Raw genomic sequence first — 144,179 nt, 5'->3', positions numbered from 1 at the left:
ATCAGCAAGTGTGGCTCAGACCCCCTGGAGAGCTGCCTCTTCAGCCTCATTGGCAACCTGGGTGCTTTCATGGGTGGACCACGCTAAGTCTCTGCACTATGTCGGAACCGGTGTAGCCTTCACTGCTGGCCTGCTCTTCGTTTGCCTGCACTGTGCCCTCTCCTACCACGGGGCCACAGCCCCCAGGACCTGGCTGTGGCCTACCTGCGGATTGTGCTGGCAACCATCGCTTTTGTCACTCTGATCCTCAGTGGGGTCTTCTTCATCCACGAGAGCTCTCAGCTGCAGCATGGGGCAGCCCTGTGAGTGGGTGTTCGTCATTGACATTCTCATCTTCTCGGCACCTTCAGCTATGAGTTTGGGGCGGTCTCTCGGACACACTGGTGGCGCTGCAGCCCACCCCTGGCCGGGCCTGCAAGTCCTCTGGGAGCAGCAGCACCTCCACCCACCTCAACTGTAGTCCTGAGAGTGTCGCCATGATCTGAGGTCTGGGGAGAGTGGCTGGCCCTGCCTCCGCAGCTCCCTGCATCTCCTTTGCATTTCTTTTGTACCAAAAAAACCCGATTTTGTGAAAAGTATTCTGTTGGGACACAGGCTGCCTCGTTCCTGGAGGAGGGGCCATCCCACACCTGTGCCATAGAGGAGTGGGCCTCTTGGCAGGCTGCCCAAGCCACACAGCCCGCTCCCCACACCGCAGTTTGTCTTTGTTTTAAAGGTCACGTGTCATTCACCCAGCCAGCCCTTCAGGTGCCTTCTACTCCCTCAGTGCCAAGGCTGGACCACTGGGGTCTCCTGCTGCAGGAATTGGGGGCTGGGAACAGCGAGAGGGCTACCAGTCTCGGGGGTGGGGGTGAGCACTCCTTAGTCTATGGGAAGGCCCCCTATGGGCCCACTGAACTGCACTGGGATTCTTCACTCTGCCCCTTTCTTTAGGGCAAATAACACAGCAGAACCACGTGGGTATTTTAGTACTTTTTTTTATATATATCTATTAAAAGAATTCTAATTTGCAAAAAAAAAAAACAAAACAAAATAGGAAAAAATTGCTTCTAAGATACCAAGCTTTTCATATATATCCTAGTTTTCCCTTCATTTTTCATTTCTTGTCTGGCTTTCAAAATTTCTTTCTTTCAAAATCTTTCTTGTCCTAATTTTTTATACCAAGGTAACAAACAAACAAAAACAAGGCAGTGTTATCTTTTCTTATAGCATTTGCATTTTCACAATTAACTACATTTTAATCAATATGTATGATACTCACCACAGATTCTGAAATTGAAATAAATATCCAGGCTAATGCTTCTCAATGCAGATATGAGAGTAAAACAAAATGTCTAAGGCAACTGTATCAGGATGTATGTAGGTGAGGAGGAGATAGAATTGGCCAGGCACGAATATCTTGAAGCACTCCTTGGACAACTGCAAATGTTCTTCTATATCACACTTCGTGACTGAGAAACACTCATCTAAGTTTCTGCCTCCTCATCCATCCCTGAAACCAACCTGAACCACTGCCATCAAACTTCAGCTGCTGCCTGTCACCTCTGCTCTTGCTATTCACAGTTCTGGTCCAGATCATGATGAATCTTTGCCAGGTGAATTTTAGTAGCTAGTATGGGATGTGAAGATGAGTCAAATAACACGTGTTATAGGAGAAGGGACTTGCTTCACTATTTCATACAGCATATTATTTTAGGACAATTCTGATTAAACTCATAGGGCTGATTTCTTTCCATTCAGATGAGGTGTACAGCAATATTTCTCAACGTTCAATGTATATTAGAATCATGTTGAGGGCTTGTAAAAACATCAGTGTCTGGCCTCAACCCAAAGATCTCCATTCAGTTGATTTAGGAATGGTTCTGGACATTGATTGTTTAAGTTTCCAGATTCTCACATGCAGCTAATGTCTAGAATATTGAGGTGCCAAAAAAGCTACAGGACAAATAATGTTTATTATTTTAAAAGGCAGTGTATATTTGCTTTGGTACATTCTTAAATCTTATTCATACATGATCTTTTCCCTTTATCCCAAAATATAATATATGACCTGGAGAAGGAAATGGCAATTCACTCCAATTATCTTGCCTGGAGAATTCCATGAACAGAGGAGCCTGGTGGGCTACAGCCCATAGAGTCAGAAAGAGTCGGACACGACTGAGTCACTAACACACACACACACACACACACACATACACACACATACACATAATATATGAAGGTGGTTTGAAGCATACAAAAAGAAAGAGTTAATTGAGTAAATTAGGCCACAAATGTGGCCAGATACTGACATCTAAAACAGTATTATGCACCGTTGGCCGCCAATTTTTTCTAAAGAAATATGTTTCTTAAGTAGATTTCTCTTGAATACTGATCCTGCTGCTGCTGCTAAGTTGCTTTAGTCGTGTCCAACTCTGTGCGACCCCATAGACACCAGCCCACCAGGCTCCCCCGTCCCTGGGATTCTCCAGGCAAGAACACTGGAGTGGGTTGCCATTTCCTTCTCCAATGCATGAAAGTGAAAAGTGAAAATGAAGTCGCTCAGTCGTGTCCGACTCTTAGCGACCCCGTGGACTGCAGCCTACCAGGCTCTTCTGTCCATGGGATTTTCCAGGCAAGAGTACTGGAGTGGGGTGCCATTGCCTTCTCCGGAATACTGATCCTATGTCACCTAAAATTGTATATTGGTCCAAGAAGCTTAGAAAACATTTTAAAAACATACCCTGGTTTTGAATATTTTAAAACAAAGTTGGTTATTTTAAATGCTCTTGGAGTTTCCACAGTGCAAGAACTCATTTAAAGTGATTAATTCTACATTTTATTAGCCTACTTGACTGTAAACTGTTTTGTGGTAACATAGTAATATTTTGCAAATTTTAATCTTCTGCCAAACACACATTGAAAATCACTGTACTGTATCATATTGTCATATATATATAATAAACCACATAAGGAATCTTAGTAAAATCCTATGAATAATATCTTCTGAAATTCAGATGACTAGAAAAGAAGCTCTATTTTACTATAAAAGAGTTACTGTAAATTCCACAATACTCTGATAAGGTCCTTTAACATGTGGAAAGGATTGCAGATCTACTGAATATACTATCTAGTGTTAATAGAATGATTTTAGTGTAACCGCAGTAGAAAAGAAATTATTTAAATTTGGCTCTTTATATTAGATAGAACATAATGGATTAGCAATTATTTATCTATTTCATGACTAATTTATTTTATCAGTTTCTAAAATATACAGCTACAGTTTAAGTCTATTTTCTGGTAATTCAGAGGTTTCTAATATACCAACTTTAAAATATTACTTTTCAGCTTCAACCATTACTCTTCAGAGGAATTCATGAATCAAACAACTAGAAAGCAACTGCCTTCTCTTTTTGCAGTGAAAGTATTTGGAGTAGTAATTTACATGTTGTGCATCTAATAAGATGACCCTATTGACTCATATTTGCTAAAGCATGGATTTACTTTGAGACTGCTAATTTTTTTGTGTGTATTTTAAGAAGGCTACTTAACCAAACTCTTATACTCACACATTCACATTTTATTAACCATTATATTTTTTCATTACACTATGAACTTAAAAGCATAGTCTGTAGATTTCAAGTTTTTGGTCTTGTTTTCATTGATTAAGTTACTGGCCCATGGCATTATTCATGGCCAAGTCTATATATGTAAAGATCATCTAATTTGAGTGATTTCTAGTTTTAAATCAAATGACTTTTTGTCTATGTGCTTCTAGACTTCCTCTTTGTCATCAATTTGAAGCAATGCTTTTTTTCATGGCTGTCTGGGGAGTCCTTACAAATAGCTGTGAAAAGAAGAGAAGCGAAAAGCAAAGGAGAAAAGAAAAGATATATCTGAATGCAGAGTTCCAAAGAATAACAAGAAGAGATAAGAAAGCCTTCTTCAGCGATCAATGCAAAGAAATAGAGGAAAACAACAGAATGGGAAAGACTAGGGATCTCTTCAAGAAAATCACAGATACCAAAGGAACATTTCATGCAAAGATGAGCTTGATAAAGGACAGAAATGGTATGGACCTAACATAAGCAGAAGATATTAAGAAGAGATGGCAAGAATACACAGAAGAACTGTACAAAAAAGATCTTCACGACCCAGATAATCCGGATGGTGTGATCACTGACCTAGAGCCAGACATCCTGGAATGTGAAGTCAAGTGAGCCTCAGGAAGCATCACTACGAACAAAGCTAGTGGAGGTGATGGAACTCCAGTTGAGCTATTCCAAATCTTGAAAGATGATGCTGTGAAAGTGCTGCACTCAATATGCCAGCAAATTTGGAAAACTCAGCAGGGGCCACAGGACTGGAAAAGGTCAGTTTTCATTCCAATCCCAAAGAAAGGCAATGCCAAAGAATGCTCAAACTACCACACAATTGCACTCAACTCACATGCTAATAAAGTAATGCTCAAAATTCTCCAAGCCAGGCTTCAGCAATATGTGAACTGTGAACTTCCTGATGTTCAAGCTGGTTTTAGAAAGGCAGAAGAACCAGAGATCAAATTGCCAACATCCACTGGATCATGGAAAAAACAAAAGAGTTCCAGAAAAACATCTATTTCTGCTTTATTGACTATGCCAAAGCCTTTGACTGTGTGGATAACAATAAACTGTGGAAAATTCTTCAAGAGATGGGAATACCAGAACACCTGATCTGCCTCTTGAGAAATTTGTATGCAGGTCAGGAAACAACAGTTAGAACTGGACATGGAACAACAGACTGGTTCCAAATAGGAAAAGGAGTACGTCAAGGCTGTATATTGTCACCCTGTTTATTTAACTTATATGCAGAGTACATCATGAGAAACGCTGGACTGGAAGAAACACAAGCTGGAATCAAGATTGCCTGGAGAAATATCAATAACCTCAGATATGCAGATGACACCACCCTTATGGCAGAAAGTGAAGAGGAACTCAAAAGCCTCTTGATGAAAGTGAAAGTGGAGAGTGAAAAAGTTGGCTTAAAGCTCAACATTCAGAAAACGAAGATCATGGCATCCGGTCCCACCACTTCATGGGAAATAGATGGGGAAACAGTGGAAACAGTGTCAGACTTTATTTTTGGGGGCTACAAAATCACTGCAGATGGTGACTGCAGCCATGAAATTAAAAGACGCTTACTCCTTGGAAGGAAAGTTATGACCAACCTAGATAGCATATTCAAAAGCAGAGACATTACTTTGCCAACAAAGGTTCGTCTAGTCAAGGCTATGGTTTTTCCTGTGGTCATGTATGGATGTGAGAGTTAGACTGTGAAGAAGGCTGAGCGCCGAAGAATTGATGCTTTTGAACTGTGGTGTTGGAGAAGACTCTTGAGAGTCCCTCGGACTGCAAGGAGATCCAACCAGTCCATTCTGAAGGAGATCAGCCCTGGGATTTCTTTGGAAGAAATGATGCTAAAGCTGAAACTCCAGTACTTTGGCCACCTCATGCGAAGAGTTGACTCATTGGAAAAGACTCTGATGCTGGGAGGGATTGGGGGCAGGAGGAGAAGGGGACCACAGAGGATGAGATGGCTGGATGGCATCGCTGACTCGATGGACGTGAGTCTCAGTGAACTCCGGGAGTTGGTGATGGACAGGGAGGCCTGGCATGCTGCGATTCATGGGGTCGCAAAGAGTTGGACACGACTGAGTAACTGATCTGATCTGATCTGAATGGTAATAAATGGAAAATTATGATTTATTATGAGAGAATTACATCCAAAGGAACATTGAAATCTTGCTGTAGACTATCTAATATTGGCTATACATAATTTTTATAAGTATATTTTTAAAATACTAGCAATGGTTCTTATACTTTATTCTTCTTATAATATTTGTTTATATAAGAAATTTCATATTTTAAATGTTTTTCTTAGCAAAATTTTATTCCTGTAAACAATTAGCAGTCTGCTTAAAAGATTAACAGAAAGAAATTTTGTGAGAAAAAAAGAAGGCTATAAATAGAAAAATAATATTTAAAAGTTATTGGCAATTCTTGTCATGGTATCTCCTATTTTTAGTACCCTAAAGTAAGCTCACTGAAATGAAACAATAAGATACAGTGTCATGTTTCTTTCCCTTGGACACTTTAAACTGCAGGAGGGAGCCAACTGATTGTCAGATGGCTTTTGTCGCTGCTGAATACCAAAGAAGTAAAGAATTGTAATTTAAGCTAAATTTGGTTCTAGAGGCCTAGTTCAAAAATTCTCAAACTACCCATTTTCTTTTGCTATACATCTAACTTCAATATCTTCCTCATTTGCCTCTCAGTTTCCTTTTAGCCCTGGCAGATTTGATGGTACTGAATTTAAAACCTCTTCATTAGGAGGCTGATCCAATTATATTCACTGACACCTTCTTTTGTCATGTAACATAATACCTTTAAAAGACAGTCAAGCACCTGAAGGCTTACAACATTATCCCCATTGTTGAGTCAAATCAGCCAATTTTATAGTGATTTATTTAGCTTTTATTTGCTTCAATCAGTACTCTGAAAATATTAATTTGATAACATATTAACTAAACAGAAGAAAATACATTAATTCCAAAATGTCATCTTTCATTCCACTAAAGACCTTTCTGATATTAATTTACTTAACTATGGAGACAGGAATCTTCTTTTCGAAAATGAGTTTAACCTAGAATTCTAGAATTTAATCTTCTAATATCTGTGCCACTGAAGTTACTTGTTTATGTTTTCTATTAGTAAATTCCTTCATTTGTAAAATGACATATTAGGATCTGATTATTATGAAGTCTTTCTCTAAAAGGCATAGTATACACTCAGTATTCAATATAAAATATGCATTTCATAATGTTAAAAAATATATATTGCACTTTTAGTTTCAAACTAATGTATCTAGCAAGATGCTCCTGATCTTAAGCAAGAAATAATGGCAGAGTTGACTTCCTATGATATCTTTAGCCAAATATAAGTCAGTAGTTTTGTCTTACTTAGAATATTTATTTTTAAATGAAGCTAATGTGTTTGAATAGCGAAGCTACTATACAGCAAAACTCCATTATTAATTAGTAATATTTTCAACAGATTGTTTCTACCTGGAATATGGGGGTTCTAGCCAAATAAATTCACCATATCAATTTTATTTGTATGCTGTTTCTGTATAAGAAATGAAAAATACTTCATGGGAGTGGAAGACTTTGCCTCTTATGGATAATCTGAGTAGATAATCACTTTATAAGAATATTGAAAGTTTTAATTGTATCTTTTAATGTATTGATAGTCCTGATATTCTTAATTTCTGATTCAATGTCATAATTAGGTTGCATGAACACACAACACAAATGCACTCACACACATATACCTGCTAAATATTCCCAAATTGTTTGGCTAAATGAGAAAAACTCAACCGATAGTAAAAATGTTACCAGAGCTGGTATTATGAAAGTGGGGTATCCATGTGATACTTTCCTCCTGTCTTACTTTGTTCTGTTTAAGTTTCACTAATAGGGTCTTGTACAAGAGTTGGAAAGAAGTCAAATGTTCTTGTGCCACTAATGTTTTATTGTGGGTTCTTCATCAACATTCTAGAAGAACTTACACTAACAATCTAATTGTTAATCTTAAAATTTGCCTTAAGATATTCCCCTTATACTTGAGCTCATTAAGACCAGAGTCTTTGTTCAGAAATATGTTCCTCCAAGCTGTCAGGATTCTGAAAAGACTATTAATAGTAGTACATAGTTCACTTTAAGAAAACAAGTCTCTTAACATTGATTAAAATTGTTAAGATATTTAAAAACTGCATATTTAGTTCTGCTTCTACCTATACATATCCCAAATAATGATGTAGCTTCTGCCTTTCAGGAATAAAAAAACTTAAAAGATAAACAAAACTACTTCAGGTAAACTGACAAATATCTGCAACCTGAAGAATGTTTCTAGGTGCTTATAATACTTCTAGAAAGTCTGTATTAATAAGTGCCTTCTATATTTCTAACATATACTATTTTGTTGGGTGTTCATTTATGTTAGGATATAATGTCTATATTCTTATATATAAACCCCCTTTATTATCATCCTATATAATGGGAACTATATTAAATTGATTAATTCTTATGATTACTTGGTCATGTCTGAGACTTACAACCTTAAGGTTAAATGCTCTTTTTTGCATTTGTTTGTCTATTAGTCCACCCATGCATTATAGCTTCATACAGCATACAGTGTCTCAAAAGCACTTTTACCTCAATTACACCAATGGCTAAGAGGAACTGAGAGAAAGTGTAGTAAAGTCCAACTTTGTGTGCCCTCATAAGCTATAGAAAATGCTAGAAGTTTCAGTGATTGATGACTGGAGAAATTAAGTCACAATGTCCAAGGCAATTATAACATATATACTAGGTCTGTGACTTTTCTCTTCAGAATTCAGTTGACCTTCCTTTATTTCCCTTGTTTTTTTCTTTCTCCTTCCTCTTCTTATTCTCTCTCTCCTTTGAATATCTTGCTGACAAAAATCACATGTTAGAAACAAAAATAATCGCTAACTTTTACGCTTTACAGATACTGAACAAAAATAAGAATTCCATAATAAAAATAGAAGAGAGGCTTAATTCAATTCATGTTAATCACTACTATACTATTACAGTATGGAGTATGGATATAAAGCCTGATCTACCTATTAGATTACATAATTTATGATTTAATTTTAATGTATCTTAATGGATTTGGGAGGCTTCCCTAGCAGTTCAGATGGTAAAGAATCTGTCTGCAATGCAGGAGACCCCGGTTTGATCCCTGACTCAGGAAGATCCCCTAGAGAAGGGAATTGCAACCCACTCCCAGTGTTCTTGCCTGGAGAATCCCATGGACAGAGGAGTCCAGCTGGCTACAGTCCATGGAGTCAAAAGAGCCAGACATGATGGAGCAACTAACACTTTCACACTTCAATGGATTTTTAAAATTAAAACATAGCAAATGAAGCTGAAAAAAAACTCTGAAGTATTGAGGAGTTCTTCCTCTTCCTGGTCCCCACATAAATAAGGATGTGATTTTACTTTCGAAGAACCAGTTCATTTATCACAGTGATATTGAGAATATTTGAATATTAATGTTGAAGATATGATCTGGTTTATGAGTAACAATCTAAGGAATCTGATGCAAAGTTTGAAGAAAAAATAATGATGCAAATTGAATTTTAATCTAGTTAGGTCATATGTACCTGTAATCTATGAAAGCTATTTAATCTCTGTGGCCTAGTTTTGGCCTTGTAAAATAATGTTCTAACATGCTGAGCAGTTTTCTCTAATTATTATTTAAATAAATTAAATCATATATTATCCCATTACAAATCTTAATCTGATATTTTAGATTAGAGGGTGGCCACCATCCTCAATCAAAGGAAAACAGAAGCAGGGAAGAATAAGGAGAAAAGAGATACAAAATTATTAAATATCTATTATATGTTTCCCAGTATTCAAGGTATTTTATGATTACAGTTCCATTTAATTCTCATAACTACTTTATGTGTAAAAGTTACTCAAATTTAAAGGCTGGAGATTTTGTGCTTGACTAGTAGTTTGGCTAGTAAAAAAAAATTATTGCTGTGGGTGTACACTGATGTGACTCTCACTCAAAGAGTCACATTTGAAAGTGACACAGTGTAAACAAGCTAAAAGTATATCCTTACCTCCCACGACCACTCTACATACACACATGCACTGAGGCAAGAGCTCTATGCAAATACATTTTATTAGCAAATTTATGAATTTACAATATAATAACTATCGTATGTTTCCCATAGAACTCCAGGCACTAGTGTCACTGCATTCTTAGGAAGTCTGTGCTTTGTGCCCTATATTTACACTGCTCACTCTAATTTTCTAATTCTATCTATAAAACCATTCCTTAGTGTTACACATTTCTTTAGGTTGTTCTTGCCTCAGCAGAGGGAAAGGAACAAGTATCTTGGTCTTTTGTAAAGTAAAATAATATATCAAGACAAATATTTATTTTTGCTTTTGTTGGGATAAAAAATGCACTTATTGGCATTTGATTCTAGTTTGATTGTATCTCATTACCACATATTTAGCGCTATGCTTCTCCCAAATTCAGAGTTCTGTTGTATTCCCCACTTGAGTTATATGAAAGCAAACAGGATTCACTGCAACCTTTTAAGGGCTTCCCTGGCGGCTCAGTGGTGAAGAATCTGCCTGCCGATGTAGGGGACACGGCTTCGATCTCTGGGTTGGGGAGATCCCCTGGAGGAGGGCATGGCGACCTACTCTAGTATTCTTGCCTAGAGAATCACAGGGACAGAGGAGCCTGGTGGGCTAGAGTCCATGGGGTCAAGAAGAGTCAGGCACGACTGAGCACAGCATGGCACCAAACTTTTAAACTGTATTTCAAAAAACATACAGTTTATTATCTCCTGGTAGACCTTGGCAGAATAATTCAGATACTAATTCAGTATCTACTGAGTTCTATTGTCTTATCTGCTATTTAGAGAATACACATAGCAGTATGTGTATTATGGAGAAACCACAGACAAAAAGAAAATAATCTAACATAGCAACAATGTTAATTCTCTTCTCTAATCATGAGAGAATATATACAAATGATCAAAATAAGAAATCACTGACCATACTTTATACTATGCTGCTGCTGCTGCTGCTGCTGCTAAGTCGCTTCAGTCATGTCTGACTCTGTGCGACCCCATAGACGGCAGCCTAACAGGCTCCCCCGTCCCTGGGATTCTCCAGGCAAGAATACAGGAGTGGGTTGCCATTTCCTTCTCCAATGCATGAAAGTGAAAAGTGAAAGTGAAGTTGCTCAGTCGTGTCCAACTCTTAGCGACCCCATGGACTACAGCCCACCAGGCCCTCTGTCCATGGGATTTTCCAGGCAAGAGTACTGGAGTGGGGTGCCATTGCCTTCTCCGTTATACTATGCTATATAATATTAAAAAGGAATAAGTGAAAGTGACGTCGCTCAGTCGTGTCCGACTCTTTGCGACCCCGTGGACTGTAGCCCACCAGGCTCCTCCGTCCTTGGGATTCTCTAGGCAAGATTACTAGAGTGGGTTGCCATTTCCTTCTCCAGGGGATCTTCCCGACGCAGGGATCGAACCTAGGTCTCCCTCATTGCAGGCAGATGCTTTAACCTCTGAGCAACCAGGGAAGCCCTAAAAAATAATAGTGGTTTGCAAATAAATGTTTTTAGAGATTTGTTTGTTCATATCACTTCAGTACTTGATATATCAATAATAGTGATATGGCATGGAAATAAAATATATTTTAAAGCAAACTTCTTAATAGCTGCTGTTATAAAATACAGGTTGCTATGTGTTGATTTTAAAAAGTTAGAAATTATATAGAAAATCAATGCAAAGTTATTGTGATATACATAGCATAATTTTTGGAGACAGAAATAGCAAACCACTCCAGTATTCTTCCCTGGAAAACTCCACAGACAGAGGGGCCTTGTGGGCTACAGTCCATTGGGTCACAAAGAGTTGGACACAACTGAGCAACTAATACACACACACAGCATAATTTTTAAGGCATTGTACATCAGCGACCCTCATTTGCATTTATTCATTATTATAGCCCATGGACCAAAGCAAACAAGCCAAAACTACTAATGTAGCATAACTGTGAGGGAGAAAAACACCAAATTAATTAATTAATAATTTTATTTTATTTTAATTTTTTACAGCAATTATTTTTTTTTCCTTTATTAAAAACTTTTTAACTTTACAATATTGTATTGATTTTGCCATATATCAACATGAATCTGCCACAGGTATACATGTGTTCCCCATCCTGAACCCTCCTCCCTCCTCCCTCCCCATACCATCCCTCTGGGTCGTCCCAGTGCACCAGCCCCAAGCATCCAGTATCATGCATCGAACCTGGACTGGTGACTCGTTTCATATATGATATTATACATGTTTCAATGCCATTCTCCCAAATCATCCCACCCTCTCCCTCAGAGTCCCAAAGACTATTCTATTTTAATATAATTATTCTGTCCACACTTGAAATCACATGACATGATTTCCTATAATAGCTGGTTTTTTGTAAGATGAGGATAACTCCATGATAAATTCATTGTATTCATAATCTTCCCTATTAAGTTATTTTTGTTAATCATATATCTACACCTCTGTAAAACGTGTAAAAATATATATATATAAGAAAAATCAGTTTGTAACTTAAAGAATTAATATGTTTTTCTTCAATAAATTTTGAATGCATTATAAACATGAATTAAAATACCTAATTCACTATATCTTGAATTAGTAAATTTCAGGTTTAAACAAAGTTTAATAAGAAGTTGAAACATTTATGATTAAACATTAAAGCTTTTTTTTAAAAAGCACGATTACACAAAGTATTCATATTTTTTTTCTTACAAAACAGCATTGCAAAGCAGACGAAACAGAATAGAAAGCAAAGTATTGACATTGCAAATAACAAGTCAGGGAATGCTCAGGAATAGAGTGCTACTTAAGCACACCATTGAGCATGCTATAGATCATCATTTTAATAATTTTTTTCAAAAGTCACTGAGGGTAGAGAACTTAATTGAAAATAATGAGTGCAGTAGCTTCCTGTGTTATTTCAATTCTGATGATGTTACTAAGAGAAGTGTGTGTTAGTCTCTCAGTTGTGTCCTACTTTTTGCAATCCCATGGATGGTAGTCTGCCAGGCTCCTTTGTTTATAGAATTCTCCAGGCAAGAATACTGGAGTGTTATTCCCTTCTCCCAGGGATCTTCCCAAGCCAAGGATTGAACTTGTGTCTGCTATATTGCAGGCAGATTCTTTACCACTAACTCCATCATTGAGAGCTTGTTGCTGAGTTCTTCACTATTCAATCTCACAATTCTTTTTTTACATCTTATTCATTTCTGGTTTTCTGGAGTGATTTTTTTTATTTATAATTTTTCATGGTGTTTCTTAAGAATTGGAGGTCATATAGGAAGGGAATATAATACAGTAATATCTACTGTAGAGTTTGATGCTATTTCTGTAACGGGTTTATCTTTTGTAGATATGCTACCTAAAAAGTAGAGTAGTGAAAATCTATTACTATCAGTTACATGACCTTAGAGCAAGTAATTAATTGCTCTGATTCTCAATTTTATCATCTATAAAATGGGATTAATAATGATGAAACGAATAGTTACCTGATACGATATTCATACAAATAGCAAAGAGGATATACATAATGGTAAATGAAAGCATGAAAAATGTTCAAAATCATTTGTCATTGAGAAATGTCAAATAAAAACACAATGAGATGAGATCCTATTTATCTATTTGAAAGGCCAAAACAGGAGGAAGGGAAAAGCTGACAAGAGGAAATGCTGGTAAGGATGAGGAACAACAGAATTTAATTTATGTATTTTTTTAATTGGAGGATAACTGCTTTACAATGTTGTATTGGTTTCTGCCATACAATAAAGCAAACCAGTCATAATTGTATACACAGCTCTTCCCCCCTGAGCCTCCCTCGCCCTCCCAACCCACCCCTCTAGGTCTTCACAGAGGGCCAGGCTGGGCTCCACGTGCTGTACAGCTGCTTCCCAGTAGCTAGTTATATTACACCACGTCAATACTTTCTCAATTTGTCCCATCATCTCCTTCCCCTGCTATGTCCACACTTGATTTTCTAAGTCTGTGTCTACATTCCTTCCTGCAAATAAGTACCATCAGTACTATTTTTCTAGATTCCATATATAGACATTAATATATGATACGTGTTTTTCTCTTTGACTTACTTCTTACTTCACACCAGGCTCTAGGTTCATCCACTTGACTAGAGCTGATTCAAATTTGTTCCTTCATATGGCTGAGTAATATTCCATTTTATATATAACCATATGGTCTTTATCCATTCATTAATGATGGGATTATGGGGTGGAGCCACTTCAGAAGAGAGCTGGGTGGATTTTTGTAAGTTAAAGACATACCATGTAACATAGGAATCACTCTACTAGGCCTTTATCCAAGAAATCTGAAAGCTTATATTCACAGAAAATCTGTATGAGAATATTGAGAGCAGCTTTATCCCTAATAACCAAAAATTTGACCAAATCAATATGCTCTTCTATTGGAGAATTGATAAATTATGGAACAGCCATATAATGTAATTACATCTGAGATAAAAAGAATGAGCTATTGATGAATGCAATGACATGGGCAAATATTAGATACATTTCAGTAACTGAAAGAAGACAGACCTTCAAATATACATGATACAAAGTTCCATTCATATAATATTGTGGAAAAGGCAAAAATTATAAAGATAGAAAACATATTAGCAGTTGCCAGGAATGGGAGGAGTGAAGATCAGCTGGCTACAAGAGAATGTGCAGTATAATTTTTAAGGTGAAGAACTGTTCTGCATAGTACTGGAATATCACATACATGACTATTCATGTGTCAAAACTTATAGATCATATACATCACAAACCATACAATATAAGCAATACATCACAGAGAGTGAACTTTAATGTATGCTGAAAGTGAAAGTGAAAGTAAAGGTCGTTCAGTCATGTCTTACTCTTTGCGACCCCACGGACCATACAGTCCATGGAATTCTCCAGGCCAGAATACTGGAGTGGGTAGCCTTTCCCTTCTCCAGGGGAATCTTCTGGACCCAGGGATCAAACTCAGGTCTCCTGTTCTGCGGGCAAATTCTTTACCAGCTGAGCCACAAGGGAAGCCTTTAATGTATGCTAGATTTCAGTCAATAGTAACATACCTATGACAGTTTCTTAGTTTCATCAAATGAACCTTAGTAATATAAGATGTTAAACTGGATGAGAGGTGTATTGGAACTCTATGTACCATCTGTGTAACTTTTCTATAAACATAAAGTGTAAATGTAAAAATGTGAATTCTCCCCAAATAAAAACAATATTTTCTTTATAGGGTTATCAAAAGTATTTAGTAATTTAACATATGTAAATTGTATATATTAGGTTGGTGTAAATGTAATTGTGGTTTCAGATGGTGAATTTTAAGTTAGTGTGTGTGTGTGCTCAGTCGCTTCACTCATGTTCGATTCTTTGCAACCCTATGAACGGTAGCCCTCCAGTTTCCTCTATCCATGGGATTCTTGCAGCAACAATACTGGAGAGGAGCCTTGCCTGCTTCCAGTGATCTTCCTGACCTAGGGATCGAATCCATGTTTTTTTACATCTCTTCTGCAATGGCAGGCAGATTCTTTATGACTAGTGCCACCTGGGAAGCTCTTTTAAATCATTATAGCTAGGCTCAAACACATTTTTATTGACCAAAATAGGAACCACTACAATCAACATATTTGCCAATAAGAAATAAGCTTGTTTATTCCTGTAGCATGAAAATCCATGCTTTGGGATTCTTGACGAAAGCACTGGACAAAAGAAAACACTTGGAAAGCATTTCCTGTCTCCTGCTGCTTGTGGAAGCATTTGCTCTGCAAAAACTGTCAAGATGCTGCAAGAAGTGGTAGTCAGTTGGCAAGAGGTCAGGTAAATATACATGGCAGATGAACCAAAACTTTGTAGCCAATTCGTTCAACTTCTGAAGTATCGGTTGTGCAGTGTTTGGTTGGGTGTGGTCAAGGAGAAGATTTGGGCCCTTTGTGTTGACCAATGCCAGCTGCAGGTGCTACACTTTTCTATGTATCTCATCAATCTGTTGAGCACAACTTCTCAGATGTAATGGTCTCACTGAGATTCAGAAAGCTGTAGTGGATCAGGCCAGCAGCAGATCACCAAACATTGACCATGACCTTTTCTGGTGCAAGTTTGGCTTTGGAAAGTGCTCTGGAACTTCCTCTCGGTCCAATTACTGGCTGTTGCATAAAACTCGATTTTTATCACAAGTCACAATCCAATCAAGAAATGGTTCCTTATTGTTGGGTAGAATAAGAGAAGAAAACACTTCAATTATTTTGATTTGTGGTCAGCTGATAAGAAACTGAGCTATTGAGCTTTTTCAACATTCCAAAATTCCAAGGAAGGTAAGGGTGGGTTGACTGAGAACGTAGCATTGTCATATATACATGGTCATGTGTAAAATAGATAGATAGTAGAAAGTTGCTAAGGAGAAGGCAATGGCACCCCATTCCATTACTCATGCCTGGACAATCCCATGGACGGAGGAGCCTGGAAGGCTGCAGTCCATGGGTTCACTGAGGGTCAGACACAACTGAGCGACTTCACTTTCACTTTTAACTTTCATGCATTGGAGAAGGAAATGGTAACCCACTCCAGTGTTCTTGTCTGGAGAATCCCAGGGATGGGGGAGCCTGGTGGGCTGCTGTCTATGGGGTCGCACAGAGTCGGACATGACTGAAGTGACTTAGCAGCAGAAAATTGCTAAATAACACAGGGAGCCTGGCCTGGCACTCTGTGATGGCCTAGAAGGCTGAGAGGGAGGCTGAGGAAGAAAGGGATATATATATAACGACTGAATTGCTTTGTTGTACAAAAGAAACCAACACAAAATGGTAAAGCAATTTCCTACCAGTTAAAAAAATTTTTTAAATAATTTAAAAAGACAATTATCAAAGTTTTAGATAATCAGTTATTGATATATCTGAACCAAAGAACAAAAAGGACATGGTGATAATACTTCCTTGTTTTACCAAAAAGCTAACAAAAATATTTAGAGATGACAGAGGATTGTGTTTACATCATGCTTTCGAGTAAGGGAGAGAAGGTGATGAAGCAAACATGGAAAATGTTAACTGGAGGGTCTGAATGAATGAAAATTTGGGCATCTGTGAGTTCTTTGTACTATTCTGGCTACTTTTCTGTATTTATGAAATTATTTTAAAAGAAATAATTGTTTTAAATAAAACAAAGTTAGAATAAAGTGTTCTATGTTTACTGAAGAGGGATGAGTGACTTGATCTACATAATAAGCTGAATAATATTTATAATGTGCTTATGATTATATGAAGACCTGTAAGATAACTAGGGGAAGAATTGTTTATGGTCTTCTTTCTATGTGAAGAAATAAAATTAATTTTGATGTTAATTGCTACATTTTGAGATACTGAAATCTTCATTTACTTACTGTCTTATTCTTTGTCTTAAAAGAAAGTGGAAGTGTTGGTCATTCAGTTGTGTCCAACTCTGCAACCCCATGGACTGTAGCCCACCTGACTCCTCTGTCCATGGGATTCTCCAGGCAAGAATTCTACGGGTAGGCACTCCCTTCTCCATGGAATCTTCCTGCCCCAGGAATCGAACCCAGGTCTCCTGCATTGTAGGCTGTTCTTTACCAACTGAGCTATCAGGGTCTTATGCCACAAATATTTAAAATTCACTTATAAAATTCATGTGATAAACAAGTTGAATTATAAGTAAAATAATAATTATATAATATATAATACATATTACATAATCTATTAAGTAAAACCTGCACATATATGTTAGATAAATTATGAGTTAAAAATAAGAAATAAGGAATTTTATAAAAGCAGCCTAATAATGTATATCAGTAAGATATAATTTTGTAGTTTTTAACAAATATATCATTGTAGAAGAGTATGAGATTAAATATAAAATAAATATTATTATTATCCTCAGTTAAATATAAAATAATTCAATTGTGATTTTTGAATGTAAATGTTCTAATGTTTAAAATAATTTCAGTTGAATTAAATTCAGAAAAATTTTGAAAGCTAGTTGGAAAGAGATTGAAAAATAGTAAGGTTACAGGCACCTTGACAATCAGGTTTGATTCAAAAGAATGTAGTATCATAATAATCCTAAGTTAAGAAAATACAAATCAGATTTCCGAAATGAAGCAAAGGATGCTGTTCATTCATTCAGCTCCTTTAAGGCAAAGGTAGTTCATACTTTTCACCTCTGAGCTTGTCATTGTTTTCAGTATCTCGGTAGGATCAGTTAAAGTGTTTGTATGTAATGGGCATATCATTTTGAAAAATAGGATATTAATAAATGAATTCTTTCCTCCGTTTTCCTGTTTACAGTAAGTTTAAAAGTCATTTCTTTGTTATAATTTGCCTCACCTGCACAAGGCAAAAGTAAAAAATACAGGAGACCAGGAAACACAATCTCCATGTGTAAAGGCTGCTTCGATCTCTACTTTTGTTTAAATTACTGTGTGTAGAAAAAGCAAGTCCGTTCCTGCACTCAGCACCCTTTCTTAGGTCCCTGAAAGGCTGGAATTGCAGTGCACCACCCCATGTCGTCTACATCCCACTTCTATGGTTGCTGCTTTTATGGTGTGCTAAATTGCTTAATTAAATTTTACTGGTTTATTCTGCTTGCTCATTCATATCCTACTTAATCCAGCCTACAACATTTTCTTCCTTAAAATGAACATATGAAAACTTATGATGTATTTTTAGAAGTGGATTTGGGCTGTGAAAATGGTTTACTGTGTAGGATGCTTTTTGTTGAAAAAAATAACTGAATACTTGAGTATAAAAGTCATAAACAACATTAGCATGTCGGGTTTAACAAAGCTTTTAGAGGAGTAAATACTGGATTAAATTGTCTGCTTTCACTGGATGTCATTTTGGTTCATTTCTAAGCTTTTGTTCCATCTTATATGTTTGGAAACCTATTCCTGAAACTAAGAATTGTACATATAATACTCTCTGTAACAAAACCCCTGTTTATAGACTGTAAGAAGAGGAAGCACTAATGTTTTCTTTATCAGAATCCCTTCATAATTGAAGGTGCCTGGTACATGATGAAGGACTGGAATGTTTCCAAACAATTCACTTCAGCATTAGTACTTCAAAAACTTTTCAATTCCTCTTGGAATGATTTTTCTCTTTTCAGATGACCTCGTTTCTTTAAATTTAAAACTGTGACCATTTAAAATAAATATATTCATTGTTTATTTTTCATAAATTAAAGATTAGCTGTAGCTTTGCTTGAATTCCTCTCCTTTATGCCTATCACCAATGATAATTTTTCATGGTACCGATTCATGTCTCAATTTCTGGTGAATTAGCAATAATTAAATTCACTGTTCTAATACTCCTTATATCATGCCTAATATTTAATATATTCATTCTATTATTTACCATGTACAAACTCATATTTTGTTTGAAAGTATATATAAACAGGTTGGAACTTTTCCTCCAGATGAGACTAGAGGCACTGAAACAACTATTCAAGTGGAGATTGTTTCTAGCTGGTGGAGTCAAACTGAAACTCTGTCATTTTAGTTAATGACATTATTATTAATAATCTCAATATATCTCATTTGTAAAATTATAGTTATCAACCCCTGGTGGCCTAGGGACTCACATAGTAAAGAGTCTGCCCAAAATGTGGGAGACCTAGATTCAATCCCAGGGGTAGGAAGATTGCCTGGAGAAGAAAATGGTAACCCACTCCAATATTCTTGCCTGGAAAACCCCACGGATGGAGAAGCCTGGTGAGCTACAGTCCATAAGGTTGCAAAGAGTCTGACATGGCTAAGAGACCTCACTTTTACTTTTTGGGCTTCCCTGATAACTCAGTTGGTAAAGAATACACCTGCAATGCAGGAGACCCAGATTGGATTCCTGGATTGGGAAGATCCCCTAGAGAAGGGACGGGCTACCCACTCCAGTATTCTGGCCTAGAGAATTCCATAGAGTCCATGGGGTTGCAAAGAGCCAGACACGACTGAGCAATTTTCACTTTCAATATAATTGAGAAATTGCAGCACTCAAGTGAGCTAATATATGTTTAAGGCATGGCCTTATATTGGATCTCATTTTGCTAATACATTTCATAGTGTTGATAGACAAAAATAATTAGGTGTTCTACAGTTTAATCAGTGTCTCCCAGTTGCATTAAGTGGCATTATTCATATTAGGTGTCCCCTCCCATGGCTCCTAACACTGCTGCCTACAGAACTGAAGCCGATCACATATTCTATGAGCACCTACTAATGAGGATGGATATATGTAACTCAGAGTTAGGATACAGATGGATAAAATGTGACTGATTCAAGCTTTAACCTGCAATTAAGTTGCTGGATTCCAGAAAGTTAGATGGAACAGAGGCAGTTGGGATCTAGATTTGTGTTAATAGGGACCATCATTTAAGGACTTAAAGCAGAAGCAAATTTTCAATTCCAGAGAATATATTTCAATAATTTTACTGACTGTACTGGGGCTGTCTGAATATCATTCTTTCTTTTCCTTAATGCTAACTACTCAAATATTAGTGATCAAACCATCAGCAGATGTAGGGTCATGTCACACTGAAGTTTATTCCTCTTTCTCATACAATTTAAGTATAATTCACTGCATCAGATACTTCTTTCTCCTTAAAAACTGCAGAGATTTTTTCTATTAGGAAAACAAAAAGGGAATCCACAACCACTCAAACTGATATCTTAGCCCATTCCTTTTCAGGGATGCTAGATTTTACTTTTGGTTTCTTTTCTCAGTATGGTCTCTGGGCAGAATGCCATTAAGCACTGACCAGTCAGCACTTTGTGGTGGTGTGTTGACTTTAATGAAATCATTATTTGAATACAAATGGAGTTCAACAGAGCCAGTGAAAAGTAGAATGGAACTCTAGATCCAAGTCTCAACTATTTTCTCAATCTATATATCTTCCAAATACTTTACTGTGGACTTAGCTGTGGACTTGGCATCCTGAGATCCACCATGCTGTGCTAAATCTCTTCAGTTGTATTCGACTCTGCAACCCTACAGACTGTAGCCTGCCAGGCTCCTCTGTCCATAGGATTCTCCAGGGAAGAATACTGGAGTGGGTTATTGTGCCCTGCCGTGCCCTGCTCTAGGGGATCTTCCTGACCCAGAGTTCGAACCCACATCTCTTATGTCTCCTGCACTGGCAGGCAGGTTCTTTGTGCTAATAGTAAAGAACCTGCCAGCTAGTGCAGGGAAGCCCCCTATATGCTGCTGCTGCTAAGTCGCTTCAGTCGTGTCCTACTCTGTGCGACCCCATAGACGGCAGCCCACCAGGCTCCACCGTCCCTGGGATTCTCCAGGCAAGAACACTGGAGTGGGCTGCCATTTCCTTCTCCAGCCCCCTATATACACATACATATATATGGTATACAGATATATATATATACCTGGGAAGCTGCCAGGGTCCAGCCCCGGCTGATCCAGGGAGTTCGAAGCGGGGACGGCGTCGGCGAGGATCAGGATACAATAGCTTTAATTAGATATTAATTAGAGATATAAAGAGTAATAGAATGAGGATAGCTCAGTAGGAAAATTCAGTGGAGAAAAGAGGCTGAGTAGCTTGGTTTACGCAGGAGACCAATAAAACTTCAAGACAAGAAGTTTGCACCACTTACATAGGTCACAGGCATCCTTCCGTTCTCCGGAAGGAGAGGAGACACTGAGGCCTCCCGGGTCGGATCTTAGAAGCCCAGGCATAATTAGTAAGCATGGCAGGTTCCACGCTCCAGATGGAGACTCAGCCAGAGTTTGAGAGAGAGAGAGAGACATGGGGAGACCAGTCTTTCGAGGAACTGATCCCAATTCTTTATTTTCCATGGTCTACTTTTATACACTGAGATGTTATGCAAAAGTCACGCGGGGTCAGCAGTCCTGACTTTTATCAAAGTCAGGTGCTTCATACAAATGTATACATAGGTCTTAGGGATGTTACATCATCTTCTGGCCAGGGGGCCTGCTGACAATTTATGACCCTCTCCTTGTGACAGCCGGTCAGTCAACCAGGACACTTATTTCTCCAGAGGTGATTATTCTTAAAACAGATGCCACCCAAATAAAGTTACATTCCTATAGGGTGAGGGTGTAGTGGGTTTTAATTAAGGAAAGAATTTACTTAGCCTAAGGTCTAACGTGATTTATATCAAAGGTTAATATTTATTTCTTCTATATATTCATTAATGTGTGTAAGGACAGGGGATGTGGAGACTTAGCAACAAACATTGGCTCAACAAATGAAAAACCTTTCACCAATACAATTTCTAATCAGCCCACTATACTTATCCTAATGGTTTTCTAACTTTTCTAAGGAACCTGTTTTTAGAAGGTTTAAAGCATCTCGTGCCTCTCACGGTTGGGAGGCTGTGAGCAATCACATGTGGCTGGACAAGCCTTTCAGGCAGGCTAGAGAATCTTCAGAGGAGTTTGTAGGTTAAAACACTCTTGTCACGCCCCGGAGTTTTTATTAACTGGAGCTCTAAGTTAACTCCTCCGAAAGAGGTGGTGGGGGACAGCACCCTGTAAAGTCAGAGGTGTAGGTGAGAGCACAAAGTAGTAAAGTAGGCAGGCTCTGGTTATGGGGGTAGATGCTCGAGGATTTCCAGGGGGACTCCTGAGGCTCCATTCCGCCTTTGCGTATGTTGAGCCTCCTTCCTCATGACCTTTGCCATGGGCGGACTGCCTCACGCTGGCCCCCAGCAAGAAGCCATATATATATATATATATATATATATATATATATATATATGATACACATATCTGTATCTATATATAGATATATATGATAGATATATCTGTGTGTATATATACACACACATATATATGCATCATCTTTTCAAATTAATATCCTATTGTTGCTTCCAATATTTCTGAAATATATCATGCATGTACTTAGACATTTCCCTGCATTTTCTATCTCTATTGTTGTTGTCTATTTGCTAAGTCATGTCCAACTCTTTTGCAACCCCAGGGACTTTAACCTGCCAGGCTCTAGTGTCCATGAAATTTCTCAGGCAAGAATACTGGAGTGGGTTGATATTTCCTTCTCCAGAGGATCTTCCTGACCCAAGGATTGAACTGGCATTTCCTGTGTTGGCGGGCAGATTCTTTACCACTGAGCCACCTGGGACGCCCTTAAGGAGGTGTTAACAGAAATAGAGGACTTTGCTGGTGGCTCAGTGGTAAAGATGGAGAAGGCAATGGCACCCTACTCCAGTACTCTTGCCTGGAAAATCCCATGGACAGAGGAGTCTGGTAGGCTGCAGTCCACGGGGTCACTAGGAGTCAGACATGACTGAGCAACTTCACTTTCACTTTTCCCTTTCATGCATTGGAGAAGGAAATAGAAACCCACTCCTGTGTTCTTGCCTGGAAAATCTCAGGGATGGGGGAGACTGGTGGGCTGTCATCTATGGGTTCACACAGAGTCAGACACGACTGAAGCGACTTAGCAGCAGCAGCAGCAGTGGTAAAGAATCCTCCTGCCAACACAGAAGATGCAGGATACTCGGATTCAATCCCTGAGTGGGGAAGACCCCCTGGAGTAGGAAATGGAAACCTGTTCCAGTATTCTTGCCTGGAAGATTCCATGGACTGAGGAGCCTGGAAAGCAGCAGTCCATGGGGTCACAAAGAGTTGGACATGACTGAGCATACACATACACATTCTATGCAGGATGGGAATTTTGTCATCATCTTTGTTCACTCTCTCTGCCCTTTTCCCTATGTTGAATTAGTTTTATGTTTTCATTACATTAATCTCTTAAACATTTAGTTTTTAAAATTCTTACTTGTAAATCACTGTTCAGATTCTCATTAACATTTTCTTGAACTGTCTAATGTTCTAACGTGCATTTTTCTAGCTTACATCCTTTTTAATGCAACTAACTCAGGTATCTTTCTTGAGTTCTAGACCTTAATACCCTGCAACACTAGACATCACTATTTGGATATTTCATAGCCAGTTCAGACATAATAAGGCAAAATTATAATCCTGAATTCTACATGTGTACATATGCACTTTGCCCTTCCTATAAAGCTTTGCACCTGAGTTGCTGCTGCTGCTAAGTCACTTCAGTCGTGTCTGACTCTGTGTGATCCCACAGACGGCAGCCACCAGGCTCCCCCGTCCCTGGGATTCTCCAGGCAAGAATACTGGAGGGGGTTGCCATTTCCTTCTCCAATGCGTGAAAGGGAAATGTGAAAGGGAAGTCGCTCAGTCGTGTCTGACTCTTAGCGACCCCATGGACTGCAGCCTACCAGGCTCCTCCATCCATGGGATTTTCCAGGCAAAGTACTGGAGTGGGGTGCCATTGCCTTCTCCACTCCACCTGAGTACATGGCCCTTTATTAACACTTCTGATCAAGGTACATAATCTGAATGTTATCCTTGAATCATCATCACCAATATATAATTCATCACCATGTCCTATCAAAATTACACATCTGGGACATGCCTCATATTGAAATCTTATTAAAATTTGGATTTTGTTTGTGTGGGTTTAGGTGGAACTAAAGGCCATGGATTTTAAAAAGATTCCAAGTGATACCTGTGCTGATGGTTTGAGAAGTACACTTTGAACAACATGAACCTACAAAATCCTACATAGTTGACCTCCTTGCAGCCTCTGAAAATCCATCACCCAACACTCTGCATCTGATCTACATGGCTCCAAGCACCTTGACTTCCTGTATTTTCTTAGAACATCAACCTTTATATGCCCATGCTTTTTCAATGTAGAGCTTAATCTGTTCAGAATCCTCTTTACTACTTTTTATACTACTAATTCCCTACATTCTTTGCATCTCAACTTCTCCCATTCATCTGACAAACATTTATTGAGTGTGATGATTATTTTTATGTGCAACTTGATGAGCCATAGGATACCAAGATATTTGGTAAATAGTGTTCTGGGTGTGTATTTGAGGATATTTCTGGATGAGATTAACATGTGATTCTGTAAACTGAGTCAAGCAGATTGCTCTCACTAATGTGGGTGGGTTTCATCCAATCCATCAAAGAAGTCCTGACCAGAATAAAGAAGGTGGAATAGGGAAAAATTTGTTCTCTCTGCCTGACTGTCTTTGAGCTGGTGCATCAGTCTTGTCCTGCATTTGGATTTAGTATCAACATGGAACTTATTCCTACAGGTTCTCTTGGCCTTAAGCCATTCTGGCTAAAACCATACCATAAATTCTCCTGGATTTCTAGTGTACTGACTGCAGATCTCAGGACTTTTCATTCTCCATAATCACACCAAGCCAACTCCTTCTTTTTTTTTAAAAAAAATTTTATTTTATTTTTAAACTTTACATAATTGTATTAGTTTTGCCAAATATCAAAATGAATCCGCCACAGGTATACATGTGTTCCCCATCCTGAACCCTCCTCCCTCCTCCCTCCCCATACCATCCCTCTGGGTCGTTCCAGTGCACTAGCCCCAAGCATCCAGTATCGTGTATCGAACCTGGACTGGCAACTCGTTTCTTACATGATATTTTACATGTTTCAATATCATTCTCCCAAATCTTCCCACCCTCTCCCTCTCCCACAGAGTCCATAAGACTGTTCTATACATCAGTGTCTCTTTTGCTGTCTCGTACACAGGGTTATTGTTACCATCTTTCTAAATTCCATATATATGCGTTAGTGTAGTGTATTTATGTTTTTCCTTCTGGCTTACTTCACTCTGTATAATAGGCTCCAGTTTCATCCACCTCATTAGAACTGATTCAAATGTATTCTTTTTAATGGCTGAGTAATACTCCATTGTGTATATGTACCACAGCTTTCTTATCCATTCATCTGCTGATGGACATTTAGGTTGCTTCCATGTCCTGGCTATTATAAACAGTGCTGCGATGAACACTGGGGTACACGTGTCTCTTTCCCTTCTGGTTTCCTCAGTGTGTATGCCCAGCAGTGGGATTGCTGGATCATAAAGCAGTTCTAGTTCCAGTTTTTAAGGAATCTCCACACTGTTCTCCAGAGTGGCTGTACTAGTTTGCATTCCCACCAACAGTGTAAGAGGGTTCCCTTTTCTCCACACCCTCTCCAGCATTTATTATTTGTAGACTTTTGGATCGCAGCCATTCTGACTGGTGTGAAATGGTACCTCATAGTGGTTTTGATTTGCATTTCTCTGATAATGAGTGATGTTGAGCATCTTTTCATGTGTTTGTTAGCCATCTGAATGTCTTCTTTGGAGAAATGTCTATTTAGTTCTTTAGCCCATTTTTTGATTGGGTCATTTATTTTTCTGGAGTTGAGCTGTAGGAGTTGCTTGTATATTTTTGAGATTAGTTGTTTGTCAGTTGCTTCATTTGCTATTATTTTCTCCCATTCTGAAGGCTGTCTTTTCACCTTGCTAATAGTTTCCTTTGATGTGCAGAAGCTTTTAAGATTAATTGGGTCCCATTTGTTTATTTTTGATTTTATTTCCAATATTCTGGGAGGTGGGTCATAGAGGATCCTGCTGTGATGTATGTCAGAGAGTGTTTTGCCTATGTTCTCCTCTAGGAGTTTTATAGTTTCTGGTCTTACGTTTAGATCTTTAATCCATTTTGAGTTTATTTTTCTGTATGGTGTTAGAAAGTGGTCTAGTTTCATTCTTTTACAAGTGGTTGACCAGATTTCCCAGCACCACTTGTTAAAGAGATTGTCTTTAATTCATTGTATATTCTTGTCTCCTTTGTCAAAGATAAGGTGTCCATATGTGCGTGGATTTATCTCTGGGCTTTCTATTTTATTCCATTGATCTATATTTCTGTCTTTGTGCCAGTACCATACTGTCTTGATAACTGTGGCTTTGTAGTAGAGCCTGAAGTCAGGTAGGTTGATTCCTCCAGTTCCATTCTTCTTTCTCAAGATTGCTTTGGGTATTCGAGGTTTTTGTTTTTCCATACAAATTGTGAAATTATTTGTTCTAGCTCTGTGAAGAATACTGTTGGTAGCTTGATAGGGATTGCGTTGAATCTATAAATTGCTTTGGGTAGTATACTCATTTTCACTATATTGATTCTTCCAATCCATGAACATGGTATATTTCTCCATCTATTAGTGTCCTCTTTGATTTCTTTCACCAGTGTTTTATAATTTTCTATATATAGGTCTTTAGTTTCTTTAGGTAGATATATTCCTAAGTATTTTATTCTTTCCGTTGCAATGGTGAATGGAATTGTTTCCTTAATTTCTCTTTCTGTTTTCTCATTATTAGTGTATAGGAATGCAAGGGATTTCTGTGTGTTGATTTTATATCCTGCAACTTTACTATAATCATTGATTATTTCTAGTAATTTTCTGGTGGAGTCTTTAGGGTTTTCTAGGTAGAGGATCATGTCATCTGCAAACAGTGAGAGTTTTACTTCTTCTTTTTTTCCAATTTGGATTCCTTTTGTTTCTTTTTCTGCTCTGATTGCTGTGGCCAAAACTTCCAAAACTATGTTGAATAGTAATGGTGAAAGTGGGCACCCTTGTCTTGTTCCTGACTTTAGGGAATGCTTTCAATTTTTCACCATTGAGGATAATCTTTGCTGTGGGTTTGTCATATATAGCTTTTATTATGTTGAGGTATGTTCCTTCTATTCCTGCTTTCTGGAGAGTTTTTATCATAAATGGATGTTGAATTTTGTCAAAGGCTTTCTCTGCATCTATTGAGATAATCATATGGTTTTATTTTTCAATTTGTTAATGTGGTGTATAACATTGATTGATTTGCAGATATTGAAGAATCCTTGCATCCCTGGGATAAAGCCCACTTGATCATGGTGTATGATCTTTTAATGTGTTGTTGGATTCTGATTGCTAGAATTTTGTTAAGGATTTTTGCATCTATGTTCATCAGTGATATTGGCCTGTAGTTTTCTTTTTTTGTGGCATCTTTTTCAGGTTTTGGTATTAGGGTGATGTGGCCTCATAGAATGAGTTTGGAAGTTTACCTTCCTCTGCAATTTTGGAAGAGTTTGAGCAGGATAGGTGTCAGCTCTTCTCTAAAGTTTTGGTAGAATTCAGCTGTGAAGCCGTCTGGACCGGGCTTTTGTTTGCTGGAAGATTTTTGATTACAGTTTCAATTTCCATGCTTGTGATGGGTCTGTTAAGATTTTCTATTTCTTCCTGGTCGAGTTTTGGAAAGTTGTACTTTTCTAAGAATTTGTCCATTTCTTCCACGTTGTCCATTTTATTGGCATATAATTGTTGATAGTAGTCTCTTATGATCCTTTGTATTTCTGTGTTGTCTGTTGTGATCTCTCCATTTTCGTTTCTAATTTTGTTGATTTGATTTTTCTCCCTTTGTTTCTTGATGAGTCTGGCTAATGGTTTGTCAATTTTATTTATCCTTTCAAAGAACCAGCTTTTGGTTTTGTTGATTTTTGCTATGGTCTCTTTTGTTTCTTTTGCATTTATTTCTGCTCTAATTTTTAAGATTTCTTTTCTTCTACTAACCCTGGGGTTCTTCATTTCTTCCTTTTCTAGTTGCTTTAGGTGTAGAGTTAGGTTATTTATTTGACTTTTTTCTTGTTTCTTGAGGTGTGCCTGTATTGCTATGAACTTTCCCCTTAGGACTGCTTTTACCGTGTCCCACAGGTTTTGGGTTGTTGTGTTTTCATTTTCATTCGTTTCTATGCAAATTTTGATTTCTTTTTTTCGATTTCTTCTGTGATTTGTTGGTTATTCAGCAGCGTGTTGTTCAGCCTTCATACGTTGGAATTTTTAATAGTTTTTCTCCTGTAATTGAGATCTAATCTTCTTAACACACATATACACACATATTTGTACATCTTATTGATCTGCTTTCTCTAGACAATGCTTACTTAAAACACTGAGTGTATATTATCTACTAATAAATCCTCACATAAATATTCTGACAGCATAGCAGAGAGTGTATAAAAGGAAAAAAATACAATGTAATGCAAGAAAGAAATATAGTTATGTAAGTAGTCAGAAAAGTTCCTTAAGAGGAGAATTTTAACTGAAACTTGAAGAGATAGTAGACAAAGAGTAGAAAAAAATTATCTCATGCAGATGGAACATCCTTTGTGAATGTGTTGAAATAGTGACAGCAAGAAATCAGCATGTCTGGAGTAGTGAGCAAGAAGATTTTTATTAGGTATTAGGAGTCAGGAGCTAAGGCAGAACCCAGAACCTAATAGGTCTTGATACAGAACTGAATACAATGTGTATTCAGTGAGATATTTAATCAAGAAAGAGGAATGACCTAATTTGTATTCATTACAAGTTACTATATGGTGGGACCCCTACTTTCAATCACAACTGAATAAATGATACCAGATTTGATTTCTTCACAAAAACCATCATAAAACAGGGTAAATAGCTATATGACAAAATATTTCAAGTACAGGACAATAGGCAGAGGAGATCTGTGATTGTGGAGAGAAAGGAAACACAGGGAGGTAGCCAGATGATTGTGCCCCAAGGACCCCGACTCTCAGTCTGGAAGCATTTGTGTGCTGCAGAATAAGGGGACAAACGAGTAGTGACATTGCTAAGCTGAGGAGGAAGACATCAGAGGACATCAGATTTGGCTTCTAGAATAGGCGAAATATACAGGGTAAGAAGAGGGAATTGGGAGAAGGGGGGCTCCATACACCTCTGGAGGGAATCATCATGGGTCCTTGGATGAGGGCTGAGTGGTTCACTTCAGATGGACATTTGAGTCTCCTGCTAATCAGAATGGAAAAACCCCTGCGAGTGCACTGAGCATTCAGTCAACATTCCACAAAATGCCCTGGCCTCAAAGTAAGGACCATACCATGTTGTAAGTGCCATATCCGGATACTAAGAACAATGCAGAACTAGAATCTCTTTAACACAGACTTAGCTCGACATAGATCAAATTTAACAGGACTAAAGTTATCAATATAAACCAATAACTTATATACCTGGCAAAATAAAATACAATGCCCTTTAATGGGGGAAAGAAAATCAATGAATATTATATACTTGGTATGCATGGAATACAGCAAGAAGAGAACAGTAAAAATAAAGACAGAATCTCTGCTGTGATGGAGCTTATATTCTGATGGGAAGAGTCCTAAAGGCACAAGAGAAACAAAGTTAGTATGTATCTATAATCAATACATTTCTGTATCAACTGCTTGCCTTGGGGACATTATTTTGTGCACCAAACTAATTCATGCAACAAATATATTTATTGATGTGACATTTCAATCTGTAATACAGAATATTCTTGATATTATTAATGTAAGGGGAACCTATTTAACGATTATTTTACAATCAAATTAGAAGTATTTGTTTGTTAATATTTTAGTGCAGTATTGTAGTGTCGATGGTTAAAATAAACTCCTTTGCTTTACTGAAGTTATACTTTAAGACTAATGATAACATCAGGGACACAATGCTAACATATCCTTGTAAACAATTCCTAAATTTTTTATTATGTGATGCAGCTCCAGAGGTTCTGGACAGTTTACATGGATCAAAGCAGTGGCAATCAGTAAGTCATCTAGAGCCAAATAACCCAGTACCCATAGTCTGACTAAGTGATTTTTAGGGTTTTGTATTTTTTTTGCACAGAGCACGGTTTTAAAAGCCATGCCTACATTTTCAAGAAAATTAGAGAAACCAAGGGAACATTCCATGCAAAGATGAGCTCGATAAAGGACAGAAACGGTATGGACCTAACAGAAGAAGAAGATATTAAGAAGAGGTGGCAAGGATACACAGAAGTACTGTACAAAAAAGATCTTCATGACCCAGATAATCACAATTGTGTGATCACTGACCTAGAGCCAGGCATCCTGGAATGTGAAGTCAAGTGGGCCTTAGAAAGCATCACTACGAACAAAGCTAGTGGAAGTGATGGAATTCCAGTTGAACTATTTCAAATCCTGAAAGATGATGCTGTGAAAGTGCTGCACTCAATATGCCAGCAAATTTGGAAAATTCAGCAGTGGCCACAGGACTGGAAAAGGTCAGTTTTTATTCCAATCTCAAAGAAAGGCAATGCCAAAGAATGGTCAAACTACCACACAATTGCACTCATCTCACACACTAGTAAAGTAACGCTCAAAATTCTCCAAGCCAGGCTTCAGCAGTACGTGAACCATGAACTTCCAGGTGTTCAGTCTGGTTTTAGGAAAGGCAGAGGAACCAGACATCAAATTGCCAACATCTGCTGGATCATCAAAAAAGCAAGAGAGTTCCAGAAAAATATCTATTTCTGCTTTATTGACTATGCCAAAGTGCCGGGAGCAGGAGCTCCTCCCGTGGCAAAGGTCATGAGGAAGGAGGCTCGGCCTACGCAAAGGCGGGATCGAGCCTCAGGAGTTCCCCTGGAAATTCTCGAGCATCTACCCCCAAAACTAGAGTCTGACTACTTTCTGCTTTGTGCTCTCACCTAAACCTCTGACTTTACAGGGGGCTGTCCTCCACTACGTCTCTCTGAAAAAAGAGTTAACTTACAGCTCCAGTTAATAATTCCTGGGTGTGACAGTGTTTCAACCTACAGACTCCTTTGGAAGTCCTCTAGGCTGCCTGAATAGGTTTTTCCGGCCACATGTGATTGCTCAGAGCCTCCCAACTGTGAGAGGCATGAGATGTTCTAAACTGTCTAAATATAGATTCCTTTGAGCAGTTAAAAGATTGATTAGAAATTGTATTGGTGAAGGGTTTTTCACTTGTTGGGCCAATGTTTGCTACTAAGTTTCCATATCCCTTACCTGCTGTGTCCCTGGCAGTGTATTGATTAATATAATTGGTGTAAGTAGTAGCTTTAATGTTTGTAACCTTGGATGCTTGAGTTAATTCTTTTTCTTGTTGTAGCCCACCACACCTTTGCCCTATAGGAATGCAACTTTATCTGATGCTTTTAGAGGGTGGCGCCTGACTAATCAATCACCTTTCGAAAAAAATAAGTTTTCTGAAGAAAGAGTCTTAAAATGTTAACAGGCCTCCAGGCAAGAAGATGATGCAAATCACCTAAACTTTTGCATATGGTAAGTTTGCAGGAAGAAATCCTGGCTTACTGCAAGAGTCAACCCCTTCCCCCATTATCCTCTATGCATAACTTAAGGTATAAAAACTACTTTGGAAAATAAAGTGGGGGCCTTGTTCACCGAAACTTGGTCTTCCCATGTCGTTCTTTCTCTCACCTTCTGGCTGAATTATTCAGCCTCTTTTCTCCACTAAATTTTCTCACTGAGCTATCCTTATTTAACCCCTCTTTATATCTTTAATTAACATTTAAATAAGCTGTTGTTTCCTGATCTCCGATGCCGTCTCCCATTCGAATTCCCTGGATCCACTGGGGCTGGACCCCAGCACCAAAGCCTTTGACTGTGTGGATCACAATAAACTGTGGAAAATTCTTCAAGAGATGGGAATACCAGACCACCTGACCTGCCTCTTGAGAAACCTATATGCAGGTGAGGAAGCAACAGTTAGAACTGGACATGGAACAACAGACTGGTTCCAAATAGGAAAAAGAGTATGTCAAGGCTGTATATTGTCACCCTGCTTATTTAACTTCTATGCAGAGTACATCATGAGAAATGCTGGGCTGGAAGAAGCACAAGCTGGAATCAAGATTGCCGGGAGAAATATCAATAACCTCACATAGGCAGATGACACCACCCTTATGGCAGAAAGTGAAGAGGAACTAAAAAGCCTCTTGATGAAAGTGAAAGAGGAGAGTGAAAAGGTTGGCTTAAAGCTCAACATTCAGAAAACAAAGATCATGGCATCTGGTCCCATCACTTCATGCCAAATAGATGGGGAAACAGTGGAAACAGTGTCAGACATTATTTTTAGGGCTCCAAAATCACTGCAGATGGTGATTGCAGCCATGAAATTAAAAGACACTTACCCTTGGAAGAAAAGTTATGACCAACCTAGATAGCATATTCAAAAGCAGAGACATTACTTTGCCAACAAAGATCCGTCTAGTCAAGGCTATGGTTTTTCCAGTGGTCATGTATGGATGTGAGAGTTGGACTGTGAAGAAAGCTGAGCACTGAAGAATTGATGCTTTTGAACTGTGGTGCTGGAGAAGACTCTTGAGAGTCCCTTGGACTGTAAGGAGATCCAACCAGTCCATTCTAAAGGGGATCAGCCCTGGGTGTTCTTTGGAAGGAATGATGCTAAAGCTGAAACTCCAATACTTTGGCCACCTCATGCAAAGAGTTGACTCATTGGAAAAGACTCTGATGCTGGGAGGGATTGAGGCCAAGAGGAAGACGGGAAGACAGAGGATGAGATGGCTGGATGGCATCACCGACTCGATGGATGTGAGTTTGAGTGAACTCCAGAAGATGGTGATGGACAGGGAGGCCTGGCGTGCTGTGATTCATGGGGTCGCAAAGAGTCAGACATAACTGAGCAACTGAACTGACAGAATTGACTGCTTTTTATGGCATACATTACTCAAATAATCATAACTAAGATATTGAAGATTTTCTTCAGAATTCCAAACTTCAAATAATCTAATTTTAGGATAAAAATATCTAAGAGCTAATCCAATTCAATATTGCTACACTTAAAAAAGGGGGAAAATTATGGCCAATGTTGTAAAATGTTTCATATTTTTGAAACTAATTAATTGCAGGAGAACTAGGACTTGAATCATCCCCAAATCTCCCAATTTCTACCATTTATAAACTTGTAAGTAGCATTTAAGCTTCTTTGTTTCCTATCATTAACATTTTAAATTGGTGTGAAGGGAGTCCTTCATCTTTAAAGAATTGCTGTATGTTACTTTTGATAGACATTACCCTATTTTTTTTTTTAATTTTATCAGGAGACTACATGACTTTCAATGTAATATTGAGTTTTCTAGTTTGGCCAATCTTTTATTTATTTATTTATTTTTGTAATTGTTGGAAATAGTTTTATATAGAGAGCTGAATATCACTCATGGAATTTCTAGGACATATTCAAGTATTTCTTATCTCTCACAAATGTTTTCAGTGCTAATACAAGAATAAGGAATTTTACTTCCTTCTTTCTTATTCAACAAAATGAGATTAATAAACTGTTAGGCAATCAGGTATATTAAGTTAGTAAATTGATAATTCGTTTCTCTGTGTATGTATATATGTTTGTATGCACACACAGGATCAACGTAGAGTTGAAAATAAAGGCATCTCGGATTTTTGTCTGTTCATGGAAATCATTTAACAAATAGAAAATTAAGTTATATTTTGATTCATTCCAGCAATGGATTTGACCAAGTTTGCTAAATAGGAGTAATCCTGTACTTAAATTGCAAAATGTCATGTATGCAAGCCTTTGGCTTAACTCTCCTTCAGAAGCATCTCAGTTTTCAAAAGAATATTACGCAATGAAAGGCATAAAAGCTCAGGAAATAAGAGAACAGATTGTTTAACAGCAATATTCCCTGTACAAGAGAACATGATATGAAGCAATAAAACAGTCTTCCATATTGTCACTCCTCACCATGTGGTCTCGGCATGTCTGTGAGAGAATCAGACATTTATTACTTCATATGTCCTCTGATACTTTGGGATTATCACTTAATTAACTTGGTATAAATAGATTGAACAAGTGGTGTAAATCCCAGTGGACACAACACTTAGAATTCTATGATGGATCCTCAAAAGAAATCCTGGAAAATGAACTAACAAGAAATAGAGAAGCAGCACCCACTTCAGATCAAGATTTGAGATGACAAACACTTTTTACTATTCTGCACACATATTTTTAGTCTGGCTCACACATTTACAAGTTATAAACAGACAAACATTCACTGAAATATTATATGGTCTGTTCCATACTTCTCAGTTTGGGGAATTGTTAAAGGATGAGAGGTTAGTTTAATTCCCAGACACAATTTTAACATTGCTCTATTATGGCTGAGTTTAAGATAATTCAACAAAATCATTAGTTGATGATGGAGACATACTTTTATGTCTCCAGAAAACAAACAGCATGATGCATTATTTGCTGTAAAATATACAATAGATATAGCTAATGTCACTGAGGCTTATAATTTTTTAAAGGTCTCCTTAAGAGTGAGCTTAAACATCTTAATCAAATCTCTCTGTGACCATTCAGGAATCTAATTCAACCCTTTTTGATAGTACCCAACATATTATATTTTATAAATTTATTTGGTCAGATCAAAGATTAGTACTGGATATTTTAACCCAAATTCCATCTAAAAGCAAGCATCAAAAAAAAAAAAACAACTATAATGCAATTTTAGCCAAACTATATCTTATATGCCTGTTATATGAATAACTTTTCCTGGACCTGTTAGCGATCTTTGAAAATGGAAATAAATATTCATATCATTGTTATTAAAAGTACACTAGACATTTTATAGTTTAATATATTTTAAAGTACATGAAGAATAACAAACTGAAGCATACTTTTGCTGACCCTGCCATCAAATATCTTAAAGCTTAAATAAACAAATCCATTTGTGTTTTGCATCCAGAGACAGAAATGTGGCTTAATAAAAGAAGCCTTTCGTAAGGGGCATCTCAGCTCCATGAAAGTCACTCCTAAATCCTTACAAGATGTTTCAGATACAGATTAACTGAATACATCACATTATATAAAGACTTATTCTTTCCTGCTGTTACTAAATAAAAGTACTCAGTTTAAAAAACTAAGATGCTTTAAAAGGGTTTCTGAGAGTGTGTTTTGCTGGGTCAAAACTTCCCGGATGCTGACACGCATGAACTTTGGAGTGCTTTCTATCTCAGTAACCTGTTTGTATTTATTCATTCCAATGATCACAGGCTTTCATTCAAAGTAAATGTAGGGTCATCATCAAATGGTGATGTGAAAAGGTTTTTCTGGAAATATACAAAAAAAAAATCTAAATGCTGTTATAATTTTTTAATAAAAGTTATCTTTACTTCCATGAATTTTAGTACACTCTCATTTTTCCATACCTTGTTTCTTGACTTACATACATAAGTTATATATAAGATGGGCTTTATTGGGTTATGTAAACATTAACACAGTAAAAGACATTCGTCTTTATGCACTTTTTTTTTTTCCCTTCTCAAGTACATCAGGGGAAGTATTCATGGGAGTGCTACCTATAGCAAAAGACACTTTCTATTAGAAATGGCATAAAGAATCAGTTTATGGTTAAGGCTGAGAATGGAAGGAAACTCTCATTCTCAATTCATTACCTGGAGGTTCATGTGTCTGGAGGAAAGAATCTGACTATCCACGTGGCTACTTAAATACTGAAGACAAGCTAATGGCATAGCCTGGTACCCACAACAAAGATAAATTCTTACAATAGCTTTTTAAACCCCGTGTCTTTGTATTCTCAAGCTGAGAGTTAACCAAATTGATGACCATATATAGGCTGAGACCTGCTGCCAGAGAAATGTCTTGATTGTAGGTAACCGGGAGTAATTTTCATGTTCCTTCAGTCCTCCCATTGACTTCTTACAAATTTTATTTCTCTGGTGAATGACTTTTATTTTCTCAATCCCCATTATATTGCTGGTGGCCTTATTTCTAACAATACACCTGTCTGAACTTTAAGCACTTTCAAGACACTGAGATTATGATATCATGAGGTAGCTTTGACAAACACCAGGATAACAAGTATTTATAATTATAATGATTGTACAGAGAAATAACTAATAATTTGTTAGGTATAATTAAATGTTTTTATATTCAATACTGCTTTACTTTCTTATTCTTGGGATGATGTACATATTTGGAATTACTTAATTAATTTCAATCACACAAACTCTTCACTAAAAAAAAACCAGCTTAGATTTTTGCCCCACCCTTTTTAACTTTTAGTCTTGGATGTCCTGTTGTGTCTTCTGATTTTTGGTCCTATCCTTGTTGGTCTGTTTGACAACCTTTTGAACATACTTTGCTTATAACAACATGCTGAAACTGGACATACTTCAACTTCTAATTAAGATGTGATTTCCACAGGTTCTTAGCAATCAATAGTTTCCAGCAATGTAATTTTTTTAAAAATAGGTATCTTTCACTTTGCAAAATGATAAATACAGCTTTTCAAGGATCTCTGTAAAATAAATAATAGCAATCGAGTGATTTTCTCTAAGATACAGAGGAACTTCTGCCTCATTCTAAATGGAATAAGTATCATAAATTTATAATTAGTGTCAAAAGCCTATTTCCAGCTCTATTTCCATTAATTTATGATATTTGTTGAGTTTTTTGTTTGTTTGCTTGCTTGTTTTTTGTTTTCTGAAAAGAAGCAAGAATTGTGACTTATTTGTTAACTGGGTCATTAATTCAAAATAACGGCAATAATGAAAAAAATTAAAGTGCATTTTTTATTGCGTGTGTCTACAATGCACCATGCATTGTGTTAGGTGATGATAGATAATCTAACATTATTCTCACAATAATTTTAATATTGAGGAAAGGGAAAATCACGTTTAAATATAGCATATCTAGTACGAATTACAGGCAGCATTAAATTCTGAGTCTATATAACTGCAAAAGAACCAAAAGTTAGGTTCTTTCCACTGTACCCAACATTTCAAACTAGGACTCAGTCATCTCTTTGAGGGTAAGGAGGCGACCCCCAGGTGACAGTACATTAAGACAAAACCAAGATTATGAGTGCTGTTGCTGCTGCTAAGTCACTTCAGCCGTGTCTGACTCTGTGCGACCCCATAAACAGCAGCCCACCAGGCTCCCCCATCCCTGGGATTCTCCAGGCAAGAACACTGGAGTGGGCTGCCATTTCCTTCTCCAGTGCATGAAAGGGAAAAGTGAAAACCCTATGACTACAGACTTAAGAAAATCTACATCTGTTAGCTATTTAGTACTGAATGGATTATTGCCAGAAAAAAAAGAACATGTGTGTGTGTGTGTGTGTTTGTGTGTATACGCTTTCACCTTTGGAAAACTTGAAAACAGAAATGAGGCAGGGAATTTTATGGGCTAAATATCATCTATTTATCTTTTTACAAATAAAAACAGTCTAATCAATGAACTTGAAAATTGACCAGTGAGTTAAATAAGTTGTTTGCTATTAATAAAGTTAATTCTTGATCACATATACATTTCTTATTAAACTTTTTATACATGTATATTTTAATATAAAGATTGTGATAGTGATATAATGTAGTTAGGATGGTTTTTTTTTTAGGAAATGTTAGCAATGTTGAGGATTACTACTTCTTTCTTTCATGTTTTGAACTGATTGAGAAAGAAAGCAATCTGAGAATGAAATGAGGATATAAATGATGAATGATTTTTATTTGTGTTAAAGTTGAATTGACAACAGCCTGGACTACGGTTATGTGTGGTCTACCAGACCATTCTGTGAATTGTACTTAACTTTTAACTTGTACATAGAGCAGCTGTTCAGAAAATAAGTGAAAGAGAGAGAAGGAGAAGGCATAAATCAGTTAGTCTATGAATGAGTAGTGTTCTTTAACGTATTGACTCAACAACAGGATAGTAAATGAATGTCACTTTTTCTCGCTTGAAGTGGATATGAGAAAAAATATATCGAATGCCTGGAAATATTACATTATTCCTGTTTCTTCTTGGAGAATGGAAAGGACATCTATGCCTAGAAATATACAAAAGAATAATAATGTTTTTGATATTTGGCAAAACCAATACAATATTGTAAAGTTTAAAAATAAAATAAAATTTAGAAAAAAGAATTTGATTATGTTAATAGATATAGGACTATTTAGATTTTTCTGTTTCTTGTGTCATTATTGGTAAACTTATTTTTAAGAAATTTCTCCATTTCATATATGTTGCCAAAAATTTTGTAATAAAGTTATCTATAAGTTTTTTCATAAAAAAAAATAAAAAATATGTTTCCAAAAAAATTTGGTGGAAATTAAAATGGTAAAGATCTAAAATACTGTAAGTAAGAAATGAGATCATACACGGAAAATAAACAGAGTGAGGTTTATTGGGCACTGAAGAACAAAAACTAAAACTGGCAATGAACAAACTAAATTTCCTAACTAGCTGCAATACACACAAATATAAAGAAGGCTTAGTTGACTCTCTGTGATAGCTGTAAGGGGTAGTAGATAGCTCAATATAAGTGGGAAGTCCATAGAGTCACAAAACGTCAGAAATATTAAAATAATAATAAAAATAAACTAAGGGTGGAAACAGAAGGAATGCACTAAGGACCATTAATACAGGAACAGGGTAGGCTTTCCTAAAATCACAAATATATGCAATGGCAAGAAGTAATTTTGACCCAGACATCTTAATATTAAGTAAAAGACCACCTCTCATATAGGTAGCAAACAGAAACAGCTTACACACAATGACGGAGAAGGATTTTCTCACAAAACTATGCGGATCTATCCCAAGATGTTTAATAGCATAGCACTGCTTTATTTTGTCCAAACTCTGTGCTTCAGTTTTGCAGGCTTAGAAACTGCCTTTGCCAGCTCACCAAGATTATCTTCATTTCTCTCTCAAGGGCTACTTAAGTGAGCAAAAAAGTAAGATGTGCAGTATTTACAAAGGAACAAAATTCAACTGGCTACCTTAAATGATAAATATGTAGAATACAACCAGATGGCTATATCTTCCAGTCAAATTTTCTCATAATTATGAGAAATCATATTATAATCAATAGGCTGTGCTTGGTAAGAGAGGAAGAATTAGATAATTCAATATTTAATGGCATCTGACTGAATTGCCTAACATATTCCTCCCCTCTGGATGAAAATAAGGAAGCATGACAAAATTCTAAGAAGTTCAGAACTTGAACCAGGGCATTACCCATCCTGTCTCTGTAATATCGCTCTAAATTTTAAACACACGCTCTCACCCATCACCTGCTAATTTTAGAATTTAACACTAAAAATGTTTTATTTCTTCTTATTCTTTTTTTTTTTTTTAATCTGAGATGACTATGTGGGGATTTACACAACTTACTGAAAGTGCTGGTAAACTCTTGACTAGAATGATTAATTATTGATTCTCTTAAGACAATGATGAAGAGAACAGTTCTTCTAATTCCAAATCTAAATATAAAAAAAACTGAAGCCTAATTTAAACTTTTAATGTTCCCTTTTAGAAAAATACCTGGCATCCTGCTGCTGCTGCTAAGTCACTTCAGTCATGTCCGACTCTGTGCGACCCCACAGACGGCAGCCCACCAGGTTCCCCCGTCCCTGGGATTCTCCAGGCAAGAACACTGGAGTGGGTTGCCATTTCCTTCTCCAACCTGGCTCCCTACTTTATATCAAATCATGTGAAAGACTTCAAAGAAACAGCCTCCAAAGCCAGAGCTTTTCAAAGATAAAATAGACAGAGATGGGCAACAGAAGCACTCCACAATGAAATGCTTATAATTTAAAATACCAAAAAGAGGAACAAAAGAAGGGAGTGTAGGAAAACCAAACTGGCCCTTTAATGAATTCATATCTTTGGGGTATTTAAATGAATAAAAGGAAAGAAGAGACTACATGTACCATAACTGGGGAATTTAAGGTTTAAACCAAATTGCTGAAAAACTGAATCATGGGCAAAGGAAAGATAAGCCCTGAAAATAACAAGGGAAAATCTGGCCGGCCCACTGTCGTTTGTCCTGCCCAGTTCATTTTCCACAGTCAGATGCCCCAAATTGTTACATATGTGGAAGCAAACGTTGTGAGGGCTTCCCTGGTAGCTCAGCAGGTAAAGAATCTGCCTGTAGTGAAGGAGATTCCTGGGTCAGGAAGATCCCCTGGATAAGGGATAGGCTACCCACTCCAGTCTTCTTGGGCTTCCCTGTTGGCTCAGCTGGTAAAGAATCCACCTCCTGTGTGGAAGATGTGGTTTTAATCCCTGGTTCAAAAGATCCCCTGGAGAAGGGAACGGCCACCCGCTCCAGTATTCTGGCCTAGAGAATTCCATGGACTTATTATAGTCCATGGGGTAACAAAGAGTCGGACATGACTGAGCGACTTTCACTTTCAAAGCTTATGAAATACCAGTATCCTACAGGCTTTTATTATTAAAATATTTAGAAAGTCCAACTCTTATTTGTCTGGGTAACTAGTCAATTTCAAATATTTTGAGACATTTTTACACCTTAAAGACTCTTTCTCCGAAAACATTTTATTTCTAGTAATTTATGCTTAAGAAGCATTCATAGTAGTCTTCAGAAATTTCTTTCACTGCACTTATGTCATTGTTCTTTGATTCCATTGTGTGTGCCTGTGTTTACTGCATGCATTAAGCAAATTAATACCTGCCAATATTAATTTCTGCTAGTGTTTTCTTAGATATTGATATTCTGACAGGAGTGAACAACAAAGGGAATTGGATGAGACAGAATGTTATTGAACTCCATTAAGTTTTACTTTTTAAGATAATTTTAAAATGTAAACATGAAACAAAAGGATAAATTGAACACTGGTATCACCATTATGATAAAATTTCACTTTTGTTTCCAAGCAAATCATGATTGTCCACTTTGGATAGTCAACAATTGGTTGATTATTGAGCAAGTTATAAATAGCACACTATTTAAGAACTGTAAATTAGCAGGTATTCTTTATTCAGCAGTGCAAAAATGCTGGCTCTAATTGTTTTCTTTTTCAGTGATTAACTGTATAAATAGACTATGAGCAAGACACATAAGTTAAAACCCCAACCCAGATACATTACAGGTATATAATCACATTTACTCTATCCCCTAATTTGTTCCCAGACTCTCCAGGGAGTCTATTTACTGACCTTAATACTTAGTGTGACAGCTATTCACTTTGCTACCAGACTTCTTCCTATAGAAGCCATAATTTTTAATGTAGGCAATCTGAATCTTAATAAATCCACTGATTATCTATCACTTTGTCTCTCACTGAATTCTTTCTGTGATGAGACATCAAGAACCTGAGCTTCATTAGGTCCTGAAACCAGGTATCATAGGTTTTGGCTGGGTTTGAGTCCCAGCCACGTGGGTTCAAGTCCCAAGCAGGGATTTGGCTGGGTTTGAGTCCCAAGCAAGATTTTGGCGGGATTTGAATCCTAGCCGTGTGGGTTCATGTCCCAAGCAGGGTTTTGGCTGGGTTCACGTCACAGCCACGTGTGTTTGAGTCCCAGCCACGTACGTTCAAGTCCCAAACTGAGTTTCGGCTAGGTTTGAGTTCCAGCACATGGGTTCAAGTCTCAATCTATGGTAAATGGTTTGACATGGAAATCAGGATACAATCTTAGTTGCATGAGTATAGCATGCCAGGTGCACTAAGAGAGGAATCACATTCAACGTGAAGGGAACAACATATACATTGTTCATGGGAAAGGTGAATCATTCCTTTTCTGAGTGGATAGCCATAGGCTCAAATTCCCATGTGGTCCTAGAATCATTAATGTGCATAAGCAGACATCTGCAGTAAGGATACTCAGATTAATTTACTTCAAGTCAATTTCCAATTAAACTGGTCATAACACACAGGTTTTCCCAGAGGTGTCAATGATAATACAGCAACATAATTTTAACAGCTTTTTCTTTCCATTTTTCAAAATGATAGATCAATATTTCCAAAAGAAAGGTGTCTCTTTAAGCCTAACTCTGTGTTCCATAAACACTTTGCATATTTTATATACACATGTATGTGTGTGTGTGTGTGTGTGTGTGTGTGTGTACACAGCCCACTCACATATTTTTTGCTTTCTGACATCTTTTCCAAACTGGTACATTTGATAAGTGGCTATCTCTGTATTTTTGCAGTCAAGGTCCTTTATTTGCCAGCTGTTTAGGAAAGAAAGAGGCAAAGGTTGATTTGCTTCTCCCTTGAAACAAATCTGTCATATCACTGATGTTCCACTGCACTAGCCTTGTGGGGCTAGTGAGGCCAGTCCTCCTCTTTTAGGGCACCTCCTGCTCAAATACAACATTTTTTTTTTTTTTTCTAGATGAATAGAACATCAGAATGGCAATGAAGTCTTGCTATGTTAGAAAGAAGTAGTCACAAAACTTGCCTAGATATTTTCAATAATCAGAGTATTTTAAGAAGCTTCTTATAATACATTCTCATGCATCAGGATTTTCTGGCTGCTATTGGTGCAAGAGTCCTATTTCAGAAAGCAAAACTGCAAAGCTGAGTGATCAAAAGCATCAGAGCTTCTCTGGTAGAAATAAATGCGGTTCAAACATTAGTAAATATGTATGTGATAATGAAAATATCTTTTTATAATACATTTCCCCAGTCTCAGTTATGAATTTCCATGGGAATTATTTCCAAAGACAAGCTGCAGGGAAAACATCAATTAATCTGCTGAATGAATTCTTGAATCCATTCTCAATGCTGAGACCCCCTCCTGGTGCTTGGTAATTACCCCAATATTTTCTGCACGCTTGTTTAAATGGCTTCCTCTTGGGTTTCCCGTGAAGAGGGCCTTTCTTTCCGCTGATCTGAGAGGCAGCTTGCCTTATCACTCTGCCTCATTCCATCTGCAACTCGTGGGGGGTCCCGCTAATCATTGTCATTGGAACATTGGATGAGCAGTCTGGGGACATAGATAGATGTGACACCAAAGGAGACCAGGGACTTTCCAACTGAGTACTCATCTCAGTAAATGCTTCATGCCCTCCCAGATTCAACACACGAGATGAACTATTTTTAAAGCAAAAGCCTGCACCTTAATTATACAAATACAATGATCAAAGCCATTATCATCCTTTTCAAAGGGCAAGGATTATTTAGAATAACGTTTTATTACCTTTGACAGAGAATATTTGGTCCTTGTGAAGAGCAAAAGTAACAGAGAAAAATGCAATAGGGGAGGAAATAAAACAAGAGGAAAGGAAAATTGGTTTTAAACAAAAACTGGTGTTGCTAGAGAAATATAATGAAAGCAGTTGATGCAAAAGAGAGATAAAAGTTGTAAAGTGTTGAATTTTGAAAGAATTTCAAAGTGTATTCAAATGTCACATTGTCTTTTCTTAAATCCTTAAGTAGTAAGTTTCAAAAGATAAATGTAATCCACAATTTATCCACACAAGATTCATCTATAGAGAAAATAAAGCACAGTGATTCTTCCATATACAAGTATGCTATTGTAAATATTTATTATTTACATTTCTTAATAAAGATGACTTTCATAGCTTTGGAGACTAACATGCGTGAATATAATTTCCTATATAAGTTAGTTGAGAGTTTCTTTGAAACTGTCTCTGAAGTATCAGAAGACAAGCTTTGCAACTTTGTTTATAATGTGTAATGTGTATAATTTAACTCAAAAACTAAAAGATATAATCTAACCAATATGAGAAATGCAAGATTTTCATGCACAAGTATTTGAACAAAAGAAAATTTGGTATAAAGCTGAGGCAAAATAAATAATTCCTTTTAATATTAATATATAAAAATCTCTGTTCAATTAATTTATCTGAATGGTCTGATTCTTAATATTTAATATTTTAAAAGTTTGAGATAGCTTCCCATTTATAATGCTAGTTATTTCTAGGACATAAACTTGTAATAAGTATCACAGTTCCACTTGCTATCCCCCAAATAAAGAAAATATTTAGAAAGCCTCTATATTTAGAATATTTAGAAAACTTCTATCAATATTTACTTTATCTATACATCAGAGTTTAAAAATTTAACAATAAAATAGATCTAGTCATAATAATATACTGGAGTCTAAAAACCAAGAATAAATCTCAGGTAACTAAGATTCAAAGGTCTATACTGATCTTTAATTTATCTCTTCTTCTAATTCTCTCTTGAGAATCCACACTAATCAGGAATGTTATCAAGTTGTTCCCTGTTGCTAAAATCCAGTGGTCGATTCTCATCTGAGCTGACCTGGTAGTGACATTGTCATGGTTTCTCAGGCCCTTTCTACTTGAACATTGTCCCTGATTTTCTTTTTTTTTCTTTTTCTAATTTTATTTTATTTTTAAACTTTACATAATTGTATTAGTTTTGCCAAATATCAAAATGAATCTGCCACAGGTATACATGTGTTCCCCATCCTGAACCCTCCTCCCTCCTCCCTCCCCATACCATCCCTCTGGGTCGTCCCAGTGCACTAGCCCCAAGCATCCAGTATCGTGCATCGAACCTGGACTGGCAATTCGTTTCTTACATGATATTTTACATGTTTCAATGCCATTCTCCCAAATCTTCCCACCCTCCCCCTCTCCCACAGAGTCCATAAGACTGTTCTATACATCAGTGTCTCTTTTGCTTAGATCACTGACTCATTCTTCTGCTTTATTGTGAGTTTTTTGGATTATCTGCATTCCCCTGATTTCTAATCATTTACATATCTTGCTGCTCAGTCCTTACATATTTCCCATCTATCTACACTGATTATCAGTCTCAGAGTCTTAAATCCTTTCTACATGCCTATGACTCAGAAACTGAGCCTTTCATCCTGCATATCTAGACTGTACTCCCAACTTTTATATCTAACTTTTAACCTTAATTTTAATGAATGATAAACATCCCAAACTTACACTCAAAACAAAACTCCTGTTCCTCCTCAGGTTTCCTAAATCTAATAAATGGAACATCCATTTTATCATTATTGAAGCACAAAGCCTTGGATTCATCTGATTCCTCGGGTTCTTTAACTCTCCACACTCGATATATTAGCGATGTGTTAATACAACTGCCCGAATGATCATTTTATAATTCAAGGAATATCATGGCATTCTTGTATTCCAAATTATCAATGGCATCCCATATTGCTCAAATGTAAAAACCATGTTTTCTCTCACCGGGCTACAAGATAAAGTTTGCTGCTACTTTTCTGAATTCACTTTTGCTTTGCTCACTACAACTGTCACTATCAACTTCAGTTCCTAGATAACGTCCAATATGCTGTCATCTTTGCTTTTCTGATCCTTCTGTTTTGAAAGCTCATCCTTCAAATTTCTACTTATGTTACTCCATCATTTCCTGCACGATGTAATTGATTATTCCCTTGATAGTGGCTGCATGTGACCTTGGGTAAACTATCCTAATTTTCTGGTATGATGTTAGTGCTAGTCATTCAGTTGTGTCCAACTCTTTGCAACCCCATGGACTGTATCCCACCAGGCTCCTCTGTCTGAAGGGATTTTCTAGGCAAGAATACTAGCATAGGTTGACAGTCCCTTCTCCAAAGGACCTTCCTGACCCAGGGATCAAACCTTGGTCTCCTGCATTGCAGGCAGATTCTTTACCGTATGAGTTATAGGGAAGTCCCAATTTTCGGGTATACATTTTTCTAACATGTACAATATTGCTCAAATTTATTTTACAGAGTCACTGTAAGATTTAAATGAGATAGCACAAGATCATTAATAAAAGCTGTATGGATGATACCTATCTCAGTCCACAATAAAATATGCTACTTCTGGTATATAAAAACAGAGTATATAAAACCAAAATGATCCTAAAATAAAGTTCATATCAGCACTCCTACACCCCTTAAAACATGATGACAAATTTATCTCTGTAGAAAACAACTAGTAAAGGAAAGCATAGTAGCAATACAGACAAATAGTCAAAGTATTTGACTAGACTAGAAAAATACATGTTATGTGTAAAAGCATAAATCATATTAAAGTCTAAAGATGGTATTCCTTAAAGTGAGGTCTCTGAGAAGAGTCCAGTGCCAAATTGGCTCAAATCAAATTCTTAGACTGTTTCAGAACCAACTCTGTTCCCAGAGTTATCACCCACTGCTGCTGCTACTAAGTCGCTTCAGTCATGTCTGACTCTGTGCGACCCCATAGACGGAAGCCCATGAGGCTCCTCTGTCCCTGGGATTCTCCAGGCAAGAACACTGGAGTGGGTTGCCATTTCCTTCTCCAATGCATGAAAGTGAAAAGTGAAAGTGAAGTCTCTCAGTCATGTCTGACTCAGTGACCCCATGGACTGTAGCCTACCAGGCTCCTCTGCCCATGGGATTTTCCAGGCAAGAGTACTGGAGTGGGGTGCCATTGCCTTCTCCAGTTATCACCTACAAAAGTAGTCAAAGTTGAGAAGAAGCACTATAGTGGATGGCATGGACTGTGGTGCTTGATCATTTGGGCTCAAATCAAGTCTTCCACTTACTAGAAGATGAGTATAACATGGATCCATGTTGAGATAGTTATTCAATCTCTCTGGTTACCTAAGTTCTCTTCATTTAACATTCAGATTTGAAAACCAGGAAGAACTGACTGCATCTCCTTTTTGTAAGAATTAAACAATCGATGATAGAACAGTGCCTAGATTATAGGAAGTGGTCAATGGTTATTAGTTATTAGTAATATTAACCCAGAGCCACATCTTTTGTGGAGCTCTGGATGGAGAATACAGTAGTTCCAAGGTACAGGACAATAGATACAGGTAGACTCTAAAGTAAATAGATGATATCTCCCAGAATCACATGTCCCTAGCTACAAGTGTTTTCTACGGCTCCAGTGATCCCAATGTATCAAAATCACTGACAAGAAGGAAGATAAGGACTTATTAAGCTGCATTTTATCTGTCTCTTTTCAGTGTCCCCAGAGTCTCCACTTCTCAAGTCTGGACAGAGTCAGCTGGAGTCAAAAGTTGAACTCATTGCATTGAATAGTCCTAGATGCAGATCTGAACCAAATTCCATTGAGGGACCAAGAAATGTAAAAAAATTTAAAAAAGACATGGATTAGCTTTGAAGCGCCCTGAAACTTAAAATTACCCTTTAGACCACTGCAGAATTTAGAACTCTTTAATTATGACAGCTTCTTGGTGAGGCACTTAAATCTACCTGTTCTAAATTTCTGTCCTAATGATTTCTCAGGGACAGTTTCTTTTCCATGAGCCTGCTTTTCTAAGAAGCAATCAAAATGATCCATTTCATTCTAGACCAAAATTGGGGGGCAATATATAAATCAGCTGAACCCTGAAGTGTTTGCTTCTCACTAGCAACTGAATTTTGATAAAGGATAAAAAGGGAATGGCTGAAATCTGTGGATACAGATAATTTTTCTTTTTCAAGCAGCTCTATCATAGATCCAACCTCTCCTCACCAATTATGTGTTCAGAACACAGATTTTAATTAGTTTAAGATTATATTTTATATCTAGTGTTATCAAAATGCAAATTTTTTACTCCCATTTCTTATTATCCTAACATTTTACCATGTCATTGTTCTCTTTTATGAGGCCTCCGTGTCTTCTGGCTAGGATTCTTGGCCCTGGGTCTATGTGTGAGTGTGTATGTAACTGAATTGTAGGAGTATAAGGCATCATTACCACTTTTGCTTTCATATAAACCATGCACCATTGTAATTTTTAATAAATTGCATACTTCTTTACAACTCTTATTCAGTAATTGGCTTTAGTATTTTATATATGCTATGAAAATTACTCTTTTATGATTTGTTACCATAAAAAAAAAAAAACTAAAGTGAAATAGTCACAGGTCTAGGTACAACTGTCCAATGATTTATAAACTTTACTGAAGAGTTGAAAGTATGTTGATCAGGGCACATGAGCATACTCTTTAGGTAAATTCATACTACTGAAATGAATTTAGGAAAACTCTGAAATGATGAATTTGAAGGATATATTGCCTGTATTGTTTCCTCTATTTCAATTTTATCCAAAGATAATTATATATTTAAAGTTTTATGTTCTTATAGTAATAATCTTTTCTGAAATACTGACTGTTGAGTGACATAAAAGATATTCTCTTTTTAACAAATAAGGGTCTCAGAACATGCTCTCGGTTATTCATTCTATTCATGCATATAATTGGGAACTTGCAGGCTACAAAATACTCCTTTTTTCCTTAGAAGTTTGAAGCTAACTATTGATAGTTTTCTAAAGAAACTGTAAGTTTGTGTCCAAAGAAGTCTTTGTAGAGTGTTTTTGACAGGCAGAGAAACAGGAAATGAAAGCATTTTGATATCTTGCAATGACTTATATATATTTATATGTCATATATGTGTATCATAAATATAAATATATGTCATAAAAATACAGATAAATAGAATGTGTTCTTAAGCCATATGATTTTTTCTTTTTAAAATGTAAAACGTTTCACAAAATGCCTAAAAATTTTCTGAATAATGAAGGAATCTTTGTGATGATGATGGACTCAGAAGTTACTTCCAAACTAATCAATTTATACAAAAATAGAAAACAAAAAAGAAAGTGCCAGTTGTATAATTGAAAAATATGTGTTGAATGAAATAAGGGTCAGTAAATTTTATCTCACAGAACAGACAGACAGAGCATCACATCTTTGTGAATGCTAGTTTAGAATGGACATATTTTCTTTGGGGCTGTCATTGTCTTCTCTCCAACTCAATTTGTAACTTATCCTATACAACTGTATGATTTGAATGGGAATTTCATAATCTCACTGTACTGTAAACTACCATCTTGTGTCCTGTTATCACTTATACAGACGTGTTTTTAAATTTTCGTTATTTTGATATAGTCTGAAGAAATGCTTTGGTGAGACAAAATTTCTTTTTAAAATGTTGGATACTGCTTCTTTTGAAAACAGAAAACACTACACAAGGACAAAAGTATGTTCTCATTTATTGTTCATTCCTTTAACGTTATTCAGAATTTATTATATATAGGATGGTCTCTGACACACACTGGAGGAAGGGTAGCTCTGTAAAATTGTATCTTTTCCTTCAAGAAATCTTACCAAGATGACAAGAAAATAGTTGCTGTTGATTCACAACCACTCTGGTCTGGCCCAGCACTTCCAGGCATACTGCTAAAATCAAACCAGAAGTATTCCATCTCTCCCTGTCATAGGTGAAGACTCTTGCAAGATGAGCTACAGATCTACCTATTTAATTATTGAATCTTTTGAAACACACACACAAACACACCCACTTATAAACATACACCCTTTATCACTCTTGGGCACTGGATATTGCTAATAGGACATTGGCAGAGTTACTGAAGCCCATTTTGAGAAAGGAAATGTTTCTCTAACTTGCTTACATTCAGAAAGACATTGTCAAAATAAAGTTTATTCCTCTGCACTTTATCGCTTCCTTATGTTGAATATGCTGACCTAAGAATTAGGGTTTGTTATCATTTGGCTATACCCTTGACTTTCCAATGAATGTTTTAAAAACCTCATTTTAGTCAAAACTGATTTTTTCACAGAATCTTTTTTCCTGAGTCTTTCTATTATACACAATGGTAGGGAGCACAACAAGTGAGACAATGTAGGGCATAGCGCTGTTAAATGACTCACTGCCTACACTAGTTTCTGAGCTGCAAATGGCTAACTCTGGGACATTAAGCAGAAATCTCAATTAGAAGCCCAGTATGGACCAAGAGACAGAACACTATAGTGTACTGTCTCTTCCCTAGACATGGGACTTGGGAATGGAGGGTATCATTAATCATCCTCCTAAAAACCCAAGGATTGACTTAATCTCAAATGTCTCAAATTTGGAAAAGTGTACTCCTAAAGGACTACACTAATATTTGCATTTCTATAAATGTGGTGTCAATTATTAGAAGAGCATTATGCAGTTTGGACGTGAGAAAAGAAAGGTCATACCTTATCAGAACAGTTAGGAAATTGAATGTTTCCTCATGTGGAAACCTTTTGATGAAAAATGCTAATTCCTTAGATTCTCTTTTTACAAACTCTCAGGAAAGTTCACTTTAAGGAACAGCATGCCAGCTGTACAATGGGAAATGGCAAAACTAGACACGGTAGAAAAAGAATGCATAGTGCCAGGAAAACATCAAAGTACAAAACTAAAGACCAAATCTTCTCCGCTTACCCTAAACAGCAAGCAGAGCTGATGTTGAAAGATAAACAAAAGAAGAGTTACAGGTTATACCATTCTAGCATGGTATGGCTCTGATAATCACTAACCATCATACATCACTTGGCTATTCACCTAGAAGATGACCAAAGATGCTTGTATGCTAAACGAATACCAACATGCACCAAAAAATGACTGCTATTTGAAGAGACTGTCTCCTCTACCTCATAACTTAGATTACATATTTGAAATCTGGATTTAGGACTTTGCCCATATATTGATGCTATAATAAGCAGAGAGAAATAATGATGTAAACATATGCACATGAGTATAAAAATTAAGATACATGCCATGCATTTGCAAATAATTTTCTGTCATCACAATTAACTTCATATATGATACGTTTTACAGTGAATAATTTAGGGAAAGGTTGAAGTTATTTTTCAGTTCAGTTCAGTTCAGTCACTCAGTCATGTCCGACTCCTTGCGACCCCATGAATCGCAGCATGCCAGGCCTCCCTGTCCATCACCAACTCCCGGAGTTCACTCAGACTCACGTCCATTGAGTCGGTGATGCCATCCAGCCATCTCATCCTTTGTCGTCCCCTTCTCCTCCTGCCCCCAATCCCTCCCAGCATCAGAGTCTTTTCCAATGAGTCAACTCTTCGCATGAGGTGGCCAAAGTACTGGAGTTTCAGCTTTAACATCATTCCTTCCAAAGAAATCCCAGGGCTGATCTCCTTCAGAATGGACTGGTTGGATCTCCTTGCAGTCCAAGGGACTCTCAAGAGTCTTCTCCAACACCGCAGTTCAAAAGCATCAATTCTTTGGCGCTCAGCCTTCTTCACAGTCCAACTCTCACATCCATACATGACCACTGGAAAAACCATAGCCTTATTTTTACTTAGATAATATATGTTCACTATAGTGGAAGATGTTGTGACTGGTTTACACTGACAATTAGATTTCATTGATTTAGTCTTACTGGGTACAGTCAATCAACTTCCATAAAACCTGCATTAACTCTGCCTTCCATGTGGCAATGTAAAGTTTTATATAGTCACACCAGTAATTTTGATTTAACATCACCACCATGTTTGTTTATCTGTGAAAGCTACCTTTAACATAAAATATAAAGTGAATGGCACCTGGTCAAACTGTTCAACAGGGCAGGAAAGCAAATCATGCAAGTTGCCAAAATGTGACAAGGACTTTGCAATATAAATTACTTACCTGATTAATTAGGAAAAGGGAGATTTTTCTGGCTGATCAGCCTATAGCCAAACTTCTGCAAGTGCTTTGAAACTGCTAGATTTTTCATTGAAGACTATGATACATGTTAAAAATTCCAACTAAAAGGAACTTTAGAAGTTCCTCTGGTTAACATTAAGTGACTTCCTTGAACTAAAAATATTTCCTACTCTTCTGAGCAAAAACATCTATAACTAGCTCCATAAATTTGAAAATGTGCTAAAATGGTCCTTCGAACATTTGCTTTTGATAAGTCCATCATATTTCATAATCTTTCGACACACATACTTATTCCTACTTGAAAATAACCTTAAGGTATAACTTACATTAAGAAGTATGAACTAACAACAAGTTCACATTTACTGATTTTTAAGAAGCAGAAACAGCCGAAAACAAAATCCAAAACAAGAAACAGGACACTACCCACATTTCAGAACTCCCCTATGCCCTCTCCCAACAGTAGCCCTCCTGATCAGAGGTGATCATTTTCCTAAATGTTAGATTATTCAAATAGACTTTTACAGCGTATATCCTGTTATGTATGGCTCCGAAATAACTGTGATATCAAACTATGTTGTTGCACGTGGCTGCCATTTGTTTCCTTTCATTTTTATATCCACTGTAAAAATATGACACAATTTATTCACCCCCTCATATTCTTGTAAACAATTTTGTTGTTTCCAGTTTGGGACCATTTCAAATAATGTTGCTACATACATTTTTGAACATGTCTTCTGGTACACATAGAGATGTTTTTTGTTACTATACTTAGAATTGAAATTGATTGGGGTACTTATGGGAGAAGGCAATGGCACTCCACTCGAGTACTGTTGTCTGCAAAATCCCATGGATGGAGGAGCCTGGTGGGCTGCAGTCTGTGGGGTCACTAAGAGTCACACACGACTGAGCGACTTCACTTTCACTTTTCACTTTCATGCACTGGAGAAGGAAATGGCAACCCACTCCAGTGTTCTTGCCTGGAGAATCCCAGGGACGGGGGAGCCTGGTAGGCTGCAGTCCACGGGGTCGCACAGAGTCGGACACGACTGAAGCGACTTAGCAGCGGGGGTACTCATATGCTTGTGTTTAGTAGATACTGGCAAAAAAATCCAAAAAATCATTATAATACCAGCCCAAAGTTTGTAACGCTATCTATTGCTTAGTAACTTGTGTTATCTTCTTACTGTTTTTCTTCAAACAGTGTTCACGCACCAGTGCCTTTCACTTTCCCCTTTGTTACTCTAATTATAAATACTAAATTCTTTTTTACCTTGCCCCAAACATGTCTTATTCCTTTATCTGTATTTTCAAAACTGTTTCATCTCTGTGTGTTTCAATTTGCTTATTTTTACTGACTTATCTTTCAGATTGTAAGTCCTCAATTGGGCTATGTGTAATGTACTATTAAATCTATTTATTAAGTTTTTAACTCTATATAGTATATTTTTCTAATGTTACAGTTTATTTTTGAACTATTTTTCTACATATAATTTTATGCTAAAATTTTCCTTCTATCAGTTCAGTTCAGTTCAGTTGCTCAGTGGTGTCCAACTCTTTGTGACCCCATGAATCGCAGCACATCAGGCCTCCCCGTCCATCACCAACTCCCGGAGTTCACTCAGACTCACGTCCATCGAGTCAGTGATGCTAACAAGCCATCTCATCCTCTGTCGTCCCCTTCTCCTCCTGCCCCCAATCCCTTCCAGCATCAGCGTCTTTTCCAATGAGGCAACTCTTTGCATGAGTTTCAGCTTTAGCATCATTCCTCCCAAAGAAATCCCAGGGCTGATCTCCCTCAGAATGGACTGGCTGGATCTCCTTGCAGTCCAAGGGACTCTCAAGAGTCTTCTCCAGCACCACAGTTCAAAAGCATCAATTCTTCGGCTCTCAGCTTTCTTCACAGTCCAACTCTCACATCCATACATGACCACTGGAAAAACCATAGCCTTGACTAGATGGACCTTTGTTGGCAAAGTAATGTCTCTGCTTTAGACTGAGATATAAACTTGAGTTATTTGAAAACTTATGGCTGATAATTCCACTATTTATTTTTCCCTATAGGTCTGTTTCTATAGTGTGATTTTTCAATTAGTTTTAAATACTTTTGGGATCCTGGAATTCCTTTTTTTTTTTTTTTTTAATACCAAGTATCATATATAAAAACATGGAGAGGTTACTTGTGAGTGTATAAAACATTAGTTTTCTTTTCTTTTGTTCCTAAAAAGAAGTTACATTATGGGGAGACTGCTTTAATCTTAACATGAGTTGAATTCTTTTGAGGCTAGGTTTCTGTTTTCATGAGAACCACTTACATTCTCTCTGGCCATTCTCCTTGGGCAAACTCTTTCAGAAACCTCAACTAAAATCCTAAATGTATTCCAGAACTCACTACCGGCCCCAAGTCCCCAAGAGACTACTTAATGCTTTTCTCAACTCCTCAGCATTTCTTCTGCTACTTAGATTTAGGACAGATCATCATGGTATAATCAGGGCAGAGCTGTTTGAAGTTTAAGGTCTGGCTGCAGCTTGAAAATAAGCAACTCCAAAGCAAGAGAAAATTCCAATATTAAACTCACTTCTTATTGTTTGTTATCACTCTAAGATACTGACCTCTAAAATTTTGGCTAACTTGATGGTTTTCTGATGTTATTACATTATTTTTTTTAATATTTTATTCACTTTTCTAGTTTTTTTCAGTAGAAGAGTTGGCCCGATTGACCATAGTCAAACACTGAAATTTTATATACTCACTCAAACCATGCTCAAAACTTACTCAAACCATGCTGCTTTACGTATGTTTTATTCAAAAAGGATACCAATACAGTGGGAGGTATATAAAACTTTTGGTTTAATTTATAAACATGCCCTTTTATCAGTTCAATAAAACATTTGAAACGTAAGAACTGATATTAAAAGCACACATTTATTATTAATATATGTAGACTTCTTTATTTTCCTAATATCATATTTGGGTTTTGTTTCTAGAATTTTTTGAGACTGCAACCTAAACATAAAATTAAATAATATCTTCATAGAGTAGTCTCTATTAGGTATATAAATGTAACCATAAGATGGTATTAGTTTTTATATGGAAATTCACAAATGTTCTATATAATTTCAGGTTGTTTTTATATGATTATATTTTCCCTTAGTTAAGGATAAACCCATTGAATAATTATAAAATAAAATAATTTATTTTCCTTTGGTTTTAGAAATAGTAATTTCATTAAATTAGAAATAATGAAATCATGTACTTAAGAGAGTTTTTGGTGATAATGTTCACCCACAGATATACAAAATTATATGTATTTTTACTCACAAAGTCTATCTCAATTTTAAAGGTGTCAAGGTTTTTAGTTTACTTTATTGCTGGCTCAAAAACCTGAAGGCAACTATTTTCTTCACAATTTGAGAACAAATGAATATTTCTAGTGGAAATATAATATGATTATAGGTTGCCAGAATATCCTTCCCCATAATTGTGGAATAAAAAAATAAGCCCATCAATTAATATTTAATTATTCATATGTGAGCACATACATGTTGATGTTTACTTAAGTATGTGTCTTCTCACTTCATTTTCTACTTGTATTGGTAAAAATGAAAAAAAAAACTGTACTCATTACACTAATAATATTGAATAAAAAAGAAGTGAAATATGCTATACTGATTAAACATTTGTCAGTTCTGCTTCATTTGTGTTCTCATCCCCCATCCATTCCTAGAAAAAAAATTGTGCTGCTAGATATTTCCATATGATGGCTTTTTAATAGCTCAACCATTTTTATTCAAACTATATTTTCTGAGCAGCTACAAAATGCCCCTCCTCAGGCTGACTGGGGAAGGGTACCCCAGGGCTAAACAGGCAACTCTGAACTGCCTGCCAAACCAAAGGGCATGTATTTCCATCCTTCCTCTATTCTGGTCCTTTCATCCATATCCCAATAGTCCTGCTCAAGTCACTGTGCAAGCAGGCTGGGTAGCTTCTTAATCTTGGTAATAAAAGGTCCTGATTCTGATCTGGGCCTTTAGAATATGGTTAGAATCTGGATCCCATCCCCATCTGGATCTACAAACTATCCTTGCTCTGATTCCCACATACACTCATACTATTGTATGGCCAGATCTAGAAGAATTAGACTTCTGCTAAAGTAGGACGATTCTCTTCCTTTGTGTCAGGACAAATCACTACTGTGCATTTCTCTTTTCTGCTGTGCTTTCTGCCATTTGCCTGGATCATGGCCAGAAAAATTGCCTCTTTCACTTGAGTATGTCTTCCAGCCTGGGGCTCCTCATACACCAGCATCTGGGCACTGGGGCTTGTTCCATGGTATATCAAGCCAGGTGGCACTAGTGGTAAAGAAGCTTCCTACCAACACAGGAAGACATAAGAGACACAGGTTCTATTCATGGGTTGGGAAGATGGCCTGGAGATGGGCATGGCAACCCACTCCAGTATTCTTGCCTGGAGAATCCCATGGACAGAGGAGCCTGTAGGGTTACAGTCCATAGGGTTGCAAAAAGTCGGAAACAACTGAAGTGACTTAGCATGCACCTATATCAAGCCACGGCCTCTTTTTTGACTTCACAGTTATTTGTTACTAATTAGCTCCCATGTTCCTTCAGGAATTCAGAGACACAACAAATCTCATATAAGCAATCCTTTGCTGTGCCATAGAGTTGACCCCCCCCTTTTTTTTTTCTATTAAAGGATACATTTCTTTTCCAATTATAGGGACAAGTTTATCACATCAAAATATTGGTCAAATATTATTCTGTGAATCTTAAAAATAAACAAATATAATTTATTTCCTAATATATAAAGGAAATTATAAACCATAAGGAAATGAACATTCAGAAAATATTCCTTCCAGATAACATTACATGCTAGCAACAAGACCCTGGTAATTTACGAATTTTACTATTACCAACAATATTAATAATCACCAAAATTAAATATGTAATCCAGTCCCATATTAAAAATATATGACTTAAGTCATTCCATTTGATTCACATCATAGCTTGAGGTGGTGTATAAGTAGAAGAGTAAGAAAGAAGCGTATACACTCCGGTGGGTCTACCTTTAATCAAGGAGTGAAAAGATTCTACAATATGATCATCGTCATTTACAAAATATAAGGCTTTACAAATTAGTTAGTTAATACAGCAATGCATCCTTCCCCACAAAACTGAAATTTATGAATAATGGTTACATAATATTTAGAAACAGATTCTTATACTAATACTCATTTTCAATGAAATTCATTTTACTTAACTGTTTCATAAGATCATTCTGATGAGTGATAACTTTCAATGAGGTAAATTAAGAAAACTAAGTTTTTAGTCATTTTTATTGCCAAGTAATATGAAAGCATATGTTCCCACCTCGTCTGAATATTACCCTGTCACTCACTACCTCTAGAAGTTTAGAATGAGCTGAGACTCAGAAATCAGCCAAACCAAATATAAAAGTTTAAGACCTTTCAGTTCATTTCAGTCACTAAGTCGTGTCCGACTCTTTGCAACCCCATGAACTGCAGCATGCCAGGCCTCCCTGTCCATCACCAACTCCCAGAGTTCACACAAACTCACGTCCATCAAGTCGGTGATGCCATCCAGCTATCTCATCCTCTGTCATCCCCTTTTTCTCCTGCCTCCAATCCCTCCCAGCATCAGGGTCTTTTCCAATAAGTCAACTCTTTGCAAGAGGTGGCCAAAGCACTGGAGTTTCAGCTTTAGCATCAGTCCTTCCAAAGAACACCAAGGATTGATCTCCCTCAGAATGGACTAGTTAGATCTCCTTGCAGTCCAAGGGACTCTCAAGAGTCTTTTCCAACACCACACTTCAAAAGCATCAATTCTTTGGTGCTCAGCTTTCTTCACAGTCCAACTCTCACATCCATACATGACTACTGGAAAAACCATAGCCTTGACTAGATGGACCTTTGTTGGCAAAGTAATGTCTTTGCTTTTGAATATGCTGTCTAGGTTGGTCATAACTTTTCTTCCAAGGAATAAGCGTGTTTTAATTTCATGGCTGTATTCACCACCTGCAGTGGTTTTGGAGCCCAGAAAAATAAAGTCTGACACTGTTTCCACTGTTTCCCCATCTATTTGCCATGAAGCGATGGGACCAGATACCATGATTTTAGTTTTCTGAATGTTGAGCTTTAAGCCAACTTTTTCACTCTCCTCTTTCACTTTCATCAAGAGGATTTTTAGTTCCACTTCACTTTCTGCCATAAGGGTGGTGTCATCTTCATATCTGAGGTTATTGATATTTCTCCCGGCAATCTTGATTCCAGCTTGTGCTTCTTCAAGACCATAGAAAGGATTAAAATGGGGAAAAGCTTATGAATGAGTCAGAGTGAGGAACAAAGAGGAGATGAGACATAAAGTTGAGATACAAAGTTCTGAATGAGTACTTATAGAATACTTTGTAGTACAAAAATAGCCTTTAAATATTACTTATGGACAAATTGTTACAATATAATGTTTTTTTCAATCAACCATATCACATGTCCTGTTTTACCACAAACATAAGAAGGTGTGTAATGAGGGACTCCCCTAAGTATTGTCCAAGTGTTAAAATAATAAAATATACAAATAGAGATTTGTGTATAAGTAACCATAACTAAATGAGTAACTAAATACAGAAAAAAATCAAAGTTTAGGCAAGGAAGGGACTTCCCTAATGGCTCTGTGGTAAAGAATCCACCTGCCAATGAGGAGACATGGGTTCAATCCCTGAACTGGGAAGATTTCCACAAGCCTGTGGGCCACAACTCCTGAGCCTGTGCTCCAGAGCCCAGGAACCACAACTGCTGAACCCTCGTGCCACAGTTGCTGAAGCCCTCACACTCCAGAGCGCATACTCCGCAACAATCGCAGCCACTGCAATGGGGAGATCACTCACAAGCTAGAGAGTAGCCCCACTGTCCACAAGTAGAGAGAAGTCCACACAGCAAGAAAGACCCAGTGCAGCCAATAAATACATTAAAACACATAGGTATATCCAAAAAAAAAAAAAAAAGTAATCCAGTGGAAGGGGATAATGGGAAGAATAAAGATGAAATAAATTGGTTAAAAAAAAAGAGAAAGAAAGAAAAGAGACAAAGTTTAGGCAAAATAGCTAGTGGAAGTCTCAGTAGAGCAGGATGAGCAGGTGAGTTTGAATAAAGCTTAATTGTCATTGATTTCACTATTCCTCAGAGGAAAACTGTGTTAACAGAAAATGTTTCAAAGGATCTCAGAGAGCAGGCATTCACAAGACTGGACTCTGACCACGTGACCTCACATCTATCTAGTCTAGGAAAAGGTCTGTGTGGCCCAAACAAGACAGAACTGCCTCAGGCTATCCGATCATGATGATACCAGCCATTTCAATTATAAAACTAATTATCTTCGAACTGGTTTTGTACCCACTAAACTAACTCCTGTTTGAAATTGGGCTTCTCACGGAAAACTTTCCTATAAAGAATGGATAGACACTGTGAACACTGCAGTTACATTGCTCAGTACAAATCAATATTGTGTGGTTCTGGTTAAAGCTGAATCTTTTAAAAATATGATTATTGTGGGTTAGTTCTCAAGAGACTAAACTACTTGAACTACATAGACAAAATAATGATTCTGTTGCAGAAACACTGACAAGTAAACATATCCAATGCATCAACTCAGATTTTCTAAATTTTTTACTCAGTTTTAACGTACACTCAGCAAAATGCAGAGTTTTGAACTGTTTGCTTGATGGGTTTTTGACAAATCTATATGCACTTGTGTATAAAACGCTCAAAATGGAATATTTCTCCACCAATAGAGTATCCTCGCTGTTTTTTTGATCCAATCTCTTCCCACAGAGGAACTGTTTTGACTCCTATCAGCAAAGATTCTTTTTCTTCCTCTTCTAGAACTTTATATGGATGGAATCATAGGGCACATATTACTTTTTCTTGACATTGTCATTGTCTATGACAGCTACGAATGAATCCTTATTAGCATTCAGTTTTCCTTGCCTAGTTTATGATGGTGGTGGTGGTTTAGTTGCTAAGTCGTGTCATACACTTGCAGACCACTGCATAAATGTACCAAATACATATATCCATTTTCTTGTGGATATATAACTTCTTTCCCCACCACCCCTCCAGTCCTTCAGGTTTACAGCTATTACAAAGAAAGATGTTAAATACTTCTTCACATATATTGGTGGGTGAATATGCATACATTCATGTATTTTCATTATACACCAAGAAATGAATGTCTAAGGTTGCAGGGAAGGTGCATGTTTAACTTACTTTATAGTGAAAGTTGCTCAGTTGTGTCCTACTCTTTGTGACCCCATGGACTACACAGTCCATGGAATTCTCCAGGCCAGAATACTGGAGTGGGTAGCCTTTCCCTTCTCCAGGGATCTCCCCAACTCAGGGATCAAACCCAGCTCTCTGGCATTGCAGGTTGATTCTTTACCAGCTGAGCCACCAGGGAAGCCCAACTTACTTTATAAGAGAGTACATTTACATTTCTCCATGTTATGGTTCTATCAGCAATATACAGCGTGAGACTTCACAGTTGCTTCACGCCTTCAAAATATTCTTTAATCATTTTAAAATTTAGTCTTTCTAAAGAGACTATAGTGATATTTCATTATTTTAATCTGCTTCTGTGATGGAGTGCTACGTTGAGCTCCTTCCACATGCTTATTTTCTTTTTCAGAGTACTGTTCAAGTCTTTTAATTGGGTATTCATGTTTTCATTCATAAACTGAAGGATAATCTTTAGATTCTCTGAATACAAGTCCTTTACCAGAAAATTTTACAAATACTTTCCCCAATCCGTCTTGCTTTTTCATTTACTTAATACTGTTTATTAATGAGACACGTTTTCACATTGTAATGAAGCCTAATTTATTAAAATTCTAACATATTGCTAGCGCTTTTGCATCTGAAGAAAATTCTGCCTACCCCAGGACTGTTGATATATTCTCCAGGATGTTGCTATATTTTCTTCTATAAATCTTAAAATTTACCTTTCATATTTAGAATTATGACACATCTTTGGTTAATTTTATATATGTTTCAAAATATGGAGGACTTCCCTTGTGGTTCAGATGGCAAAAACTCTGGCTACAAATGCAGGAGACCCAGGTTTGATCCCTAGGATCAGGAAGATCCCCTGGCGAATGGAATGGCTACCCCCTCCAGTATTCTTGCCTGGAGAATTCCACAGAGGAGACGGTGGGGGCGGGTGTTTTCTGTGGGGTCACAAAGAATCAGACACAACTGAGCCACTAACACACTGGCAGGTGAGAGCAAGATATGGAAGAAGGTTCACTTTCCTTGATTTTAATATTCATTTGTCCCTACACCAATTAGTTGAAAAGACTGCACTTTCTCTTTGACTTGTGTTGTCAATTTTGTTAAAAATCAATTTCCACAGTTATGTGAACTTAGAGACATAATGACTTCATGTTCAGTTATATTAATTTATTTATATATCCTTATTAATTTCTGTTCCTTTACAGTACTTTAAAAAATTGAGCAGTAGAAATCACCCATCTTTTTATGCATGTTTAAAGTTGGTTTGGCCATTTTAAACCATTTGCATTTTCATATAAACTTTAATTTTACCAGTCACATCCTCAAAAATCACTACTGGTAGAATAATTGGGATTACATGCTTAAGACGGTTACTTTTATATGTATTTTTGCTGTTGTTTTTTTATTTCAACTCTGATTCTGTCAGAGAACACATTCTATACTATTTTGACACGAGATTTACAGAAACTATATTTTAAGGTATCTGTTTTGCTGTATTAAACACACGCACTTGAAACCAAAGTGCATTCTATAGGTATTGAGTGTGATGTTCTCTAAATGTCAATTAGGTAAAGGTAGTTTGTTGTTGTTTAGTCACTAAGTTATGTCCAACTCTGCAACACCATGGACTGTAGGCCATCAGGCTCCTCTGTGGGATTTCCTAAGCAGGAATACTGGAGTGGGTTGCCATTTCCTTCTTCAGAGAATCTTCCCAAACTAGGGATCAAACCCATGTCTCTTGCATTGCAGGTGGTTTCCTTAGCACTGAGCCACAAGTTTATTTTGCTATTTTAATCTTCTAAGCCTTTATAGATCTGTGTGTACTAATTCTATGAATTACTGAAAGAGGAGGACCAAAGAACTATTCATCAATTTTTGCTTTACAAAATTTGAAATTGTTAGGTGAATAAACATATATAATTGATTATTTTTATCATACAATTTCTAGTCCTCTGAAAATAATGCAGAAAATACAGACAAGAACAGCCTATCTGATGTTAATAGCACCACAGTAGCTTTTTGATGAGTAATACTCTGCTTTCAAAGTGTCTCTATCTTTATGTTTAATATTTGTTTCTTATAAAAATTGTTTAGCTAAGTCTTCTCTTTAACCTAGTCTGACAATCATTGCCTAAAAACCAAGCTGTTTAGTCCATTTACAATTTATATTGGTATGGTTGGGTTTAATCTATACTACAAGTAAACCAAGGCTTCCCTAACAGCTCAGCCGGTAAAGAACCCACCTGCAATGTGAGAGACAAGGGTTTGATCCCTGGTTGGGAAGATCCCCTGGAGAAGGTAATGGCTATCCACTCCAGTATTCTTGCCTGGAGAAGTCCATGAACTATACAGTCTATGGGATTCCCTGATAGCTCAGTTGGTAAAGAATCTGCCTGTAATGCAGGAGACCCGGGGGTGATTCCTGTGTCCAGAAGATCTGCTGGAGAAAGGATAGGCTACCCACTCCAGTATTCTTGGGCTTCCCTTGCGGCTCAGCTGGTAAAGAATTTGCCTGCAATGCAGAGTCCTGGGTTCAATCTCTGGGTTGGGAAGATCCTCTGGAGAAAGGAAAGGTTTCCACTCCAGTATTCTGGACTGGAGAATTCCATGGACTTTAAAGTCCATGGGGTCACAAAGAGTAGGACATGACTGGGTGACTTTCACATTTCATTAATACAGTCCATGGGGTTGCAAAAAGTCGGACATGACCTAATGACTTTCACTTCACTTAGTTAACCAAGTAGTTTTTGTTATTTTATCTCATCTATTCTGCTTCTAGGTTTTTATGTTACTTTTATAGTGCCTATTTTAGTGATTATAATAATATGTCCTCAACTTACCACTGTCTAGCTTGACTTACTATAATACCATTTCATGTATAGTGTAAAACTATTCTCATCTTTAGACTTTTTGCTATTTTTGATATATTTGCAACTACATATGTTAGTAACTCCACAAAACAGAGGTATTAGTTTTGCTTTAAATAGTTTATTGTCTTTTAATAAAATTTTTAAAAGTGTTATATTTAACCCCAAATATATCATTTTTAGGGTTCTTCCCTCCTTTATTAGATCCATGTTTTCATCTGATCTCATTCCCATCATCCCAGATAACTTCCTTTAGCATTTATTTTAGCATAGGTTTGGTAGTAATGAATCTCCTTATACTGCATTTAATTGAAAATTTCTTTCTCTTCATTTTAGAATATTTTCACTAGAGAATTCTGTGTTCTTTTTTCCTTCAATAGAGACATCATTGTATTTTTGCCCATTGATCAGATGAGCAGTCTTACGTATTGCTGTTTGTGCTATGTCTTTTTATTCCTCTGCTACTTTCAAGTTTCCTCCATCACTTTAGTTTTCAGCAGTTGACTGAGATGTGTCTAGATGTGGTTTTGTTTGTATTTATCCTACTTGGGGTTGTCTGAGTTTCCTCAATATTTAAGTGTATTTATTTCATAAAATTAGAGGATTTTCAATTATTATATCTTAAAATATATATATTGCCCCAGTCTCTCTCCATTGAGGATTTCGTTTACACATGTCAGACTGCTTGATGTAGTTCTGTGAGTCCCCTAAGGCTTTGATGATTTTTTTCTTTATTCTTCAGATTTGATTACTTCTATTGATCTGATTGCAATTTACCTCTTTTTTTCTATCATCTCCAATTGGCTGTAAAATTCATCTGTTGAATTTTTCATTTCAGATATTATAACTTTCTACTTACACTTTATTTTATAAAAGAGCTCGATTAAAGTGTAATCACATAGCATACAATTTTCCTGAGTACATAATACAATGCCTTTAAACAAATTTTTAAAGTTGGAAAGTTGGTTTTAGAATATTTCCATCATTTCAGAATGATTCCTTTTTGCAGTTGATCCCCATTGCTACCTCCAAATCCAGGCAGCAACACATCTGCTTCCTGTCTTTAAAGATTTCCCTCTTAAATACATATCTTAAAAGTGGTAACAGACAAGTAAAGTCCTTTGCATCTGGGTTCATTCACTAAAGACACTGTTTACGACATTTACCCATATTACAACATATAGCATTTTCATTTTCTATATTTTTTCCATTCACCAGTGATAGACATTTGTACTGTTCCAAATTTTTGTTTCCTATGAATAAGGTCACTATGGAAATAAATGTAAAAATATTTGTGTATATACATATGTGCACTCACGGGCATTTCACTTGTGTATAGATTCATATGAATCATGTTTCTTGAATTATGGTAAGTTTAGGCTTTACTTTTTAAGCAACAAATCATTTTCCAAAATGACTGTATTATTCTACAGTCTAATCCCCAATATATGAGAGCTATGATTCTTTCTCATCAATACTTATACTTTTTGATCTTTTAAAAATTATAGCTATCATAGTTTAAAATGGTATCTTATGGTTTTAAATTTTGTTTCCTTTATAATGGAGATATTGACTGTTTTTAAGATTTTTTATAGCTTATATTTTCTACTGAGAATTCCCAGAAGTTTTTTTTCACTATGTCATTATTTTCCTCTCAGCCATTGTTTCTAAAGCAGTATTACCACGAACTAGACAACTATGTGGGGAGGCTGTTTTGTGCATCATAGGATGTTTAGCAGGATCCTCAGCTTCTACTCACTGAAGGCCAGCAACACACCCACCAGTCACAACAATCAAAGATATACACTGTCTAATTTAGGGGTCAAAAATACACCAGTTGAGAACATATGCTTTAATTCATTGATAGTAGTTTTAAATATAATTTATTCTAATTCCAATATAATGAAGTAGATTTTCTTGTATCTTCAAGTGTATAGTGATACACTGTAATTACTGATAATACATTGGAGAGACTCTAGCTTCTATTATTTTCCTCTGGTGAGCCTTATTTTTGTTTATTTGTTTAGTAGTAAATTAAATTGCTTGCTTCCTTCTTTAAAAAATGGGAACTTGCTTTCATGATTTACTGTTGTCGATCTGTTTTAGATTTTTCCTTGCTCTTGGAGTGAATCCTTTAGCACAGGGATGTACCTTTTCTGTCTGTAAGTCTCTTTGGGTTTTTCAATGGAAAACCCAAGGTATTTCCTAGTACTTTCACTCTGGTGGTATTCAGACTTAATACTATGTTTCCCAAGAGATGGGCAGTAGCTGCAATTTCTGCTCAGTGTTTTCAACATTCCACCTGTGTCTATCCACTGAGTTTCTTAAAGTCTTCCCAAAACTTACACAATTCTGTGGTCAAAGATTTAAAGGCAGTTTTTAGAAACATTTTGAACTTCTCCATCCTCTTTGATATTTCCCCATGCTTGATTTTCTAGCTGTTCTGATATTATTAAACTATTTATATCCTCTAACAACTCAAGCAGATAAAGATCTTAGATTACTGCTTGAGTTCTAGCTATCATATGCAAAATACTACATCAATGTAGACCGCACAGCAAGATAGTCTCAGCCAGCTTTTGCTTATCTTTGTGTCAAATTCCCATTAATTTCCTCTTGTTTTAGTCATTCCATCATGCCTCTAAATAGTGGGTGCACACACATACATGTGTGTGTCTATGTGCGTGTGTATTTTCCAGAGTTTATAAAGATTATTTGTGGGCATGCTAGTTTGATTTGTTTATTCTGATATCATCTCTTTGTGGTTAGCCTTTTAGATCCAAATTTTACAGTGAGATTAGATAACATCTTCAGGGTCACATAGCTAGTAAAGTAATCCTCTTTCCATTTCACCATACTTTTATTTCCTAACACTATTTTTTTCTATATAGGTTTTCTTTTTTTTTAACGAGTCATCTGAATTTAAAAGTTCATGATTTGCATTTGTTATTATAAATATTATAGATTGTCCACAATACTCAATTATAGGTATCTATCATTAGAAAATAGCACTAATATGTATGTATTTAATTAACAAATAATGTAGGAAAAGTAGGTTTCCATTACTATTTATGAATTAAGTAGGCTGCATCCTAAAGGCAATTTGAGGATATCAATTCCGAAGGCCTTTTAAACTTTGTCAAAACAGTTTTCCAAATATGTGTGAGTCTAATTCTGGGATGTCTATTCCATTTATTTATCAATATTTTCCATCTTTGAGCCAGTACTCCACTGTTTTGATTATTGCAGCTTATAATAAATCTTGAAATCACTGATGAAATAAGTCCAGTTAAAAAGAATACTAAAACCAAACTCATAGAAACAGTAAGTAGCAAGGTGATTATCAGGGGCTAGAAGTAGGGCAAATCAAGATATACTGGTCAAAGAGTACAAACTTCCACTTATAGGATGAATAAGTTCTGGGGAACTAAAATTCAGCATGATGAGTATAATACTGTATTAACACTTCGAAGCTGATCTTGTATGATGTGATGGAGGTGTTAGTTTAAGCTATGGTGATAATCATTTTGTAATATATAAATGGATCAAATTATCATGTTGTATACCTTGAACTTAAAACAACACTAGTGCAATTTATTTCTTAGTTCTCAGGATTTCCAACACTTAAAAAATAAGGAATGTTTTTGCTCCTTCATTGCAAAATAAGTTAACAACTTAATAATGAATTAATAGTGAAAGTATTAAACTTTTCATGTCTTTGTACATTTAAAGCTTAGCTTCACAAGAACCCACCCATTTCAGTGAGGAATCTTTAACATAAAGAGATTAACTTGAACACACAGTTAATAAATGGAAAAGTTGGAAATCAAATTTTGGCAGTTTAAGCTAGAGCTGAGTTCTTGGCTACCTTACCTCTATTAGTAATGAAACAGTTGAAAACTATGCAAAAGCATACAAAGAAATTACTATTTTTTATCTCATTCAACAAGAATAATCACTGTTATTTTGGCATACATTTTCTCCAGACTCTTTTTTTTTAATTACCAAATGTATGAAGTCAAAAATGAATACATTCTTGAACGTGATAACAAATATTGATCCATTCAGTCTAGAATCTAAATACAGTATTATATCCCAGACTTATTTAACTCAAGACTGTGTGAAGGAAACAAAGAAATCTTTTGAAATAGCAGAACTTATATTCAATAATGAGAATTATATAGTTACTGGTGTTTATGGTGAGTATAATATATGCATCATACAATCTGAAGCTGCTAGGAGAGCTGATCTTATATGATGTGATGGAGGTGTTAGTTCATGCTATGGTTGAAATCATTTTGCAGTATATAAGTGGATCAATGAACAGTAAAGGCTGTAAAGGACAAAGGACATTCTTCATCAGGTTTTTTCTTCCGAAGGCAACTGACATGATCCTTAACCAGCAAAATTTGCCATAGGATATTGCTACATTTGGTGACTTTGTTAAACTACTTTGTTAAGTAAACTCCCCATCCTGAGTCATCCATGAGACAGTGAGCTGGATTTAACAAAAGACCACAAGGTAACTGAAGTAGACAAGTTTATTACTAAAAGGTCTTAAAAGAAGGAGGAGATATACAGTACAGGCAAGTCAAGACAAGAAAAAAAGATAGGATCTGGGGTGCATGTCTTTATCAGGAGCCATGAGTGAAATGCTTTGAGGTTCCTGGGCTAAGGCTAGATTGAATAAAGACCCTAAGGGTCTTAGCTAAGCAGTGCACAAGGTTAAGGGCCCTGGGAGGCAGGGGAGACTATCACAAGGGCACTTGGCAAAGTCCTAACAGGAACCTACACTTACTTGTGACTGTGGGTTGTTGCCTAAAGCATGTGTTTGCATCAGGGGCTACTGTCAGTTTAAGGCCCCCACAGCTAGCCTGGCCAAAAGAAATGGATGCTGCCAAGGCAGTAATACCAGAGTAGCTTAGCTAAACTCTGGACGCATTACCACTGAATTCTTGGACTTCTCATTTTCACTCCAGGGAAAACTAGACCATGCTTCCACACTGTTTCTTTGAGCTATATGGGTGTTCCAGAACTCCCTTCATTGTGAGCAGTGTTTTCCTGCTCTGAACATTTCCACTCTATCCTATATATAGGTGCCAGGCAGTATGGAAAGATTTTTTTCTGTTTAGACTCAACTAAACTTGAGTTCTTCATTTAATAGAAGTCAGGACACATCAATATTTAATCACCTTCCCTCTAGAGATGTGCTTGTTTACAAAAGCTCAGGTTTCTGTTATGGCCTTGAACAATAAAACTAGAATAATTTCTATTTTACCCATTTATTGAGCAAGTGATATAATGTATATGGTAATAGTATGTGTAGGCAATTATTGCAGTTATTCAGTCACTAAACTGTGTCCACTCTTCTTAGACCCCATGGACTACAGTCCAGGCTCCTCTGTCCATGGGATTTCCCAGGCAAGGATACTGGAGGGGGTTGCCATGCCCTCCTGCAGGGGATCTTCCCAACACAAGGATCAAACCCGCTCTCCTGTATTAGCAGGCAGATTCTTTACCACTGAGTCATCTGAGAAGCTTAGGTTATTACTAATAGGACTTTTTATGAACATTCCATCTCCTCAGAAATTGTTTCTTTTCTAAACATAGGACACATAGTAACCGGGTACAGTGAGGATGAGGCATAAGCTCATAAGCTAATAGTGTTTAGTTCCTACCCCTCCTCTGGGTGGGGAAACATAGGGCACAGCTCCCCATTTTCATCACTATTTCTAAGCACAGCTACAGGAATAATACATCCCCAGCTGACCAGAATAACTGAGAGAATTAGCTGTCAAGTGAAAACAGATTATCTATTTTGTTGTTGCTTAGTCACTAAGTTGTGTCCAATTCTTTTGAGACCCAATGGACTATAGCCCTCCAGGATCCTCTGTCCAGGGGATTTCCCAGGCAAGAATACTGGAATGGGTTACTATTTCTTTCTCCAGGGGATCTTCCTGACCCAGGAATTGAATCCACATCTCCTGAATTGGCAGGCAGATTCTTTACCGCTGAGCCATGAGGGAAGCCCCATCATCTGTTTCACTTAGTATTTTTATCTTACAGAAGTTTGAATGACAAAAACTTCCACAAACTTCCATTTGTGGTGGTATGGCAAAAACCACCACAATATTGTAAAGTAACTAGCCTCCAATAAATAAATTTTAAAAATAAATCAATTAAAAATAAAATAATTAAAGTAAAAGACCTTTGAAATTTCATTTTTATTGCTCTAAAAACAAAGCAAATTTAAATAACCAAAAAAGGATATCTAATCTAATCAAAAAGGATGTACAAAAATCTCCCAGATTCATCAAAGTTCCTATGTTTTGAGTTGTTCTTGAGGATTAAACATAGGTACAACTTCAATGATCTGTGTTTAAGATAAAATATGTGAAAGATAGACACATACCAGACAACCTTCTGGTTGGAGGATGTGTTCAACAGACATTTATCTTGTCTTCATCAGGAAATAAAAGCTCTTAATCTATCTTTATTTGGGATAACCATGTAATGCTAAACTCCTCCCTTCATATGCACACTTTGTGAACACAAAAAATATGCTGTCCAAAATATAGTTTGTTTCCTATAAACCAGGCATGTCTTACTAAAATTTTCTTAACACCAGTTACAATATATGTTAAGTATCTTAAAAATGGAAATGGGAAATTATATACTTGAGGCAGGGATGAAAATATGAATGAATCATTTGGGAAAATTCCCAACATAACAACTCCTTATGAGAGCTTTACTGTCATAATAGCAAAGATAAGCTTAATTCCTCTGGGTGCATAAAAATCACATGAGGATGGGACTGTAATTTTAGATGAATGAAAGTGTTGCGAAGGAGTGCAAATTGGCTCATGCACACATATCCATAGCCCATGGGAGAAGAGATGCGCCTAAAGCAAAATCCTTCTTGAGGTTATAATGCTCAGTTTATGAAGCTTATATTTCATCTAGCAGGAAAATATACCTACTGAAAAAAATCTTTTGTTAACCTTGCGTTGAGACTTTGCCTCACACTAGCAAACAGTGAGAAGCAGTCACTCACACAGCAAGTGGTTATGTTTGAAAAGAAATTGAACATTCCCAAAGGGTGAGAATATGGCTATTTGCACCTTCAAAATGGAATTGTAAGCCTGGGGCCAAAAATAGCTTTATAAGATATACGTTTGACACAATGGACTACCTCTGCCTCCTCCAACACCTCCCGATCTCAGAAATACTATCATGTATTAGTACTTCTGTAGCTTTAATTACTCCAGTTTCTTTCAAAAGTTTTTCTTTCTGTTTGATAAATATGGGTTTATTATATTTAACTGGCAGGTTGGCATTTTCATTGAGAAGTCCTTGGCTCAATAACTAAAGTATGTCTAGCTAAAATCACAATAATCTTTCCCTTCAAACTGCTCATCCCTCCAGATTTTACTGTCAGAATCAATAACGGTACCATCATTTTTCTTGTTACAAATCAAATCCTTAGAAATATGTTTGAATTTCTTTCCCCCCTATTTAACTTAAGATACCTCATTAGGTCAGACTCCAATTATTTTGGTATTGGTAACCTCTTTATTATCTTTCTTTATTTTATTGCCATTTTTCTAGATCAACTTCTCGTGCTTGGATAATTGTACTAGTCTTATAACAGTTTCCAGCCGTCAGTAAAATCATCTCATTCTGCACATCACCATCAGATTAATTTCTTCCTGCAGTGTTTAGCCCTCAATCAGGTGCTTCAGTTAAGTTCAGTCCAGTTGCTCAGTCGTGTCCAACTCTTTGCAACCCCATGAATTGCAGCACGCCAGGCCTCCCTGTCCATCACCAACTCCCAGAGTTCACTCAGACTTATGTCCATCAAGTCAGTGATGCCATCCAGCCATCTCATCCTCTGTCGTCCCCTTCTCCTCCTGCCCCCAATCCCTCCCAGCATCAGAGTCTTTTCCAATGAGTCAACTCTTCGCATGAGGTGGCCAAAGTATTGGAGTTTCAGCTTTAGCATCATTCCTTCCAAAGAAATCCCAGGGCTGATCTCCTTCAGAGTGGACTGGTTGGATCTCCTTGCAGTCCAAGGGACTCTCAAGAGTCTTCTCCAACACCACAGTTCAAAAGCATCAATTCTTCGGAGCTCAGGTTTATTCACAGTCCAACTCTCACATCCATACGTGACCACTGGAAAAACCATAGCCTTGACTAGATGGACCTTTGTTGGCAAAGTAATGTCTCTGCTTTTGAATATGCTATCTAGGTTGGTCATAACTTTTCTTCCAAGGAGTAAGTGTCTTTTAATTTCACGGCTGCAGTCACCATCTGCAGTGATTTTGGAGCCCCAAAAAATAAAGTCTGACACTGTTTCCACTGTTTCCCCACCTATTTCCCATGAAGTGATGGGACCAGATGCCATGATCTTCATCTTCTGAATGTTGAGCTTTAAGCCAACTTTTTCACTCTCCTCTTTCATTTTCATCAAGAGGCTTTTTAGTTCTTCACTTTCTGTCATAAGGGTGTTGTCATCTGCATATCAAAACAAACCTAAAAGGTTTCTAAATAACATTCACAATCATGACTCAGTGTTCTTCTTTGTCAAACACAAATCTGTGTATTTTCCCTGTATTTCAAGCCATATGTATTTCTAATATGCATAATACCTCCCCCATAACTCTATGTTTCAATCTAACTTTTGAAATCCAGCACTATTTTCAACATGCCCTAGTCATCAATCAATCAAATACTGGTCCTCTCAATGCCCTGTCTGCATCAAGGGTCAGCAAATGACATCCATCGTTCAATTCTACCCCCTTTATCATTTTTGGCTTGTTTGCAAATTAAATGATTTTTTAAATACATTTTTTACAAGTCAAGCCCTGGTATGTACTCCTCTGCCTTCACCATACTGAGAGCCAATCAGAAAAAAATTAAATTGTTACATGAGTGGTAATAGGTAAAGTTATTTATCCTTACTATGGAGTCTGAAAGGAGTTTAACAATGTAATCTCACTGAAAACAAAGCCTAATTATTTTAAGAACTAAGAAAGTTTGGTCAATATATAAGTGTCTGTTGAAGGAAGAGTTTTTCCAGTTTGATTAAGCCTAGATTATGAGAATATATTTGAAAAAGACAGCTCCACAAAATTCTGTTTTAAAAGTTCTTACTCAAGAATCTAAAATATTACTTTGTGAACAGTACTTTCCAAATTCATATTTCCAAATTCAACATTATTTGAAAGCTATTATGTGAATATATTGGTTTCCGTGTTCTCTATCAGATTTCATTTATGTTCTTATTTTATTATCTAAGTCCAGGTTCGATGCACAATACTGGATGCTTGGGGCTAGAGCACTGGGACGACCCAGAGGGATGGTATGGGGAGGGAGGTGGGAGGAGGGTTCAGGATGGGGAACACATGTATACCGGTGGCGGATTCATTTTGATATTTGGCAAAACTAATACAATTATGTAAAGTTTAAAAATAAAATAAAATTTAAAAATAAATAAATAAATAATAATAATTTAAAAAATACGTATTTCTGGACCACCTGTGTACACCCCTTTTAACTGAGTATTTCCATGTGGTTTCATTCCATGTATCAGATTTTGGTTTATAGTGATCAAAATTAAATCTAAGTGGCTGTGTTATATTTTAAATACTTTTCAAGCATGCCCTACCAGAAACTGGGCATGCCAGCATTACAAAATAAGCATTGCCAGGATTAGCACTGGCAAGCCTCACTCTTCAAATTTGATCTTTGGATAAGTATCTGAATTTTATAATCATAGCACAGGACTTTAGATTCTTAAATCAGCATCAATTTCTAGTTTAAATTACTGCACACAGAGTTCATAGCTTCCATGGAAGTCTTGCAATGAAGATAGATAGGCAACTTACTAGAAAATAGAGAAACCTAATTATCTTATCAGAGATTCCAAACACACCCCTGTTTCCCAAATGTAAAATATAATATCCAGTGTGATTGACAATCACTATTGACCCATTATCCTATTATCAAATCCAGATATTAACTATGTTCAAATCTAAAGAGAAACAAAAATGAAAAACATCTAAATGGGGCTTACAGTTCAAAGGGAAAATTTTTTTCTAGCTAGTGGAATTTTAAAAAAGAAGAAAGGATTCTATGACATAAAATAAGAAACATATATAATACCTCAATATTTCCTTGAGGAGAATATATTGTTTCCTTATGAGTATGTAAACTTACTAGTCATAGTCTAATATACACGTCTATACCAATAAATCATAAAAGAGAAGGTAGAATATGTTGTTATTCTCTAAAAAATTATCAACCAGCAACATTCACAGTAATTGAGAACTTAAAAATGTAGAATCACTGACCCCACCAAAGAATTGCTGAAAGAGAATTTCATGTTAATAAGTTCCCCAATGTGATTTGTATACATATTAACACTTAAGCTGTGCTTCAAAACAGAAAATTCTAAACTCTACATAGTCTTTCTTTTACTGAAAACTGTTTATAAAGGGAAAGAAAATGTGCTCTTTCCTCGCCCCACATTATGAAAGTTATTGATAGCAATAGCCATAAAGGGCGCTATATCATTTAAAGAGAAAGCATTAAATAGGTATATATGAGAACTTACCAGGAAGATTATATTCCACCAATAGAAATCATATTGCTGTATTGTTATATTTAAATATTACATATAAAACTAGATGTTAACTGTTTCAATTAGCATCAATTAAGGGGATTATTTTGTAAATAGACAATGTTATTACAGTAAAACCATATGAAGTATTAATAATTACCAATTATGTCCTTCCTTCACATACAGGAAAAAAATCTACATAGCAAGGGTGCCCTTTTTTTATTAATATTATTGGCTATTATCAATTATTAAAATTATTTAAATGTTGGTTATTTAAATATTTTTGACCCACTTAGTTTTCCTGTAAGCTTAAGTATATATATTCCTATGCAATTAATCTATCCAGTTTGCAAAATAAAACTAATTTCTTACTGTGTTTTCACAATTGGGGGACAATTTTCAATATATCAACTAATTTTTATTTTCATGACTTTTCCAATAATAATTTGTTTTATTCATTAACAAAAGTAATTCCATCTGGTACCAAAAATTTAGCTAATAACATTGAAAACTAGTTCAATCATGGTGGTGTTCAAATAAAATAAAATGAAAATAGTCTTAAGGTATTCCAGAAATTATTGCCAAATTTAAGATTATATCCTTTTTGAATGAATATTAGCAGTATGAGTCTAAAACACTAAATGTGGTAGGATTTTATATATATAATAATGTAAATTATTTTTAAGAAACAAACTGGAATTTATAGATCTAAGTAGGCATTTACAAAGAGTCAACTTGGATGTATATGTAATTAAGATGTTAACATAATTCAAAAATATGTACAGCCCTTTTGAAATTATCTTCACAGACTATATACCATTTAAAAAGTACAAATAGTGTTTCTAATGGTCACCATTTTTATTTATTTATTTTTACTTTACAATATTGTATTGGTTCTGCCACACCTCAACATGAATCTGCCATGGGCGTACGCATGTTCCCCATCCTGAACCCCCCTTCCACCTCCCTCCCCGTACGTTCACCATTTTTAAGTGGATTTGATTGTTGAAGATAGAATCTACAATATACTAATTGAAATATCAATGTACAATTCAATTTCCTATGGAGCATACTGGTAGTTGAACATATTAAAATGCTGGGCAACAACTTGAATAAAATCAATTATATAAAGTAATAAAGGTAACACCTCATAGGTCTTATAATCTGTATTATTTTATAAAGGATACATCATGTTTGAAGAAATTTGATAAACTGACCCCAAATATATGGGTGATAGGCATAAGATATAAGTTTTCTTCTATTTTTTTTCCTTCTACTTAGTATGAAGCCAGTGCTCAAAAGAAAAACATAATTACACAGGAATAGAAAGTGAAGTCAATAACATTAAAACACACAGAACCCCATTTTGAAAAATGTCTATAGATTTTTATATATTTAATTGAAAGAAATATCAAGTTACTAAAGGAAAAGTAAGAGTATGTGAAACTTTTTGGTAAATTAACTTGTTAATTATCTGTTGTCATATGCTTGTTTGGTTTTACTTAGGAGAGAGTAGAATTTTCCACTCTTCAGTTCAGTTCAGTTCACTTCAGTCACTCAGTTTTGTTCGACTCTTTGCAACCCCATGTACTGCAGCACATTTGGCTTCCCTGTCCATCACCAAATCCCAGAGCTTACTCAAACTCATGTCCATCACGTTGGTGACGCCATCCAACCATCTATCCTCTGTCAGCCACTTCTCCTCCTGCCTTCAATCTTTCCCAGTATCAGGGTCTTTTCAAAGGAGTCACTCTTCTCAGCAGGTGGCCAAAGTATTGGAGTTTCAGCTTCGCATCAGTCCTTCCAATGAATACTCAGGACTGATTCCTTTAGGATGGGCTGGTTGGATCTCCTTGCAATCCGAGGGATTCTCAAGAGTCTTCTCCAACACCACAGTTCAAATACATCAATTCTCCAGCACTCAGCTTTCTTTATAATCCAACTCTCACATACATACATGATTACTGGAAAAACTACAGCTTTGACCAGACAGACCTTTGTTGGCAAAGTAATGTCTCTGCTTTTTAATATGCTGTCTAGCTTGGTCATAGCTTTTCTTCCAAGGAGCAAGCACCTTTTAATTTCATGGCTGCAGTCACCATCTGCAGTGATTACAGAGCCCCCCCAAAATAGTCTCTCATTGTTTCCATTGTTTCCCCATCTATTTCCCATGAAGTGATGGGACCAGGTGCCATGATCTTAGTTTTCTGAATGTTGAGTTTAAGCCAACTTTTTCATTCTCCTATTTCACTTTCATCAAGAGGCTCTTTAGTGTTTCTTCACTTTCTGCCATAAGAGTGATGTCACACCTGCATATTCAAGGTTATTGATATTTCTTCCACTTTTCAGAGTCAATAAAATGTGGAGTTTAGTACTGTGAAAATTAGGCCACGTTTCTTTCCTGCAACTAGGTATAAACTATAGATCAGAACAAGAATGAGGATACTATATACACCTCTTTACATTCCCCACTCCAATAAATACAAAAAAATAGGACATATTCTCACATTTTGCAGCACTTTTCCTTAAAAAGCAGCTAATAAATATTACTAAAGAAAACTGTTATTCTTTTTGTTCTAATATAAGACTAAGCACAAAGTAACAATGTGATGAGATATTTGTTCCAGAAAAACATAATTAACTCTCATTGTGTTGAGATTGGGCCACATATTTTTAGATAAAGAATCAAATATCTCCAATCCTTTGTTTTCCTTTCTGGATGAGGAACAAAACAAGAATTATAATACACGTTGTAAATAAAAGCAAGGGAATGTCTAACTCTGTATGTGAAATCAATTTCCCACAAGAGATCATATTGGAACTAGGAAAAAGAAGTGCCTTAATTTTTATATGTATGTTTTTTCCAGACCAAACAACAGCAAAAGATGTATAAATGTATGTACATATATTCAAAAGTTTATGTGATTATAAAGGAAGAAAATACTTATTATCAGCCTCAGCTATCTAAACTAAAAGACTTCCCCAAGATTCCCTTCTCCCTAATGAACAAAGTGAAGCTAGTTTTTCTTGCTGAAAATTTTCTAAAAACATTTTAGAGAAGTTATTCACTCTGACTTATATTAATACTTTCCCCATGTTTTAAATTCATTAGTGCTGATTCATGTTTCTAAAACAGATACATGCTTGTTGAATGTGACACAATGAATGTCATATCGCTATTTCTAAACATTACAAAAGATATGAGAAAATAATTTATCTTAAAAATAATTCTTTGTGTATTTAAAATTAATAACCAGTACATGCCAGATAGGCTATAGAGATTTTATTATGTGCTAAAATAGCTGATTTAAAAAGAGTTAACACTGAATGTTACCATATTCTATGACTATAAAATTATGAAACAACTATCAAATGTTTCAGGAAAAGACATATATTTAACATCAAGTGTAAAATCCATGGGCATACACTCCTATATCAAAATATTCTCATCTTGCCCAGCTTCAAATAGAAACAAAGTGACATTGAATTTACTGTCTTCCTATACTCCTTATACATATTATTTCTTATATTCTCACCAGTATATAGAAACAGTGTGTTAACCTATCTACTGCTGTATAACAAATTATCTGAAAACTGTTTATCTTAAAACAACATAAATTTATTATCTCACAGTTCCTATGTATCACCTTAGCTGAGTCATCCCATTCAGAGTCTCTTACAATAAGGCAATCAAGATACTGGCGGGGGCTCCAGTTACCTTAAGGTTCATCTGAGGAAGGATCCACTCCAGAGCTCACTCACCAGTTGTTGGCAGGAGTTAATTCCTCACAAGTTGGTTGACTGAGGTCAGTTCTTCACTGGCTGTTTGCCAGAGTGAGTTAGTGAACGTCACTCAGTGGTGTCCTACTCCTTGCGACACCATGGACTGTTCTCCAGGCCAGAATACTGGAGTGGGTAGCCTTTCCCTTCTCCAGGGAATCTTCCCAACCCAGAGATCAAACCCACGTCTCCTGCATTGCGGGTGGATTCTTTACCAGCTTAGCCACAAGGGTTGGCCGGAAGTCTCAATCAATTCTTTGCTATTTAACTCTCTCTATAATGTAGCTTACACATGCCAGGTGGCGTCCATTTGAGCAAGCAAGTGAGAAGGCAAGAGAAAGTGAATGAGACAGAAGTCACAGTCCTTTTGTAATCTAATCTCAGATGTGATATTGAATTCCTTTTGGCCTATTCTATGCATCAGTATGGAGAAGGCAATGGCACCCCACTCCAGTACTCTTGCCTGGAAAATCCCATGGATGGAGGAGCCTGGAAGGCTGCAGTCCATGGTGTCGCTGAGGGTTGGACACGACTGAGCGACTTCACTTTCACTTTTTCACTTTCATGCATTGGAGAAGGAAATGGCAACCCACTCCAGTGTTCTTGCCTGGAGAATCCCAGGGACGGGGAAGCCTGGTGGGCTGCCGTCTATGGGGTCACACAGAGTCAGACACGACCGAAGTGACTTAGCTTAGCTTATGCATCAGTAGTGGGACACTAGACTCAGTACACATTGGAGTGGAGGGGATTACATGAAGGTGTAAATGCTTGGATGTGAAGTCTGTCTCACTATTTAATCCATAGACTCTTGTTGTTCAGTTGTTCAGTCATATCCAACTCTTGTGACCCCATGGACTAGAGCACGCCAGGCTTCCCTGTCCATCATCAACTCCCAGAGCTTGCTCAGACTTATGTCCACTGAGTTGGTGATGCCATCCAACCACTTTATCATCTGCTGCCGCATCCCCTTCTCCTATTGCCTTCTATCTTTCCCAGCATCAGGGTCTTTTGCAGTGAGTCAGCTCTTCACATCAGGTGGCCAACATATTGGAGCTTCAGCATCAGTCCTTCTAATGAATATTCAGGGTTGATTTCCTTTAGGATTGACTGGCTTGATCTGCTTGCAGTCCAAAGGACTCTCAAGAGTCTTCTCCAACACCACAGTTCAAAAGTATCAATTCTTTGGCACTTAGCCTTCTTTATGGTAGACTCTAGTTAGCACTTATATATCTTCTAAATAGCTACATGAATTTTTCTTACTATAAACCATTTCAGAAAAAAACAAGAGTTCAAATAACACAAAAATGATTTTTATAGTGAGTAATAACTTCTTATTTCTTAAACCAACTGAATTGGTTCTAAGTAGCATTAATCTTTGCTTTACTCATTTAATCTAGTGGAGAATTCAATATAATATATCTAATTATCACTATTCATCACCTGTCTTGACTTGCTGATTTGTCAAGATGACTATAAGCTATTCACAAAGAAATACACTTTTCGTAGGTAACCACAGATACTCTGGTTTAACATTACCATCACATTTTTATATGAAAATATTGTTGGCTATCACTTTAATTCAGTGCTTCCTGTGCTAGTGGCTTTCTGGTAATGACACACATTGATGAATGGAGATGTATATCCTCAGTTTCAAAAGTTCTGCATGTGCACATATATATACACACACACTTATATATATATGAACATGCTATGCTAACTTTTAAATACAGATATTCCTAAAAGCATAAGAGTGTGTCTGAAAGACTATGTTCATATGAAGTAATACATTTATTGTTTTCTACTTAACTGGAATTTTCCTCAGCTATTTAAAACAAAATGCTGTTACCAGTTCCATTGTGTGCTCTATTTTTCCTGAAAATAAGACTTAAAAATTAAGAATATATATGAATCAGTTGTCCTTGAAAAAGAAAAAATATTAACTAATTTTTGCAGTGTTTAGAATATCTTTGAAAACTAAGAACCTGGACATTAAAATTACTCTTTGAACCATCACAAACGTCATCTGCTATAAATAACTTAGTAATAATTTGGTATCCTTGAGGGGGAAAAATGATAAATAACAACGGAGGAAGGAGAATAATTTTAAATGCCCTTTCTCAGTAACCAATATAATAGATCAATTTTTTTACATGCTTTCACTGAAATGGAAGAGTGGCCAAATTAAAAATAATAATAATAATGTTATCTGCCATTCATATCTCTAAAAATCCTGGTGTTTATGTTTTTAATTCTAATATGCAAAATTGTATGTTATTTTCTTCTTAGTTGCATATAAAATACTAGCATGTAGCCTCTGGTCTTCTGGTTCCTAATTTGCATCCATAAAATTTTGTTGGTAACATTATGAGAACTGAGACGAAATGTTAACTGTAATTAGTGTAATTACTGTAGTTAGTGCTAATAACATAAACAAACTTGATTTTTAAATACCAAAATTTATATTTTATAGCCCTTTAAATTTAGAATTTGCTTTTGTTTGCATGCAGCAGCTATTCAATGTCTCCTTTATAATGGGCTGGATAGCATCCTCCCAAAAGAATTGTCCAAGTCTAACCCACTGTACCTGTGAACGTGACCTTTTGTGTAAATAAGGTAGGTGTATACGTAACTGCTAAGGATCTTGAGTTAGTATCTTCTTGGATTTGGGGTGGGCCTTAGTCCAATGACTGGTATGTGTATTAAGAGAAAGGAGTAGACTATTTGGGACACAGAGAGAGGAAGGGCGCATGAAGACAGAAGCAGAGATTGGATGTCATCTGTGTGCCATGGACTGCCTGCAGCCACCCGAAACTGATGGGGAGACAAGGACTGCACTACTCCTTAGATCCTTCAGAAGGTACCAACCCTGACCACATTTTTATGTATCCAGCCTCTAGAACTATGAGAAAATAAATGTCTAATGTTTTAGTCAACCAAGTTTGCAGTAATCTGTTATGGCACCCCTATGGAGAGCAAGACAACCTCACTTAACATACACTCTAAAACAGAGATGCTTATTTACCCAAGACGAAAGTCAATTAACTGAACTTATGTACGTATCATTGGCTTAGAGAAGAGTGAAATATTCTTTCAATATATGCTGAATTTCTGTTTCTCTTGATACACTATTGAGCACTATAGTCTTCTTCAAAGCAATTATCATTAAATTTGAGCTGATTTTTTGGAAACATTTCCTCAGACAAGGGAAACATAAACAAAAATAAATAAATGGGTCTACATAAAATTTTTCACACAGCAAAATGAAAAGCCTACCTACTGAACAGGAAGAGGTATTTGCAAACAATATGTCTGATAAGGAGTTAATATACAACATATACAAAGAACTCTTATAACTCCACATCAAAAACACAAACAAAAAACTTGATTTAAAAAAATGGGCAGAGGATCTGAATAGACATTTTCCCAAGGAAAACAGAGAAAGGAACAACAGGTACATGAAAAAATGTTGATCATTAATTAGAGAAATATAAAGCAAAACTACAATGAGACACCACTTCATATCTGTCAGAATGGCTATTACTGAAGAGATAAATAACAAGTGGTGGCAAGGATGTGGAGAAAAGGGAACTCTTCGCATTTTTGGTGGAAATGTAAATTGGTGCTGCCACTACAGAAAACAGTATGAATGCTCCTCAAAAATTAAAACTAGAACTATCACATGATCCAGCAATTTCAATCCTGGGTATTTATCTGAAGAAAATAAAATCACTAATTAAGAAAGATATATGTACCCCCAAGTGCACTGCAACCCTTTTTACACAAGTTCAGATATGGAAGCAACCTAAGAGCCCACCTCTAGATGAATGGATAAAAATGACGTGATATTATACACATAATACACACACCCACCCACCCCCCCACACACACACAGAGGAATATTGCTCAGCCAGAAAATAAAAAAAAATGAAACCATGCCACCTGTGACAATATGAATGGATACAGAAAATGTTATGCTAAGTGAACTAAGCCAGACAAAGACAAATACTGTGTGATTTCAAGTATTCATGTAATCCAAGATACAAAACAAATGAAGAAACACAACAGAATTTTGAGTAAAGTTAAAAAAAAAAGAGAGACTGAAAATAAATAAATGTTGGGACCATATTAACCAACATCTTAGGTATGCTTTCTTTTTTAATAAGAGTGAAAAATAATAAAGGTAAGCTGATTTTAAAGGAGTTGTGTTAACTAGTAAAATTGTAACAAAATGAGTAATAGTATAGGGCAACAACTTAATTACCAGGCTTTTCCTTTGAGAGGAAACATAAAGCAATGATGTATCTTGTCATTGATGCTTTGATTTGATGACCTATTTGTGACTGTTTTGTAAATTGAAGGAGGATTAGAGAGAAGTTTTTATAAAAGGTCTTTCTGAGGATTCTTCTCTCTCATGCAGAGACCTGAAAATGTCACACTGTAACTTGTCAGAGTTGCCAAGTAAGTGTTTTTTCGAGTGAGGAAGTTTGTTATGAATAGATGCTAATGTTATACTCAGGAAATTCTATTCTATAAAGACATACATTTTCTTTTCTTTAAAATGAGTATTTTCTTCTAATTTCATGGTTATATTTTTGATGGTTTGCCCATTTGCTTTTTCATTTGAATTCTTAAAAACAAGATAAAAGTTGTGAAACTGTCATAGGTGGTTCTGAACTAATGCTTTTCAGACTAATTGTGTTTTAACACAAGAAAGTGAGGACTTTAGTTTTAAAACTGTAATAATTTCAACAATCTAACGATGACTCCTATGTTTATACTCTGTAAAATCTCCTAATCTGGAATGTGGACTAGATCCGTGATTTGCTTGTTACTGATAAAACATGGGAAAGGTGCTGAAATGTCTTTCTTATGATTATATTTACATATGTGTGTATATATGTATATATATATAATATACATAAATATATTATATACATATATGCATATGTAGATATAAATCTGTATCCACATTGATACTGATTTTTTTTGGTCACTGCTATTGTTCAGTTGCTAAGCTGTGTACCATTCTTTGAGACCACACGCACTATAACACGACAGGTCCCTCTGTCCTCCACTATCTCACAGAGTTTGCTCAAATTCATGTTCACTGAGTCAGTAATGATATCTAACCATCTCATCCTCTGCTGCCATCTTCTACTTTTGCCTTCAATCTTTCCCAATATCAGGGTCTTTTCCAATGAGTCAGTTCTGTGTCTCAGGTGGCCAAAGAATTGGAGCTTCAGCATCAGTCCTTCCAATGAATATTCCAGGTTTATTTCCTTTAGGATTGACTGGTTTGATCTCCTTGCTGTCCAAGGGACACTCAAGAGTCTTCTCCAGCACCACAGCTCAAAAGCATCAAATCTTCAGCACTCAGCTTTCTTTATGGTCGAATTCTCACACCCTCACATGGCTACTGAAAAAACCATAGCTTTGACTGTACATGGACCTTTGTTGGCAAAGTGATGTCTGCTTTTTAATATTCTGTCTAGGTTTGTCACAGCTTTTCTTCCAAGGAGCAAGCATCTTTTAATTTCATGGCTGCGGTCACCATCTGCAGTGATTTTGGAGCCCAAGAAAAGAAAATCTGTTCTATTTGCCATGGGTCTTGGACTGCAAGGAGATCAGCCCTGGGATTTCTTTGGAAGGAATGATGCTAAAGCTGAAACTCCAGTACTTTGGCCACCTCATGTGAAGAGTTGACTCATTGGAAAAGACTCTGATACTGGGAGGGATTGGGGGCAGGAGGAGAAGGGGACAACAGAGGATGAGATGGCTGGATGGCATCACTGACTCGATGGACGTGAGTCTCAGTGAACTCCGGGAGTTTATGATGGACAGGGAGGCCTGGCGTGCTGCGATTCATGGGGTCGCAAAGAGTCGGACACGACTGAGCGACTGATCTGATCTGATCTGATGGGTCTGGATGCCATGGTCTGAGTTTTTATTTCTAACATTGAGCTTCAAGCCAGGTTTTTCACTCCCCTCTTTCACCCTCAAGAGGCTCTTTAGTTCCTCTTCATATTCTGCCCTTAAAGTGGTATTATCTGCATGTTTGTTGATGCTTCTCCCTGCAGTCTTGAAGGTTGTGATTCTTTGAGCCCAGCATTTCAAATGATGTACTCCACATATAAGTTAAATAAGCAGGGTGACAATATACAGCTTTGTTGTTCTCCTTTCCCAATTTTGAACCAGTCAATTGTTCCATGTCCAGTTCTAAATATATATACTATATACCAGTATATAATATATAATTTGTTTATCCCTTTATATTCCCTATATGAAAATAAACATACACATTTATGAACATATTTATTATGCAAGCATGTACTTCTCTATAAAAATGTGTAAGCATGTGTTTGTAAACAAGCCTGTCAAGAAGATGTCTTTCTCTTCCTGGTTTTGATGGAATAAGCTACCATCTTAAAAGAATACTTATGAGAGGGCCTTGTGTTTAGAAAATAAAAGCAACCTATAGGATCTGAAAGCAGTTCCAGGTCAAAGACCATCAAGAAAGTGAGGACTTTAGTTTTATAACTGTAATGCCTTCAATAATCTGTGAGAGTTTGGAAGTGAATTTTTCTCTAGTCCAGGCTTTGATAAGAATGTGGTCCTGGTGAATACCTGGATTTCAGATTATCCTTAACTCATGAAAACTTAGGCAGTAAGCATATATGATTAACAGAGAATGCAGACATTTCTATTTTATTCTGTTAGTCTGGCAAGTTTAACATACTCTCTACAGAGAGGCATGAGACCTTTTTTTCCCACTCGGTTTAGTTTTTCTTTATTTTCTGCCTTTGTCCCAGTATTTAGGGTTTGACAACTTCTTGAGAGGTCCTCCTGCCCGTGTGTTCCTCCTCCTTGGATTTGTAGTCAAACCCAATAAGCAGTGAAACACTTTCCCAAGTACCAACTGATGAATGATGTGATGTGGTATTGGGCTTCCCTGGTGGCACTGGTGGTAAAGAACCTGCTTGCCAACGCAGGTAGATGTAAAGAGACATGGGTTCGATCCCTGGGTCAGGAAGATAACTTGGAGGAGAGCATGGCAACCCACTCCAGGATTCTTGTCTGGAGAATCCCTTGGAGAGAAGAGCCTGGTGGGCTACAATCCATAGGGTCACAAAGAGTATGTCATGACTGAAGTGATTTAGCAGCAGCAGCAGCAGTGAATGGTATAATGTATATTTTGCATATTCTAAATGTCACCCTGGGTTCTATAAAAAGTCTAAACAATTTTTATTGGCTATAACTTTCTCTTTTTACATTTGATTCTTGAATCCACGAAAATCATTTTAAATTCAAACTTTAAATAAATGAGGAGAGTGAAGAAAACTGGCTGAGAGTATAATTCCTGAAATCAGAGAGCTATGGCTTGCTGACTTCAAATGCTTTCTCTGCTATTTACTGGCTCTAGGGCTTTGGACATGCAAGTCAGTCTTTTGGAGGTCAGTTCCCATATCTCTCAAACGACCATCACAAGAGTGCTTCCTCATATAACAGATGAAATGAATGAGGCGATATATATTTTCAGTTCAGTTCAGTTCAGTTCAGTCTCTCAGTCGTGTCCGACTCTTTGCGACCCCATGAATCACATCATGCCAGGCTTCCCTGTCCATCACCAACTCCCAGAGTTCACTCAGACTCACGTCCATCGAGTCAGTGATGCCATCCAGCCATCTCATCCTCTGTCATCCCCTTTTCCACCTGCCCCAATCCCTCCCAGGATCAGAGTCTTTTCCAATGAGTCAACTGTTCGCAGATCAGATCAGTCGCTTAGTCGTGTCTGACTCTTTGCAACCCCATGAATCACAGCACACCAGGCCTCCCTGTCCATCACCAACTCCCGGAGTTCACCCAGACTCACGTCCATCGAGTCAGTGATGCCATCCAGCCATCTTATCCTCTGTCGTTCCCTTCTCCTCCTGCCCCCAATCCCTCTCAGCATCAGAGTCTTTTCCAATGAGTCAACTCTTCACATGAGGTGGCCAAAGTACTGGAGTTTCAGCTTTAGCATCATTCCTTCCAAAGAAATCCCAGGGCTGATCTCCACTTTCATCAAGAGGCTTTATATTTTAGCACCTATCAAAACACTTCGAATATAATTTGTTCTTAATAAATAAATTTGCTAATCTATTTATTGGGCTTTCCAAGAGGCTCAGTGGTAAAGAATTCACCCGCCAATCAGGAAATACAAGAGACTCAGATTCAGTCTTTGGGTTGGGAAGATCCCTTGAAAAAGAAATGGCAACCCACTCCAGTATTCTTGCCTGGGAAATCGCATGGACAGAGGAGCTTGGTGGACTACAATCCATGGGGTCATGAAAAGTCAGACACAACTGAGCATGAACAGGCAAGAATCTACTTACTATTATTAATATAACTATTAATACAAGAAGGCATTTTTAATACTGATATCATTCTTAACCATGGGTACTTTGTCTCCCAGGTGACATTTGGCCAAGTCTAAAAAGATATTTGGTTGTCATGACCAGGTTGATAGGTAAGGAAATTCTACTGACATCTACTGGGTAGAGGACAGGAATGATGTTAAATATCTTACAATGTCTGTGACAGTCTTCCACAAGGAAAAGTCATCCATCCCAAAATGAGACCAAGGCTGAAGCTGAGAAACTTCACTATAATTATGTTTGTTCATAGACCTTCCTTCTCCAGCACTGATGGTTTTCATTTAAAATCATTTTATTTTTTCTTTATGTCCTTTAACATCTTGCTTACACTTCTGCAAGTTAACTGACTTAGAGTAAAACAAATGCCACTATTATGCAAAATATTAGGTACAGGAAAAAACAAACAGCTGAACATACAACTTCTTATTCTGTGATGATTAAACTCTTTTCTTACAAAGTATATTATTCATACTCACCAAATCATGATGCGTTTGAGATATATTCATTTAGAAATCCATATTAAATAGCAGTCATCATTTGTAACTTATTTAGGTGTCTATGCAACTATACTTTTGCATCAGTGAGGCCATCAGCCATCTCATCCTCTGTCGTCCCCTTCTCCTCCTGTCCTCAATCTTTCCCAGCATCAGGGTCTTTTCCAATGAGTCGGCTGTTCACATCAGGTGACCAAAGTATTAATTGAAACCCAGAAAAATGTTATGCTTAAATAAAACAAGTTGAATCAGCATATTATTGCATTTAAGTTTTTTCAACAATGACATGTTGAATCATTGCAGGCTTTAACAGTGTGTTTAGTCAGTACAATTAATCATCATTAGTGCACACTTCCTAATGATCAGTCACACTCAACTTTATGACTAGAATTGATCACCAAAGAATGTATTAGTAATCATCCACAAATTTAAGAAAACAGGCTTTTTTGCTCCCATTTTTAAGTCACTGAAATCTTCCATTAGTAACAACTATTTGAATATTTTTGGTATTTTTGATTGAATTAATATTGATTGACAGAAGTTATATTTAAACATAGTATCTGCAAATTAAACAGATGTCCTAAACTAATTCACGTAATGACATGAAATTTTTAGCCTTTTTTATTATTTCAGATCAGATCAGTTGCTCAGTCGTGTCCGACTCTTTGCGACTCCATGAATCGCAGCATGCTAGGCCTCCCTGTCCATCATCAACTCCCGGAGTTCACTCAGACTCACGTCCATAGAGTCAGTGATGCCATCCAGCCATCTCATCCTCTGTCGTCCCCTTCTCCTCCTGCCCCAATCCCTCCCAGCATCAGAGTCTTTTCCAATGAGTCAACTCTTCGCATGAGGTGGCCAAAGTACTGGAGTTTCAGCTTTAGCATCATTCCTTCCAAAGAAATCCCAGGGCTCATCTCCTTCAGAATGGACTGGTTGGATCTCCTTGCAGTCCAAGGGACTCTCAAGAGTCTTCTCCAACACCACAGTTCAAAAGCATCAATTTTTCAGTGCTCAGCCTTCTTCACAGTCCAACTCTCACATCCATATATGACCACAGGAAAAACCATAGCCCTGAATAGACGGACCTTTGTTGGCAAAGTAATGTCTCTGATTTTGAATAAAATAGAATATATACATATATATACATAACTTATGCACATATATAAACACATACATTATATACCTTAAACATACAGGCATGTTTTTTCCCAACAGGTTTACTCAAATGCCACAGTGGCATTTGATAAGTTTCTTTAAAACCCTTTCCCCATATACGTTTTCCCTTATTTTTCTCCCGCATTGTATTTTACTCCATGACATGAATAATTATCTAATTATTCCCTCAGTGTTTGTGGGGCATTGGTTCCAGGAACCCCTGCAGATACCAAAATCTGCCAATGCTCAAGTCTTTTATATAAAATGGCATAGTACAGTCAGCCCCCATATGCACAAGCAAAACCTGCGGTTTTGAAGAACAGACTTATTTTACTGCTTTATTTTTAATATGGGAGAAGGAAATGGCAACCCACTCCAGTATTCTTGCCTGGAAAAATCCATGGACATAGGAACCTGGTGGGCTACAGTCCATGGGGTTGCAAAGAGTCGGCCACGAACGAGCACATCAGCATATATTTAATATGACCTCTCTTCCTCTTTCCCCACTAGCACATATATGAATATGAGCTTTGCAGTCTGATAGTCTGATGTGCTAGGTTTTAATTATGGCTCTGCTTATTACTAACTGTGGGAGTTGGGGCAAATTAATATTTGTGCCTCAACGTCTCTGGCAATAATAATAAGGCTCCCTATCTCATAAGATTGTTCTGAAGTTTAAGTTAATTATTTTAAAAGTACTTAGAATACAATAAACATTATGTAAGTGTTAGCTTTAATGATTAATCTTCATGATGGTAAAGCTTTGTTTTTCACCACTGCATCTTCAGACCTGTAGCACATCTGGCACATGGTGAACAGTCAAAGATGCGCTTAAAGAATGAATTTATCCTTAGTTACCAAAGGTTCTCTGATTTTATTTTGTCGCAAACAATTTACAAAGGTCTTTCACAAACTGTCATGTACTCCAGTACTCTTGCCTAGAAAATCCCATGGATGGAGGGCCCTAGTAGGCTGCAGTCCATGGGGTCGCTACGAGTTGGACACAACTGTGCGACTTCACTTTCATTTTTCACTTTCACGCAATGGAGAAGGAAATGGCAACCCACTCCAGTGTTCTTGCCTGGAGAATCCCAGGGACGGCAGAGCCTGGTGGGCTACCGTCTATGGGGTCACACAGAGTTGGACATGACTAAAGCGACTTAGCAGCAGTAGCAGCAGCAGCATGTACTCTAACTCTTCTCAAAATGGAGCAAAGGGAGAGTAAAGGGATGGCAGCAACAGTTACAATCAAACTGCAGGGGAATATTTTATTGCCTTCTTTTCTAATGGCATATAATTGCCTCACAATATTGTGCTAATTTCTAGTGTACAACGGTGTGAATCAGCCATACATGTACATATACCCCTCCCTCTTGAACCTCCTTCCCACCCCCCATTCCACCCCTCTGGTCATTACAGAGCATAAGGGGAATATTTTTAGATTGTACTTTGTTTTTCCTATTTTACAGAGTTGGCCAAAATGTTCATTCAGATCTGTCCATAAAACCATTACAGAAAGCCCAACAAACCTTTGGTCACACAGTATACTTTTACCGATCACCTTTGTCATTTTCATCCAAGTATAGCTGAAAGGACAGAGCCTATAGCAGATAAACAAGTAAATACTACAATTATAAGAACAAGACATTCTTCTGAGAAGGCAAATTATAACATGTTGATTAAAAACAGTTTTCTACTTAGATATGTGTAATGTGAAAATTGAGCTTAGGTACACATGTAACTAATAGAAACGAAAGACTTCTGCTTGGTAGCTGACAAACCATGTGCTTGTGAATTTGTGCTTGATTTACTGTGGAATCTTGCAGAGGCCATAATAAGCAAAATTAAACTTATAGCAAACATCAATTTATTTTCTTCTCATTTATACTTGAGAATGAGGAGTTTTATAATTTAAATGCATTAAATTGTTCAAATTGTGAATAAAACCAATATAAGTATAAACATTTTTAGATTACATTTTTATCTTTTTTGATTTCATACATCAAATCTAAACTAATGACAAGCTAATATGCAGGCCTAAAACCTCACTAAACCCTCATAAAAAGCTGAAGTAGGTTTTATAATAACATATTATAAGGAAGAAATTGAAAGTCAGAAGATTAAGTAACTTATCCAGCATCCAAATACAGGTGTATGAGACTGTAAACTCCATGCTTTACCACTATCTCAAGCCTTAACTTGACTGTTAGAACTAATATCACAATGGCTTTACCATTAATATAGGTCTTAAGCTTTAAGATTTATTCCTGTATCAATTTTATACAAAAAATTTCTGCTATGATCCATGAAGAATAAACAAGGACAGAACTTCCCACTATAAACAACTAGAAACTACACAAAATACATGAAACTATTTCAAGACATCAGACAACATACAGTGCAGGTTTGCAATTCTTGAAAGATGGAATATAAATCAAATGAGACAAACAAGTCTTCATTTCTTTCCTAGAGACAATTCAGACCATTAATGCAAAAAGGGAAATCCAAATGGCCCTGGCATTTTGACATGCTAAATGGGAAGATGGAGTTCAGGTTTCTGGGGAGTCTATGTCAGCTAGAAGTGTAAGTCAGAGTTCTGGAGAGGAGGGAAATATGTTCACAGAGAACTCTGGAAATTTGTTTAGAGATCCCTGAGTCTTTGTACTAGGCTGTGTACAAGGCTATGCATACATGGAGCAAAACTCTAAAAGACAGGACAAAGAAAGACCAATAATGTGTATGCATAGCAATTCCAAGAACTCACACAGGGCAGACAGACATTCATGCTTCAGCCTACCACAAGTAGAGACACTACAGTCATCAGTGGAGATCAGTGCTGAGACTGCTCTGGAGTGAAGATACTCTTTGACGACTATGAATATTCATGCACTAACAAAGCTTAAAAACCAACAGAGGTAAATTTATCCAAATAATCAATTTCAGGGCAAAAAACAAACACTAATAAAATTACAATGTTCAACAGCCAATCAAAATTACTACACAAACAGCCAGAAACTGTGACACAAAACCAGGATAAAATTGACTTAAAAAAGACCCAGAAATTACAGGATGATGGATTCGTCAAAAAAAAGCTAAAAGAGCTATTCTAAATATACATACGTATTTATAAAATGGAAGCCTAATAAATAGAAATGGAATATTTTTTAAAACAGTCCCCAAAATTTCTAGATATAAAAACTAGATTATCTAAAATTAAAATTTTATTGGGTGAAACTAAGAGTAGATTTGGCATTGCAGGGGGAACCAAAGGATCAGTGAACTTGGAAGAACAGTAATGCAATCTATCCAAAAGAACTGAGCTCTAGACCTACAGAATAATTCAAAACCCTGCAAAAATAATACACAGTTGACCCTTGGCCAACACAGTTTTGAACTGCATAGGTCCACTTACATGTGATTTTTAAAAAAATAAATGTATTGGAAAAAATTTTGGAGATTTGCAACTATTAAAATAAACTTGAAGATGAATCTCATAGCCTATAAATATTACAAATATTAAGAAAAAGGTATGTCATGAATGCACAAAATACAAATACTAATTCATTTTATCATTTACTATCATAAAGCACACACATATCTACTATTAAAAGTTAACATTTATCAAATTCTATGGACACAAACATTTACAGACCTTACATGGTGCCATTTGCAGTGGATAGAAATGTAAACAAATGTATTAACTCATAACTACATAAAATTAACTGCTGTACATACTGCATCATGGTAATACTTTCAAAACCACTTCCTATTGCTATTGTGGTGAGGTCAAGTATTGAGAGCATTAGCTTAACACATCATGTAATAGTTATCATCTCCATGTAAGCAGTAAAACTCTCCAGTAAATTGCATATCACAATAAAGTATCTCTCAGTGTACATGTATTTTCATTGTGTCTAGTGCCATTCAGTAAACTCCAAATAACACCAAGGAACCCATATGAAGTGCACTGGTGGTGCTAGATGTGCTACCAAGAAACAGAAAAAAGTCATGATATTACAAGTAAAAGTTGAATTGCTTGAGTATGTACCATAGATTGAGGTCTACAGCTGCCACTGCCTATCATTTAAACATAAATAAATACAGCATAAGGACAAACATTAAAAAATAAAAGGAAATTCGTGACGCTGTAGCTGCAGCTATGCCAGCAGGCACAAAAACCTTGAACATTATGGGGAATATCTTTTTATCTCCTATTGAAAACACAGTTTTTATGAAGGTGCAGGATTGCTATAAGAAAGGCATTCCTATAGACTCTAAAATGATTTGATTAAAAACCAAGTCATTATATAAAAAAACTTAAAGGAAAAAGAAGGTGAAGGATCTAAAGATCAATGGAACAAAATAGAAAGCCCAGAGATAAATCCACGCACCTAAAAATAAAGATATGGACACCTTATCTTTGACAAAGGAGGCAAGAATATACAATGGATTAAAGACAATCTCTTTAACAAGTAGTGCTGGGAAATCTGGTCAATCACTTGTAAAAGAATGAAACTAGAACACTTTCTAACACCATACACAACAATAAACTCAAAATGGATTAAAGGTCTAAATATAAGACCAGAAACTATAAAACTCCTAGAGGAGAACATAGGCAAAACACTCTCCGACATACATCACAGCAGGATCCTCTATGACCCACCTCCCAGAATATTAGAAATAAAAGCAAAAATAAACAAATGGGACCTAATTAAACTTAAAAGCTTCTGCACAACAAAGGAAACTATTAGCAAGGTGAAAAGACAGCCTTCAGAATGGGAGACAATAATAGCAAATGAAGCAACTGACAAACAACTAATCTCAAAAATATACAAGCAACTCCTACAGCTCAACTCCAGAAAAATAAATGACCCAATCAAAAAATGGGCCAAAGAACTAAATAGACATTTCTCCAAAGAAGACATACAGATGGCTAACAAACACATGAAAAGATGCTCAACATCACTCATTATCAGAGAAATGCAAATCAAAACCACTATGAGGTACCATTTCACACCAGTCAGAATGGCTGCAATCCAAAAGTCTACAAGCAATAAATGCTGGAGAGGGTGTGGAGAAAAGGGAACCCTCTTACACTGTTGGTGGGAATGCAAACTAGTACAGCCACTATGGAGAACAGTGTGGAGATTCCTTAAAAAACTGGAAATTGAACTGCCTTATGATCCAGCAATCCCACTGCTGGGCATACACACTGAGGAAACCAGAATTGAAAGAGACACGTGTACCCCAATGTTCATCGCAGCACTGTTTATAAGCCAGGACATGGAAGCAACCTAGATGTCCATCAAGAGAGGAATAGATAAGAAAGCTGTGGTACATATACACAATGGAGTATTACTCAGCCATTAAAAAGAATACATTTGAATCAGTTCTAATGAGGTGGATGAAACGGGAGCCTATTATACAGAGTGAAGTAAGCCAGAAGGAAAAACACCAATACAGTATACTAATGCATATGTATGGAATTTAGAAAGATGGTAACGATAACCCTGTATGTGAGACAGCAAAAGAGACACAGATGTATAGAACAGTCTTTTGGAATTCTGTGGGAGAGGGAGAGGTGGGATGATTTGGGAGAATGGCATTGAAACATGTATAATATCATATATGAAACGAGTCACCAGTCCAGGTTCGATGCACGATACTGGATGCTTGGGGCTGGTGCACTGGGACAACCCAGAGGGATGGTATGGGGAGGAAGGAGGGTGGAGGGTTCAGGATGGGGAACCAGTGTATACCTGTGGCAGATTCATGTTGATATATGGCAAAACCAATACAATATTGTAAAGTTAAAAAATAAATAAATAAAAATAAAGATCATTTGATAATTTTAAAAAGAGGCCTGGGTTAAAACAATGTCACAGGAGAAGCAGTTTCCACAGACCAACAGACAGCAGGTAAGTTCCCAGATGCTTTTTGGAAAAGCATTAAGGAGAAAAGATATCTGCCTGAATAGGTTTTGAATGCATAGAGAAGCGCCCTATTTTGGGGAAAAAAAAATGCCACAAGGACATTTATTAGTAAGGAAATGAATTGCTCACCAGGATTTAAGGCATAAAGAGTACTCAAATGCAATCATATCAAGACTAGTACCTTGAAAGGAAAAGGTCAGCACAGGCTGCAGTTTTTGGCTGTACCGCAACAAGAAGGCCTGGACAATGTGAATCCTCTTCTGAGCTGGTTCCATTTATGCTTTCTCCCTGAAGTCAAGAAGTACCCTGTCTGTAAGGAACTGCCTCTTAAAGCCTTTTTGATATTGAACAATGCCCCTGGCCACCAAGAATCCCATGTGCTTAACAGCAAAGGCATCAAAGTGATCTGCTTGCCCCCAAACACAACCTCTCTGATTCAACCTCTGGGTTAGTGGGTCATAAAGACCTTTAAGACTCATCATACACCATATTCTATGGAGAGGACTATTCCAATAGAGAGAACATTATAAAAGTCTGAAATATTATATAACTGAAAATGTCATAACTGGTATAAAAAGCTGTGAAAGCCATCAAGTCCAAAACAATAAATTCCTGCTACAGAAAACTGTCCAAAAATTATGAATGACTTTACAGGATTTACAACAGAGCCAGTTAAGGAAATGAAGAAATAGATTGCGGATTTGGGGAAAAAAACGATGGGGGTGAAGGATTTCTACATATGCATCCTAGAGAAATTGAAGAAATAATGAACCAGAGGAATTAACAGAGATGTCTTGATGAAGATGAGTACTTCGAAAGCAGTGTCAGACAACAAGGAAGAAGATATAGGAGTGAAAGAAAAGCAAACTGACAATCTAGTAGAAGGGTTCTAATTATTCAAGACTGCATTTGACTTCTTTTATGATACTGATCCTCCTACAATATGGCAAAAAAAAAAAAAAAAAAAAAACTAAAGCAAGTGGTGGAACCATATAGAAACAATTTTAGAGAAATGAAAAAACAAAAAATCACACAAATTATGATGTATTTTCATAAAGTTACACCACGAGTGTCTGTTTCTCGTGCCTGAAGTTTCACCTTCTCCAGCTATTTGTACTCTGCTCCCAGAGACAGCAAAACCAACACTCCTGCTGCTCCTCCTCCCCAACCTAATTAAGGTGAAGACAATAAGGATGAAGACCTTTACCATTATCCATTTCCACATAAGGAAGAGTAAATAATCATTATATCATATAGTTAAAAAATGTAAATGCTGTGTATACATGTACCTTCATGTGAGAATTCAATAGTGGCAAGGTCAGAAGTGTATGAGAGTTTTTCTTTCATCATCATGATTGTCACTGCCTAAAGGAAATCAACCCTGAATATTCACTGGATGGACTGATGCTGAAGCTTCAATACCTTGGCCACCTGCTGCGAAGAACTGACTCACTGGAAAAGATCCTGATGCTGGAAATGATTGAAGGCGGAAGGAGAAGGGGATAACAGAGGATGACATGGTTGGATAGCATCATGGACTCCATGGATGTGGGTTTGAGCAAGCTCAGGAGTTGGTGATGGACAGGGAAACCTGGCCTGCTGCAGTCCATAGGGTCACAAAGAGTCAGACACAGCTGAGTGACTAAATCGAAGAGAAAAATTCATTGTGTAGAACACTGTTTGCAGGACTTGTATTGAAGTGGATAGCCTATGCTTATATAGGCATGCGGTGATGATATTTAATATAAAATTAATAACGTGCTAAGTTTTTTTTACTGTTTTATAACTTTGCTTTCAAATAGTTATTTTACAATACTGTATTCCTCTTTCTCCAGAGAAGGCGATGGCACCCAACTCCAGTACTCTTGCCTGGAAAATCCCATGGACATAGTAGCCTGGTGGGCTGCAGTCCATAGGGTCGCTGACGGTCGGACACGACTGAGCGACTTCACTTTCACTTTTCACTTTCATGCATTGGAGAAGGAAATGGCAACCCACTCCAGTGTTCTTGCCTGGAGAATCCCAGGGACAGGGGAGCCTGGTGGGCTGCTGTCTATGGGGACCCGCACAGAGTTGGACACGACTGAAGTAACTTAGCACCAGCATGCCTCTTTCTCATAATTGGAGAAACTGCTTATCAGCCTAACATTACAGGTGAATGGCTTTAAAATAATGTAACAGTGTTTCCAGTATTTTACTATGGATTTGACTGTAATACTGTATGCCATAAAAATTTTATAATAACTCATTCATTAGTTTATAACTAAGTTATCAGGAAGCAATTCTATTATTCGGTGTCACCATAAACCAATCATATTGTTGTTTCTTCATTATCAATATGCAATTCATTATACTTGTAAAAAAATATAAATTTCTTCTTCACATTTTCATTTTTTTGTCTAATGTTAGTCATACTTATATTATCTAGAGTGTTTTGTATTGTTAGGAAGTTAGACATGAGCAGCACAAGTTGATCTCTAGCCCCACACCAGACACATCCTAACACAGCCCAAGGGAGCTCATTGATATGCTACAAAATAACCAAAGATCAGATCAGATCAGTCACTCAGTCGTATCCGACTCTTTGCCACCCCATGATCGCAGCACGCCAGGCCCCCCTGTCCATCACCAACTCCCAGAGTTCACTCAGACTCACGTCCATCAGGTCAGTGATGCCATCCAGCCATCTCATCCTCTGTCGTCCCCTTCTCCTCCTGCCCCCAATCCCTCCTAGCATCAGAGTCTTTTCCAATGAGTCAACTCTTCGCATGAGGTGGCCAAAGTACTGGAGTTTCAGCTTTAGCATCATTCCTTCCAAAGAAATCCCAGGGCTGATCTCCTTCAGAATAGACTGGTTGGATCTCCTTGCAGTCCAAGGGACTCTCAAGAGTCTTCTCCAACACCACAGTTCAAAAGCATCAATTCTTCAGCGCTCAGCCCTCTTCACAGTCCAACTCTCACATCCATACATGACCACAGGAAGAACCATAGCCTTGACTAGACGAACATTTGTTGGCAAAGTAATGTCTCTGCTTTTGAATATGCTATCTAGGTTGGTGCTAACTTTCCTTCCAAGGAGTAAGCGTCTTTTAATTTCATGGCTGCAGTCACCATCTGTAGTGATTTTGGAGCCCAGAAAAATAAAGTCTGACACTGTTTCCACTGTTTCCCCATCTATTTCCCATGAAGTGATGGGACTGGATGCCATGATCTTCGTTTTCTGAATGTTGAGCTTTAAGCCAACTTTTTCACTCTCCACTTTCACTTTCATCAAGAGGCTTTTGAGTTCCTCTTCACTTTCTGCCATAAGGGTGGTGTCATCTGCATATCTGAGGTTATTGATATTTCTCCCGGCAATCTTGATTCCAGCTTGTGTTTCTTCCAGTCCAGCATTTGTCATGATGTACTCCGCATATAAAGTAAATAAACAGGGTGACAATATACAGCCTTGACTTCCTCCTTTTCCTATTTGGAACCAGTCTGTTGTTCCATGTCCAGTTCTAACTGTTGCTTCCTGACCTGCATACAAATTTCTCAAGAGGCAGGTCAAGTGGTCTGGTATTCCCATCTCTTTCAGAATTTTCCACAGTTCATTGTGATCCACACAGTCAAAGGCTTTGGCATAGTCAAGAAAGCAGAAATAGATGTTTTTCTGGAACTTTCTTGCTTTTTCTATGATCCAGCGGATGTTGGCAACTTATCTCTGGTTCCTCTGCCTTTTCTAAACCAGCTTGAACATCAGGAAGTTCACGGTTCACATATTGATGAAGCCTGGCTTGGAGAATTTTGAGCATTACTTTACTAGCATGTGAGATGAGTGCAATTGTGCGGTAGTACGAGCATTCTTTGGCATTGCCTTTCTTTGGGACTGGAATGAAAACGGACCTTTTCCAGTCCTGTGGCCACTGCTGAGTTTTCCATATTTGCTGGCATATTGAGTGCAGCACTTTCACAGCATCATCTTTCAGGATTTGGAATAGCTCAACTGGACTTCTATCACCTCCACTAGCTTTGTTCATAGTGATGCTTTCTAAGGCCCACTTGACTTCACATTCCAGGATGTCAGTGATCACACCATCGTGATTATCTGGGTCGTGAAGATCTTTTTTGTACAGTTCTTCTGTGTATTCTTGACATCTCTTCTTAATATCTTCTGCTTCTGTTAGGTCCATATCATTTCTGTCCTTTATCGAGCCCATCTTTGCATGAAATGTTCCTTTGGTATCTCTGATTTTCTTGAAGAGATCCCTAGTCTTTCCCATTCTGTTTTTCTCCTCTATTTCTTTGCATTGATCGCTGAAGAAGGCTTTCTTATCCCTTCTTGCTATTCTTTGGAACTCTGCATTCAGATGTTTATATCTTTCCTTTTCTCCTTTGCTTTTCGCTTCTCTTCTTTTCACAGCTATTTTTAAGGCCTCCCCAGACAGCCATTTTGCTTTTTTACATTTCTTTTCCATGAGGATAGTCTTGACCCCTGTCTCCTGTACAATGTCATGAACCTCCGTCCATAGTTCGTCAGGCACTCTATCTATCAGATCTAGGCCCTTAAATCTATTTCTCACTTCCACTGTATAATCATAAGGGATTTGATTTAGGTCATACCTGAACGGTCTAGTGGTTTTCCCTACTTTCTTCAATTTCAGTCTGAATTTGGCAATAAGGAGTTCATGGTCTGAGCCACAGTCAGCTCCTGGTCTTGTTTTTGCTACTTATCCAATTCCTGGTATATGTATGCACACTAGGCACATAGTGGATACAAACTAAACACAGGGTTTTCTCCAAATGTGACCTTGCTGCATAGCTGTGCTCGCCAATGAACTTAGGCAGCCAGGAGTCAACTAAGGGTTCATAAATATTTTATATATTCATATATCTGATTATAACAGACTGAATTATGGGAAAGACATGCACAACAGAGCCTGTTGTTATGTAACTTGCAACTGTCAGTCAAAACTGTCAGTCCATGCCTGCCTAAATAAATATGTAAAAGCACTGTCTTGAAAATACTGTATGTCTTCATTCTGGTACGAGCGCCTCTCCTTGCATGGCCCACCTCTCCCTTGAGGTGCTTTTTTTTCTTCTTTCTGCTCTTTTTGTTCTTTATTCAATGAACTTGTTTTCACTATGGGTAGGACCTCAGATTCTTCTTTGTGTCCTTACCAAGAACAGAGGCCCACAATGGAGGGTCATCTTCTACCCTCACCCTCCCAAATCTGGTAACAGTGTCATACAAATAATACTGATTTAAACACTGACAGATGATTCAACTTGTAAACACAGTATAGAATTACACTAACAATAAATACAGTGCAGTACTATAAATGTATTTTCCTTATGATTTTCTTAATAACATTTCTCTAGCTTACTTTATTCTAAGAATACAGTATATAGATCATGTAACAGACAATATGTTAATTGCTGTTCATGTTATCAATAAGGCTTCCACCCAACAGTAGGCAATTTAGGTTTTCAGGAGATAGGTTTTTAAGAAGTCGTATCAGATGTTCAAGCTGGTTTTAGAAAAGGCAGAGGAACCAGAGATCAAATTGCCAACATTCACTGGATCAGGGAAAAAGCAAGAGAGTTCCAGAAAAACATCTATTTCTGCTTTATTGACTATGCCAAAGCCTTTGACTGTGTGGATCACAATCAACTGTGGAAAATCCTGGAAGAGATGGGAATACCAGACCAACTGACCTGCCTCTTGAGAAATCTGTATGCAAGTCAGAAAGCAACAGTTAGAACTGGACATGGAACAATAGACTGGTTCCAAATAGGAAAAGGAGTTCGTCAAGGCTGTATATTGTCACTCTGCTTATTTAACTTATATGCAGAGTACATCATGAGAAATGCTGGGCTGGAGGAAGCACAAGCTGGAATCAAGACTGCCGGGAGAAATATCAATAACCTCAAATATGCAGATGACACCACCCTTATGGCAGAAAGTGAAGAGGAACTAAAGAGCCTTTTGATGAAAGTGAAAGAGGAGAGTGAAAAAGTTGGCTTAAAGCTTAACATTCAAAAACAAAGATCATGGCATCTGGTCCCATCACTTCATGGCAAATAAATGGGGAAACACTGGAAATAGTGTCAGACTTTATTTTTTTGGGCTCCAAAATCACTGCAGATGGTGACTGCAGCCATGAAATTAAAAGACATTTACTCCTTGGAAGGAAAGTTATGACCAACCTAGACAGCACATTAGAAAGAAGAGACATTACTTTGCCAACAAAGGTCCATCTAATCAAGGCTATGTTTTTTCCAGTAGTCATGTATGGATGTGAGAGTTGGACTATAAAGAAAGCTGGGTGCCGAAGGATTGATGCTTTTGAACTGTGGTGTTGGAGAAGACTCTTGAGAGTCCCTCAGATTGCAAGGAGATCCAATCAATCCATCCTAAAGGAGATCAGTCCTGGATATTTATTGGAAGGACTGATGTTGAAGATGAAACTCTGATACTTTGGTCACCTGATGCAAAGAGCAGACTCATTTGAAGAGCTGACTCATCTTCAGTGCATGGGGTGGCAAAGAGTCAGACACGACCGAGGGACTGAACTGAACTGAAGTTATGTATTAAGGGAGTGGTCCTGGTGCTCCGAACCCCCGTACTGTTCAAGGGTCATCTTAGCATTAAGCAGACTACAGAAAAATATTTTAAGAAATAATGGCTGAATAATATCCAAATTTAATTTAAAAAATTAAGCCTAGCAATCCTAAAAGCTCAATGAACTGGAGATAGGAAATGTACACACATACCACATCAAGACATATTATAACTACATTTATGAAAACTAGAAGCATGGAAAACAAGATACAAGATACAACAAAATACATACTGACCCTTCTCATAGTAAATACAGAAAGCCAGAGAAAATGGAAAACATTTTAAGGTAAAAAGGAAAATCTATTAATCTAAAGTTTCATATGGAGAAGGCAATGGCACGCCACTCCAGTGCTCTTGCCTGGAAAATCCCATGGACGGAGGAGCCTGGTAGGCTGCAGTCCATGGGGTGGCAAAGAGTCGGACACGACTGAACGACTTCGCTTTCACTTTTCACTTTCATGCGTTGGAGAAGGAAATGGCAACCCACTCCAGTGTTCTTGCCTGGAGAATCCCAGGGAGGGGGAGCCTGGTGGGCTGCCATCTCTGGGGTCTCACAGAGTCAGACACAACAGAAGCGACTTAGCAGCAGCAGCAAAATTTCATATTTGGCCAAAATATCATTCAAAAATTAAAGTGGAATAAAAACCTTTCCAGAAAAGGAGAAGGAAGTGAATTTATCATCAGCTGACCAAAACTAAAGAAATATTAAATTTTTCAGTCTAAAAATTATATCACAGGGAATTTTGGATCTTAGCCAAGGAATAAAAAAAAACCCCAGAAATTATAAATATGTGAGTAATTACAAAATATTATTTATAAGTTTTAAAAAGATAACTGAGTTTTTAAAGTACAAATTAAAATAATATGTTGTGAAGTATATGGTTCTGTAAAAGAAAATTATAAGGAACAATAGTATAAAGAATGATAGAGAACAGAAGCATTCTTTTAAGGATATATAATGCATATGATACATTAAGGTTGTATTTTGTTGCATTATTTCAAGATAGATTGTCATAAGATATGCATATACATCTGTGTGTGAATATATATATATATATATATATATATATATACACACACATATATATATGTGATGTGAACACATCCCCTAACCCTAACCAGAAGACATACCTAACTAGTGAATAATGAAGCCATTTTTTAAAACACTCAACATGATAAAAAAATAGGAAGAGAAGATAAAAAGGAATAAAAAACAAATGCAACTTTTAATAATTGCAACATTGCTATAAATCCAAACATACTGATACATATACCAAATGTAAATTGACTAACTGGCAAATAAAATACAGAGATTTTAGGACTGAATATAAGAAAACACTCTAAATATATAAAAAGAGATAGAATACAAATTAAGAGAATGCAAGATCTTTCTAGGTGGCATTGGAGATAAAGAATTCGCTTGCCAGTGCAGGAGACTTAAGAGCAAGGGTTTGATCTCTGGGTGGGGAAGATCCCTGGAGGAGCGTATGGCAACCCATTCCAGTATTCTTGCCTGCAGATACCCATGAACAGAGGAGCCTGGCGGGCAACAGTCTATAGGGTCACAAAGAGTCAGACACAACTGAAGTGACTTGGCCCACATGCATGCAAGATAATGGGAAAATACAAACCCTGAAAACACTGAACATAAGGAAGTTGGAAACGCTGTAGTAAAAAGAGGGGGAAATTATGACATAATAAGCAGCAATAACAGAGGGGGAAAAAAAGGTATTTTGAAATGACAAATAAATAAATTAATCAAGGAAGCCTAAGAGTCCTTCATGTGGACACACTCAATAATAGAGTGACAAACTACAAGAAACAAAATCTAAGAGTAATGAAGGGAGAAACACAACCAGAATTATGACTGGAGTTTTCCAGGCCCCCCTCCCAATCATCAGTAATACAAACAAAAGTATAATCTATAACAAATAGAAAAAATAAATAATAATATCAACCAAATGGACCTAACTGACATTTACAGGTTGAAACTGCAACCTCAAACAGCAGAATACACATAATTTTCAAGTATACATGAAACATTTAACAAAACAGATCACATGATATGCCATAAAATAAGTTCATCAAATTTAAAAGAACTGAAATCACACAGAGCATGTTCTTAAACCACAGTGAAAATAAACTAGAAAGAAATAATTCAAAGATATCTGGGAAACCCCCAAACAATTATAAGAAAACATAAAAAATATATATTTCTAAACACACTGTCATCAAAGCAAAAGGAAAACTAGAAAGTATTTTGAATTAAGTAAAATTGAAAACAACATTTAAAAATGTGGGATGCAGGGATAAATGGCTCTCAAAGGGAAATTTATAGCTTAAAATGTTTATATCAGAAGCAAACTAACAAAAATTTAAAATCAATGATCTAAAACAAGAGTTTACAGTTTTTCTTTTATAAAGAGTCAGATGGGAAATAAGTGTGTGTAGTTTATTATTGCTACTAACATCTCTGCCATTGTAGTGTGAAAGCATTCATAAATGGATGAAAAGGACTGCACTCTAAGAGCAACCTTTATTTATAAAAAGTGTAACTTGAGTTTCATGAAATGTTCACATCCACAAAGTATTATTTTTATTTTTTAAAACATTAAAAAATGTAAAAATCACTCAGCTTTCAGGTACTTTAAAACTAGGTGATAAACTGAATTTGGCCTCCAGTCCATAGGTTGTAGTCTCCTGACCTAACTTTTGGCCTTACGAAGCTAGGCAAAGGGAAAAAAATTAAACAAAAAATAAATGAAAGGAAGGGTTTAATAAAGATACAAGTAGGAGAGGGGACTTTCAAGATGGTTGAGGAGTAAGATGAGGAGATCACCTTTTTCCCCATAAATACATCAAAAGTATATTTGCATGTGGAACAACTTCTCTAGAACAGCTTCTGAATGCAGGTAGAAGACCCCAAACTTCCAAAAAGATAACTCAATTTCCTTAGTATGAGGTAGGGCCAAAAAAGAGAAAGAGAGAGACACAGGATTTTGGCAAGGGGAACTGCACCTCAAGGAGGGAGCATGAAGAAGGAAAAGCATCCCCACACTCTTGGAAACCCCCTCAGGGGCAGAGACAGGGGGCAGCTTTGGAATCTCAGAAGGGAATGCAGAAACAGGTGATAAGAAAGCAAAATGCAGAGAATTCATCACAGAGACAGTTGCCAAACAGCACTGCCCAGTCAGGAAGCAGCTTGCACACCAGCTGCAGCGAATGGAATGGAAGATGGGTGCGGAGGCTCAGGCTTAGGGGCTTAGACCCCTGAGTAAGGACCGGGATTGAATGCTGTGAAGAGGGGGCTAGTATAACACAGCTGAAGAAGTCCAGGGAAAAGCCTGGGCCTCTCAGAGAGGCAAAAGATAGTTGCCACGGGGACCCTCTAACGCTGCAAGCTAGCAGACCGCAGGGAACCACCTTCCTGAATGCTGCAGGTGGGATGAGATGCATCTGTGAACTCTCCAACCCAGAGGTAGACAAGCCTGCCTGGCCACCACCAAAGCAGGCAGGAGCGTGAGAGGTGCAACTGGACATGACTGCAGTTTATGATCCCAGAGGGAGGAACTCAAGCTGACTGGCCACTGCCAAAGCCAGGGTAAGTGCCTGAGGCAGGGGACAACATGCTGCCACGACCAACGCAACACCAGAGGTAGCAGCTGCCACCGAGCGGTGAATGGGCATCGGTTACTGTCCACACCTTCCTGGGAGCCCATTCAGCTTGGCTCTGCTGAGCAACACAGGACCCAGAGCTAATTCCCCAAGGACAGCACAAGACCCTCCTCAGACTGCAGCAATTTCCTGCAGGCCTAGATCACAGCAGGCAAATCTCCCAATCTCCCAATCCCCAATCCCCAAATCTCCTAATCTCCCAATCCCCAAATCTGCCAAATGTGGCTTCCATAATCGTCCCTCTCCCCAGCCCCAACTAAGCAAATAAGCCCTAATAAGCCACTACTTTTGCCCCTTCTGACCTGGGCAGGGAACATACACCTGAGGCAGCCTACAAAGTGGGTCCCGAATTAAAGCAGCACATACAGCTCAATATCAGAAAATCAGTCCAATCAAAACAATGGGCGTAAGACCTAAACAGACATTTCTTTGAAGAAGACATACAGATGGCCAATAAACACATGAAAAAAAAATGATCAACATCACTAATTATTAGAGAAATGCACATCAAAACTATAATGAGATATCACCTCACACTGGTCACAATGGCCATCATCAAAAAGCCTACAAACAATAGATGCTGAAGAGAATATGGAGAAAAGGGAACCATTTTACACTGTTGCTGGGAATGTAATCTGATACAGCCATTATGGAGAATAGTATGGAAATTTCTTTAAAAAACTAGAAATAAATCTATCTGACCCAACAATCTCACTCTTGGGCATACACCCTGAGAAAGCCACAATCCTAAAAGACACATGCAGCCCAATGTTCACTGGAGCACTACTCACAGTAGCTAGGACATGGAAGCAACCTAGATGTTCATCTACAGGTGAATGGATAAAGAAGTTGAGGTACATATACACAATGGAATGTTACTCAGCCATAAAAAAAAAATGAACTTGAGTCAGTTCTAGTGTGGTGGATGAATTTAGAGCCTGTTACACAGAGTAAGTCAGAAAGAGAAAACCACACATTGTATACGAACACATAAATATATACGATCTAGAAAAAGGGTGGGTGCTAATGACCCTACTTGCAGGGAAGGACTAGAGACACAGATGCAGAGGACGGACTTGTAGACACAGTGGAGGAAGGAAAGGAGAGTGTGAGAGGAAAGGAGAAAGCAGCTTTGATATATATACACTATCATGGGTAAAAGAGATAGGGGGTAAGAAGCTATCATATAACACAGGGAGACAAGCCTGGCGCTCTGCGATGACTTAGGGTGGTAGGATGGGGCTCAGGAGGGAGTGGTTATATGTATAATTATGGCTGATTTGTATTGCTGTACAGCAGAAATCAACATAACATTGTAAAACAATTTTGCACCAATTAAAAAAAGTAAAAGGTACAAGTAAGATTCAATGACAATGATGAGGAATAAACAGAAAAGGGAAAGCAAGGAAGTCAAAGGCTGGTAATTTGGAAAAAATCAATAAAATTGATAGACTTCAAACTCCACTAATAAAAAAAAAAGCATTATGAAAACATATTATTAATATTAGGAATGAAAGAAAAGACATATTTTAAGACCATGAGTTAATAAAGAAATGTTATAAGTAACTTCACACCAATATGTTTGATACTGAGATTAAATAAATTCTGGGAAGATATAAATTTCTAAAATTTTAATAGCTCCAGCTCTTTCAGGGTATTTTAATTGGTAATTAGAACTTTCCCACAAAGGAACTCCAGAAACAAATGTTCTCATTGATACATACTACTTACCATCTAAAAGAGAAATAATATGAAACTCATACAGAGCCCTTCAGAACTTAGAAGAGGAAGAAACACTCTATGGAGTCAAAAAACCTTATTATCAAAAGCAGGCAAAACTTCTCCAGAAAAAAAAAAAAAACAGACAAATATCTCTACTTGAAAACTCTTTTAAAATGTTTTGCAAAGAGAAGCCAGAAATACACAAAGGGGATAATACAGTTTGAACATATGCAGTTTATTTAGTGAATAAAATCACCATATTAATAGAACAATTGGTGAAACACACACAAGACCGTCTCAGTACATGCAGTAATAGCATTTGACAAAACCCAGAGTTCATGCATTGCAAACACTCTCACAATGTAGAAATGAATAGGAACATTCAGTGAAACATCTATGAAAAAATCTACAACTATGATTGTACATAATGGTGACAGACTGAATATTTTCCCCTTACTAGGAACAAGTCAAGTTAGTCATTCACATCATGTCTATCAGAACTGCAGTGTAAGTTGCAGCCAGCGTATCAAGTTGTTTAGTCCCTAAGCCCTGCCTGACTCTCTTGTGACTCCATGGACTGGAGCCCACCAGACTCCTCTGTCCAGGGATTTCCCAGGCAAGAAAACTGGAGTGGGTTGCATCTCGTTCTCTATGGGATCTTCCCAACCCAGGGATCAAACCACTATCTCCTGCACTGCTGGTGGATTTTTTACCACTAGCCATCAGGGAAGCCTGGCGAATCAAGTATAAAAAATAAAATAAAACACATACGTTTTGAGAAGAAATAAAGTTCTTTTTATATTCAAACACCATGAGTATCTACAGGAGTTTACAAAAAGCAATGAGAATTAATTCATGAGTTAAATAAGATACAGTGCATAACCACTTAGCAGATCAGCAGATGTGGAGCTCTTTCGAAAGGACCAGACTGAGGATGCTGCCTGAAGGACTCAGCATATCCAAACAGAAGGGTGCTACGTGACGTACGCCATAAGAATAGAAGATGTCAAATGCACTGTCCCCTTCAGAAATCAGAGTATGTGTATAGGGTGGGTGGGAAGAAATATGCTCTCAAATGTACAAGGGAGGAAGGGCTTGCATTTTGATACCTGCACAAAAAGGGCCCCTCTGCTCAATTACAGCAGCATTTGTCAATAAAAAGCATGTACTTCTTTTTCTAATTCTTGTTCCATTTGATCTAGGAAGAAGAAAAAGAACTTAAAATAATAGGTGGAAATAAAGTGTAGAGGAAAAATAACCCAACAATGATTCCCTTTCTCATGGCAGATAACAAAATTAGGCCTTAGATGAGTTTAGAAACAGGGGTTCAAACCCCAGGTTGGAAAGGGCCCCTGGAGGAGGAAATGGTAACCACTCCAGTATTCTTGCTGGGATAATCCCATGGACAAAGGAGGCTGGTGGGCTACGGTTCATGGGGTCACAAAGAGTCGGACACAACTGACTCTCACCCACAAGGATAGAGGAGCTTCACACTGGATGTGAAGAAAAATTTTGGTTTAGGTCAGAGAGTATTTTTAGTTTCTCAAGTGAAGTGATAAATTCAATATCCAAGATAAATGATAAAGCTATCTACTCTAGCTATCACAGAGAAACTGAGAAGGGGGAGTAACAATTTCAAACAATGGTGAGAGACAAAATAAGATATTTACTGATGGCAACCTACAATCAGAAACTTCAATAGACCTTTCTTATTTTACCTAGTATCCACATTGTCCAACATAAGCACTCAACAGTTGTTATCACAAAAAGTGAAGAACAACTGAAAAATCTGTTAACTATTTGTTTTATGAACCTATAATTTTTGTCTACATAGCCTTTGATCTGAAAGTGAATTGCTGCTTTGTCTAAGAAGAATTTTTTCTGAACTAGAAAAGAATCTTGGAGTGTATTTTTATGGTATGGTGCCTGTATGCTGAGGCAGAAAACTTAAAATGTAGTCGCCATGCTTTATCATGTTCTAATTTACAAAAACACTAAAATATCCATTCCTTGTGGTTTAAAATTGGTATCCGTTAACTGACTCTGAGCAGACTTCTAATTTTCACTAAAAATAAATGTGAAGTTCAGGAAATACAACCAAAGCAATAGCAATACTGAACACTAAAACTAAGACAATGTGCTACTAGAAAGCAAAAGATGTATTCTATAATTTTGAATTTTACAAAGTTAATTCATAAACTTACTGTCTACATGGTTTTTGCTTTTTCTGAAAATCACCTATGTTGTTATTTACTTTACACATTTCTTGAAGTAAAATTTGAACTTTTTAGCTATCCTAATACTAAATAATAATAGTTTTCTATTACTTTTTTTCTGTCAACAGATTCAAATCTCTATCAGAATGTTTAGGGAGGCCTGGCGAGCTGCAGTCCATGTGGTCAAAAAGAGCTGGACATGACTTAGCAACTGAACAGCAATAACGTGATTTAAATTAACCACATAACACATATACAGTATATAATTCTAATTTCTCAGCATTGAAACAAAATCTTAACATAATTCCTATCATGAGACCCAAGATAAAACAATAACTTCCTCATCTTATTACAGATAGTAAGATATGAGCAAGGAATCAGAAGACATTTGTAATTTTTAATTTCCTTAGTGCATAAGTGTCTGAATACAGGCAATATTTATTTCTCTAACAGAAAAATATATTTGGAACCTGAGAAAAGACTGTGTCATCTATAATCACTGTGGTACTTAAACTAACCACTTAAGCCATTTGCTTTTTACTAGTTTTGTTAAGCTTTCCTCTTCTGGTCCCATTTTAAGTGCATAAACATATCCACGAATATACATGTATGTAATGCCTTTCTTACATCAATTCCATGCCTCACTTACAAACCAATATTGTTATTATATCTAAGAATATTTAAAAGAGGTTCCAGAGATTGTGATTAATTACAGTTTGACAAGTTTATTTCTCTGTTTGAGTTCTTTAAAACATACTTCATAGAAATATTATAATTAAGTCTAAGTATTACTTTTCAATATTTGTTACTTTAAATGAACACATATTTTTGTGTCTTCCCTATGCAAAGCTGTGTTTTTATACAGTAAGAAATATTAACACAATAATAAATGATGCTCTAATAAAACCCTGCTATAAAAAACTTCTGATTCATAACAACAGAGATGTGAACTTTGATGCATGGATTAATAAAGATAAAGAACTTGAAAATATTCATTAGACCTTAAAAAGAAAGTTGATATATCTAATGAATTATCTTCAAAATTTTCTTAGACAAATAAATTTTAGAAATATGGAAGCTGGAAAAAGAAAGGGCTTCATTGCACATGATCTAGCTTCTCCGTATTATAAATTGACAAATTTTAAAGGCACAAAACTAATAGAGTTTTGCCAAGAAAATGCACTGATCATAACACCCTCTTCCAACAACACAAGAGAAGAATCTACACATGGACATCACCAGATGGTCAACACCAAAATCAGATTGATTATATTCTTTACAGCCAAAGATGGAGAAGCTCTATACAGTCAGCAAAAACAAGACCAGGAGCTGACTGTGGCTCAGACCATGAACTCCTTATTGCCAAATTCAGACTTAAATTGAAGAAAGTAAGGAAAACCACTAGACCATTCAGGTATGACCTAAATCAAATCCCTTATGATTATACAGTGGAAGTGAGAAATAGATTTAAGGGCCTAGATCTGATAGAGTGCCCGATGAACTATGGACTGAGGTTCGAGACATTGTACAGGAGACAGGGATCAAGACCATTCCATGGAAAAGAAATGTAAACAAGCAAAATGGCTACTGAGGAAGCCTTACAAATAGCTGTGAAAAGAAGGGAAGCAAAAAGCAAAAGAGAGAGCATCTGAATGCAGAGTTCCAAAGAATAGCAAGAAGGGATAGAAAGCCTTCCTCAGCAATCAATGCAAAGAAATAAAGGAAAACAACAGGATGGGAAAGACTAGAGATCTCTTCAAGAAAATTAGAGACACCAAGGGAACATTTCATGCAAAGATGGGCTCGATAAAGGACAGAAATGGCATGGACCTAACAGAAGCAGAAGATATTAAGAAGAGGTGGCAAGAATACACAGAAGAACTGTACACAAAAGATCTTCACGACCCAGATAATCACGATGGTGTGATCACTCACCTAGAGCCAGACATCCTGGATGGTGAAGTGAAGTGGGCCTTAGAAAGCATCACTACGAACAAAGCTAGTGGAGGTGATGGCATTCCAGTTGAGCTATTTCAAATCCTGAAAGATAATGCTGTGAAAGTGCTGCACTCAATATGCCAGCAAATTTGGAAAACTCAACAGTGGCCACAGGACTGGAAAAGGTCCGTTTTCATTCCAATCGCAAAGAAAGGCAATGCCAAAGAATGCTCAAACTACCGCACAATTGCACTCATCTCACACGCTAGTAAAGCAATGCTCAAAATTCTCCAAGCCAGGCTTCAGCAATACGTGAACCGTGAACTTCCAGATGTTCAAGCTGGTTTTAGAAAAGGCAGAGGAACCAGAGATCACATTGCCAATATCCGCTGGATCATGGAAAAAGCAAGAGAGTTCCAGAAAAACATCTATTTCTGCTTTCTTGACTATGCCAAAGCCTTTGACTGTGTGGATCACAACAAACTGTGGAAAATTCTGAAAGAGATGGGAGTACCAGACCATCTGACCTGCCTCTTGAGAAGCCTATATGCAGGTCAGGAAGCAACAGTTAGAACTGGACATGGAACAACAGACTGGTTCCAAATAGGAAAAGGAGTATGTCAAGGCTGTATATTGTCACCCTGCTTATTTAACTTCTATGCAGAGTACATCATGAGAAACGCTGGACTGGAAGAAGCAAAAGCTGGAATCAAGATTGCCGGGAGAAATATCAATAACCTCAGATATGCAGATGACACCACCCTTATGGCAGAAAGTGAAGAGGAACTCAAAAGCCTCTTGATGAAAGTGAAAGTGGAGAGTGAAAAAGTTGGCTTAAAGCTCAACATTCAGAAAACGAAGATCATAGCATCCGGTCCCATCGCTTCATGGCAAATAGATGGGGAAACAGTGGAAACAGTGTCGGACTTAATTTTTTTAGGCTCCAAAATCACTGCAGATGGTGACTGCAGCCATGAAATTAACGATGCTTACTGCTTGGAAGGAAAGTTATGTCCAACCTAGATAGCATATTCAAAAGCAGAGACATTACTTTGCCAACAAATGTTCGTCTAGTCAAGGCTATGGTTTTTCCTGTGGTCATGTATGGATGTGAGAGTTGGACTGTGAAGAATGCTGAGCACTGAAGAATTGATGCTTTTGAACTGTGGTGTTGGAGAAGACTCTTGAGAGTCCCTTGGACTGCAAGGAGATCCAACCAATCCATCCTAAAGGAGATCAGCCCTGGGATTTCTTTGGAAGGAATGATGCTAAAGCTGAAACTCCAGTACTTTGGCCACCTCATGCAAAGAGCTGACTCATTGGAAAAGACTCTTATACTGGGAGGGATTGAGGGCAGGAGGAGAAGGGGACGACAGAGGATGAGATGGCTGGATGGCATCACTGACTCGATGGACATGAGTCTGGGTGAACTCCGGGAGTTGGTGATGGACAGGGAGGCTGGCGTGCTGCGATTCATGGGGTCGCAAAGAGTCGGACATGGCTGAGGGACTGAACTGGACTGAAGTGAAAGATATAATTACACATTTTAGTGCCTTTTTGCTTCTCCAGGTACAATTTTTGAAGTACTTTACTTTAATGAGATATTTCTTTCCTATCCAAAATCCCTCTCAAAAATATGTTTTGATTTTCCAATTATAGAAAAGTACAGAAACAAAAATATAATACCTAGTTACCATTACTGAAATTATTACTTAGATAATTATTTTAGAATTAACACCGGTAAGCTGTTTTAAATTTGTAAAATATTAAGTACATCATATATTGAATATAAATATCCAATAAATTTTTCTCCTTTGCAACAATGATTAGGAAATGATAGCTAAGAAAATATACATTTGTGACTATAAAGTAGAAAACAATATGTATTTCAGGTAAAGAGATGAGAAAATCTTTACTAAAGGTTTGTTTTTTAAAACATTTCTTGCTAAGGTAGAGATTAAAATATATTCCTGTGTGCTCTGTGCTAAGTTGCTCCAGTCATGTCCGACTCTTTGTGACCCATGGACGATAGCCTGCCAGGCTCCTCTGTCCATTGGATTCTCTAGACAAGAATACTGGAGTGGGTAGGGATCGAACACGAGTCTCTTAAAACATCTCCTGCATTTGCAGGCAGGCTTTTTACCATTAGCAACACCTGGGAAGTCCAAAATATGTTCATGGTAACTGCGATTTTATTTACTGACTGTTCACTTGGGTTAAGTACAGAATAGAAGAAAACAGAAAAACTAGCAAATAGAAGAAAACAAATTATTAAGTATAACATTTATATCCTCCTTTAACTTGAATTTAAATTAACTTCTACTTACCAAACTGTTCAAAAAATGTTGAAAATTTTTATTCTAATTTGCATTGATATTACACACTCAGCTGCATTCTTGTTGAAAAATATCTCAGGAAAACATTGACAAGTTTCTACTTGTCTTTGTAAATAAAAAAATGGAAATTAAAATATATCTATATATGTAAAATATTATGCATATATATTATGAAATATAGGTAATTTTGTAATATAATATGTATTATATTTAGTTTTGAAAACCTCTGTTCACAATGCTTGTTTTAGAAAATTTATAACCTTCTTTTACTGCATTCTGTTATATTATGAAAATCTGAAAACAAGGCTTCTCTATTTCAACTACTAAAAGGTTTCATCTCACAGATAATTAAACTTTTCCCAATGTATTTCCAGATTCATTTTAAAAGATCTAGCACTCATGTCTTTTTACAACTTAAGTTAATCTTCCATATGTTAACGTTGCTTTTCAGAAAATTATCTTAATGATGATGTTATGTGGAAAGGATCCTTGGTATATAAATGTATAAAAATGCAAACAACATCTTTGTGGACTCAATTTCTGCAAGTACAAGCTATGTAAAGGAATTATTGTTTTTTGGGATTGTTATTATTTTTGCTTAATGTAGCTTTTGGTTAATCAGTTAAAAGTTTAAGAGTTGAGGATGCTCCAAACAGGCTAGTTTAAAATCCTCCCAGACTTTAAATTTTAAAACTATAGAAAGGTTGAAAAAAGAGCAAAATGAATACTGGCAAGCACTTCAGCTAGATTTACCAAATATTAGCCTATGCAGTCTCTTTCTCTCCCTGCTCTTCATATTGTTTATTTCTAACCATCTGAAATTAATTTGTAGATATTATTCCACTTACTCCTAAATAATGCAACATATATTATCCTAAAAACTAAAAGACACCCCTATATAAGATCAATGCCACAATCATACTCATTAAATAAAACACTGACCTAATTATAATGATGCTTTAAGTCCAGATTCAATACTTCCTAATTATCCTAATATTGTTCTTTATAATTTTTGTTGTTGTTTTTATTTGTGTAAATCTAGAATCCCATCACATATCTTGCATGGCATGCTGTTGTTTTGTCAGTCTCCTAAAGAATAGTTCCCCAGACTCTTATTGTCTTTCACATTTAATATTTTGAACAACCCAGATCAGTTGTTTTGCAGAATACTTCTCTATGTAAATAGAGTCAAATTAAGTATTTTTGGTAAGAATACTGCAAAGGCAAAACACTACATAGACACCTTCCATTTCATCACATAAAGATCAAGTAATGTTATTTTATCCCATCATTAAAGATGCTGGATTAGGTAATGTTGGTCTCTATCAAGTCCTTCCATTTTACAGGCAAAGATTTCCTTTTGTAATTAATAAGTAATCTCAGCTGTGATGACTTCCACTTATGTTCAAGCAACCATTAATGATACTTTGATGAATTAAGTTTACATTGGAAGTTTTAAATGGAAATTTCTAATTGTACAATTTGTTGTACATTTATAGGTATTTGTTAAGAAATGTTTCTTTCTCTCAGATACTTTTTTTTAGTATTCAAAATAGTATAATTAATTACTATGAATATTATGTTTTAACTTTTGAATATGAAACAATTTTAGAGTAACAGAAAAGCTGAAAAAAATAATATACAGTTTCCATTTGCTTTCACTATTTTCCCCTAATGTGAACATTTTCCTTAACTATAGCACAATGATCAAAACCAAGAAGTTAACATTGGTACAATACTTTTAATTAAAGTAGAAATTCTATTTGGACTGCAGCATTTTTTGCTGCTAATGTCCTCTTTCTGTGATGGGATGCAATTCAGAGTATCACACTGCAATTTGGTCTTTTTCATCCTTCTCTTATCTTTCATGACCTTAACACTTTTGAAGTATCAGTTCAGTTCAGTCCCTCAGTCATGTCTGACTCTGTGGTCAGTTATTTTGCAGAATGGTCCTCAACTTAAGTTCGTCTAATAGGAAAGAATACTAAAGTTAATTTGTATTATAATCAGATGTTACATGATGCTGTTATATCTAAGGCTGGTAATTCAAAACTTGATTATTTAGTTAAGGTAGTATTTTCAGAGTTTCTCCAGTACAAAAGAATTATTATTCTCTTTGTAATTAACCAATACTTGGAGGAGATACTTTGAGAGTATGCAAATGTCCCCTCAATCAATTTGTGCACCTATTTTTGCAGCCATTGGAAGACTTTATCTGCAGTTTGGTGTCCTAATGATAACTTTTTTTATTTCCCTCCTTGCTTTTATATATAATCATTATAAATATTAAGCATTTTTAAGTATGAATATTAATTTTTCTTCCTCTTGTTTTAATTGTCCAAGGGAGGGATTTCTGGAACATATGCTGTTTGTTTTCCATAATGGCTTTATCATGTTGCATTTTCACTAGCAATATACGGGAAATCTAATTGCTCCATGTTCCTGTCAGGACTGGGTTCTGTCATTGTATATGATTTTAACCATTCTAATAAGTGTGAGTGCTATTTTACCCTGTGTGTGTGCCCATGTGTGTGTTTTAATTCAGTGTAACAATCACCATAATCAATATTCCTCATGGTTCCCATACATAGATCCCTACCCACACACATCTAAACTACTGGCTATCTACCACTGATTAGTTCTCCACACTATATTTTTTTATTTTGGAGAATTTAAAATAAATGGAATCACACGTTATATATTTTGAGACTGGCTTTTTTCATTTTGTATTATACATTTGATTTATACACACACGTATATATAATATACTGTTATATAAACATATATGTGCCGTGCCATGCTTAGTCACTCAGTTGTGTCCAACTCTTTGCGACCCCACGGACTGTAGCCCACCAGTCTCCTCTGCCCATGGGGATTCTCCAGGCAAGAATACTGGGTTGCCATACCCTCCTCCAGGGGATCTTCCCAACCCAGGAATCGAACCCATGTCTCCCGCACAAAGGGCAGATTCTTTTACTCATAGTAAAAATATAGTGTTGAATGTTTACAGAATAATTTATTTTTATCAGAGTAGTGTTCCAATGTACATGTGCACCACAGTTTGTGTATCTACTCAGAAGCTGAAATATGTTTGGGTTATTTCCCTATTAAGGGTTTAAGCATGTTATAAGAGACATGTTTTTCTTTCTTTCTTTCAAATATAAATGCTCTGTACTTCAATTTCTTACCATATTGCCATATTGCACTGGCCATGATTTCTAGAACTGTATGAATGAAGACTGGTGAGAAGGACATAGCATGCTTCATTATTGAACTTAAAGGCAGAAAGTTAAGGTTTACATTGTTAAGCATGATATTAGGTATATACAGTGATTTTTATTTTTTGTTTTAAAGATGTCATTTATCAATTAAGAATGTCTCCTTTCATTCTGAGACTGCTCAGTGTTTTTACCGTGAATGAATGTTGGACTTCTTCAGTGATTTTCTGCATATTTGAGATAATAAGGTTTCTAATTTTTAGTTTCTTTATATAATAAATTATATAGTTTTTTGAATTTTGGACCAGCTTGCATTCTTGGGGTAAACTCCACTTGCTTATACTGCATTTTATTTTGCTGGATTCAAAGTATTAATATTTTTTTGAGAATTTTGTGTCAGTGCTCTTGAGGTATATCGGTATTCGATTTGTATCTCACGCAATATCTTTTTTTGTTTGTTTTTGGTCACACCATGTGACTTATGAGATCTTAGTTCCTCAACAAGGGATCAAACTCAGGTCCATGAAGTGAAAGCCTGAGTCTGAACTGCTGGGCCACTGGGGAACTCCCTATTTTTGGTCATATATTTTATCTGCTTTTAGCATTTGAAAAACATTGTGCTCATGCTCAGTCACTAAGTGTGTCTGACTCTTTGCAACACCTTGGGCTGTAGCCTGCCAGGCTCCTCTGTCCATGGGATTTCCCAGGTAAGAATATTGGAGTCAGTTGCCATTTCCTTTTCCAAGGGATCTTCCTGACCCAGGGATTAACCTGTGTCTCGTGTGCCTCCTGAACTGGCAGGCTGATTCTTTACACTGAGCCATCTGGGAAGCCCTTAGGGAAACACAGGATTCATTAAATAAGTGGGTATTGTTTTCATCTTGTCTATCATCTATTCTTGCAAGAGACTGGCAGAATTTGATTTCTTCCCAAAAGGATATGTGAATTCACTGTGAATACTTCTAAGTCTGATTTCTTTGTTTAGAAGTTTATAGTTATATATTAAAATTTTTAATTGATAATGGTCTATTAAAATCATCTATTTCTTTTTTAGTAAGTTTTGGTATTTTTTTAATCTAAAGAAATTGATCCACTTAATCTAGGTTGTCAAATGATAGGCATAGAGTTATTTGTAGAAATCCCTTATCATTTTAATATCTATATACTATATGCTGCTGCTGCTGCTGCTAAGTCACTTCAGTCGTGTCCGAATCTGTGTGACCCCATAGACAGCAGCCCACCAGGCTCCTCCGTCCCTGGGATTCTCCAGCCAAGAACACTAGAGTGGGTTGCCATTTCCTTATCCAATGCATGAAAGTGAAAAGTGAAAGGGAAGTCGCTCAGTCATGTCTGACTCTTCGCGACCCCATGACTGCAGCCCACCAGGCTCCTCCTTGCATGGGATTCTCCAGGCAAGAGTACTGGAGTAGGGTGCAATCTCCTTCTCTGATATACGATATAGTGATTAATATTTCATTTTTAAAACTGACACATATACTCTCTCTTTTGTTTCTGATCCATCTTGTTAGAGATGTACAAATTATTTTTAATTATTTATATTTTTATTGATATTCTCTATTATTTTCTTATTTTCAATTTTATTGATTCCGCTCCTCTTTCTTATATAATATGACCTCTTGCTTTGGATTTAATTTGTTTTGTTTTTTACAGAAGATATTTAAATTACTTATTTAAGACCACTGTTCTATTTTGACTTGAGTATCCAATACTTTTAATGTCCATATAATCATTTCATAAATTTTGATATGCTGTATTTTTATTTCATTCAGTTCAATATTTGGTAATTTCCCTCAAGATTTCCTATTGACTCTTGAATTATTCAGAAGTGTCTTATTTAATTTTCATGTTTGGATTTTCTAGGTACTTCCTATTATGGATTTTAAATTGCAGTCTATTTTGTGTAATTATATATTTTTTAGTTTGCTGTGGCTTATATAATGGCCTAGAAAATAGTCTATTTGAATGTTTAATGTGCACATGAGAAAATACATATTCTGTTATTGTTGAGTAAAGAATCAATTTGATCATTTTTTTCAGGGCTTACCGATTTTCTATCTATATGTTCCATCATTTGATGAAAGAGGAGTGTATAACACTCCAAGTACCTTTTATTGTTTACATATTGTTTATTATCTGATATACAGCAGTAAATTTATTTCTTTAGAGTATAGTTGCAGATATTAAACTATTTGCAAATATTAAAGGCTATTCTTAAATTATCCATACACTCTATTATTACATAATACTCTACAGAATTTTTATTCCATAAACTAAGTAGATTATTGTACTATTATCACACTATTGTTATTTCTGTAAATATAAGCATATTAAGCATATCATTTCTGTATCATCACTTCCCTGTTTTCCTCATATATATATATTAAGATCTAGACTCAGACAGGAATATATTTTCAGGAAAAGTTGATTATAACATCAGATGTTCTTTGTAAGAGGATCTACATTGTTGAAAATCTTGACAATTTTTTAAAACTAAAAAATCTATTTTATCCCTATTTTGTACATGAAAATAAACATATAAACCAAATTTGATACATGTTACCAGCCTACTATACAGGTACTAGGGTTTACAGAATCATGAGATAGTTAATTAAATTGACCTTATGATTCTTTATTGCATTATGGAAACAAGCAGTAGTCAATCTCAGTTATAAGCAGAGCAGGGAACATTTACTAAATTTACCCATGACTTTTGATTACAGTTGTCTATTACTGATACTAAGGGAAAAGGCAAGCAAAACAAACAAAAATTAATAAACTAAAATAGGTGGCTCCGATAATTTGCTTTCTAGTATTAACACATGAATATAATTTGTCTTCTTTTCAATTTTTGTTGTTTGCACAGTTAAAACATTCCTGATTAAGTTATCCAAGTCCAAATGACTCAATAATTGTAAGTTATATATATTTTTAGCTGATAATTATATTTTAACAAGATATTATTGGGCGCTAAAAACAAAGAGGAGATAAAGTGATATTTGATATATAGGCATTCACTTATAATCTGAAATAAATAATCTCAAAAAGTAAATCAGTGAAAATCTTGATTCTTTTGAGGAAAATAACATTTTGATTTTAGATTATTAGTGGATCATCTGCCCCTGTATCAGTCTTCAGTTCTGTTCAGTTGCTCAGCTGTGTCTGACTCTTTGTGACCCAGTGGACTGCAGCACACCTGGCTTCCCTGTCCATCATCAACTCCCGGAGCTTGCTCAAACTTATGTCCATTGAGTCAGGGATGCCGTCCAACCATCTCATCCTCTGTATTAGCCTTGGAACCTACTTTTGTTTTGGTTACATCAAATTGATAATATTCTGGTTTCTCACAAAGAAACACCTTCACTTCATTGTAACAACTCTTACAATCTCAAAATGATCTTTGATTTCATACTTGTTCTCCAGATTGCCTTACTCTTCTGTGACTAACAGGTTTTTCTTTTAGGGCTTTCACACTTCTCAGAATGCTCTACCCTAAGAAACCTTAAGGATGTTTATCTTCCTCTAAGATCTCTGTTCAATTATCTTCTTATCAAAGAAGCTTTTCCATACCATTTACTCTGCTCATTTTTTGCTCATACACTCTTATTATGATCTAGAATATTACATATGAATTTTCTATTTGTCTATTTTCTGTCCTGACTTCCATTAATATTAAAATTCCATAAGAACAGAGACTGTCAGTTTTGTTTATGTCTATATCCCCAGGGCCTAGAGTTCTATGAGCAGGTCATAGGCACATAAGAAATATTATTTTGCATATTATCTGATGAGTTAATGAGAATATGCCATAAACTGATATTTATAAGATCACATTGCTATGAATTGCTAATGCATGGATGTGTTGAAGTCCTGTATATTTGTATCCGTATATGAACCTATACAACTTGAGTTTCAAAAGAAAGCAAAACAAAACTAGTGCTGGTCACTCACATCCGTAATTCACAATACTTTTTCAAAACCTTCAGAATATATGAATAATCATGAAAAAATAAGAATAACAAAAAATTAACTAAACTGAAAGCACACATTTATTCATGTGTTGTCTCCAACGTGTTAAAATTCCCTACAACACTTGAGTACTTAATAGCTTGAAAAAGAAAGTAAACGTGTTAGTCGCTTAGTCACGTCTGACTCTTTGCAATCGCATGGACTGTAGCGTAGGTACTTCTTATAGGCTGGAATGTAAGTAAGGAGATGTTAAGAGAAGCACGTTAGATCCCTGGGTCGGGAAGATTTCCAGGAGAAGGAAGATACACTATATGTTATTATTATTATTTTTTTAATGTTAACTTGTCTACACTTTGTCTCCATCTCAAAAGCCCTACAGCAGATAAAAACGTGTCTCTTCACAAACTAAGAAGAAAAAAAAAGTGAGAAAATAAACCTTAGGTAGTGACTCAGATAGTGTATGAGTTTCTTCAGTTTCTCCCTCCCTCTCTTCTTTCTTCCCTTCTCTTCTGCTTTCCACCCTGCCTCCTCCCTTCCAGCCTTCATTTTGCAAAAAAGATTAATGTAGAAAAGAAAATGCGGCCTTTTTGTATAGAGAGCTAGATCATGTACAAATTACTAGCTTGTAGTTGCGAGGTTTGACTTATCATTTTGAAAGGAATTGAAATGGCTCTGTGAGATGCTGTAGAATGTACCCTGATCAACATAATACCCAGTCCCCTTTCCATGATAAATCAGCAATACACTTTGACATCTAATATTTATATTCACTTCAACTTGTTTGCTGACTTTTCATTGTCAGCACCCAGAAAGATGAAAGAAATTAGTTTTACTATTAATGACTTTTAAACACAGACAAGCTGGGGAAGGGGTGAATTCAGAGCATGTGACCAAAAACCAATATTATATCCAACTAGTTCCTGTTAAAAAGTGCTAATTAAAAATTATGTCCTTACAAGTAATCCTGAATCAGTCATTTTCTTACATCCATGTATGTTAACATGTCCTTACTATAAAGGTCACACCAGAAAAAGCAAATAGATAATTTTAAGGAATAATGCCTCTGACTTTTGCCCACACATTCACATAGAGAGACACTTTGAACAGCTGATTCCTTTTGAGTGAATGTCTAAAACCTTTGTTTGTGACTCAACTTGCAACTTTAATGTACAACACATTCATCTATGAAGCTTTCTTGGGAGATAGGTTTCAGAATGAAAATAGTTAATGTTCTGGTTTCTGAGCATCTCCCAGTAATTTATGTTGTCCAGACAGATTTACAGAGTTCTTTCTCCCGGTTGTGACCCCTGCTCACACAGAATAAAATGAGGAAAATTCAAGTTTAAAATATTACAAAAAGAAAAGTAACTTTTAAAAATTTTCATCTCTACATAAAAAAAAATAATTTAATATAATGAATGCCTAGTAATGTTAATCAACTTCCTGAAAATCATCAGGCTAAAATAATTATTTTCCCTATATTATCATTCTGGCCTTCTTGTGACTGAAACCCTACAAATAAATGATGTGGCATTTCCTTCATTAAAATGACTTTTTTTTTTTTTTTTTTTTATTTCTGTGAAACATACATTAAGTTGTTTTGGAAGTCACCAGTAATAACCTTGCCCTTTAGACCTCAGCTTGCAGAGATAATGAGTTGGGGTTTGCTGAAAATTTCATCTTTGCTTTAGGTCAGGGTATTGAATGACCCACCCCAGTAAAACATACTGCTATTTCTTTATTCTAATCACAATTGGGAAGTAAAATGTCATTAGCTGACTGACTGGAGAACTCTAGATGGTTAATTGAAGTATAATTCATCAATTGGAAAGCTTTGTTGCTTTTCTAGATCTTTCAAGTCAGGCAGAACAGAATAGTCAGAAAAGTTCCAGCAGTTCTTCCGTAGGAAGCTCATTTAGCCCTTAATAAATGCTATTTCTATAAACTAAATACAAATTAGTTGTATTCTCCAAGGTTTTCTCAAAATGTCCCTCTAAGTACAGATAGAGGTAAGAGGGATTAGATTCTTTATTTTATTATAGGTTAATAATAAATAATAATAATAAATTTATTATTAAACAATAAATTTATCAAAACATTTATAGTCAAAACACAAATGTGTTACTTTAAATACTGGAGAATATTATAAAATTTAATATCTCATTTCCATATAATCCTGTTGGTAATTCCAATGATTAGATAAATCAATGCCAATCAATACATTCCTTTGGTAAAACTGAATGGATTGCTTCATCCACATATCAGGTAATATTCGCTGTTACACCGGGCAATGTAAGAAACATAGAAACAATACAGGGGCCCATATTCAAATTGAAGAGATGGGAAACAGCCAATAATTATAATACTGTATTAAAGACTGTAGCAGAAATAATCGGTATATATGTACACATGTATAACTGTATTTATAATTGGAGAGCACTTTTAGCTCTAAGATTCATCAGAGATTTGCTTTATAATATTTTGTTTTCACTAAAAGCATTAGGATTCATGCTTATTTTTGAGCATGCTTGAATTTTCAGAAGTATGCCTGAATTTCCCACATTTTATACTTCAGTAACAAACATGTTTGACTGCTTTCTTGATAGTCTCTTTCACAAGCAGGTGTCTGCATACAAAGTACTAAGCTTGGTTTTGTTCAGGGAAGACTTGGAGTGAGACTATCATATGCCTGTCTCCAGTCCTCTCACTTGCTAAGACACACGTGATTTGCAATAGCCATGTCCTGAGGATGAACAATTTTACATGATTCTACAGTCTCAAACCACACCATAAAAAGACTGACCTGAGGTTATCCTGAGGTCTCTCTGACTGGGCCTGGTTGTTTAAAGGTAATGCCTTTGGTCAATTCACTTGGCTAATGACTTTTCTCTTTGGCTGACTTCCATAATGGTGGCTCAGCGGATGGGAGCACTTCTTCCTACTCAGCTGGTAGGCACTCACCTCTCTTCTTCAGGTCAGAGTCCTCTTATGGAACATTAACTCATGTGTACCAAGCAGACATCTTCTATTCTAGGAAAAGCCCTTAAATTAATTCACTCCATCAGTCATTTACCCAAGGTCTGGAAATGCCTACTATCTAAAGTTCTTCTCCTATCTGATTAAACCACAGCACAGGAGCTGTTCTACCTTCTAAAGAAGTCCATCTCTTTCTCAACTTTGCAATTGGTAAACAAAAGACCCCATAAGCATTCTCACTTTTGTTCCTTGAGATCACTAGTGAAAGAGTTTATTCTTGATTTCCTTATATACAAAAGGAAATAATTATAAGTAAAAATAGCTAAAACAAACAAGAGCCCAAGGATATGAATATTCCTGAGCTTGAGTATATTGTCTTACCTCTGGAGCTCTACAAAGAGTCAGTCCACTCTGTGAAGACCCTTTTCCCTGCTTCTCTTAGGTTTTACTTTTTAAGCCCTTTCTTAAATGTACCTTTCTCCAGATTTCTTAGATACACGAAAATATATTAGATGTTCTTGCTTTGTGATTCACATCAGTTTTACTTTTATTACTATAATCCCCAATATAGTTTTCTTATAATTACTATTTTCCTTTGTAAAACTGACTTAAGCAAATTTGTTCGCCATTATAGTTACACATACAGTCCTCAACAAATATTTTTGAATAAATAATGATTAGATCAGTAGATCTAATGATAACAGCACTATATCATTCATATGGAGTTCTATCATACCCCTATCATTCATAGAGTTCTATCATATTCAAAGATAATGGAAAATATATATAGAAATCAAAAGTTAAAAGTATATAATATATGCAGCTTATTCTAAAATTGTTCAGAAAAACTAATAATATACATATAGAGAGAGTACAAAAGTCATTTTAGCAAATTTAATTAATTGATGAAACTACAGAAAGGAAAAAAGGGTTTCTATTAAAAGTTCTTGCAACTATTTCTGTTATTTTGAAATTGTCTTGAAATAAATAGCTATATTTTAATATTTAAAAATCTTAAAAATCCTATATTAAATTGTATTTATATTCTTTATCAATAGTAATGTTTATTTGAGTATATATACATAAGTTAAACCTTTCCAAAAATGAATTTGGATTACCAGAACATTCCATTCTATATACAGGCTAAATAAGAAAAAGGTGCTTCTTGAGTTCCCTGGTTGCCTGGTGGTTAGGATTCTGGTCTTTAACTATCATGGCCTGGTCTGAATCCCTGGTCTGGAAATGTTCCCACAAGCTACAATGGCGCAGGGAAAAAAAAAAAAAAAGTCTGGTTCTATTTGTTTTGAAAGAATTCAGGACATATTACCACAAATAAGCGACTATGGTATATTGATTATTTTTGAAAGCAAAGGCACTTGGGAAAACAGCAGGAAAAGACTTTCTCTGACTTGTCTTGACTTTCTACAGACAGATCCTGCAAAATGAACTCATCTATCATTGATGTCCTCCTTGGGAATTTCATCAACTATAGGAGGTTGACTCTTATCACAGAAGAGGAAACTGGAAGTCTGCTTCACACTCAGACAACTTTGTCACAAACTATCATACTTCCCATCTGTTCTTCTAAGGGCCCATTCATCTTTCCTAAAAATCATTCCTTCTACCCTTACATCCCTGGTGGCTCAGATGGTAAAGCATCTGCCTACAATACAGGAGACCTGGGTTCGACCCCTGGGTTGGGAAGACCCCCTGGAGAAAGAAATGGCAACCCACTCCAGTATTCTTGCCTGGAAAATCCCATGGATGGAGGAGCCTGATAGGCTACAGTCCATGGGGTACCAAAGAGTCGGACACAACTGAGCGACTTCACTGACTCACTCACTCACTCTACCCTAAGTTGCTTACATCCCTTCTTCCTTCCCCCCTGTTTAGATAGTGTGCATGCATGTGTGCTAAGTCACTTCAGGTGTGTCTGACTCTTTGGGACCCTATGGACTGCAGGCAACCAGGCTCTTCTGTCCATGGGATTCTCCAGACAAGAATATTGGAGCAGGTAGCCATTCCCTTCTCCAAGGGATATCCCTGGCCAAGGCAACTGAACCCACATCTCTTAGGTCTCCCGCAATGAATGGTGGGTTCTTTACCACTAGGACTATGTGGGAAGCTCCTTAGACAGAATCCATTCAGTTCAATCGCTCAGTCATGTCAGACTCTTTGCGACCCCATGGACTGCAGGAAGCCAGGCCTCCCTGTCCATCACCAACTCCCGGAGTTCACTCAGACCCATGTTCATTGAGTCCGTGATGCCATCCAACCATCTCATCTTCTCTCATCCCCTTCTTCTCCTGCCAGCATCAGGGTCATTTCAAATTAGTCAGCTCTTCTCATCAGGTGGCCAAAGTAATGGAGTTTCAGCTTCAACATCAGTCCTTCCAATGAAAAGCCAGGACTGATCTCCTTTAGGATGGACTGGTTGGGTCTCCTTGCAGTCCAAGGGACTCTCAAGAGTCTTCTCCAACACTACAGTTCAAAAGCATCAATTCTTCTGCACTCAGCTTTCTTTATAGTCCAGCTCTCACATCCATACACACTACTGGAAAACCCGTAGCCTTGACTAGACAGACCTTAGTTGGCAAAGTAATGTCTCTGCTTGTTAATACACTGTCTAGGTTGGTCATAACTTTACTTCCAAGGAACAAGTGTCTTTTAATTTCATGGCTGCAGTCACCATCTGCAGTGATTTTGGAGCCCCCCAGAAATAAAGTCTGCCACTGATTCCTTTGTTTTCCCATCTATTTGCCATGAAGTGATGGGACTGGATGCCATGATCATAGTTTTCTGAATGTTGAGTTTTAAGCCAACTTTTTCACTCTCCTCTTTTACTTTCATCAAGAGGCTCTTCTTCACTTTCTGCCATAAGGGTGGTATCATCTGCATATCTGAGGTTATTGATATTTCTCCCAGAAATCTTGATTCTAGCTTATGCTTCATCCAGGCCAGCATTTCCCATGATGTACTCTGCATATAAATTAAATAAGCACGGTGACAATTTACAGCCTTGACATACTCCTTTCCCAATTTGGAACCAGTCTGTTGTTCCATGTCCAGTTCTAACTGTTGCCTGCTGACCTGAATACAGATTTCTCAAGAGGCAGGTCAGGTGATCTGGTATTTCTGTCTCTTTCAGAATTTTCCACAGTTTATTGTGATCCACACAGTCAAAGGCTTTGGCATAATCAAAAAAGCAGAAACAGATGTTTTTCTGGAACTCTCTTGCTTTTTCAATGATTCGCAGATGTTGGCAATTTGATCTCTGGTTTCTCTGCCTTTTCTAAAATGAGCTTGAACTTCTGGTAGTTCATGGTTCACGTATTGTTGAAGTCTGTCTTGGAGAATTTTGAGCATTACTTTACTAGCATGTGAGATGAGTGCAATTGTGCAGTAGTTTGACTATTCTTTGGCATTGCCTTTCTTTGGGATTGGAATGCAAACTGACCTTTTCCAGTCCTGTGGCCACTGAAGAGTTTTCCAAATTTGCTGGCATATTGAGTGCAGCACTTTCACAGCATCACCTTTTAGGATTTGCCTGGAAAATCCCATGAGGAGCCTGGTAGGCTGCAGTCCATGGGGTCACTAAGTCGAAGACTGAGTGACTTCACTTTCACTTTTCACTTTCATACATTGGAGAAGGAAATGGCAACCCACTCCAGTGTTCTTGCCTGGAGAATCCCAGGGAAGGTGGAGCCTGATGGGCTGTCGTCTTTGGGGTCGCACAGAATCAGACATGACTGAAGCGACTTAGCAGCAACTGGAATTCTATAACCTCCACTAATTTTGTTTGTAGTGATGCTTTCTAAGCCCCACTGGACTTCATATTCCAGAATGTCTGGCTCTAGGTGAGTGGTAACACCATCATGATTATCTGGGTCATGAAGATCTTTTTTGTACAGATCTTCTGTGTATTCTTGCCACCTCTTCTTAACATCTTCTGCTTCTGTTAGGTCCATACCATTTCTGTCCTTTATTGAGCCCATCTTTGCATGAAATGTTTCCTTGGTATCTCTAATTTTCTTGAAGAGATCTCTAGACTTTGTCATTCTATTGTTTTTCTCTCTTTGCACTGATCACTGAGGAAAGCTTTCTCATCTCTCCTTGCTATTCTTTGGAACTCTGCATTTAAATGGGTATATCTTACCTTTTCTCCTTTGCTTTTCACTTCTCTTCTTTTCACAGCTATGTGTAAAGCCTCCTCAGACAGCCATTTTGCCTTTCTGCATTTCTTTTTCTTGGGGATTGTCTTGATCCCTGTCTCCTGTACAATGTCACGAATTCATAGTTCATCAGGCACTCTGCCTATCAGATCTAGTTCCTTAAATCTATTTCTCACTTCCACTGTATAATTGTAAGGGATTTGATTTAGGTCACACCTGAATGGTCTAGTGGTTTTTCCTACTTTCTTCAATTTAAGTCTGAATTTGGCAATAAGGATTTCATGATCTGAGCCACAGTCAGTTCCCAGTCTTCTTTTTGCTGACTGTATAGAGCTTCTTCATCTTTGGCTGCAAAGAATAAAATCAATCTGTGGTGCTGACCATCTGTTAATGTCCATGTTTAGACTCTTCTCTTGTGTTGTTGATAGAGAGGGTGTTTGCTATGACCAGTGTGTTCTCTTGGCAGAACTCTATTAGCCTTTGCCCTGCTTCATTCTGTACTCCAAGGCCAAATTTGCCTGTTACTCTGGGTGTTTCTTGACTTCCTACCTTTGTATCCCAGTTCCCTATAATGAAAAGGATATTTTTGGGGGGGTGTTAGATAGAATATGAGCTCCAAAATTGCACCAGTTTTGCTGTATTCACTTTTGTTTTTCTGTACAAGCTCAGTCACTTAATTTTAAAAATTAATAAATCGGTGGGGGGGGGGTGGTTCCAGCTTAGGGCTTCCCCAGTGGTTCAGATAGCAAAGAATCTGCCTGCAATCTAGTCTGGTTTGATCCCTGGGTTTGAACTTGGGTTAGGAAGAACCCCGGAGAAGGGTATGGAAACCCACTCTAGTATCCATGCCTAGAGAAGAGGCATGAATGGACAGAGGACATGGCCAGAGGAGCCTGGTGGGCTACAGTCCATGGGGTCACAAAGAGTCAGACACAACTGAGGAACTAAAACACACACCCACACAAATTGGCAAGGGGGTCCAGCTTAGATATGGGATGAACCTGAACTTATATCCTCCCATGGACACACTGAGACTGTATCTACTGGTTGAATGAAAACTACACATTAAGCAAACAAGAAGAAAACCACACTGAGGCAAGAAAGAGAGGCTAGGTCACAACCTTACCATAAACTCCCTCCCTGGCACAGTGACTGCCAACTGGTGGGAACTCGTAACCTGGAGCTTCTCTCTGAGGAGCAAAGGGTTCAAAGCTCACATTGGGCATCATAATTATTAAGACACACACTTGAGAGATGAGCCCTCAAAATATCTAACTTTAAAACACCCATAAGACTGAAGCAATCCAAGAAAATTCTCTTTATGGGCTTGCACATGTGGACTCACCCACTTCGGGGCCCAGCTCAGAGGCAGGCAGAGACTCTGTTCAGAGACTTAAGGTAAAGGAGGCTCACCTTCTTATACTAAAGCACTGGCCTGAGGAGCAGGCATCTAATTTAACACAGACACTTAAGAGCCTGCTAAAATACCCTCTGGGTATAGAAACTGGCGGGCACCACCTTTGCTATGCTTCAGAGCACTCATAACTCCTGCAAGGGAACTTTTACAAACATCCTGTGATCCAAATTTTATGGCTGCTACATAGGGAACACTTTTTGATTGCCTGGCACTGAAGACCAAAGGAATTTACATTCCTGGTTCCCTGGGATTATATTAATCTGTAATAATTGATGTTATTCAGAAAGGATCTCATTATTGATTCTGGAGGCCCCCATTTTGGGGACTGCTTTGAGGTGATACCTCAATATCACCTGGTTCTTATGGCCAGTGGGGTTTAAGTCCATGGGACTGTAACCAACTGAGAAAATTTTTAAATAGCTACCATCCTCAGGGCACAACAAGAGGCAACAGAGCCAGAAGCTTAGTCTTTCCATGAAGTGGCCTATTAGCTAATCATCGTACCTGTGGACTGATGAGCAGCTTCGAATTAAATGTGCATCTACGAACTGAGTGTAATCCTCTCCAGACACCTTGAAAGGGTGGGCATTATGTTTGTGCTCAACCTCCACAAGGCTCCAGAGTATCAGTGAATCCTGCAGGGGAGTTTTGCAGTCTTCTGTTTTTTTTTGTTTGTTTGTTTGTTTGTTTATGTCTAAGCCCTGGATCCTACAACTGTATTTCAGAGGACACCTGTTGATCTCCTGAATTTGATGGCTGAGGGCTTGCATTCCTGGATCTCATGGGATTGTGGCAATCAGAGAAAAAGTTCTTCATAGGCTACCAACCCCAGGACTCTACACAGAAAGCAGCCTGAGGCACCTCCCCACAGCCACACTCTCGTCTCTCTGTGAAAAGGGCCTTTTGCTTGTTCCAGAGCCTCAGCCTTAGGGACAGGTTTCAGGTTTGGCACATATTTAGTGGTCTAAGGAGCTTCTCTCAAGGAAAATAAGTTGTGGACACCATATTGCTGCTCTCCCTCTGCTTCATTCCATGCTGCTGGTATCAGCCAGAAGCATTTAAACTCATCAGGAGCCCCAATTTTTGTGACTAACCACCGGCTCACCTCTGGTGGACAGTAGGGCATCATGGTGAAACAGAAAATATCAACAGACCAATTAACAGTAAGGTCATAGAATCAGTAACCAAAATTCTGACAATAATCAAAAGTTCAGGATCACACAGCTACACTAGTGGGTTCTGCCAAACATTCAAGTACAAATGAATAACGATCCTTCTAAAACTCTTCTCAGAAAAGGAGAGAAATCTTCCAAAATCATCTTATGAGGCCAGCATTAGCCTGATAACAAATCCAGACAAGAATGCCACAAGAAAAGAAACATACAGGCCAATACTCCTGATGAACATAGACACAAAAGTTCTCAACAAATGTTAACAAATTTGATTTTTGTTGTTTATGCCATCCAATCTGTAATATTTCATTATAGCAGAAGTAGACAACTATAGTATACAGTCACTTACAATCTTAACTGATAAAAAGTTCATATTAACAACAATGTACCCCACATCTTCATTGCAACAGACCATGACAACCAGGGTCATTTTACTTTTTAAGATGTTTGTAAAAAGCATTATGACCTAAATCTCATCTTATCTAATGGAAATAATGATTAAACTGCACAACTATAAGTGTCGTGAAAAATGAGTTGAGGAATGTAAAACTTTTAGCATATACAAATCAGGTAGTAAGCACACAGTAGATGCTGTTTTTCAAATCACAAATTATAAAATAAGCTATTTCACAGCATCAGAATAAATTATTTCCTAATCAGATTTAATTACTAAATGCAAATTCAGAAATAAATTCATATGGGTTTAATTTCTATTTTTACTGTTCAATTTTGCTTTTGTATCTAGTATTTTCCATGATTTTTCTACTTTTTAAACTTTTTTCCAAGTGAAGTTGAAAAAACAATAAGCATTAAGAAGAATATTATGAAGAACATTTGACTAGACTCCACATAACCGATAACTAATTGAGAAATGGATGATATTACTGGATTAGTAGACAGCATATTGTCCTTATTCTCAACAAATTAAAAATTATAAAAAAACTAGCAGTCACTTCCCTCCAAAAAACAGTATCATCCACATATGATGCAAATAAAAATGGCTACGGGTATGGCATAGTTGATGCTAAGTAAGAAAAGTTGAACTATCTGATGTAGATCCAAGGGACACTCCCATTTTAGTGATTTGGTAATTGTTAACACTCAACAATTAGAGTAGAAGGTGTAATTCCAGGACACCATTTGGCTTCGCAATGCATACTATTCACATAGTCACGATGATTAAAAAACTCCTTTATTGTTATTTTTTAGAATCAACTGGTAGACAAAATATAGAAGACTAAAATATAGATGCTAAAGGGATTAACCAATGCTAAAAAGATAAAATTAGCTTATCTTTTTAGGTATAGATTAGGTGTAGATAAAAGGTCTGGATTATTGAAGTTGAAGGTATAGGGAAAAGTACACATACCAATACTTGCACCTTCATAGTAAGAAGTCAGGAAATGCTGTTTAACTAAAGGAAGAAGATACAGATCTTTCTTTTCTTTTTAAAAGAACTTCATATATGTCATATATACAGAATTAAGTTCATATCACATTATCAGCATCATTATGTCCAAAGCTGTCCTTGAATTAATTTTATATTTCCTTGTCCTCATCCTTTTTCAGTCACAATCCTCTCTTATTTCAATCCTACCTCTAGAATATTGAGTACATAGTTTTCCAACCCGTTCCATTGCCAATATGCTTAGTTGTAAATGTGTCCTAGGAAACATACAATGTTTTGTGACGTAGATATGTACATGTGTGCTACTTACTGTGCTAAATCTTCCATTATATGCTCCTACTGCATTTCATTTCTCATTTTTCACAGCAAGGGATGCCTAGTTCAGTTCAGTTCAGTCGCTCAGTCGTGTCCGACTCTTTGCGACCCCATGAATCGCAGCACGCCAGGCCTCCCTGTCCATCACCAACTCCTGGAGTTCACCCAGACTCACGTCCATCGAGTCAGTGATGCCATCCAGCCATCTCATCCTCTGTCGTCCCCTTCTCCTCCTGCCCCCAAACCCTCCCAGCATCAGAGTCTTTTCCAATGAGTCAACTCTTCGCATGAGGTGGCCAAAGTACTGGAGTTTCAGCTTTAGCATCATTCCTTCCAAAGAACACCCAGGGCCGATCTCCTTTAGAATGGACTGGTTGGATCTCCTTGCAGTCCAAGGGACTCTCAAGAGTCTTCTCCAACACCACAGTTCAAAAGCATCAATTATTCAGCGCTCAGCTTTCTTCACAGTCCAACTCTTACATCCATACATGACCACAGGAAAAACCATAGCCTTGACTAGACGGACCTTTGTTGGCAAAGTAATGTCTCTGCTTTTGAATATGCTATCTAGGTTGGTCATAACTTGCCTTCCAAGGAGTAAGCGTCTTTTAATTTCATGGCTGCAGTCACCATCTGCAGTGATTTTGGAGCCCTAAAAATAATGTCTGACAGTGTTTCCATTGTTTTCCCATCTATTTCCCATGAAGTGATGGGACCAGCTGCCATGATCTTCGTTTTCTGAATGTTGAGTTTTAAGCCAACTTTTTCACTCTCCACTTTCACTTTCATCAAGAGGCTTTTTAGTTCCTCTTCACTTTCTGCCATAAGGGTGGTGTCATCTGCATATCTGAGGTTATTGATATTTCTCCCAGCAATCTTGATTCCAGCTTGTCTTTCTTCCAGCCCAGTGATGTATTCTGCTTATAAGTTAAATAAACAGGGTGACAATATACAGCCTTGACGTACTCCTTTTCCTATTTGGAACCAGTAAGGTTATCTGTAATTCTTTGCTACAAAAACAGAAAGCATTTTAAACATTCTTATATAAGTCATCATATGTACCCTTGGAGAGTTTCTTTAGAACCCATATATGGAAGAAACTTTCACAAACCATGCCTTCCTTCCTTTCCATTCTCTTTCATATAGAATCATACTTCCTTTTTGTCTGATGGCTCTGCCAGCATCCCTCGACTCACTCTCCATTTCCTTTCATAGGGATTTCTATTGATACACTTCTTCCATCACTAGTATTATGTCGCTAATAGCATTTATCTTCAGAGAATATGGACTACACACTCTCTAATTCAGTGCTTTCTTTTTTATTTGATTAGTTGGTTTTAATTTCAAGCACTTCTGTGACTGATTTCTTTTTTCTTTCTTTCATGAAATCCTTACTCTTCCATTCACTTTTTCTACTAATATATCTTTCAATATATTAATTGTAATTACTTCACATCCCCTGTATGGACCCTCAGTCTCTGATCTAATTCTACCGATTAACTTATTGCTTAATAATGAACAGCAGTAGGTAATCTTTGCTTTGAATCAATGAAGGATCCTCAATACTAGTGAGTTACCCACCCTTTCTTGAGTATCAGCACAAAACGGATGGAGAAACAAACAGCTGCCAAGATTTTCTGGAGTCAGAGGTACTGGGGAGGTTCCAGCTTTTCCATTAGCACTAGAGAGCTTCTGCTTTTATCCTTTTTCCAGTGGTAGTGGATGTTGTTCTGGGGCCATAGGGTTAAAGGCTTTTCTCCTTTCCTCCTAGGATAAGTCAGATTTTACTTTGCATAAGAAAAGATCCCAATACATAAGAACTAGTCCTGTCCCCAGCATGAGCCAGTTCCCACCTGCAGGCCTGCATGCACAGGTGTGCATGCTTGTACTTGTGTTCATGCCTAACATTTCTTCCTCCCACAATCTGCCAGAGATGTAACATTCAGTATATGCTCTATCTCCTCCTCTGCTTGTTACCCTTTGGAATTCAGTTCATCTGCTTGCCTTACCACTTCAGCCTTATAGAAAACATCTCTAGTGAGTTTTTAAAAAAGTTTTAATTTTATAATTATATGGCTTTGTACTTAATGGGGAGCAACATCCTCCTCTTGTGGCTTTCTGAGTAGAAAAAGGGCTCAAACTTAATTTTGATATTGCAAACTCTGTAATTCACTGTGTCCCCCTATTTAACTAAGATGATGACAGCTCATAACAAAATTAATATTGATGATTACTTATGCTTTCAAACAATATTTTAGCTTTACTATTTTACTTATATTAATAACACCTGTTCTCAATTTTTCTACTTCTATCATGTCATTAACTTAGCACGTACATAAATTTTAATCTACTTCAGACATTTTGTGATAAGAAGTGAGTTAAAGATTTAAAACAGATACTACTCTTCACTTCACTTTACAAGTGAGATATAAGAGACACAAAGCAGCTGAATAATTTATCTAGACACATGTTTATTGATGGGTATAGTCCATCTTGCAACCCAACTAAATCCAATACTAATATTTGTACATACTTGAAAAAAAAAAAAAACAAATTGGCTCAGATTGACTCAAAGGTTGTTTGCATGAGGAAATTAAAAGCCTATTGGGAATGCATTTCTACCAAGAAAAGAGAGTGAAAAAGACAAATTTGACTTAATAATAAAACTGTAGTCATCAGAAGCAGGAAACAATAAGAATTTAACATATTGTATGTAACTCAAGTCACCTTTATGCTCACTCCTTCATGGGAGATGGGTGGTTGCTTCAAAACTCTCAGGCCCTGATCCTTTATGCTAAAGAACACAAACCAAGCTATTGGAGTTGACATAGAAAAGGCAGAGGAACTAGAGATCAAATTGCCAATATCTGCTGGATCATGGAAAAAGCAAGAGAGTTCCAGAAAAACATCTATTTCTGCTTTATTGACTATGCCAAAGCCTTTGACTGTGTGGATCACAATAAACTGTGGAAAATTCTGAAAAAGATGGGAATACCAGACCACCTGATCTACCTCTTGAGAAATTTGTATGCAGGTCAGGAAGCAACAGTTAGAACTGGACATGGAACAACAGACTGGTTCCAAATAGGAAAAGGAGGAAGTCAAGGCTGTATATTGTCACCCTGCTTATTTAATTTCTATGCAGAGTACATCATGAGAAACGTTAGACTGGAAAAAACACAAGCTGGAATCAAGATTGCTGGGAGAAATATCAATAACCTCAGATATGCAGATGACACCACCCTTATGGCAGAAAGTGAAGAGGAACTCAAAAGCCTCTTGATGAAAGTGAAAGTGGAGAGTGAAAAAGTTGGCTTAAAGCTCAACATTCAGAAAACGAAGATCATGGCATCTGGTCCCATTACTTCATGGGAAATAGATGGGGAAACAGTGGAAACAGTGTCAGACTTTATTTTGAGGGGGCTCCAAAATCACTGCAGATGGTGACTGCAGCCATGAAATTAAAAGACACTTACTCCTTGGAAGGAAAGTTATGATCAACCTAGATAGCATATTCAAAAGCAGAGACATTACTTTGCCAACAAAGGTTCATCTAGTCAAGGCTATGGTTTTTCCTGTGGTCATGTATGGATGTAAGAGTTGGACTGTGAAGAATGCTGAGCGCCAAAGAATTGATGCTTTTGAATTGTGGTGTTGGAGAAGACTCTTGAGAATCCCTTGGACTGCAAGGAGATCCAACCAGTCCATTCTAAAGGAGATCAGCCCTGGGATTTCTTTGGAAGGAATGATGCTAAAGCTGAAACTCCAGTACTTTGGCCACCTCATGCGAAGAGTTGACTCATTGGAAAAGACTCTGATGCTGGGAGGGATTGAGGGCAGGAGGAGAAGGGGACGACAGAGGATGAGATGGCTGGATGGCATCACCGACTCGATGGACGTGAGTCTGGGTGAACTCCAGGAGTTGTTGCTGGACAGGGAGGCCTGGAGTGCTGTGATTCATGGGGTCGCAAACAGTCGGTCATGACTGAGCGACTGAACTGAACTGAACTGAAAAAGCCAATGTCAACAACTGCAATATTTTTCACCTTCTGATGTAAAAGTAGTAGCCACCTCCTTTATAGCTCCTGAAGGGGAGAAAAACTTTTATTTCCTCCATTCTAGGATTTTTACTGGTCCTCTCCTCTTTCACTTTAATCAAAAGGTTTTTTAGTTCCTCTTCACTTTCTGCCATAAGGGTGGTGTCATCTGCATATCTGAGGTTATTGATATTTCTCCTGGCAATCTTGATTCCAGCTTGTGCTTCTTCCAGCCCAGCGTTTCTCATGATGTACTCTGTATATAAGGTAAATAATCAGGGTGATAATATACAGCCTTGACATACTTCTTTTCCTATTTGGAACCAGTCTGTTGTTCCATGTCCAGTTCTAACTGTTGCTTCCTGACTTGCATACGGGTTTCTCAATGGGCAGGTCAGGTGGTCTGGTATTCCCATCTCTTTCAGAATTTTCCACAGTTTATTATGATCCACACAGTCAAAGGCTTTGGCATAGTCAAGAAAGCAGAAATAGATGTTTTTCTGGAACTCTCTTGCTTTTTCCATGATCCAGCAGATATTGGCAATTTGATCTCTGGATCCTCTGCCTTTTCTAAAACCAGCTTGAACATCTGGAAGTTCACGGTTCACGTATTGCTAAAGCCTGGCTTGGAGAATTTTGAGCATTACATTACTAGTGAGTGAAAAAATTGTTTTAAAGTTCAGCATTCAGAAAACTAAGATCATGGCATCTGGTCCCACACTTCATGGGAAATAGATGGGGAAACAGTGGAAACAGTGTAAGACTTTATTCGGGGGGGCTCCAAAATCACTGCAGATGGTGATTGCAGCCATGAAATTAAAAGACGCTTACTCCTTGGAAGAAAAGTTATGACCAACCTAGATAGCACATTAAAAAGTAGAGACAATGCTTTGCCAACAAAGGTCTGTCTAGTCAAGGCTATGGTTTTTCCAGTGGGCATGTATGGATGTGAGAGTTGGACTGTGAAGAAGCTGAGCGCTGAAGAATTGATGCTTTTGAATTGTGGTGTTGGAGAAGACTCTTGAGAGTCCCTTGGACTGCAAGGAGATCCAACCAGTCCATTCTAAAGGAGATCAGTCCTGGGTGTTCTTTGGAAGGACTGATGCTAAAGCTGAAACTCCAATACTTTGGCCACCTCATGAGAAGAGTTGAGTCATTGGAAAAGATCCTGATGCTGGGAGGGATTGGAGGCAGGAGGAGAATTGGATGACAGAGGATGAGATGGCTTGATGGCATCACCGACTCGATGGACAAGAGTTTGAGTAAACTTTTGGAGTTGGTGATGGACATGGAGGCCTGGTGTCCTGTGATTCATGGGGTCACAAAGAGTCGGACCCAAACTGAACTGAACTGAATAATTAAATTGATATCAGAGAGATTAACAGGATAAACCAAATTTAATTTTTTTAACATATGGGAGCTCATAAAAGTATAACATACAAAGACAAATCAAAGCAGGCAGATTTTAAATGTTTTAGACAAAGAAATAGTAAATGTGTGGAGAACTGATAAGATAAAGGAGTTTGGGCTTGGGGTAGTAAATTAGTGAAGAACTAACAAGGTCTGTTTATATAGGCTTCTCATCCCTGAATTCCTTAACTCTGGTGATAAGGATACCTCTTCTAACCCCTTGGCACTCTAACTGTGGTGATAAGGATACCTTTTCCACCCTCCTAGTACCCTACCTCTAGTGATAAGGATACCTCTTCCACCCTCCTGGCATAGGAAGGGTACATTTCATGGGAGATGGCTTAGACGGTAAAGCATCTGCCTGTGATGCAGGAGACCTGGGTTCGATCCCTAGGTCAGGAAGATCCCCTGGAGAAGTAAATGGCAACCCACTCCAGTACTCTTGCCTGAAAAATTTCATGGACTATGGAGCCTGGTAGACTATAGTCCATGGGGTCACACAGAGTCGGACACGACTGAGCAAATTCATTTCACTTCACTTCAGAGGGACAAAGGAGAGTTGTAATGTCTTTCTTGCACTGGCTGTTTCTTAAGTAACTTTAATTCAAAATAATTAATATGCCAAAGTGTCATATCTGGGATGGCATATTCTGCCCCTTTCATTCTATATAGCTATATATACTTCTATATCATATTTAACTCTGATATGATGTTTTTACCTTCCATCCAATTTGTCATCAAAAATGGTTACTGAATAATGAATTCATTAAATAACCTGTGCATCCCCTAGTCATCTCCTTCAGATGAATACAGACCACATTACTCTAAGACAACTTCTCGATTTAGTTCTTGGATGATCTCTCTTACATGTATAGAACATTATAGCACAACCACATACCTCCTCTTAAGCACCACAGTCCAGGCACACTACACACTCATGAATTCTTGGCTTCCTGTGTCTAGGCCTGCTCTTGCTTCTCTTTCCTCACAATCAATTTAGAATCCAAGCACAAATGGTCATTCATTTATCACAGTAACTAATTTTTGTTTACTTTCTCATTCTACCCATTTATCACAAAGGACAAGCTGAAATAGTATATGTATTTATGGTGGGAGTACATGACAATAGTTACTGATAAAAGTCCAACACATTTAATTCACAAAAGGTTTTCTAATGTGATTTTTTTTAAAAAATAAAAAAAATAAAATAAAAAAAAAAAAAAAGACATTGCAGTATAAGCACTAAGGCTTTTGGTACCCCTGAGGATAAAAACAACACTCAAGCAGAGAGAGAGAGGAAAACCGCCAGCTTCTATAAGGTTCACACACTGACTTTATCAAAGGTCTTCAAAAATCACAAACAACAGTGGATACTGACAGAAGCAATGTTGATACCCAGAGGGAGGCAATGACAGTGATGCCTGACAGTAAATAGATTAGTGGGAGAGATAGAACCCACTAGAATGGCCCCAAAGATGAACACTTAAGGGAGGAGTTTCATAGTTGAACGATAATTTTGGTTCACATGTGAAACATGCCCAAGGAATGCATAGAATTCATTAGGATGGAGAGACTTTGGAGGGTATTGAAGGCTTATAATAGAAATTGGAGAAATCAGCAAGAAATAACACTTGACAAATGGTTAAAACAAAAGGTATAATTAGGACAACAGTTTAATCCTGTTAGTGGTGGTAAGAGAAATTATTTTCACTTTCTCTATATTTTTCAATAATTCTCTTCATAACCTTTTTTTTCTTTACAACAGTATTCCCTGCTTGTGATAAAAATAGTATTACTTTTTTTATAGAAGTAAAAAGTGTTGGAGCTAGAAGGGATCTTGGATATCATCTCATGTCATCACCTCATATTGCAGAAAGATACTTTTAGATAAGCATGTTATCCAAATCAACTATCTGGATGTTGAGCAAGAATGAGTTACTCAGAAAGTCATAATTTCCAGGTGCCATGCCTCTTATGACACTACACTGCAATATTTAGAATACTGTATCATTTTAGACTAGCTATTTTTGACATGAATAATCAGTTTCAGAATCTCAATTTTATATAAAAAAGAATCATAAAAATTAAATTGAAAAAAATTTGAGAAACCACAACAAAGTTTAAATCAAAGGAAATATTTGTGAACCAGTTCACGATTCCTGAACTCCATTACACAGGCCTTCAAACTGCACCACAAGCTATTCTGGGTCTCCAGCTTGCCAACAACAGATCTTACTACTTCTCAGTCTCCACAGATATGTACACCAGTACATTATAATAAATATTTTCATACCTATATATGTGTATATTAAATATGTATATATAAAATCACCTATTGGTTGTGTTTTTCTGGGAAAGTCTGACTAACGCACACTAAAAAAGAAAAAAAAAACCACAACTAAACAAAACTCTGCAATCTAGACAAACATCTGAGAATCCTGACACAGAGCTATTAAAACTCTGAACCAGCTCTTAGTTTCATTGACCTTCTCTATCGGTGTGCTGCAGTCCATGGGGTGGCAAAGAGTTGGACACGACTGAGCGACTGAACTGAACTGATTGTCTTTTGAGTCTCTATTTGTTTAATCTTTGTTATTTACTTCCTTCTACTAACTAACTTCTACTACTGCATTCATTTGTTCTTTTTCTATTTCACTGAGGTGCAGAGTTAGGTTGTTGTTTGAAACTTTTCTTATTTCTCGAGGTAGGTGCTACCCCCCATGAAATTCGTTATTTTACATTATCATGTTCACCTGTTTCAAGGTATCTTTTTGAGTGTTTCTTTGGCCCATTGGTTGTTCAGTAGCATTTTATCTCTATGTATTTATAAATTTTACAGTTTTCCTTGTGCAATTAATTGCTAGCTTTATGGAATTGTCGTTGGAAAAGATGATTTCTTTTTAATGATTTTAACTCACTTCAATTATTTAAGAATTGTTTTCTGGCCTACCATATTATCTAAGAAACTGTCTCCTATGCAGTTGAGAAAAATGGGTATTCTGTTGCTTTTGGATGTAAAGCCCAGTAAATATGTAAGTCCATCTGTTCTAATGTGTTACATTTAAAGTTTATGTTTCCTTATAATTTCTGTCTACATGATCAATCCATGATGTTAGTGGAGTCTTAAAGTTCCCTACTATTATTGTGTTGCTATCTCTTCCTTTAGGTCTGTTAATGTTTACTTGATGTATTTAGATGTTAATTAGATACATAAATATTTACAGATATCGTATCTTCTTGTTAGATTGAGCCCTTTATCATTATGTAATGCCTTTCTTTGTCTCTTACTACAGTCTTTTGTTAAAGTCTATTTTGTGTGATGTAACTATTCAGCTTTCTTTTGGTTAGTATTTACATGGAATATTTCTTTCTATCCCTTCACTTTTAGTCTTGCATGTCTTCACATCTGAAGTGAGTCTCTTTAAGGCAGCAGAGATGAGTCTTTTTTTTTTTAGCCACTTTATTTCTTTTAGTGAATTTAGTTTATTTAAATTTAAAGTAATTATTGCTAGGTATGTGTTTATTGGGCTTCCCTGGTGGCTCAGAGGGTGAAAAATCTGCCAGCAATGAAGGAGACTTGGGTTCGATCCCGGTGTCAGGAAGATCCCCAGTGAAGGGAATGGCTACCCACTCCAGTATTCTTGCCTAGAGAATCCCATGGACAGAGGAGCCTGGTGGGCTACAGTCCATGGGGCCACAAAGAGTTGGACACAACTGAGCAAATAATACATGTGTTATTTCCATTTTGCTAATTGTTTTCTGGCTGTTTTTGTAGTTCCTCTCACTCCTTTGTTTTTCTCTTGCTCTCTTCCATTGTGATTTGATAGCTTTCTTTACTGTTATACTTGCATTTCTTTCTATCTTTTGTGTATTTACCATAGATTTTTGTTTCCTGGTTCTCTCAAGGCTTACACATAACACCTTATATCTGTAACAGTCTATTTTAAGTTGATAACAACTTATGTTTAATTCCATTGTAAAGTTCAACATTTTTACTTCTGCCCCTAAATTTTATGCATTTGATGTCACATTTTGAGTATTTGTATTCTATGCATTCCTTAACAAATTATTGTAACACAGTTATTTTTTTACAGTTACTTTTTTTTTACTTCTTAACCTTCATGTTAGCCTTAAAGTAGCCAATCCACTACTTTTTCCTGATATTTACCTTTCCAGTGAGATATATTCCTTCGTATGTGGTCTTGTCACTATCACCTTTCCTTTCAACTTAAAAAGTCCTATTAATATTGTTTTAAAGGAAATTTTAGTGGAGATGAACTCATTTAGCTTTTGCTTGTCTAGAAAAGGCTTTACTTCACCTTCAATTCTTAATGACTACTTTGGCAGATAAGAGTATTCCTAGTTGAAATTTCACTTTTTTTCTTTCAGCACTCTGAATATACTGTGCCACTCCCTTCTGGCCTGCAAAATTTGTGCTGAAAAATCTGCCAATAGTCTTAAGGGGGTGTTCTTCTATGCTGTTTTTCTCTTCTTCCATATTCTTTCCTTGTCTTTAATTCTTAGTGTATTAATTATAACATGTTTTGGTGTAAGTCACTTTGGGTTCATCTTTGGAACTCTCTTTGACTCTTATAGTTGGAGGTCTGTATCCTTTCCCAAGTTAGGTAAGTTTTCAGCCATTATTTGTTTTAATTGAAATTTATTTATTTTAATTAGAGGCTAATTACTTTATAATATTGCATTGGTTTTGTCATACATCAACATGAATCCGCCACGGGTGTACACGTGTTCCCCATCCTGATCCCCCCTCCCACCTCCCTCCCCATACCATCACTCTGGGTCATTCCAGTGCACCAGCCCCAAGCTTCCTGTATCGTGCATAGAACCTGGACTGGCGATTCATTTCTTATATGATTTTATACATGTTTCAATGCCATTCTCCCAAATCATCCCACCCTCTCCCTCTCCCACAGAGTCCATAAGACTGTTCTATACATCTGTGTCTCTTTTGCTGTCTCGCATACAGGGTTATCGTTACCATCTTTCTAAATTCCATATATGTGTGTTAGTATACTGTATCGGTGTTTTTCTTTCTGGCTTACTTCACTCTGTATAATAGGTTCCAGTTTCATCCACCTCATTAGAACTGATTCAAATGTATTCTTTTTAATGGCTGAGTAATATTCCATTGTGTATATGTACCACAGCTTTCTTATCCACTCATCTGCTGATGGACATCTGGTTGCTTCCTTGTCCTGGCTATTACAAACAGTGCTGCGATGAACATTGGGGTACACGTGTCTCTTTCAATTCTGGTTTCCTTGGTGTGTATGCCCAGCAGTGGGATTGCTGGATCATAAGGCAGTTCAATTTCCAGTTTTTTAAGGAATCTCCACACTGTTCTCCATAGTGGCTGTACTAGTTTGCATTCCCACCAACAGTGTAAGAGGGTTCCCTTTTCTCCACACCCTCTCCAGCATTTATTATTTGTAGACTTTTGGATCGCAGCCATTCTGACTGGTGTGAAATGGTACCTCATAGTGGTTTTGATTCGCATTTCTCTGATAATGAGTGATGTTGAGCATCTTTTCATGTGTTTGTTAGCCATCTGTATGTCTTCTTTGGAGAAATGTCTATTTAGTTCTTTGGCCCATTTTTTGATTGGGTCATTTATTTTTCTGGAGTTGAGCTGTAGGAGTTGCTTGTATATTTTTGAGATTAATTGTTTGTCAGTTGCTTCATTTGCTATTATTGTCTCCCATTCTGAAGGCTGTCTTTTCACCTTGCTAATAGTTTCCTTTGATGTGCAGACGCTTTTAAGGTTAATTAGGTCCCATTTATTTATTTTTGTTTTTATTTCCAATATTCTGGGAGGTGGGTCATAGAGGATCCTGCTGTGATGTATGTCAGAGAGTGTTTTGCCTATGTTCTCCTCTAGGAGTTTTATAGTTTCTGGTCTTATGTTTAGATCTTTAATCCATTTTGAGTTTATTTTTGTGTATGGTGTTAGAAAGTGCTCTAGTAAGATTTCTGCCCATTTCTCTCTCTCTTCTTTTGGGAACCTATACAATAATGTGAATGTTAGTTGACTGATGTTCTCCCATAAGTCCCACAGACCATCTGTACTTTATTCATTTTTTTTTCCCCTTTTGAGCTACTCTGATTGAGTGAGTTCTACTGCTTTGCCTGTGACTTGACTGATCCTCTGCTTCTTCTAATCTGCTGTTGAATCTCTCTAGTGTATTTTTCAGCTCCATTATTGTGTCCTGCAGCATACTGCCCAAACCTTTATTGCAGTTCTCATTGTGTTCATACATTCTTCTCCCTAGTTCAGTAAGCATCTTAATGACCATTACTTCAAATTACTTATCAGTTACTTATCTCCATTTCATTAATTTTTTTTCTGACGTTTCCTTTTATTCCTCATTTGCCACATATTCCTCTGTTCCTTCATTATGCCTGACACCATGTCTTAATTTCTACACAGTAGATAAAACAACTACCTCCCCCAGTCCTGAGGGAATGACCTCATATAGGAAATGAACCTTCTTATTTAACCTACCTCAAGTATCTGCCATCTTTTGAATCTCTGTGCTTGTCCAAGTGCCCTATTATATTGTTAACAGCTCCCAGTAAATGATGTACCAAGAACTGTCAGTGTCCCAAAAGAAAGAGTATCAGCACCTAAAGTCAAGCTGAATCAGACCTCAGGAAGCAGCTTTTAAAATTATGCAAATATATACACTTTAATAATACCACAAGTGTAAATCTTACTGGCCACCAGACAGATAATCTAGAGATGATCCCTTGACAGCAGTCAAAAAAAAAAAAAAAAATGGGGGCTCAAAGTGAGTATAAATGCTTTTCTTCGAGATATCAGTAGGCTGGAGCAAGGCAGAAAGAGATAGTATCTACAGTCTGTATTCCTTTTAGAGAAGCTCTATAGGCCACTCAGTTCAGTTCAGTTCAGTCATTCAGTCGTGTCCGACTCTTTGCAACCCCATGAATCGCAGCACACCAGGCCTCCCTGTCCATCACCAACTCCCGGAGTTCACTCAGACTCATGTCCATCGAGTTGGTGATGCCATCCAGCCATCTCATCCTCTGTCGTCCCCTTCTCCTCCTGCCCCCAATCCCTCCCAGCATCACAGTCTTTTCCAATAAGTCAACTCTTCGCATGAGGTGGCCAAAGTACTGGAGTTTCAGCTTTAGCATCAGTCCTTCCAAAGAACACTCAGGACTGATCTCCTTTAGAATGGTCTGGTTGGATCTCTTTGCAGTCCAAGGGACTCTCAAGAGTCTTCTCCAACACCACAGTTCAAAAGTATCAATTCTTTGGTGCTCAGTTTTCTTCCCAGTCCAACTCTCACATCCATGCACGACCACTGGAAAAACCATAGCCGTGACTAGCCACTAAGTGTATGCTAAATCTGAAGCCTGCTCCTCAGGCCAAAGCACTAGGACAAGCGGAGGCCTTCCTCACAAAAGGATATGGTGGTTTGTCTCCATCCACTGTCTGTGTGGTGCACTGCCCTGGGGTGGTAGCCAACCAATAATTGTTTCTTTGATTGCCACAGCCTCTGGAATCCAAGAATTTTAGTCCGCCTGGTCATCAGAGTCAGGTGATCAAGAGGTGTCCTCTGAGTGTCAGCTATATGAAATAGGGTGCTAGAGCTACAAACCAGGCGTCAGATGCATATAAAGCTCCCCTTCAGGAAACACTGGTGTTCTGGAGCATGACAGAGGATGAGTGTAAAGACAGCACCCCCCTCTTCAGTCTCTGGAAAGAACCACAGTCTGCCATTAGATACATGTTTAATTAGAAGCCTGCCCCTCAGGCTGCAGTCATCATGATTAGCTAATAGGCCTCCTTCACAGAAAGACTGAGCTCCTGGGTCTATTACTTTTGCTGTGTCCTGGTCGTAGTAGCTGTTTAAGGACTTTTTCTCTGTTGGTCCCTGTCCTGGGGGAAAGAACCACGAGCAAGCTTAAACCTCAATGGCCACCAAAGTCAGATGATGCATAGGTAGGGATGCAGAGGTTGGAAAGGAGGTTTCAGTTCAAGAGGTGATATAGGAAGATCCTGAACTTACTTCTCCCACAGACACACTGACTCTACAGCTACAATATGGAACCATTTCCTGTTAAAATAAATAAATAAATAAAGACTGGCTAAGTGACAACTACACACAAGGCAAATGAGAAGAAAATCACGCTGAAACAGATAGGAGAGGCTGGGACTCAATTTTGCCATAAAACCCACCCCTAGCATAACGACCCACAATCATGAGGGAACTTAGAATCTAGATCTTCTTCCTGCAGAAAGAAGGGTTTGAACCCTACATCTGGTATCCCAACTTTACAAGACCTTCACTGAGAGACAAGATGCATATATTTCTGTCTGGCATCCTAATTTTTGTGACTATTGCTAGGAATCCTCTTGT

Source organism: Bos mutus, chromosome 6 (genome assembly GCF_027580195.1).
Source record: "Bos mutus isolate GX-2022 chromosome 6, NWIPB_WYAK_1.1, whole genome shotgun sequence".
Taxonomy (NCBI): domain Eukaryota; kingdom Metazoa; phylum Chordata; class Mammalia; order Artiodactyla; family Bovidae; genus Bos; species Bos mutus.
Note: the sequence above shows the minus strand (reverse complement) of the source record.